Source organism: Carassius carassius, chromosome 44 (genome assembly GCF_963082965.1).
Source record: "Carassius carassius chromosome 44, fCarCar2.1, whole genome shotgun sequence".
NCBI classification, from domain to species: domain Eukaryota; kingdom Metazoa; phylum Chordata; class Actinopteri; order Cypriniformes; family Cyprinidae; genus Carassius; species Carassius carassius.
In genome coordinates this window covers 16,995,213-17,119,814 of record NC_081798.1, presented here as the reverse complement: position 1 = coordinate 17,119,814, position 124,602 = coordinate 16,995,213, and the positions used below count along the sequence as shown (strand labels likewise).

At 36.4% G+C, this 124,602-nt stretch overlaps 2 protein-coding genes across 2 annotated transcripts; both read right to left on the bottom strand.

Moving 5' to 3' along the window:
- Nucleotides 1-3,890: 3,890 nt before the first annotated feature.
- LOC132126233 (major facilitator superfamily domain-containing protein 4A-like) lies at nucleotides 3,891-18,398 on the bottom strand. Its single transcript, XM_059537364.1, has 10 exons — nucleotides 18,045-18,398; nucleotides 14,427-14,625; nucleotides 10,242-10,478; nucleotides 8,371-8,536; nucleotides 8,080-8,195; nucleotides 7,806-7,979; nucleotides 6,187-6,334; nucleotides 4,550-4,620; nucleotides 4,301-4,421; nucleotides 3,891-4,006 (listed from the first exon to the last, which is right to left on the bottom strand). Exons 1-10 carry the CDS (start codon nucleotides 18,278-18,280, stop codon nucleotides 3,891-3,893), a joined length of 1,584 nt encoding a protein of 527 aa, XP_059393347.1. The 5' UTR covers nucleotides 18,281-18,398.
- Nucleotides 18,399-20,450: 2,052 nt separating this feature from the next.
- On the bottom strand, nucleotides 20,451-103,418 carry LOC132126573 (cyclin-dependent kinase 18-like). Its single transcript, XM_059537909.1, has 16 exons — nucleotides 103,089-103,418; nucleotides 64,253-64,388; nucleotides 40,591-40,718; nucleotides 37,518-37,643; nucleotides 35,343-35,399; nucleotides 32,546-32,660; nucleotides 31,037-31,131; nucleotides 30,823-30,885; nucleotides 29,935-30,058; nucleotides 29,653-29,773; nucleotides 28,007-28,104; nucleotides 26,728-26,833; nucleotides 26,495-26,537; nucleotides 21,080-21,170; nucleotides 20,846-20,923; nucleotides 20,451-20,670 (listed from the first exon to the last, which is right to left on the bottom strand). The coding sequence occupies exons 2-16, from the start codon at nucleotides 64,368-64,370 to the stop codon at nucleotides 20,636-20,638; spliced, it is 1,398 nt and encodes a 465-aa protein (XP_059393892.1). The 5' UTR covers nucleotides 64,371-64,388; nucleotides 103,089-103,418; the 3' UTR covers nucleotides 20,451-20,635.
- Nucleotides 103,419-124,602: the final 21,184 nt, after the last annotated feature.

Sequence of the window (124,602 nt, the reverse complement as noted above, 5' to 3'; positions counted from 1 at the left end):
GTAGGACCACTTAAAGTGCAATGATAAAAATACAAAGGGGGGTGTGTGTGTGTGTGTGTGTGTGTGTGTGTATGTGTTTTCATATATATATATATATATATATATATATATATGAAAACAGGAACTGTTCAGCATCTCAAATTAATCTCTCAGGTATTGTACGATTACCCACAGTTCACAACGCTCCATGTTTATACCTAACATAAATTGATCGGAGTAGAAGAAACTGCTCTTTCACATTCATGCTAATGTGGTGCCTTCTAGTCTTGTTTTCTGTTGCCAGTTAAATGAAAATAGGCAACAGTTTTGCTAATTGTTTCTAAATACTAATGTTTTAAATACAAGCTTAAGTTGTATTTAACCAAGAATATTCATTTAACGTATCATAAACATAGATAATAAGAGCTAGACTATATTCAGATCTAGTGGAAAATGGATCATATGAAATATTGATGGTTTACGCATACTTTCTAGTACTGTTGGGTTAATATTTTCAGCCTGTAGGCTTAAATCAAGCATAGGGATATTTTATTCCTTTTTATAGCTGCCCTTGTATTACAAGAGTGCAAACAGCTAACATTTTATGTCGTTTTTTTGTTCTTTCTAATTTGTACTGTTGTTCCAAACCTGCATGACAAAAAGGAGATGTTTTGCAGAATGTCCTGACTATACAAAAAGCAAAACAACTGTTAATTTATATGTTTGATTTGCGCTTAATATTTTTTTTCTAAAGCCATACAGTTGTTATGTGCAAAGAACATACTGAAATTTCACTTTCATATAACCCGATAAATTACATGTATGGTGCTTTTGGTATCTTTTTGGACCTTATAAATCTTCTGCTTTCATTGTATGGAAAAAGAGCAGCTCGGACATTCTGCAGAATACCTTATTTTGTGTTCCACGGAAGAAAGAAATTCATATAAGGTGGATTTTAAAATATTCCTTTAGGAAAATCATGTTTCATTGTACATACAGTAAGATGTGATGGGATGTCTGTAGCGGTTTGATATTGTTCTGTAGTATTTTACTTTGACCTGTTTTCCTCAAGTCCTGTATTGCAAAGCATCTTCATTTGCATTCCTGCAGAATTCAGGCCGTGTTTGATTGCTCTTGCCTGTATCATGAGCACTGCACATGCAATTGCCTTCTCATAGAGGGATATTGAGTTGCTTAATGCCTTTTACATTTTGAATAATGGATTTTGTGCAGTGTGCGATTCGATTTGTTCTTTAACCTGTTTCCATTATTTTTGTTAAATGCTCTCTTATGCACTTAGGTTTTTTTCTTGTTAAATTGGGGTGGAGTTGGGGGGGGTTGCAGCTTAATTTGGCTGCGTTTATTTTTACTTCATTAAATAGATATTTGTTTTGTTTCTATGAAAATTCTAATTCTCCCAATGGATAAAATGGGTTTGTTATACATGTTTAGCTGTTAAGCAATGATGTCTTTTGATTTCTTCTGTTTGTTTGAGTTTTGTTTTCTTCCAAGAACATTTTGTAGCATTTGTAGCCATACTGAACATCTGTTGTATTTTAATGCGAGTCTAAAGCACTTAAAAAGGTTGCTTTTTCCCTCTCTCCTTATTTTTTTCTCTTTACTGGCACTTTGTATTTTTTAGAATCTGTTGTAATGCTAATCTCATTTTATTAGTGGCTCCACCACCCCAAACACTCAAATTTGGGTTTTGAATCAACATTTGTAAACTATGCATTTAAACTTTTGCTGCACAGAGATTTTGGAATTAATTTTAAGACTTTCCGGCATAAATAAAGTGTATTTTATGATTGCTTTATCGATTACTATAAGAATATTTTCTCTTTAAAGAGATTCTTACTACAAAAAGTCAAAAAGCTCTATTTTAGTAAAAATGGCACTTTTTATGAATAGGGCATAAGCTAGCGTAATTTCAGCAAGCAAATCACAGTCTCAAATGGATAGTTCACACAAAAATTAATTACCTTCATGATGTTCCAAACCTGTAAGACGTTCGTTCATCTTCGGAACAATTTGAAGAAATTGTTATAGTCATGATTTTTGCTTTCTTTGCGCACAAAAAAAAATTCTCATAACACTACGCTTGAACCGCTGATGTCACATGGACTATTTTAACAATGTCCTTACTACCTTTCTGGGCCTTGAACGTCTCAGTTGCATTGCTGTCTATACAGGGTCAGAGAGCTCTTGGATTTTATCAAAAATATCTGAATTTGTGTTCTGAAAATGAACAAAGGTCTTATGGGTTTGGAGCGACATGAGGGTTAGTAATTAATGACAGAATTTAAATTTTTGGGGTGAACTATTCCTTTAAAGAGAACTATTAAGGTTGTTCAAATATTATATAATATGAAAAGTAATTGATATTCAATTAGTCTATATGAGATATTTGACCAACATTATTTAGCTATTCCACATTTGCCCGCAACCTGATTATCACATCCCCAACACATCATTCCATTTTGTAAATGTGTACACATTGAGTTAACTATATTCCTAACCATTCCTGTATACATACATATTTGTATATATCAATTTCTTTTTATAATTTATATGATATATGTTTGCCATTGAATACAAACCGACCCTTGGCAAACTATCCCCTGCTGAGTGAAAAATAATTATTTGCAACTGTTACCCATTATGGTACATTTTATTTTAGTTTTGTCACTAGAGAACCACAATAAAAATTACATATCAAGTTTTTAGCCCATATTCAGACATTTCTCAAATTCTGATGAGAAGTTTTTGGAAACTTACAATAGACAATTTACGATCTTTCTTATGCATCATAATATCTTTGATATTTTAAATCTGCTTTTAAAGTTAATAGGTTAATGTTTTTGTACCCTATTCTTAGAAAGTGCCAATGTTTCAGACACATCAGATTTTCTCATCCTCTAAATGTCGACGTCATAACTGCATTGCATTTAGAACAATATTTTGTATTTTGTGGAAAAAAAAGGGATGACGTAATAAAAAGTGTGAATAGTTCTACTGTCATGGTACAATATTGGCACCAAATGTTTTCAATATTTTTGTGCAAATGTATTTTCAGATTGTCTCGCTCTCAAATGTTTACAAATTATGTTCATTGGCATACATGTTGTACTAATCTGTGGATGTTGGAAGGGAAGGAAGATTTCTATAAAAAACAAATGTGTAACTCATTTGGCTTGTGTGTCTTCATCAAATACAGCTGCGGAAAGCTGACCTCATTTATGTAGCGATTGTGTTAACGTTAGCAGGTCTGACACCTGCTTAAACCAGAAAAAAAAAAAACTATACAATTTTACCCAGGCCAGGAGAAATACGCTGACACAGCAAGCTCCTACAATCAGGATCGTCCACCTGAGTCCTGAGGTCACTGGTTTAGAGGAACAGTCAGACCTGAGGACGTACAACACAATACAAGGAAACTTTTCCAGGAAGACGGTAGGATGTCCTTTTTTGACCTTTTAATCTCCGAACCACAATTGTGTTATAAGCACTTCAGCTTTGGCTGAGAATTAATTGGCTACTGATCTGTGAATAAGTCCGGTCATCACCAGTAGGGTTTGAGTGAGCCCAGTCCAATTCAGTTACTCTCAAATAAAACATTGTAGGGCTTTTACATATTCAAAAAATACTGTATTTGTATGGCATTATTTTGATCCAATGAAAGCACTGATATTCAAGTGCTGATTAGACCGTGTGCTTCGAACAATAAACACTAAACCAACTTTTTGTTTTTTTAGAAAAGTTATTGTATTGCACATATCCAGTGACATTACTGCCATTGAGAATGATTCAATCGTGACATTTGATCAGTTCATTCATCCAAAATATTTTTATACAAAAATAAACATTATAATATATTTTTTAGCTCTGTCGATTGTCAATGATTTGCATGATCATCCAAGGATATGTCCCTGAGTCAACACCACCATTGTCCCTTTGCTCCCGGCAGCAGAGCAGGTCTTGTTCCCATTTTCCTCAAGTCTTTCGGTAGGGGAGTTACTAGGGAAAGCTGTATGAAAAAAACAAAACAATGAAGATGTGTTTTAAAGTGACCTCTGTGTTTTGCAAATGCATGATGATAAGCATTATTTCATAAGCCAAACAGTTTAAGCTAACCAGATAAGACTACATTTATTCAAGTATGTAGAAGAGTATGGCTTTAGCAATGGTAAGGGTCATAGGTATGATTCCCAGTAAACACACAAATATATACTGTGAACTCAATGTAAGTTGCTTTGAATAAAAGCAAAAGCAGTTTGATCCTGATTATGGGCAACAACGTGAATTCAGAGAGTCAACGCACATTCTGTGAGGTTTTTGTGATTTTGCTGGACGAAGAACAGCAGAATGAAGAAAGCGAATCCCAGGCAGCCGAAGATCATTCCGCACAACAGGAAACTGAAGCTACCTTGATTGTGCATCACCTGAGGGAAGAAAGAGACTCAATAGTTACAAGAATAGCTTAACTGGTAGACCATGACGGCACTAGCAATGCAAAGGTCATGGGTTCAATACCCAGGAGCCAAGATGTAAATATTTAAGCCAGACTTACCGAACCCACAATCACCTGGAGTAACATCTCACCCATCCCTGCGCTGGTCACCATAACTGTTGTGGCACAACCTGAAGATGAAACAAAACACAATCAACTACATTTTTTCTTTTTTTTTTATATCTAGGCAATAAGCTTAAAATTAAAAATAAAAACTGGTATTGTTTTCTCAAAATTTTGTTGCAGCAACATTCAAACTGCCATTGAAAACCGATGACAACTGAACTTAAGTTAAAAAACAGTAAGCTTAATGCTAACTTAGAGCTTCAAGATTGTGGGGGTGGGGGGTAAAAAAAAATCAAATTGCGATTTTTATGATTAAATGGCAATTGTCATTTCAAAATGCAAACATTTTTCCCCCAAAGCAGTGATTGTTTGTAGGTCTGCACAGTTTGGCCAAAAGGCTTTGTAATTATACCTCAAAATGACTACCAAATAATAAGTAAAGTTATTAATATTACAATATTTCACTGTAAAACAAAGTCAAAAACAAAGAAATCAAACGGAAAAAAATAATTTTTACAGTACAACTAAATTTTATAATACCATGATGATTATTTTTGTTTTACTTAAAATAAAAAATAGTTTTACTTAATTTAGGATTACTTAAAATAAATGTTAACTGACATGAAATATTTTTTTTTTCCTCTTTTTCCATTAAGTTTAACTTGATATACTACAATATCTAAAACTAAAAACTATAGTCATGTTTGAAAAAAAATATATATATATATATATATAATAAAAATGACAAATGCACATAAGATTACTAAACCTAACAAATATTAAAATGGAAAAATACAAAATTAAAAACCAATTCAATATATTAATACAATAGAACACTGTAGTATCTAAATGATACTAAAAGAACACTGGAAGTGCTTGCGTGTAAAAGAACACAGTGCCATGCTTCACTTTGAAACACGCCACGCATACATGCATTTCATTAAATCACAACCTCTGCTATCTGACAACTGCAATAAACCATACTGAAATTTTAAGTTCATTTTGCTTAAATCGCCACATTAACTCACACTGCAATTTTTTTTAATTGCAGGTCCATTTAACAAACTGTTGATGTCTCGCTCAAAAAACTGAGTGGCACTTTTAGTCAGGGATTCCCTCGCAACAGCGATGAGATTTCTCCCATTTATTTTTATTCAAATTGTCCAGGATTCATATGGATTTAAATATCTGTTCTGTTACAGCTGAAATCAATCTGTTAAATTCCTGCCCAGACCTGCTCAAATGATAGAGATATTTTTAATGATAATGACATTTTTTTATGAAATCGCTCTACCCTAACAGCCGCCATATCTGCAGCATACAGAGGGCACTCAGTAATTAGCCATTTATTTTGAAATAATTCCTCTCAAAGGGTTTGACCGCTGGGTTTAAAAAGGATCGTCTCTGCCATTAAGACACAAGACCTGTGAGGCCAAACCTTCCCAGAAAGTCGAAGGCCAATGGCGGAAATAATTAAACGGGCGGCTCCTGTTGCCTTCGGTTCAGCAGTAAACCTTGAATAAATACTGAACTTTGAAGCCACCAATGGCTACTGTCAAATAAATGAAAGCTGTGGACAAAAAGGTGATTAAACAATGCTGGAGACAGCAGCGGTCCATCTGTCACAATACCTTTGTACTCCAGGACGTCTTCGGTGAATGCGAGCATGCAGGGGAAGATACTGCTTATAAATAGGCCGAGACAGCAGGTGCCGATGAAGAGGAACACACTGCTGTTAGAGAAGATCAGCAGCAGAAATAGTGTGACTATCACACCCACCTACGAGAGAACAGAATGGAGAGGATTTGCATTTGGACACGCAGAGTCAACAAAGGCTTTGTTATTTGAGGTGAACAACCCCTGCTTTATCTGCGCGAGGAACGGAAATTAAGAGGGCCGCTGTCATAAAATTTTGGCGCAAATAAAAGCGTGAAAATAGAAATGAGCCTTAGTCACACCAGATAAACAAATGTCCCGTCTGGCGAATGGACAGGGCAGAGCAGGATGCAGAACAAGGATGTTTGTTCCTGTCCAAAGTTTCCCTTGGTGCATTGTGGGTGACACACCTTTTCTGATGGTGTAAACCTCTTTATAGTCCATCTGACTCAACAGCAGTCTGTTAGGAGAGAGTTTGTAATGGACTGACAAATTATGCTTTTCTAAGCTCCGCCCCACTTGGTTGTTGTTTAGAGGGTGTTTTGGAACAATTTCAACTATATAGGCAAAACTTATTTTGAGTTTTGGCCACACGTTTACACAAGTTACACAATATTTTACTATGAACTTTATTTCTGTCAATTTTCACAATTACATGTGGCCAAAAACCATCTAAAAAACAGTCTGAACAGGTTGGGAGAACAGCTAAGACCAGCAAACCCAACTAACTAAATAATAAAAAGTAGACAAAAAGGGTAGACACATCTTATACTAAATCCAAAACCTATTACACAGATTTGAGATTAAAAAAAGAAAAGAAAATAAAGACATTTGTAAATTTGAAAATAAATATGTGAACCTGGACCTGGTCTTAAGTGTCAATTTTCCGATTTGAATTGGAATTTTGAATTGATTGTACATCATCTGAAATTTGAATAAATAAGCTTTCCATTGATGTATGGTTTATTAGCATTAAATAATATTTGCCCAAGTTACAACTATTTGAAAATCTAGAATCTGAGGGTGCAAAAAATCTAAATACTCAGAAAATCGCCTTTGAAGTTGTCCAGATTAAGTTCTTAGCAATGCATATTACTGAAATTAAGTTTTAATACACTTACAGTAGGGCATTTACAAAATATATTCATGGAACATGATCTTTAATTAATATCTTAATGATTTTTGGCATAAAAAGAAAAATAGATAATTTTGACCCATACAAAGTTTTTTTGGCTATTTCTAAAAATATATACCCAGGGTCACATACTTACTAACTGTAATATATAACTAGCAGGTTTTATTCCTCCATAACTGAATACTTTAGTTACTGATACCTAGTTATATTATATTATAATATATTATATTATAATATATTATATTATATTATATTATATTATACAGAAATAAATGACATTTTAAGATAAATTCAAATAGAAAATCGTTCTTTGAAACTGCAATAATATATCACAATATTATTGTTTTACTGTATTTTTGCAAAAACAAAATGTTACCTTGTACACGTACGAGTCAGCAACTACTTTTTTTTTTATAACTTCCACAAAACTGACTTTAAAAGCAGACCACAGACACTGACCTGACTAACGATGAGCAATTGTACAGGTTTAAATCGATAAGATAGAGGAATGGCGGACAGTCGGCCGACAGTGATCGCCGCCCAGAAGATACATGTCAAGTATCCAGCGGTCTTGTGAGGTAGATTCATAGGGGGCTCCACTGCGTAGGTGTACACAAAGCCTGTGTACGAGCCCTGAGGTACATGAGATTAAATAATACATGAGTTCAAGTTATTAAGCAAATACTCTTCAATTACAGAGCTGAAGCGGCTGTGAAGTGCTAATCCTGCTTACCACTATACCATCAGAAAAGAAGAGCACCAGACCCCCGAGGATATGGATCCCAAAAAAAGACAACGGAAAGCTGTGCACGTTACCAAGGAGACAGCAGCCGAACAAGTCTACGTGGCCTGAGGAGAAAAGGTGGAAGATAACAGAAACCTTATTTCTGGCTTTTGTGTGCATCTGACGTTATGTTATTTCTGACATGTGCTACAACACTAACTGTGAACGTGGTCTGATCCCACATGGTAATTATTTAATCAATGTCAGTGGTACATAAGTGCTGGCGGGTTGGGATCTTACTTCTTGAAGTCTCTTTCTCATGTCCAGTGTCTTCTGAAAGATGTGTGGTTCCCCAGGTTTTCATCGCCAGCACATCTCCATCTATTAAACGCTGACTGGTGTCTGATCCGCAAGTGAACAGCCGCTCCCGATACATCAGGATTAGTATGCCGATAGGTACAGGAAGCTTCATGCAGAGAAGACAAGAGTTATGCATAAAAAGACTCATGATGATTCGTAAAGGAAACGTTCTTTTGAACAGATTCAGTTTGAAAAGCATTTTTAAAGAGACTGTTCACCCAAAAATTTAAATTCTGTCATTAATTACTCGTCCTCAATGTCGTTCCAGAACTGTAAAACCTTTGTTCTTCTTCAGAATACAAATTAAGATGAACGTTTTGAGGAAATCCGAGAGCTTTCTGACCCTGTGTAGACAGCTGTATTATTCAAGTCCCAGAAACGATAAAAAATCGATAAAATAGTTCATGCATTCTCGTAGCTTTATAACATTACGGTTGAACCACTGATGTCACATGGACTATTTTAACAATGTCCTTACTACCTTTCTGGGCCTTGAGCTTTTCAGTTGCGTTGCTGCGATTCAGGGTCAGAAAGCTCCCGGATTTCATCAAAAAATAACTTCATTTGTGTTCAGAAGATGAACGAAGGTCTTATGGGTTTGGAACGACATGAGGGTGAGAAATTAATGACAGAATTTTCATATTTGGGGGAACTATCCCTTTAAAACTTTAAAGAAGACTTGATGGAAACTATATAACCTCAGACAGTGCAGGTTCGATTACAAACACACAAATTATAAATGAAAAGGTATCCTTTTATTATTTCTCAGACAAAATGCTTCAGATTTCGGTAAAATTGAAAACAAACCCGAAATGAAATGAATTATTAAGTATGAATGAAATCTCTTCTGTACTCTTTCCATTTAAAATTAGAGACAACCAATGCATTTAAATCACGAGCCAAACAAAGATACAGCATGAGCAGTTTTTGATTTAAATTAGATTTTATAATTTCGTAATTAGAAGCGAAAACAGAATGGTCTGACTTTAGCTTTGTAAAACTATTCGCTTGTTAAGTCTGACGTCACGTAGCAGCGCTTCCGTGTCCAAACGCTCTATCAGTTACCACGAGAAAACAACAAAAGGTGCTAATATAAACTCACAATGTAATAGAATACTAGCAAAAAAATTATAATCTTAACCTTTAACTCCATACCGAAATCCCAGATAGCCAGACAATGAAAATATAAATATAAAAAAATATATAAAAATTATTTGTGTTTGGGACGCTGTCAGCACGGAGACTGTAGTGTATAATGTAAGTTTGAAAGCGTTTAGCTTAAATTATTAATATGAATAAACAGTGCTCATAAACAGCTGCTGAGGTCGTATTCTCAAGTGAAGTGAGTTGAGGCTTGGACCCGGAAACAGCGCTTCTTACGTCATCACTTAACAACCGAATACTACATAAAACATCCGAACTAAACAAAATAGCAGATGGCCTGAATGAAAAGGGCAGATAGCCCTTATGGAACAGCGGCAATATAACATTCCCACTGTAACTGTGTACTTATACGCATTATATAGTTTTTTCCTTTGCTACATTGATCAGGTGTTAGGTGTGTATCAGTTACACTAACACTATTTCTCTACTTTATTATAGCCAGTGTGTAAACAGAACTATTAGATGGAGTACAGTTGCCAAGGACACAATCACTGATTCATTTCTTTTATTCAAATACCCTCCCAGCTGCCCTTCCTTCGACATTAGAGCTGACAGACTCCAAACAACAAGTAGTCCAGCTTGTGTTCTGATGGTACGCCACTCTTAAAACTAAATTGTAAAACTAGATACAAAAGAAAAGCTCTTACATTGGTGATAGCCATGATCCAGAAGGCGTAGGAAACGTTGGTCACCACGTCTCCATCGGTGTGGAGGTGGACACTGGACACGTTGTGCACATGTCTGCCTGCGAGCTTGTTCCTCAGATGTGTTAATGATGTTGAATTGGTGCTGCTGTTCCCAATCACACAGCTGGTCTCAGACAGGAAGGGGTCAGCGATGAGGGGACTCACTAAAGCGCCGAGACCCACAAAGAAGTGAAGGGCCTAGAAGAGATCAGAGACAACCCATAAGAGAAGGAGAATCAGCAATGATGTTAAGATTCTTACAAAGCAAAAGTTTTTAGAGCAACTTTATAAAACACAGTTCTGATTGCATGTTTGTTCAAAACTGAAACTATCTTTAGGAAGAAATAACAGGTGCATTATATTACTAACTAAATTACTAAATGAATTATATTACTAACCATTGTCAAAGATTTTTTTTCAGTTTTCATTTTAATTTTAGTACTTTTTTTAAATGCAGTTAATTTTATTAGTTTTTTATTATTGTATCTTTTCTATTGTACACTTTAGGTTGACTTTTTTCTTTGACTATTTTCGTTTTCACTTATTTCTAGTTAAAACTTAAACTTATTAAGTTATTATTAAAGATACTAAAATACTCTTAAAGCAACAACTAAAACTTGTTTTAGTTAACAGTAATAGCCCTGGAGTTATATTGATTTTTTTTAACAGAATGAACCACTCAGGACATGTACTGTAGTGATTTTAACCTCATGCCGCCATATTGTTTTAATATGATTTTAGACATAATCCATGTGTGAAAGGAGATCGATTATGTTTGATTAGACCGTAAATCTGTAACTCACGCAAGTATCTTGCAGGTTTTTCTAATAATTGCCTTCTATGATATGATTGTAATGTAACAGGAGAAATTTGATCTTTCACAACACTGAAATCAAACTATTTAACTGACGGAGCAAATATAAGCTGTCTGTCTATGACATATAAATAACAAATATGAACTTCCTCCTTAAGAAACTGGTAGAGCAACATCGCACTCTCAATTATGTTGTTGCTCTGAATAGGACTGCAAAACTGGTGTGATTTGCCTAAATATTTCTTACTGTTAAACATTTTTAACCCTTTTGTATACTAAGGGTTTATCTGCTTTTTACTTGGAACAGTTTTTAAAATGGTAGAGAAATCTATAGGATGACACTAAAACTGGTCCTGGCCAAAAATATAGCTTTTTTTGTTTTTGAAGATTTGCAATTTAAGTACTAAGACATTTTGCATTCTGTACGCGTGAGGGATGAATGCTGATGAGAAAAACACATCAGCTCAAAGGAACTTACATTTAACCCACCATATCAATCATCTCCTTAAATATAATGTAAATTGCTCAATTTAACACCCACAATCCTTCACCTCAAAGTTTAATTCCTGAGAAGACCCCTTGGGTGAGTTTCTCTCCTCCCCAAAATATGACTACAAACTGGCAATGATGAGTTCAAGACTAAAATCTGTTTAAAGTCATCATGAATTGCAATATAATGAGATTTACTCAATGAGCATTTCGGAGCGAAAAAATATCCAATAAGAACAAGCAGTGTAGCATTGTCACGGTTCATGAATGCACCGTCTCCTGCTGTATTCATGTTACGTCATGTTGATTGTTTCATGTGGGGGTGGCAGGTGCAGCTCATTCCAAAAGCCTACTTAATGCCCTGTCTTTCGTCTCTTGTTTGTCAGATCATTGTTTGAGGTCCTCCGTGTTGATGTCTGTTCAGTCTCTCGTGTTCGGCCGTCTCTGGATTGTATCTTTAACTCACGGATTATCTTCACCTCTCACGGATCTACCACCACCATCATCTCTACCAGCGCACTCAAACCACCTACTGACCAGTCTTTGCTGCCATCGAGGTCCCTGCATCACTCTCCAACCTTCATCCATCACACCTCTCTTTAATAAACTCTGTTAACTTGCATTTGCCTCCTGTCCTCCATACGAGTCATTACAAGCATAGCATTGTACATGTTAATATATATATATATATATATATATATACAACCCGAATTCCGGAAAAGTTGGGACGTTTTTTTAAATTTTAATAAAATGAAAACTAAAGGAATTTCAAATCACATGAGCCAATATTTTATTCACAATAGAACATAGATAACGTAGCAAATGTTTAAACTGAGAAATTTTACACTTTTATCCACTTAATTAGCTCATTTAAAATTTAATGCCTGCTACAGGTCTCAAAAAAGTTGGCACGGGGGCAACAAATGGCTAAAAAAGCAAGCAGTTTTGAAAGGATTCAGCTGGGAGAACATCTAGTGATTAATTAAGTTAATTGATATCAGGTCTGTAACATGATTAGCTATAAAAGCTTTGTCTTAGAGAAGCAGAGTCTCTCAGAAGTAAAGATGGGCAGAGGCTCTCCAATCTGTGAAAGACTGCGTAAAAAAATTGTGGAAAACTTTAAAAACAATGTTCCTCAACGTCAAATTGCAAAGGCTTTGCAAATCTCATCATCTACAGTGCATAACATCATCAAAAGATTCAGAGAAACTGAGAAAATCTCTGTGCGTAAGGGACAAGGCCGGAGACCTTTATTGGATGCCCGTGGTCTTCAGGCTCTCAGACGTCACTGCATCACTCATCGGCATGATTGTGTCAATGACATTACTAAATGGGCCCAGGAATACTTTCAGAAACCACTGTCGGTAAACACAATCCGCCGTGCCATCAGCAGATGCCAACTAAAGCTCTATCATGCAAAAAGGAAGCCATATGTGAACATGGTCCAGAAGCGCCGTCGTGTCCTGTGGGCCAAGGCTCATTTAAAATGGACTATTTCAAAGTGGAATAGTGTTTTATGGTCAGACGAGTCCAAATTTGACATTCTTGTTGGAAATCACGGACGCCGTGTCCTCCGGGCTAAAGAGAAGGGAGACCTTCCAGCATGTTATCAGCGTTCAGTTCAAAAGCCAGCATCTCTGATGGTATGGGGGTGCATAAGTGCATACGGTATGGGCAGCTTGCATGTTTTGGAAGGCTCTGTGAATGCTGAAAGGTATATAAAGGTTTTAGAGCAACATATGCTTCCCTCCAAACAACGTCTATTTCAGGGAAGGCCTTGTTTATTTCAGCAGGACAATGCAAAACCACATACTGCAGCTATAACAACAGCATGGCTTCGTCGTAGAAGAGTCCGGGTGCTAACCTGGCCTGCCTGCAGTCCAGATCTTTCACCTATAGAGAACATTTGGCGCATCATTAAACGAAAAATACGTCAAAGACGACCACGAACTCTTCAGCAGCTGGAAATCTATATAAGGCAAGAATGGGACCAAATTCCAACAGCAAAACTCCAGCAACTCATAGCCTCAATGCCCAGATGTCTTCAAACTGTTTTGAAAAGAAAAGGAGATGCTACACCATGTTAAACATGCCCCGTCCCAACTATTTTGAGACCTGTAGCAGAAATCAAAATTGAAATGAGCTCATTTTGTGCATAAAATTGTAAACTTTCTCAGTTTAAACATTTGCTAGGTTATCTATGTTCTATTGTGAATAAAATATTGGCTCATGTGATTTGAAAGTCTTTTAGTTTTCATTTTATTAAAATTTAAAAAACGTCCCACCTTTTCCGGAATTCGGGTTGTATATATATATATATATATATATATATATATATATATATATATATATATATATATATATATATATATACACACACATATACACACACACAAACTATATAATATTAACTTTAAGTTATGACGCTTAAAATATTACAGAGGATTTCCATTTCAAATAAATGCTGCTTTTTAATTCTACTTATCAAAGAATACTAAAAGATGACTGGAGTAATGATGCTCAAATTTTATTGTCTTTTTCATAAAATAAATGCAGCCTGGGTGAGCATTTAAGACATCCATCCCTAAGCTTTTGAACAGTAGCATATAGATTTCATAAGAATTCCTTTTGTGTTCTAGAGAAAAGTCAAACGGGTTTTGAAGGTGGCTAGATGACAACAGAACCTTTTGTTTAAAGAAAATGATTTGTATACATTGCATGTAAAGGCTTCATACATGTGAATGGCATATTTCTCCCACAGCCTTTCAGACAAACACTGTAATAATGCAAGGTAAAGATACCTTTTTTTTTTTTTTTTTGGAAGTTACTGAGTAGATACTGACCTGCAGGAAAACTGTGGAGTCTTTCTGGTAGATCTTGACCAGTTGCAGGTTAGAGATGGTGTCAATGATGCCCATGGCAAGACCAGATACCGCCAACGCAAAGGCCAGCAGGAGCAATTTATGGCATAGTGGGATGATGGCAAAAACCACAGAGATGGTGAGGCTGGACACAGTCAGCGCTGACAAAGAATTCACAAGCCTAAGAGAAACAAATGAGATATTGTGAGTCAAAAATGAACATAGCAATAAAATAGACTCGGGAGTCTTTTGAAATAAAGTTGATCTGTTGCGGGATTTTATTTCCAGACATCTCTGACTTTTATTTTCACCTTGGCCCATTTAATTTCTGTTTACATGCCTTATCAAATGCTGTTATTACTGATAACAGGTGATTCCAGTGAATATGTGACACTTGCTTTCTACCAGTCACGTGCATGCTGTCCCGCTTAAGTTTGTCATGTTTAAGTGCTTTACTGTCAGGGAGAGTAGCAAGCAAGGAGGATACCAGGTTCTGTTTCTTGAGGAAGTCTTATTATAAAGCTGAAATGTAATGAAGACATTCAACTAATAACATCCAATGGATTTTGAATAAAATCAAGCATCTCATTTGCTGACAAGCATATAAACATTACTCGCCCTATTGCATTTTATACCATGCTATTATCATCTTGTGAACAATTCTTACATTTAAGTCACTTAAATGCTGTTTTCACTGAGTAAAACACATAGAAAATGCATCAAATGATTATTCATATACATAAATATACAAGACTGTAATGGCAAGAGAAAGCAGAGTGGGTGTTATGGAAAAAAACGAAAAGTTTCTCTGTCATAAATATGACTTAAGAAGCCATTCAGGTCCAATTTCCATCCAGGAAACTTGTATTTACGATAATTCCGATAGCACATGAATGCAGCATCAAGTTGCATGCCACAAACTAAAAAATCAATAGAGCAGAACAGACAGAGGTAAACACAGAGAATGTTATGTGGTTAAATATAGTCAGGACTGTAAAACAGAGATAAAGATATTTTACAAGAGAACCATACACAGATTCACAGGGATAAACAAAGTAATGTGATTATCTGTAATGTGGAAAACAAAAAGAAAGGGACTAGTGTAACACTGGGAGAACAAGTTTCCAAATAAGAGCAATTAAAAGAGACCTGAGGGTAAAACACGACTGAAGCACAAGAAAAAAGCCACGCTGGCTATAATATCTTTATCATATCTTTATCTGTCAGGGAAAACAACAGTAGGGCAGTGTATGTTTTCATGGCTTGCATCCCAGGTAACTGAGGCAGCACGACTTTAATGAGCACAAGACCACTACTGGGATTTCCAAAGAAAGGCCATGGATGGGTTAGAAACCGGTCAGTCCTAAAGAAATCACATAATCGGTGCAGGATGCATTTAAAACGCTTTATCTCATGAGGAAGTGTAAGATACATGGCTGAAACAAAGGTTACAAAATCTTTTCTGTTATAGAATATAATGTTTGAAGCATATTACTTTTGATTCGTGTAGGAATCCATATTACCCGAAAAAGCAATATGGTTTTTAATATCAGCCACCATACAGTTCATTATTATATCAGTAATGATCAGTATAGTAGTATCATAACTCCTTTAAGAAAAGCCAGAAACCTTGGAGTTATGATTGATGATCAGCTGACTTTCTCAGACCACGTTGCTAAAACTTTCCGGTCCTGCAGATTTTGCTGCACAACTCCTTGTTCAAGCTCTTGTTCTGTCCAGGCTGGACTATTGCAATGCTCTCTTGGCAGGTCTTCCAGCCAGTTCTATCAAACTTTTACAAGTAATCCAGAATGTGGCAGCAAGATTAATATTTAATGAGCCGAAAAGAATGCAAGTCACACCTCTGTTTATCAATTTGCACTGGATACCAATAGCTGCTCGCATAAAATTCAAGGCATTAATGTTTGCCTACAAATCCACCTCTAGCTCTGTTCCCCTTTACCTAAATTCACTACTTCAGACTTATGTGCCCTCTAGAAGCTTTCATTCTCCAGTTGAACGTCGCATTATTGTGCCAACTCAAAGAGGCACAAAATCACTTTCACAGTCTTTTAAATTAATTGTTCCCTCCTGGGGTAATGACCTGCCAATTTGAGCCCAATTAACAAAAGCAAAAAAGGCCTCTAACAGCTTGCCCTGTTTCCTTTTTATTTATTATATAATAAAAAAAATAACTTGCTATGTGTAGGCCTACTGCATTAAAGGATTAGTTCAGCCAAAAATTAAGGCATAAATTATGAAGTCATTCTAGGTGTATATGACTACGTGTCTAGGTGTCTTCTTTAAGACGAATTCAGTTGGAGTTATTTCAAAAAAATTTTATGCAACTTAGTGGGTGTTGCACTTCATCGGTTCATGAGAAGTTAAATAAAAAGCTCATCTATTAAAAAAAATAAATATATATATATACCCGGAACTGCTTGCGTTTTTACAACTGTGAGCGCAAGTTAGATTAAAGTGATCATTACATTTTTAACATGGATATTTTTCTGTAAAAATTGCATCAATTAGCTACAGAAAGCCTTTGTTCACCCCCGAAGCTGTGTGAGACACTTTTTTTAATGGATGCGCTTTTTATTCAACTTTTTATGAACCGATGCAGTGCAGCACCTGCTGAGTGGCATCAAACAGCTTGAAAGATCACAGACAATTTTTTTAATAACTCTGACTGGATTCGTATGAAATAAGAAAGTCATACACTTAGGATGACATCAGGGTGAGTCATTTATGGGCAAATTTTCACTTTTGGGTGAACTCACCCTTAAATACAACTAATACAATTTGAAAACAATTAATTATACAATTAACAAAAGCAAAAAAGGCCTCTATAACATTAGCTTTGTTATTTTTTTATTTGAACTGTTTTCTTTTTATTTATTATCTAATAAAAAAACTTGCTATGTGCACTGCATTAAGATAACTGAGACTTGTTATAGTACTTGTGTATCATTGCTCTTTTGCTGATTTGTTTTTGATTGCTTCCATTGTCCTCATTTGTAAGTCGCTTTGGATAAAAGCGTCTGCTAAATGACTAAATGTAAATGTAAATGTAAATGTATAGGCCTGCCTATAGACAGACAGACAGACAGATAGATAGATAGATAGATAGATAGATAGATAGATAGATAGATAGATAGATAGATAGATAGATAGATAGATAGATAGACAGAGGCTAAGTAAATGTTTTTCTCTTAAAAACTGTAAAACCACAATTGTAAATAAAATATGATATGAGGAAGCTGCCATACAACCGGCCCATTTACCCTTTTTATTCAGCATATATATTTATGATTATAGTGTATATATTTGGGGGTTAGAATGCCCTTTTTCTGATTTGAAATAATTTGGAATTTTTAAAGAGTACCAATATTCTATATTACATTAATGTAAGTGCTGCGTGTGTAGTATTCATTAAGGTCGGCGATATAAACTGGGATGTTTTAAATTGAAATATTTTTTAATTAATTTCAACATGTCATACTCCTGAAACAATATGAAATTACATGTCAACCATTCAAAAATAAATAAATTAAAATAAATTGATACATAATTTACAACAGATATCTTCAAAACACTCACGTTTTACTGAAGAATCCTCCAATGGTGCTTCCAATGAAGAGGAAAAACTGTTGGGAGAAGAAGACCAGAGTGATCTCCTGTAGCGTGGACTGAGTTTGACATCTCAGGTCCAGGATGGTCGGACCCAGGAAAGCGACGCATAGTCCAAAACTAAAGAACACGCTCCAATATGTGAGAGTATGCTGCCAGTTACTGCGGAATAATGCGCAGATCCGTTCATTAAACAGTTGCTTCATGCTGGAGAAAGTTTCTCAGGTGTTTCTTGAAGCATTTACGGCAGCGGAATTCATCCTGAGCATGAGAGGAGACCTGCCTAAAGCGATAGTGGCGTGTTCAGAGTCACCAGATCGATTCTTATCCGATTCCCGAGTGAGTCATTTTGAATGATTCACTGAACTGACCAGTTTGTGGAGAAACGCTGGTAAACGCTTGTGTCCATTAGACATATATTTAAACATACTGAAGTCGTTATCAACGCAAAATATGACATATATAGGTATACAGTTAAATAACAATTATACCAACCATACGACGCCGAACATTTAATTTAGGCTAATATTTAACTGCAATTAATGCAACACAATTGGATGAACGAACTAGTTCATTAAAGTGGAGCGATTCGCTAATATTTTTTAACCTTCCGACATTTTGAGAAGGAGATAAGTGCCACAGGTTTTATCAAACCTGGTCCTGACCAAAAATAACACTATCGACTCATGACTCAAACAAACCGGTTCAAGAAATGAATCATTGAAAAGATTCAAACAGATCCGGGCGACAGGTGTGTTTCACATTTCCCAACTGTTTGGTCGTCATCAAAGTCAACATTGATGTGAATGTAAAAAATCACGCACTGCAGCCTGAGGCGTCATGCACATTTGGACTGTTTTGTTTTACAGATATTTTCATGTGAACCCTACGGAGTGCATCTGACAGGTCTAACGAGTTCTTATACAAGTCTTTTGTTGCAGCTGTGCTAACAACGTACACATTAATTTGCACACAGGCTTATCTTGCTGTCCAGGAGACAGTATATTGCCTAGACCAAATCCTATTTCAAGTTTACTTTGTGAAGTGTACTAATGCCAAACAGCACCATTCAAGACAGTAAGACTATTGTTTGAGACGAGGGTAGTCAACATTCCCATGCTTCAACTCAACGTCAAGTTTATTGTTTAATTATTTTTGGCATTTTCGCAGTCACAATACATTCAGCTTATCAGAATATCATATCATAATAGAATAGACAAATCACACAAAATCTTTTATGTCACATTTCATACAAAAATCTAAATCTTTTATAAAACATTTAGACATCATCTAAGTTAAGTTAATAAAATGGTTTATTTTTTTTTCTGGCAAAAGTTCACTGAGAATAAAGAAAACACTTGTCAAAATACATATATTAATATATTAATTATTTTCAATAGAGTATTTAAAATATTTTAATTTACCACAAAACACATAAATTAGTGCCGCTGCTGCAGTAACATTAAACTAAAACCTAGCTTTTCATTTCTGTCCACTGTAAAACTAGTTTGTGCTCAGTGCCGTCTACAACAAAGAGTCAAAGTGCTTTCATTTTCAAACTACAAGATACAGTAGGAGAAGGTGAACAACATCAGGTTTCAGGTCCAGGACACTTGCATGCCATGTGCAAATACGGTGAAGCAATTAGCTTAAATGGCAAAACGACTATCTGCATGTGCAATTACTTGAAAGGACCGAGATCCTTGAGGAGATTGAAGTAGATGGTTTTTCGAAAGGCGTAAAATTGGACCCCATCATCTCTTACGGTCTGCAAAAGGCACCTTTTGAAGATTTCATAAATTAGTAACTAGTTAAAGATGCTGTAAGCAACTATAGGTTTTTTTTTTTTTTATCTTTGCCTGTCAGTCATTTTGTGGACAGGGTGAGGTTCAGAAGAATTCTGTTCTAGAATCGCTTACAGCACTTTTAGTAGTTTAACTTAAATGGTGTCTTGACAGAATTCAAGTAATTCTCTATTCAATGGCTCAAATATTTATACGACAATTTACATTTTTAATATGTCAACTCTTCTCTGTATTATAGTATTGAATGAATGCTTTTGAAATAAACCGCAATATCAGCTTGTGCAATGACTCATCAAACACGTATGGCAAAACAAGTCAAACCTCAAACAGAAATGAAGGAAATTTCAACTCGATGGAAAAAAACAGTAGGACATGAAGCTACCATGTTTCTTGGCACATACATATAAACGCACAATTAAAAATACTACGAATGTCTGAAAATACTACTAGATCCTGGCAGAGAAGAGGCAGTTCTCAAGTCTAAATGTCTTCAGCTTTAGGATCAGTGTGGTTTTAAGGTTTGCAATAGACTGCAGGAAAGTTTTGATTGAGCCTTGGTTACACTTGTAACCAGCTCATGACTGAGGATGATTCACTTCTGTTCAGTCTGTTTTCTGAAGTACAGACTAATAAATTGGTGTGAATGTGAATGGATGCATGCATGCATGCACGTTTGGAATGGAGAAACAAAGCTGTTTGCTTCATAATGGTTTTGTTCTGGCGATCACTTCATGCACACCACTTTGATTCTTGTCTTCAGAATATGCTTTGTCTGCGGTTCTTGCCTCGACCTGGATTTGGAGAAAATAACCCACTGTTATACGGAGTATGCAGTGCAGGTGAGTATGTTTTAAAGCATTTAATCTTATAGGTTTATGGATTGGATTAATGTGCATGACTAAACATAATCAAGTTGCGCTCTGCAAATAGAGATGAGTGATATCAAAGCGATGGAATTGAATATACCCAGCGGCTGGAATACTGAGCTCTTGTGTCCCAGATCCTTCTGTAGCTGGATCTCCCTCAGTGAAAACACAGACGAGGCTGGAGAGGATAGAAGACAAGTGGGTGATGATCAAAGCAAATGTATTGTCTTGTGTGTTGTTTCATCAAGGTGAAAGACAGATTATAAGGCTCGTGTTGAGGTGATGTTAATAAAAGCAGACTCTAGAAATTATGAAAATATTGAGATAAACTCACTGTCAGGTATGGAGAGAATGTTCTCGCCCAGAGTCAGGAAGTAAGAGTGTCTCAGAGACGCCTCGGCTGAAATCCTGCGCCTGGTGTTGTACTGAACAGAAACAAAAGAATATTGAGGGGAAAACAGAGAACTGGTGCATTTTTTATTGGATATTTTCCCCCCAGTGTATTTGTGTTGTGTATGTATTCGCCTGACTAAATATGATAAAATGGTGCAAAATAAATATAAATAAATACATTATTATAATATATGCAATCAGTGGCGGCTGGTGGAAAATTGTCTAGGTGTGGCGCCACATCCAACAATTTTAGCATACATCCCGGTTATCCCAGTATAACAAAGGGAAAAGTATTTATACTTGAAACATTTTAAATAAATATAATTGTTTTACCATGCTTTTTTCAATTGTAAAAATAATAATTCACAATTGATGTATAGGCCTACGATGCAACAACAAAAACTGTGACTGAAAATCAACGTTAGATTTATTTAGACCATTTTCTGTACATATATAAATAACTACAAAACAAGCTGCAATACCAAGCAGGACCACACAGAGATGCCAACAGAAAACTAAAATGCCAGGCGCCTTAACCTGACTGCAACGCTGCTATATAAATATATATGGATCTCCATTCAGAATTATTAATCAGAGCATTTGAATTTAGGCTACATTCTGAATTTGTTGAAAGTGGCGATCTGAAGGCAGCTCGACATGAACAGAGAACAGTTCCTCTGTCAGTGTGAGTGCTGATGCCCAGTTGTATATATAAACACCACTGACTATTGCAAACTCTGGACACTTGCTTAAGTAGCTTGTTTTTATAACACATTTGGCAGACACGCTGCCATACTGAAATGTGCTCATAAAGCTATCTGAGAGCGCACTTACAGTCTGTTTATTGAAAACTAATAATAACAGGCTTGTGTTGGTAAGATACTGGTTTGCTTTATTCAGCACTCACCCCACACACACACACGTTTGTTTTTGTGAAAAGTGGGGACATCTCATAGGCGTAATGGTTTTTATACTGTACAAACTGTATATTCTGTGACCCTACACCAACCCTACACCTAACCCTAACAGGAAACTTTGTGCATTTTTACTTTCTCAAAAAAACTGCGGACATGGGTTATGTCCTCATAAGTCACCCTCTCCTTGTAATACCTGTGTCATACCCATGTCATTATACAAAGTTGTGTCCTGATATGTCACAAAAACAAGAGCATGCACACACACACACACACACACACACACATACATATACCGTCCTTTCATAATGTTTTAAATTGTAGAAGAGAAAGATTACACTTTTGTTTTAGTCAACTTAAGTTTGAACTAAATTATTTTATTGATTTTAATTTTTAGAAGTACGTAGATACTTTCAAAGCTAACAAAAATGCACTAAAGTGAACTTTATTTCTTCACTTGAACGCTCATCCTTTGTGTGGCGTGTGCGCATGCGCAACGCTTCTTTTAGTGTTTTGCGCACTAGAGCGCGTTACAGTATCCGCCTGTGATCATCCCCGTCGTGTGTGCTCCTCGCTGATGAGTCGATTTGAGCACAGCTCCCCTGACTTGTTGATGCCTGAGCTATAAAATAGTTTTAAATAATGAAGCACCCATCACCCTGCTGTCATCTCATACAAAGTTATAAAATTATCAAAGTTTGGCGGTGTTTCAAGCGAACAGAGCGTTTAGAGCGCATTGTGTGAGGCTGACGGCGTGATCAGTCAGCGGGGTTTGATGAGAAACAGGTGCACGGTTCGGACTCATTAAGGCCGCTGTCACCATTAACGAATCGCGCGCTCTGCGGTCTTTCATCATAATGACAGGTCAGCGCGCGCTCAAGCTGCGTGCGCCAACAGAACGCGCAGAGAGTGAGTGAAAGAGATAGAGAGACGCAATCACGTTTCTTCACAAATACCTCATTTTACCAAAATACTATCGCACACAATCTTAGACCTCCCACTGATTACTTCTTCTGTTGTTAAATTAAACCAATCCTAACTATTACACACTGACCCTACCTATTTTTCATACTTTATACCTTCATGCTTTTTAACATTTTTTTTAAAACACATTTACCCAACTGTCATATTGGACAGCAAGTGTATTGACTTTAAAATGTTGTAAATTAAGCCAATAGTTTGATGGTTTTAGCTGGTTTAGTCTGTTTTCCAGTCTGACCAGACACAGGTGGCCCAAAACCCCTCTAAAAACAGCAAAAAATAAAAAATAAAAAGACACTTGGGAGACTAAGAACTTTTTTAGAACTAAGACATAGATATATATTTATCTGTCTGTCTGTCTGTTGATCTGATCTGATCTAAGCTGATCTTGACCAACTAAAAAGGGGTCAAAATCCATTGAAAACCAGCAAAAAGGTCAGTTCAAGTGAATAAAGACATATTTAGTTGCTCTGAATTATAAATTCCATAAAGATCTTCTCAGATGTTAAAGACATTTTTTTGTCCCAAAATGTACACTGGAAAAAAAATCACTTAGAAATTGCTAGTAAATTTCAGAATTAATTACAAATAAATGCCAAGTAACACATTAATTACATTTCGAAGTAGAAAAAAACTGTAAAAGTATTTTTTTGTAAAATCTTCTTCAATGAATTGTTCATTCATTTTTTATACAACTTTCTTTATTTACAATACAATATATAGGCTAGCTCTACCACTTACATGCATTACTGTACTGTATATGCAACGTACTGTATACTGTAGACTACAGTCAGAGCGCTGTGCTCAGCATTGAGTCTTTAGCCTGTGGCACCCCTTTTTGTTCAGTCATTCTCCTAACATAATCTTGAATGGTATTCCTCTGAATGGTCTATACTCTTGCCTGTACATGAGTGAAGCGTGGAGGTGTCAGCCTGCGTTTGTTTACCTGTGTTTTGATAACGCTATAATGCTCCGTGTCTGACACCCCTGCCTGTATCAAGCTAATTGGACCTGGAGGAGAGCAGGCAGAGAGGGGAAGTTGACACCACAATTAGCTTCTGAGCTCACTCCGTCTCGGCAGCGAAACTCTTAACAAGGGCCTTTTTTCACCCAGGGATTTGTGGGAGCTGAAGACAGTTGCAGTTCCATGGCATTAAACAGCACCCCAGTGGCCTCTGAGTCTGCACATGTGCTGCTGTGAGCTTGTTAGAAATCACACATACATGTCTGCTCTAATGCTAGAGCTTGACCGATGTTGTTGTTATCGTTGTTTTCTTTTTTTTGTTTAATGTGGATTTTAGTTATGACTGGTTGATTTTAATTGAATAGTACAGATCATTTTTAATTGATTAGTAGTTGATCTTATTTTTTAGTTATTTTATTGATTAGTTTTGCCACAATAATTTTTATTTTAGATTATTCTGATTTATTGTTATTATTTTTAGTAGCAGTATTATTCGATTTTTGACCCAATGCATAATGATTTATTAAATTTGCTACAAAATATTTAAAAATATTTTATTTATATAATATTTTAACATTTTATTTTAAGATATTCTGATACATTATTATTATTATTATTATTATTATTCTGTTTAATTTATTAATAGTTGATATTTTGATTTATCTTATTTGTTCGACTAATTTCTAAATTTTGACGATAATTCATATTATTGATAATACATATACATGATTAGACTATTAGAAGACTTGTGATAGTAAAACATAATTTGTAATATTAATTTGAACATTCTCATTGCAAAACACCTTTTGCATAAACATAATTGCTTATTATTTATAGACAATTTAACTAGAATTTTTTTTCATCTTATTTTTAGTAATTATTTTATTTTTGACACTATGCACAATGGTTAGAGTAACAGGGTTTAAAACACAGTGTTAAAAAACATGAATATCTGTGACCAGTCTGAGAGTCTAATATTGTTATCGATAATAATACTTATAATAGTACAAAAAATGCTGCTGATACATGTTCTCAGCTGAGCATGTGCAGCTTTTACATAAATGATAACATGATGTAGTGAAGTGTTGGAGACCAATAGAAAAGTGTGAATATCAGTATTATGAGATTATTAATCTCTTATTATGCATTTGTCAACAGAGTTGCATGCATGGTTGCATGGCTGTATTTACAGGTGCAAACCTGGGGATATTGTTATCATCTGTTAAGACAGCGGTGTTTTTAACAATAAATGGACACTTTATCAGATGTATAGCCATGACTTTTTTTCTTTTGTATCAAAATAGGCAGTGATGTTCCTGTTTTATCCATGCTATGATACCAGAAATATTGTCTTTATGCTATTCTGCCATATGTTGTGCTCCGATGACCTTCTTCATCAGCAGGGCATTTCTAAACAGTAACACTGCTGGCTAGGCATTTGTGTGTTTCTCACATCTGATATACACTGGCAAATCCTCATATTGTGTAAATCTATTATCTCAAATCTTATTGGCTCCTCCTCAAGATTCCAAGAAAAGGAAAGATAACTATTAACAGAACAGTGTACCTCAGATAATGTTTTGAGTAATGTTCAGGTACATAAATAAAGGGCTTTGACGCTTACTTATTTTATTTTTTACCAAGGAGCATATGTGCTGCTTATTTGAAATATTTAGGAGGGCATAAATCATTAAAAGTGCAATGAAAGTGTAGATGTAGATGCAATGAAAGTATTGAAACGTATTGAGAGAAATGTAGCATTACATTACTTGCTCACCAATGGATCCTCTGCAGTGAATGGGTGCCGTCAGAATGAGAGTCTGAGCTGATAAAAACATCACAATAATCCACAAGACTCCAGTCCATCAACCAATGCCTTGTGAAGCAAAAAGCTGTGGTTTAAAAATAAATAAATAAATAAATTGTAAAATAAAAAATCGATCATTAACATATTTTTAACTTCAAATCATTGCTTTTGGCCAAAGTATGAGTCCTCTATACATACTATTGCTTTCTCAGGAGGAACATTTTTCTTGGAAAATATGTGCAGTTTTAAACAAGTATGCTGTGAGAGGACAACATTATGGACTGTGTTTTGTCTGAAAGCGACGGTTTAAAGTTAAAAAATCTTGATGTATTAGTTTCCAACAAAGATGCAGCTTTTTGTTTCACATGACATCAGTTGATGGATTGGAGCAGTGTGGATTGTGGATTATTGTGATGTTTTATCAGCTGTTTGGACTCCCATTCTGACGGCACCCATTCACTGCAGAGGATCCACTGGTGAGCAGTATAATAATACGTTTCTCCAAATCTGTTCTGATGAAGGATCAAACATCTTGGATGACCAGAGAGTTGAGTAAAATTTCAGCTCACTCTTGTGGTGCATTGGCTGAGGCTTAAAATCTGTTTGCGTACTTGCATGAAGTATGTTTCTAGCTCAAAGCACAAAGCTGAGTAATCCAAAAGAAAAAAATCCCCAGATTATTGCACTTACCAACAATAGAGCGGTAAGAAGATCTATTCCCTCTGTGTCAAGCCTTTAAAAAAAAAAAAACATGCTTTATATTACAATATTCACCATCTATAATTCATAGCAGGCAGTCTCCAAAATATAGCCCTCTGTTGTTATTTATACATACAGGTGTGTTTTTGTTTGTACGGTTTATTTAAAGAAGCCTAAAGCTAGTCCTGTTGCTTGCAAGGAAGTCTGTGGTGCTTCTGTGGTACCTGGGCACATGATTAATGAGCGCTTGTGCTCTGTACTGAGGAAACAGGTAGGATCTGAATTCCTCATTAGCTGTGCTTCCGGGCCAGGTCTCCTCAGAAGGGGTGCCTGGTTATGGAAAGAAGTGAAAGTGTTTTATTATGTGTCCTACAGTGAAATAATTAGACCTCCATTCAGCCTCAGACAGGGCACCCATGACCACCCACAGCCCGTTCACTGACCGCCTGATGCATATTGCATAAAAAATAGCAGATGTTTTGTTGATCTGGCAAGCTCTGATCCGGTTGGCTGGCGTTGCACAGCTTCTAAATCAAAATTGCACAGGTTGTCATGTTTACAGCTGGTTGCTGGAACGAGCGCTTTTGAGGAGCATGAAATCACTGGCTGAGAGCGTGCCAGTAAGTCACTTAATACTAAGTAACGTTGAAACAAGTAGTTTTGGATACAAAGAAAGTCTACATGTTTTGTGTGTGTGTGTGTGTGTGTGTGTGTGTGTGATTTATATAAAGGCAAATGTTAAACATAACATTCACTGTAAGTATTTTTCACTTCATATGTCAGTCTGGTCTTGTCCTATATATTTTATTTTTTCAAAGCAATTATTACTTTTAATAACAAAGGACACATTAAATTGATCAAAAATGAGATTTATGCGGTTACTGAAAGTTTTCGTTTTAAATCAGCATATTAGAATTATTTCTGAAGGATCATGTGACACTGACAGGAGTAATGATGCTGAAAATTAGGATATATTATATTATATTATATTCAAATAGAAACAACTGATATAAATTTTATAATATTTTGCAATATTACTGCACTCTAAAAAAATGCTGGGTTTTTACCCAAGTACTGGGTTCATCCTTTTGGGTCATTTGGGTTCTTTACGGCATCTTTCTGCTACGAGTGAAACCTATTCTGTTCAATATTTATCAATATTTTGCATAGTTATATGGTTGTGTAAAGTTGTTTTAACTAGACAAATTGATCTAATTAAAATGAGAAAGGTCACTCATTTAAATATGCAAATGTAACCAGATTTTCACATTTGCCATAAGAGAACCATTTTTTGGTTCCCAAAAGAACCTTTCTTAAAATAAATGTTTTTTTTTCTGTGTAAGAACATTTTGATAATTAAAAGAACCCTTTTCCACTTTAAAGAAGCTTTTGTGGATTGGAAACATTTGATGAACGTTAAAAGTTCTTCATAGAACCACAGATGCCAACAAAAAAGCTTTATAATTTATACATAATTAAACTGACACAAAATGTCTCTCGTACCCATGAGGCGAAATATAAGGTGTAGTTCCTCTTTGACAGTCGATCCAGGAAACATGGGACGGCCTGTCGCCATTTCGTACAGGATACAGCCCACGCCCCTAGTGATACAGAGACACCCATCATTATACTGCTGAGTTATGATCATACAATCTCTTTAATTTCACTGCTGTTATTCTATACGTCAAAGCTTTTAAATGAAGTCAGCAGACATCATTTGAATATATCAGATCAGGACTGTCACAGATGTTTTAGATACGGCGTCTCTGAGAATATTCTCCTATCACAGTTTGACGTCTGCTTGACTGGAGGGTAGTTTTGGGAAAGCTGCGAGGTGGAGATATGGGAAAGACACATGTGGCTCCTGTCACGCTCGGATTGATTAGCCCACTGGACTAATCCTGAGGATTAAACACAACGGCATTTTTATCAAACAGGACGGCTTAGCTTTAGAAAAGCATTTATGTCCGAGTCCGTGTCAGCTATCCAAGGTTGCCTGAGGAGTGCGTGTCAGGGTGCGCGTGTGACGTTAAAAGGTTGTGTCAGGAAAGACAGAATTCAATTTTCTAACTTAATGTTTCTTCTGGAGGACTGATCAAAAGGCAGTTTGTAAATGGGATTTTTTTTTTCTAAAACAAAAGGTTATGTGAACCCATTCATTTAGTTCTTTTGACATGAGATGTTGAATAAATAAAGGAAAGACTGAATTGAATGTGTTTGAGTGCTGAGAAAGCAAAAAAAAAAAAATATTTCCAGTGATGACAATCATCTCAGAAACACTTTATAATAAATAAAACTTGACTCGTGTTAACAGTATATAATAAATGCTTTGCCTATATTTATAATTTTTTGTCCGTTACATTTTTTAACATTAGATTAATGTGATGCATATTCATCAGTCGTACATAAATAAAACAATTACAATTTATATAACAGCACTAATTTACTGAATTTATTTAAATGCAAAATAACCAAGTATACGTAATTATCATAAATCTCATTTACAATTTGTAAATCGATCTCATACATTTTAACTAAGCGAATGTCAATGCTTGTTCAACAGCTAGCATTTTATTTAATTATTTTATTTAATTTACCAATTAAATTTATTCAGTGCTTTCAAATTAAAATAATTTGAATAAGTACCTTATGGAATTTTATTATTATTATTTTTTTAATCTAATATCGATTCAAATACTAAGCTATGCCATGATTTATTTTGAGTGTAAATTTATTAAATTATTGGTTAATTAAAAAAAACAAATTACGTGGTTAAGTCTGTCTAAAAGGAAAAGTTTTACTAATTTTAAGATACAGGTTTTCACATTTGCTGAAGAAAATATGAGTAGTGCTTTATTTGCAAATGTAATTAATTACTGATTTATGGTGACAATTTAAATTTGTATTTAAGAAAATATGAGGGATGCTTTGTTTTATGAGTTGCTCGGTGGTTGCTGGGTTGTTGTTTACTGACCCAAGTCAAAGGAGCCTGGTCTCCAGTGTATATCATGATTTTAGATTATGGACTATTTTTGCTTGTTTTTATAGTCTCCTAGCATTGCGTATCAGCAGTATTATTAGTTTAGCTTGAAGCTTTCCTGATGTTAGCAACACATTGTGGCCGATGCCTTACTGTAGATACATCTTACCACATGTCTATCGGTGTCGAGTACTCTGTGGAACCCAGCAGGACATCAGGAGGTCGATACCACAGGGTCACAACCTCATTTGAATAGGTTTTTGTTGGGACTGATTTTGCTCTGGCCAAACCTTAACAAGCAAGATTAGACAGATAGTTAAGGTGATGAACAAACGTTGCTGGAGAGTCACATGGGAGATCACTGCTGCGTATTGTGCTAAAAACAAGTCTTTGTGCAGTGCACCAAAGTCAACGCATCAGTGAAAAATCAGGCCTTGTAAGAAAGTCTCACCAAAGTCTGCCAGTTTGAGTTCTCCCTTGTCATTAATGAGCAGATTCTGAGGCTTCAGGTCCCGGTGGAGAATCTTCCTCTTATGACAATATGATAAACCACGAAGAAGCTGGAACATAAATATCTACAAGGACAGAGGCGGATGTTAGCATTTCTAAACTTAATGTACCAACAAAGACAGCATTTTAAATGTAGCCAGCTGCCTTCTAAGATGCCTAATTTTGAGCAAATTTTAAGGCAACGTCACATGTATAAACTGCAAATTTGAAAATAGTAATCATTTACTGCTATTTTAGTATAATTGGGATGCTATTATTACTGTTAATATTACTATTTTATAGTTGAAATAATATAGTTTTTAATAAAAAAAAAAAAAATTATTTTATTTTATTTTATTTTATGCCAGACACCATGTTTTATCCAGGTATAACGTGATATAGTGACATGCGAGAAGCTATTAGCTGTCAAATTAGAAAAGGTGATTACTGCTGTAAGTGTTGTTTTTTATTAATTGATTAATTTTCAGCCTAAATTCCCCATTATCACAAAACATATGGGCTATTTCCAAATCATTAGAAGCTGTTAATCAGTGTTTGAAATGTCAGCTAGAGATCTATACATAATTTCTATTTAATTTATTTTTAACAAATTGAATTATTAGTCAATTATGGGTTCCCAATGCTCTAATTTCCACCAGAGTTTTCCCTATAGGTAAGAAAAATCACCAATGAAACCTTGTTCCTCTGGGTCTGCTAGGTAGCCCCGCCCAGTGAAATCTCATTGGTCCAAAATCCTGCTCTTCGGAACTCTATATTGTACTGTATGTACCTATGTAGACAGCTCTGTTGACTTTTAATTGGTAAGCTTGTTGATGTTTTTCTCTGTTACCTTCACATTGTGCATGCTCATTAGGTTTCCACAGCTGTCGAGATACTGCTTCAAGTCACTGTCCTGCAAAGACAATAGGTTCTGAATGGTCCTGTCACTTTGAAGAGTATTATCTGAATGTCAGATACCACCCCGCCCAAAATCACAAAGCACTGTGGGATGAACTGTTCAGGCTGCTACTGCATGCTTTCAAAGCATTTCAAAGAAAGCTTACCAGATACTCAAAGACAAGGGTGAGACATCGGTCCGTGTGGATGATGTCATGCAGCGTTACGATGTTGGCATGTTTCAGGTTCTTCAGAAGTGACACTGCAACAAAACAACACGACGATGAGCAACTATAATAATAACCTCCAGCAGGGTTGTGCATCATCCGGAACTTGAAATGAAATTGGCTTTTGAAATTTTAATCCAGTTCCTGAATTTTAATCGAGCCAAACAGGATGCAGAATTATCATTCAAATGAGAAAACTACTCTAAGAGTTGTTTTGTAATAATTCATACTGAAAAATGAAATCGAATTACCCATAAACAGCTAATATATTAGCTATTTCTGGAAACATATAATTAATAGTTCATTCCTTAATAAAAGGTGAAAAAAAACTATCTTTCTATTCTACTAAAAACACTTCCTATTCTAATTCTTTTTTATGTATTTGTTTTCTTTATTAAGAAAAGAATCCCTTTCTAACACTTAAACTCTCCATTTCTTTTGCTTATTTTCTTAAAAAAAGTTCCCTATTCTTTTTCTTTTCTATCTGTTTTCTTTTTATTATATATATATATATATATATATATATATATAATTTCTAAGCCATCTGTTTAATGACTAAATGTAAATATATTTTATATATATTTTACCAATATTTGTATACACATTTAAATATTTTGACTAAAGAATGACTAATAATAAAAATAACTAATGATATTCTAATATGATGATTTGAAAACATTTTCGCTGCTTATAGTTTTTATAAAAAATTTAATCTTTTTTTAATTCTTTCATGAATAGAAACTTTCAAAAACACAATAAAAAAAATATTTAGTAACATTATAATTGTCTTGATTGTCATTTATTATTAATTTATTGTATCCTTGCTGGATTACTAAAAATATTTTATATATTTTTTATATAATTATAATTTATTTATTTATTTATTTTTTTCATAATTTTTTAAATATTTTTATAATTATATCTTTAATAACTTTATGATTTATTTGTCATTTTAATAATTACTAATATGGATTCATAAGAATGCTCTAATATATATCTCTCATTTTAAGTCTTTTTTTATGCAATAGGAAAGAATTAAATATTAAAGGGAGAATGAATGCACAGTTTTGCTGAGGTCTTCTGTGTCTCAACCTTTTCTTTAGAGAAAGGGATAAATCTGAAACAAGTTGATACTTAAATGAAGTCTCAGAGCTGTAAAAGAGCTCAATTTTGCCTAACCCTGACCTCTCCAGACATGTTTTGTGATGCATTCCATCACGATGTGTTCTCTTTAGCGAGAGCTCAGCAGCCACTGGGTGTCAGCCTTGCTTCACATCGGTGTTTTCCATTAGCAACCCCGCTCACGTACTCCATCTCATTTAGATGGAGTGATTCAGACTGGGTGAAGAAGATGCCTGTGGCTTGCCAGTTTAGAATGTATACTCTTCGTGACATTGTGGGTTTTGAGCTTGAAATCATACTAGTGTCTTTGAGGGAGGAGGACGTTACCTTCCCGTATGGCCGTGCATGGGGCGCCCTCTTCATGCTCCAGACGAATCTCTTTCAGGGCCACCAGGTTTTCTGTGAGTTTGCTGCGGCCTTTGAATACCGTTGCGTATGTGCCCTGTTTGGCAGACAGGAAGACAAAAATATGTCAATCTTCCGGGGAAGAGAAGTGGTGCTGAATAGATCAGTGGTTTTCTACTTGGGTCTTGCTTGAGGACCCAGATTTCACTTTGGTAGCCCAAAATTATGTATTGCACAAAAGCAAACAGAATTGTCTTCTTGCGGAATCGCAACGATATGACAAATTAATTAAAAGTGTGTTTGGTTCTCAGATGTATCTTGAATTTGGATGGACAATAGTTGGTTTGACGGCATGTCACGCAACCCGTCTGCGTCTGTCTGACTTCATAAGCTTCTACCAAGAGACAGATTTATTTGTGCAAAAATATTATAGAGGTTGACTTGTGGTCATTAATGTAACCACTTTGTTTTTTACAATTTACTAGATGAGAACCACTGACCAGTATGAAACTTCACACAGTCTTCAGACAGATCTGTGGGAGGGTTAATCTAGTTTCTAGTTTGGTTAGAGATCTTTGTCTACCACAATGTCTCGAAAATCCAAACTGCTCCTTAAAACCAGTGATCTGTTGTCTCTGAAAGTAATTTCAGACTGACCGTATTTCACCGTTTGTTGGCTAGAGATGATTATAGCTAGAAAAAAATTAAGCTTTTTATGTTTTATGGCACTTTTTGGTATACTTTATTTTAGGTGTATAATGCATTTATTTGAAAGAAATACATTAAAAAAAATTTATACATTGAAATATTTGTATAATTGAAGTGTTTTCTTTTTGATGATATTGTCAAATGTAATTGATTTCTGTGATGCAAAGCTACATTTTCAGCATCATTACATCATTACTAAATTCATGCTGATTTTCCAATAAACATTTCTAATAATCATTTAATATTTCTGTTGAAATGGTGATAGAAGGTTTTAAAGAGCAGCCTTTATTTGAAAATTTTATGAATGTTTTTACTGTCACTTTTGATCAATTTATTGTGTCCTTGCTGAATATATATATATATATATATATAGTACAGACCAAAAGTTTGGAAACATTACTATTTTTAATGTTTTTGAAAGAAGTTTCTTCTGCTCATCAAGCCTGCATTTATTTGATCAAAAATACAGAAAAAACAGTAATATTGTGAAATATTATTACAACTTAAAATAATAGTTTTCTATTTGAATATACTTTAAAAAAATATATTATTCCTGTGATGCAAAGCTGAATTTTCAGCATCATTACTCCAGCCTTCAGAGTCACATGTAACATCCAGTCTATCACATGATCATTTAGAAATCATTCTAATATTCTGATTTATTATGAGTGTTGGAAACAGTTCTGCTGTCTAATATATTTGATGAATAAAAGGTTAAAAAGAACTGCATTTATTAAAAAAAAAAATTATAATAATATATATTCTAAAATATATTTTCTTTACCATCACTTTTTATCAATTTAACACATCCTTGCTGAATAAAAGTATTGATTTTATTTTAAAAAAAAAAAGAAAGAAAAATTACTGACCCCAAATTACTGACCAGTAGTGTATATTGTTATTACAAAATATTTATATTTTTGAAACATAGCTTCTTTTTAAAAAAATTTTTTTTAATACTTTTTATTCATCAAAGTATCCTAAAAAAGTATCACATGATGAAAAAATATTAAGCAGCAGAACTGTTTCCAACTTTGATAATGAATCATCATATTAGAATGATTTCTAAAGGATCATGTGATAATGATCCTAAAAATTCAGCTTTGCGTCACAGAAATAAATGATAATTTAAAATATAATAAATTAATATATCAATATATCACAATATTAAATTTTTTCTGTATTTTTGATCAAATAAATGCAGGCTTGATGAGCAGAAGAAACTTCTTTCAAAAACATTAAAAATAGTAATGTTTCCAAACTTTTTGTCTGTACTGTATATATATATATAAATCTTTAGTGGGTTCAATTTGGTTTAAGGCCTTACTAGGTACTTAGAAAGACCTAAGATTGCTCAAAGGCGATTCTCCTTGTAAATTGATAATCCTTATAAATTAATTTAATAAAAGTGTCTACTAAATGACATGCCTATTAAGGTTTTTAAATGTGATATTACTGATATTTTATTCACAAAAGAGCAACTTCTAGCTGATGTAATAATATTTTAGAGCTGAGCTTTACTAGAATAAAACCATATCACACTTTATAAAATTGTATTAATTTCTCTGACTTTTCCAGGCAGAGCTAAAAGCACCTTTAAACATTAATGAAAACATTTCTAACAGCTAATACAAATATATGAAAACCTGCCTTACCGCGATTTGTTTCTTTATTGAAGTAAATTCACTGCAGCCCGAGTCCAGTATTTTTTCCAATACTTCAGTTTTTTCTCACGCAGTCATTAGATACGGTATTCCTCAGGGTTGTACTGTATGTAGTACATTATTTCTCACAATTTGCAATGTGCATGCTTTGTTGCACTTAATGGAAAATTGACGGGCTAGTCGCATTACAGCTTTGAGCATATAAAGACTGATGTCTCTTCATGCCAGAAAAAAAGCCAATTAAATCAGAATCCACATTCAACACGACTCATATTCACTGTAATCGCCTACGGGGAATCTTGTAATGAACACATTTGATTCTTCATTTCGATGGCTGCTGTTTTATGTTTTTAATTTTCGCCTATAGCATCTTTGTTTTTGTTTTTTGGTCAAGGAAAACATCTTACCTCTCCTAGTTTGCCCAACTTCACATAGGTCTCCAGTTTCCCAAAGCCAATGTCCGACTGGAAAAGAATGAAATACAGTGTGATCAACATTTCTTCAGTTTGTTGAAATAGTTTGTTGACAACATTTATGAATAGTTTTAGAAGTTGTAAACAGTGCATGGATATCAACATATGTAATAAGCACATTGAAGAGCTAGATATTTAGGCGATGTTGCTTTTAGGGTTGCTAATTTTATTTAACGTGAAGTAGAGCGAGTGAAGAGCATTGTGTAGGAACCACTGAGGTTTTTCTGTGTAGCAGAAGGACATGATCTTAGACAATAGAGAAAACATATTCTGTGAATGTAACCAATGCCTTGAAAGCTTGTAAACCTGTTGTACATCAAGTTTTATTTGTGTGGCAGCAGTATAATTATTTTATAGAAATTGACCATAAAGAGAAAAATGTCTGCAGAAGACATTTTTTTAAAGCAGTTCTTGTAGTAATGGTGAATAAGCCTTGTGTTGTGTTATTTATGATGTGTAAGTATTTTATCAATATTTTTCAGGGCTGAGGCTGTTTTTGTACAAATGCAGAAACAAATTCTAAACCAATGCATTAAGTGTGCAAACCTGTTGTGTATAGCACTATTCACATTTCACAATATACATTTTGAAAGCAGTAGTAGGCCTATAGTTTGACAGTAGTTGAACTTGATGGGCGCTATAGTGTGGAGAGAAATCTCCACCAATCTAAGAAATGTGAATGATGTACAGTAGTGTCAGTTTTCTTATACTCTAAAACTACTATTATTTGTATGCATAATATGCATTTTTGCAATACATTTAAATTTCTTTAATTCAAAACTTTAAATCAATACTTTGATTTTTCCAGAGTTTTCATTATGCTTCATGTGATTGTAATTATTTTACTTAGTAAAGACTTTAAGCAGGTTTTCAAATACTTTTTTGCTTCAAATTGTTGTGATTCTCCTTGTAACTAGTTGCTTTGTTTCATGCCTTATAACACTAAACAAAGCCTTTTTTTTTAAATCCCTGTGGGAAAAATGAACGCAAAAATACTTCCAGGACCCACGCCACTGAACAAGCTTGTTGCAGTGCATTCTGGGAAATCATTATCTGCAAAAACTAATTTGTTGTTTAATATGGAAGCCGTTTTTTATTCTTCTTATTATTATTATTTTCAGAATTGCATAATACAAACTGACAATTTAGAATTTTATCTCATAAGTGTAAGATATAAACTTGCTAAAATATTTATTTATTTTTTGCCAAAAAAAAAAATCTGAATTTCTAGATAAAAACTAGCCGTTCTAAGAAAAAAGTAGGGATGGGCGATATATCGCATACAATTGTCACGCGCATTTCGTCAGTAATGCCGGTTCCATGATTACCGCTAAATCGGCATCACCTGCTTTCAAATGGAGTGCCATTTAATATGCAGAACCGTAGTTCACTGACAAGTGACGCAATATCACGTTCATTATTGCAGATGGATCGCCTTCGATAATGAACGTGATATTGCGTCACTTGTCAGTAATCTACAGTTCTGTCTATTAAATGCCTCTCCATTTAAAAGCAGGTGATGGCGATTTACCGCTAATCAGGGAACTGGCTTTACTGACAAAATGCGCGTGACAATCGCATGTGATATATTGCCCATCCCTAGAAAAAAAGTCATAATTCTGAGTTTATATCTCGTAATTCTAAATTGTTGTTGTTTTTTTCGCAATTGCGATATTATTTCATGCAGTACTATATAACTTGCAAGTGTGAGTTTGTATCACACAATTCTGAGAAAAAAAGTCTGAATTGCAAGAGACAAATTCAAAATTACCTCTTTTATTCAGGGTTTAAGATTAAAAAAAGAAAATAAATTAAATGCCTAAAAATGTTTACTGGGTAGGAAGCTCTTGTGTTTTTAGAACAGAGTTTGTATGTATGCAGACAAGTTTGTTTTTTCTAGCACTTTTTTTGAAATATTTTAACTACAGTACATCTTTATAAATGGTCTTTTTTCTTTTTTTTATTATAGCTATTCAATTTTAAATGCAAAAAGTTTATGGGGGTTAGAGTTTTGGTTCGTTTGTAGTTATAAGTGTGAATTTAGACTATGTAATGTCCTCATTTTGATTGCTAACTAACTGTCTAAGTGAGTTTAGTTTGGTTACTAACCAGTGAGGCTCTTCTGGACATGCGGCTGAGCGGTTTGCACGGTGGAGGGCTTTCCATCTGTAACTTCTTCAGAAACTCCGGCGGGAGACGAATATCCATGGGCAGAGACATCCTCTTAGTTACATCCTGCACACACATCAAAGAGCTGTCAGCTATTAGCGTTCAGCTAGCACACATGAAAACACAGCATGTCAAGGTGAATGTGACAGCTTTCTTCACCGCACAACACAACTCTACGCCTATAGGCAGAGCTGACTATTCTTACCATGATGAACTCAGCATGACAATGAGAAAACCTGTCACTTTTCTCCAGCATGAAGACTCTCACTCAGGGAAGGATTCTGGCATAATCTTAACACGTCAAGGCAGGGAAGGACAAAATATTGTATCTTACGACAAACTGAAGTATAACCAACAATCTTCTTGCATTTAAGAAGCTCTGATGGAGTTTGAGTTCGTAACTCGATTCATCGCCATGGTTAGGAGAGGCCCAAAAATAGCACGGCAATGAGGGGGAATCTTATGTACTCTGAAAAATGAGAGTATTCCCTGTGGCTGAGTTTGTACGGTCGTGCAATAAAACTAGCCAGCGATTCTCAATAAAACCAGGGAATAAAATGTCCTCCTTTTTCCTCAGTGCACTCCCGTCATGCCTGTGGGAATGAAATAAGGGTGCATGGTGCAGATAAAAGAGTTGCGAGAGCAGAAAGAAGTCATCGGATTTGAAAATGGGAGAGGGCATTGATTCCAATTTCCCTCTCTAGATTCATGAGCACTGAATAAGAAAGCTGACAGCCGAGGCAAAGAACACACCAAATGTGGAGTCTGTCTTTTGTGGTGCCGGACTTACTTACAGGAAATACTTCCACTCCATTTAATGATGGACTCCATCTTTCTCTTTCCTTTCATACAGATACTGAATTGCTTGGATGAATATAGTGGAAGAGAGGAGAAAAACTGGGAAGTTGTTTAAGGCAGGCTTCTGATTAGTCTGTTGTCCTTCAGCAATCCGTTTGGCATGGTGTATTTTGAACGTGCTTATTTATGGCACCATATATGTACACACCACAATTTCTGCTAAAATCCCAATACATTTTGAGAAAATTAGACCATTTCCCAAAATCTATAAAAGGCGCGTAAATATTTATAATACACACACGCACAAACACACCAAATTACAGATCAAAATTAGAGAACAAGCTACAATTTCATAAATTTCAAGGTCACTGCTTAGTTGCATTTGAAGTTATCCTTACAGGAGTTGAAAGGCAGATATTTTTAAGCATATTTCATAAATTAATTGTATTCTGAAGCACTGTATGAAAAAACTTGATTTGAAAATGTGTAAATTATCATTTGATATTTAAAAATGATCTCTGATCAAAATTAGAGAACACTTACATACACCTACAAGTTATTGATGTTAATCTGGTGCCACGTGCTATTTTTCTTAATTATGAGGCAAACCCTGTTTAATTGGCAGCATGCCTTTTGAGATTGTAAGATTGTGGGCTGCAACAGGAGGCTGTCCAGAGGAAAGCCACAAGGATGGCCCTTTCAGCCATTGCAATTGAAGTTAGTCATTCCAAATCTGTGATTTCTCAAATATTGCAGCTTTACAATGACACTAATTCATTTGAGTTCCTCCAAAAGACTGGTCCAAAGTCCACATAAATTCATGAGAAGACAGAATCATGCAGAGACTCTCAATGGCGAATCGGTTCAGCACTGCAGCTGGAATTGCTCGCCAGTTCAGTGCTGAACAGGGTAAGGATCTGTCTCAGCACAAGACTGTCTCAAGTCTGACTGAAAACGCGCTCATCAGCCGAAATAATCAAAGAGCAAGCCTAACCTTTGAACTATTGCATTCCCCTGGAAAAATTTTGCACTCAAGAAACGAACGAAAGAGAAACACAAAAGTACCGGAGATTGCAAATTAATTAAAATATAATTCTTCCTCCAATCTTATATTTCATTACTGTGTCCCTTTAGGGCTTCCGTAAAACTGATTTACATTATAAAGCAGTTTATAGTAGGGATGTAATGATTCACTCTGAGCCGATTGAAAATCAATACAAATATATAACGATTAAAAATGTTTGAGATGTTGTTAAATAAATCGCGATAAAATTGAGGGTAGGAGAGTGTGTTAATATTAATGTATCTTTTGAGGGGAACAGTCTATCTTTAGAAAAGTTTACATGGTATTTTCTCTTCATCTTGCCTCTGTATAATACATATTAAATTAGTGTTCATAACCGCAGCACTGCTTTGTTTACAGTGGCAGCCAAGTAAACACTGTATCACTGCTGTTCCATAATTACCACCTACTGAGTGTATTCACGTCTTATTCAGGCCGTCTGCTGGATTTGTTTCAATCAGATAAGTTTTATGTAGTATAGTTTCACAGAACTAAATTCAGACCATTCTGTTTTTAGCTTCAAATTTCGAAATGATACAATCCAATTTAGATTCAAATCTGCTCATGCTGCATGTATGCACCATCTTTGTCTGGATCATAATTAAAATAGGCTTACAGAGGTTGCCTCTAATCTTAAATAAAAAGAGCACAGTCAAAGCTTTGTTTGTCTATATATTAAGAGATTTCTTTCATTTGTGTTATTCATTTGATCTGGAGTTTGTTTAAAAACTACAATCTTGTTTTGTTATATTTCAGTTTCCCAAAGAAATATTTAGCAGTTTTGTCTTAGAAATAATAAAAGGATACCTTTTTATTTCTAATTTGTCTTAAATCATTTTTTTTTTAAATCATGAGAAAATCATATTGTGCATTAAGTATAGTGAATCGTATTGCATCGTGAGTTGAGTGAATTTTTATATCCCTAGTTTAATGACAAACACTTGTCATTGCTTTAGTACTATTATGTGACTAGTCTCCTAGTCTCACCTTAAAGTCAAACAAAGCATTTGATAACGAGGCTTTGGTGCCTCTGGCAAGTACTTTATTAAGTACTCAGACAAGATTACAAGCAGAGCTCCATCAAAGCCTCTGGAAAGAGCACTTGGCTGGGCTTTAGCATGGAGAAGGATGAGATGATTAAACAAGACTCACCTCCATGGAGAATCGGCGGTGCTGGACTTTGTTGCGGTACAGCAGTTGGGTGGGAGATTGAGCCTGGCTGTCTGGAGCCACTGGACTGGGCTGCAGGCTGTGTAAACCCAGACTATTGGGCACCACACCTGTAAAAGACAAACACATGTCTAACAGTTACTTTAGAGATATATAAATGATTCAGGTACACAAAGTTCTCACTACATATCTTTTTTTTTCTTTTTTTTTACTTTATCTGAAAATAGTAAGAAGGGAGGATCGCTAAAAAATGTGCTTAACACAAATGGCAATTAATTTAATAGCTATAGATATTTAAAAATATATATATATTAACAATTCCACGCAAACTATATTATTATAATTAATTGTGCATACATATTTTGTAGTAGTAACAATGTAAATAATAATATTTATTATTTTTAATTATTGTGCTAGTATTTTCTGCCTAATAACGACAATGAATCTAAAATATTGAAATATAATGAATGTTTCTGAAAACAAACGTGTTAACATAATAATTATAATAATACTAAATAATAATAATAGTAATAAAATGATCTTTATTAAATTAAGTAATTGTCCTAGTATTGTCTTGTAAAAGTGTTTGGGATGTGAATATAATTTCCCTTATTTTAATTTGGCCATATTAATAGTTAGCATTGCAATAAAAACGTATTGTCTGCAGCGTTTTATAGATGTGATGTGCAGAATATGATTATTTTGTCAACACTGTAAGGATTTTCTGTCTGACTGTGGTTCAGTAGATGGAGCCGATAGTCAGAAACACTCCTGTAGCCTCAACTCATTTAATATTTATAATAAATATTTAACAGTATTCTTGTATCTAAGGTTATTGAGTGATAGGCAAGGAAAAGCACATTTTGTGAGTGTATGGAAGAAGCAGGAGAGAAAAAGCAAACACTTCCGAGCATGCTGCACCATAAAAGAAAAAACAATTGCTTGATATATACAGTAACCTTAATATTTTGTTCAGTTCTGTACCCACACTCATAGTCTATAGGCCATGTTTTAGTGATCCCGTTGTGCTTTATTTGGTTGTTGCTTCTATTACTCCGGAAACCTAAATGGCAACTGTAGCATTCATTAGGTCATAAGAGTCGTTTGAAGAGCCTCAACAATCTCTTGTGCCTCTCTTGAGCCGTAGTCGCCCCACCTCTTCTCTGATTAGCCTGCTAACTCAATAACCGTGAGGTCAGCTTTGGCATATGCTGATGACGGCATCATTAATCAAGCCCACCGCAGTTATCAGAGCGATAGCAATTATCGTGCCAAGTTTCATGCATTTATGAGGTGGCTGTCTAAGTGCATGTCAATCCAGCCACCCCAATTAATAATGTCTGTGTCAACAGACTGTCAGCACAAATCCAATTACGCCCCTATACGGCACGTCCGATAGGGACCCACAGACACCACGGCTGACCCCCTTCACAAGCACATGGCAGGTGCCCACTGCAGCCTGGCATTATCACTGCCAAACCGTGTTTTCGGAGGTGAGAACGAAAATCAAAATGGCTTTTCTGCTCCATCAGTTCAATTTAGACGAGGGGGTTTGAAAGGCCTCCGGAGGTATCAGGGTGGGAGCCCCTGGTTCATTTCACAGCACCGTGGCGGCATAATTGAGATCCACCTAATTATTGGGCCGAGCTCGGTGCTGAATAAGAATTGCCTGCCAGGCTCATCCATTCTCATTTATGCCAGTCTCATCCTCTTCGGACCGCACAAGTGAACTTATCGGAGCCATTTAGATGGGAACGCCATGAAATGTCACATCTGGCAGAGACGGCCGGTCGACGCGGTCGCATTACCCACGGCTGTCTTTATTTTATCCGAGATGATCACGACAGCTGTTTTGCGTGTTCCTGTTATGACTGAATATTAGGGCTTAGTTGCCAGTATTAATCAATCTTTTTTTTAACAGTCCTCATTTAATCTCGATATCCATTCTTAAATAACAAGGTCAATCTCTTTAGGCCCATTAACGCTTAAAACAGTAACCATTAAGAGAACTATATTAGCATCCACACCATAGTACTGTAATGTTCTGTTTATTAATACATTTATGTCAGCTGTTGCTTTAAATGTGCTGTATGTTATGTTGCCAGTTAGTGGTTGTAATGGGTACTGCAGTCCAAATTCAAAATATTGATTCTCCCCCCCTACTCCTTCTTAGACTCGGCACTCATATGGGTTGGCAGATTGAGGTCATGCAACAGGAACGAGCGCAATTCACGATGGAAGGGGACGAACATTACAATGTAAGTTGATGAGTTGATTTCCACTTTTTAATATACCTCTGGTCATAGAGGTGTTTAGATGCATGCCAAGGCTTTTTAGGTTGGGTAGAATCTGCGATTACTGATGAAATTCATTTGCAGGCTTCCATGGCTGCAATACGCTGTGTATTCCACCTACTGGCAACCCACGGTGTAGCAATACTATTGGGTAAATTGGCAGTGGGCGGAATCACACAGGCCAAAACAAAAAAAGACACTTCGACACTGAACGCACATTTCAAAGCAGATAAATGTAGCTTTCTTTTTTTTGAGAAACAAATATGTGTTCTTAGCATGTTTCCTAAATATCTGCAAACATTGTATGCTTTAGTGCATACAGCTCCTTTAAATGATTTCATTCTAATTCCCAATTTTTTGTTGAGCATCAGCTGGAACAAATAGTTCAGAGAATGATTCTAATGATTTGGTTTCTTTGTGCCATTAGAGTTCCCTGTTCTCATTAAATTAGAATGATTATTACATATTTTAGTTTGTTGTAAACTTTTTTATTGCTACAGTTATCATCACTGGTGTGAACAGTCTTTTAAGTATTTTCTGTTGATGCATGAACAAAACTTGACTAAATACTTTTTGTAGCATGCCTGCCAACCAATAGTGCAGTTTATGGTGAGAAACAATGTTTTAGCTTTCAAATTCTGTCAGTTTTATCACTAAATTAAAACCATTAATGACATTTTGTCACTATTTAACGTGCCATTACAGATAACACGTGAACAATTTTCTCTTCCTATTTATTACTATAGCATGAAATAAACATAAATGAAGATCAGAAGGTATCTCATCGGAAGGCAATGGTAATGCATTAACCAAAGATAATAAATAATAGGAACTAACTGAACTGTTACCATTTTTTACTTAGCCTGTTATTTATTTTTTATTTTATTTTTGAAAAAATCTGTCTGAATAACAAGTACTGTACCTGAGCTATATCCACATTAATTGATATCGAATCAAGAGCTTGTGATTTGGAATCAAATTGTGAAATCTGTGTCAATACCCAACCCTACTAAATCTACAAGTGATTTGGAGTCAGACCCTGCAGTCTCCCAGCTAATACTGCATTTGAATTCCTTGTGGTGCACACTTGGCATTTGCTGTTGTCCTGAGTTTGTGCAGGGATCAGAATTCTTCCCTGTCGACAGGCCAGAGGGGTATTAGAGTCCTGAACCCAGAGTGTGTGTCTCTTGACAGGGTCAGAAATTGGATCTGAACTGCTTAAGCGACTCGGGCCACCACCAAACATCAAAGCCCATTTCATCTGATCTGGGCAGGCACACAAACTGACCTCCAACATCACGCTCTTACTGTACCTCTCCACCTGGGCTAACAGCGACGTGATGGAATGCAAGGATGACCACCTGCATCGACTCGCTTGCCCAGACTGTCACAACGCACAGTCACTGGTTTCTGTACTGTCAAACAAGGAGGAGTGATGTGAAGCTTTGAGAATCATCAAAGCTGCACGAGGGTGTGAAAGATCCAACTGTGCAGACAGAGGGAAAGACATGACTATCAGGTCATAGATGGGAAATGACAAAGGCTGGGACAGATGCTCTCGTTTCGTTATTAATTTAGGTACCTTGTGAGAAGAGGAATATCCACTGCATTGTTTTCAGATAAAGTATTACTAAAATATTGATGTCAAAATATGGTGTATTCTATATTATGCCAAGTGTAGAAGTCTTCCCTTTATATTGTTCATTCAGACTGATTCACGAACATGCCCGAACACAAAAGCAGGATTCATTGCATGAACCAATCACAGCCAAACATAGCCAGTAATATCCAGTCATACTGCTATGGGTGCATTGCCTCTTCTCACATGACTTTCCCCCATTCATTCTCAATTACCCCCCACCAAACTCACCGCCAGCTTTAGGTTTGGGGAGGGGGAGGGAGGTGTTTACCGAAAATGCAAACAAAAAATCCTCATGGAATGTGTAGTCAATATACAATATATTCTATTAGTACAATTTTAAGGGTTTGTAACAATTCAGTTGTTAAATAAATGAATAATTAAATACCAGTAAAGCATAACAGGTAGCCATTGGCTTCTATAGAAGGGGGGAAAGTGGTATGGAAGCCAGTGACTACCAGCAACTGTTTGGTTTTCAACATTCTTCCAAATATCTTCTTTTGTGCTCAACAGAAGAAACAAACTCATACAGATTTCTTACAAGGGGATGTAAATGATGACAGAATTGTCAGTTTTTGGGTGAACTAGCCCATAGTCAATTCAGTTTAGAAAACATGTAGCTACTTACAGGTAGGAAGGAGATCATATTTTGGTATCTGACCGTGTCACTGGTTCAGGAAAAGCCATGGCATAACTAATAATAATCAGGGATAAGATGTCGGGTCACAAAACAGCTAAACAGATCACCCTATTCTCCTTTTTTACTCACAGTTTCATTTGTTGTAGTCTTTCATGCCACCTCTCATTTTCTTTTTAAAACCCTTTTTAGGTTCACAAAAAATCTCTAATTCTCCTTTATGCCAATGACAGCCTTGAAAGCAAGAGTAGGCCTTGCTGGGCGATCAAAAGCCCGTCTTGCTCCCTCCTTCTCTGTACATGTTCAGACTAAGGCTTCAGCCTGTTCCCTTCTTTATTTGGCAAACCTGAGTATCCCCATTAACATGGCAAATTGCAAGGATGAATCACAGATTCTGTTCAGTGATATTTGATGTTTCAGGTAATAAGGGTGGCTTAGCACTTGCATATTCAAAGGCTGTCATACTCGGATAATTTGTTTTTTCAATGGAAGATCATTAGTAATAGGATTATAACTGCAAAGTGCACCCTGAAGGCTCTTCACTATCTCAGCAGTAGCATCATTCAACTCGTCGTATCAATGCATTTATGCATTTATGATGTTTCCTAATGTTCAATCAGTAATGTGATTTGATTGGAGGATACCAAAGATCTCAACCAATCATATGTCCACTTTACATTTTTGGATTCTGAGCACAGTAGATATCTCAAAGTAAAAGTCTAATTCGTTTTCTTCATCCAGAAACAGATTTTTAGTGATAAGGATAGACCTCCCATAAGATCTGTTGGTGTTACGTGATGATTGATTCTCCTGTAGTGATTTCAACTTTATAAAGCATGTTTACGAAACCTAATTCACTTTGAAGTACTAAACAATCTATAATACTAATCTGAAATCGACCATTTAGAAAAGAAGCTGTTAGCATGGAAACAAAGACATGAGCAGTGATTACCTTAAACATAGTGATAATGCACAGAAAATATATATAATCACTGTTAAAATCTATATTTATGTATCCGTAAGTCTCTGGCTTTTTTGTATACATCTGATTCAGTTTCATTAGTTATAGTCAAAGTACAGGACTATTATCTTTAACTAAAACTACTAAACATTACTTAAAATAACAAAAAACTCTTGGGGCCCTATTTTAACAATCTAAGCACATGGTCTAAATTGCACGGCGCAGGTGCACTCAGGGCATGTCCGAATCCGTGTCTGTTAGTACACTAGGCTTCAAGCTCATGTATTGTAAGATATAGAGTGTACTTCAGCATTTACAAGGCCTTTGTATACCATCAATTTAGCGGTACCTCACAACTTTTCTCTCTCACTCTTGAAACGTTTTTCAATTCCCCTAGCAATCACACACAGTCTGCGTTTTTTTTCTCTCTATTGTTCGGCAGCATGGATCTCAACTTGTCTCTAATGTTTAAATGCATGCTGCCATTTAATTGCTTGTTGCCATGACAACACAGACTGTTAACAAAGGCAATGTAGGGATCCGGTTAACAAGAGATAGCTATTCTGTCTCTCAGGTAGCCATCTGATTCATCAATATTTATATCACATCCTGCTTTTCAGCAGATCTGAAATTTAATACCAGGTCCCCCACACAGCCTTAGATGTTTGTTCTCTCTCTCTCTCTCTCTCTCTCTCTCTCTCTCTCGTTCGCTCGCTCTTTCTCTATTGTTCTCATATTGATTTAATTGCATTTTATGTTCACACCTGGCCTTGGAATGCAGCGGGGGGATGGTTTTGCCCAAACAGAAGGGTAAATGTTTCGCTATCCTTGATTTGTTAAGAGAGAGGTAAATGTCCCCTAGCCCACATACCTGTATGCTCATTTAAAAAACAGACAAAGAGTGGAAAACTGAGAGAATGACTGGTAAGAGGAGCGTCGGAGGGCTGGTTGGTGTTGCATTTCAGTAAACATCAAGAGAATGAAGGCTAAAGGAGTAGCTCAGCCAAAAAACAAAACAAAAAACAAAAACAAAAAAAAGAACAGTGCCAATCAAAATCCTTTCCTCATTTACTCATGTCATTCCACACCTGTAGGACTGACTTTCTTCAGTAAAAGCAAGAACAAAACTTCCTGTTGACTTACGGGTAATTAGGAGAATAAGGACTGAGGATGTTAAACTCCAAAAAAAGCAGGTATCATTGAAGTAGACTCTTGCACTATATGACAAGCAGGGCCTAAAATTAACATTTTGCGGTGACTTGAGAAAATATACAGACAATAAATAGAATTTTTACAGACCATGAAACTGTATGTGTATTATTCCATTAAAAAAGGGCAGAATATATCAGGGAAAGACATCTACTTGCTGCTATTATCATTATTATGGCTACTACTACTACTGCTAAATTAATCTATAAAACATAAATCACTATAATACTATTGAGCTTTAAAGTATTTATTAATAGTAATTGTAATGTATAATATGTAATTAATATCACTATTATCTATACTATAACATATTAAATATATATTTTATATTGTATAATATATTATATGTTACTATGTATTATATTACAATATATTATAATTAAATATAATTATTAAATATTATTATTAATATTACTTCTGTTAATATTACATAAATTAATAAAACCTAATCAAATCATTGAAGAAATCAGTGGTGATTTGGTTCTAAAGTTCAACTTGAATATTTATTGAAATATTGGCGTTTCTTACTTAAAGCTATCACACAGCTTCAGAAGATGTGAAGTTTAGAGTCATATGGCCTACCTTCTTGATGCTTTATGGTGTTTTGTGTCCTTTCATGGTTTATTCATTTTCACTGATTGTGTCCATATATACATATATGTTTTTCATGCATCCGTCCACACATTTGTATTGAATAATGATTCTATTAAAATATTAGTTAGTCTTGTCTTGACTCTGTGTTCTTGATTCAAACTAGAGCAATTGATTCAATTCGCAGTTAATCACATACATAAATGTTTTCCCCCAAAGAGTTACGTAAAAAAAAAAAAATGACTACATCAAATAAGTAAATCATTGAATGGACATTACAAAAAAAAAATATTTTAGAAGCCAGTATATTTTATTATTTATGCGGTAAATGTCTGTACCTTCTGTGCCATGTTCTTGCTGCTTTCACTTATTCAGGCTGATAGTCTTAAAGAGACAGTACCACTTTTCATGCAAATCAATGTAATTTCAATGCAAATACTGCAAATGATGAATGTAAACAATATAATGTAAGATCTAAATGACCATTATACATTATATATTATGGCACTATAAACATATATGAATTTATTAAACAGGCTCCTACAGTTGGCTTTCGGTTTCATTATAATTCAGCAGTAGGCGAAAGAAACTGTTATATACCGCTTTCAAACCCCGAATGAGCGAGAGAGTGAGAGGGCGGCTGTGGTGGGCAGATATGAAAAGCGAGGCCCTATCCAGGCTCATCATTTAAATATCACAGTGGCAGCGAGCCCTTTGATCTCCTCGGTGGTAATTGGGGTCGTAGCAGGCGAGTCATTTTCTGCTCTTTCTCTTTCTGGTCCTCTCGTGCTCTATCTGAGAGATTTTCCTCTCCAGGAAATCCAGCTGCATTCTGGACTCCCCACCAATCCTTCATATTCTTCATCTACCTACTGTACGTGTCAAATCACATCCTGGCCTTCTCTAGTGACAAAATCCAGATGCACCAATGAAGGTTCAAGCAGGGCGAGCAAATACAAGGGGATGTGCTCAGGAGATTTGTCTTTCCTTCTTTTCTTAGGTGTCCAGTCTTCAGGAGAGATTGCGTAGGCTGTGAATCTTTGAGATGAAAGCGGAAAAGGGTTGAACAGTTTAATTTTTCCTTCTAATTTTCAATAATAGATTTAATATTTTTAGCTGTGCTGCTTTAAAGGGATGTATTAATAAATGCGGAGAGGGTTTTCGCATGCAGACACCATGTTGTTATGCTGTCAGTATGGTAAATGCTCTCCATAAAGTTGCTCTGAAAATCTCTAAATTCATCCATTCTAAAGCACCTCTGTTACTGCTTTTGTAACTAATCCACTGTCTTCATCAATATATTTAAAGACATTATACTGTGTTTTGTGTAGTTTCGTACAATAAAGATTATGGCTTTAAGTTCTTTAAAGCCATATATTTGTTGAAAGTCTGTCACTTACTCCTTTTTGCATTTGGTTGGTGCTACTTATGAATGAATGACATTGACAAAACACGTCAAAACTGTTTTTTTTTTCTGTTTTGTTCCATCAAACTGTTTTGATTTGAATGATTTAGATTTTCCTTATTTCAAGATTGATATTTTAATGTACAGTATATGAATCATTCTGATGGTTTCTTCACTGCATTAGAAAACAAATATATATATATAAATGTAAACGTGTTTGCATGTACATTAATACATACTGATATTGTAATTTATATTTATCTCTAATAAAAATACTAAATATAAAAATGTAATATCTAAAATATTTAAATAGGCTATTTAGAAATACTACGTATTATATTTAATACTAATCTGTAATTTATATACTAAATATTTATTTATACAGTGCTGTCATAATGAAGAGAGAAAGAGAGAAAATACATATTTTAGGAATCTGCCAAAAACGTGTTTAAAACAAACAATTTATCATCATTTAACTATATAGTCTTTTTTTCATACATAACAACAACAACGAAAAAACTTGGCCTTGACAGCAGCTTGCATTTTTTGATGGCATTGTTTTTGTGTACTTTTCCATAGTCTCTGTTGTTATTGCCGTCCAGATAATTTCTAGTTGTTCCCTAATACTTGCTTTTGAGTAAACTTTAGTTTTATCTATCTTTGAATCCATTAAATCCCAACAATAATTCTATTTTGTATTAGAAACACTAATGTGACAAAAGAGGATTACACATACTGGTGTGGATTAACCATTACAGAAACATACGGAAGTTCTAAGCGGCCATGCATTATAATTTTTTCCCCTTCTTGTTTTCTCATTATAACGACTTAATTTTCTCGTTATCTTGACATAACGAAAGTCGTTTTCTCGTTATAACGACTTAATTTTCTCTCTATTTCAACATAACGAAAGTAGTTTTTTTTTCGTTATAATGACTTAATTTTCTCGTTATCTCGACATAACGAAAGTCGTTTTCTCGTTATAACGACTTAATTTTTTCGTTATCTTGACATAACGAAAGTTTGTTTTCTCGTTATAACGACATGACAGTTTTACTGTTGTAAAGTAACGAACTCAACTTTGACAGGCATCTGATGGACAACCATGCAGGCGCTCTTACTGTAGCCTATATTTCAGCAAATTTTGCTTCGCCTAGGTAATAACGTCTACAATACTGTACATAAATAAAGGCTGATCAATCACTGTTGATTTTTCCAGAGATAGTACACCAAACGTTTTGTTTTTGTAATTAACATGTTTAAATGGCAACACCTTGAACACTTCAGAAGGATGCAGAACCATTCTAAGATATTTTAGAGCTGCTTGGATTAAACTCACTTTTAATTTCCCCTTTACTTGAAATAAAATTATATATAATTTGTATTTTTTAGTAGTCATTATATGCTGTGACAGATATATCATGTGCGTTACAAGCTTCTGTTTGAAAAGAGCGTTCATGTGCAGTGTATGTGTGTGTGCAGATTGCAACATTATAGAACAAAACTGAATTAAATTAGCCTATGCACTTTACATATACATCACATTTCTCATCAATATGGTTAACAATAAAGATTAATAATAAGGAAAAGAAGCACATGACAAATAGCCTACATCGTTAAAACCCGTCCTACTGTAGATAAACAGAACATTTCCGCTTATTAACTACCTAATCATGTGCCTAAACGAAGCACAATTAAAGATATAGGTGCAAACAGAATACAGTGACATCAACTTTGGTTTTGATAAGCAGTTGTTTTATGACACAGAACGCGTTGGTGAGACTCATGCATCTAGCAAGAACTTAATATACAAAATAATAATATTGATTCAAGCATTTAACATTTATGAATTAATTAAATGTCAGTAATAAACAAGACTGCACAAATTATAGCGATCACGAGGAAGGTCAGCGTACAGTAAAGTGGACAGTGTACAACACCCCATCAGTTATATTCAGGTCTATAGTGCCACCTGCTGGCGCAGTTTTGTAACTTCTTAGAGAAAATTAAGTCGTTATAACGAGAAAACGACTTTCGTTATGTCGAGATAACAAGAAAATTAAGTTGTTATATCGAGAAATCGACTTTGGTTATGTCGAGATAACGAGCAAATTAAGTCGTTATAATGAGAAAATGACTCTCGTTATGTAGAGATAACGAGAAAATTAAGTCGTTATAATGAGAAAACGACTCTTGTTATGTCGAGATAACGTGAAAATTAAGTTGTTATAACGAGAAAACAAGAAGGAAAAAAATTATAATGCATGCCCGCTTAGAACTTCCGTAGAAACATGAACATTTATTTTGATAAATATTATTTATTTTGATTTATTATTAATATTGGGTATTTTGGTAATCACCAATTCTATAATGTTTACTCCTGTCTTCAGTGTCACACCTCAGAAATCATTCTAATATGCTGATTTATTATCAGTGTTTGAAATGGTTGTGCTGTCATAATTTTTTTATATTCAGGTTATTATATTTATATAACCTGAATATAAATAAATATGTATAAAAACAAATATGTTGTTTTGCAGGGGAGTTACTAGCTAAAGTATGTTTCCATCACCCTGTTTTTATGCGCATTTCAAAATATCGCATCAGAAACGGGTGATGTAAATGCCTTCTATCTTCAGATAAAAAATCCCTTAATTTCCAAAAAAAATGTTTTTTTATGCTTGCTTGAGGTGGTTTTTGAAAAAGGGTTCATGCGAATGATGGGAATTGCATTTGCTGAATAATTCTGCATGTGCATGGATGGAAACCTGGCTAATGTTGGATGAAATATTGAAGTAGAAAATAGAAGCTAAGCCCTGTAGTTTGACCCTTTGTAGTGTCTCCTCAGAGTCTGTGAAGAGGTCAAAAGGAATAATAGATATGTCTGACAACAGCTTCATACAGCTAACCGTTTGAAACCATCAGTTTCCAGTGCTCTGGCCTGAAATGACTTTCTGTGCACTGGGAGATGCACAAGCAACTATGCTTGCCCTGCCGATAGGCTGCTGTCGACCCTGGATGTCGGAGTATGTGTGTATCCTATTACTTAGAGGCCTTAGGGCTCAGACAGCCCTCTACCCAGACCGCTTTTAGGAGAGTCTGTCTGCACATCTAAACATACATATCAGGTCTATTAAGAACCTTCCTACATCTCTGCAAACTTCCAAGAGCTCAAACCTCCCTTGAGAAATTGTCGGAGGTTTATATCTGTATCAAAGCTATCTCAAGTTAAGTCCCATGGGGGCGTAAAATCAGCTGGTGGGCTAGTAGCTGCTGTGAGAACATGAATTGTTTTTTTGATATTCCAATATTGATGGGATAAGACTAGGCAACCAGATGATTAAAGAAAAAATTCACCTAACATAAACATCCTAAACATCCATCGTCATTTATTCCTGTTTATGTCATTTCAAATTTGTGCACTTTTAAACATAAATGTTCTTTATTGGCATCAATCGTTAAAGAAACTCCAACATCCATGGAGACAATAGAGGTTATTTTGAGCTGAAAAGGTTTCTTTACATTATTATATACTGTAAGGGTCTTCACACTAAGAAAAAAAAATGGTTCTTTTGAGAATTGTTCACTTAAAAGATTATTTTGGGAAGCCAGATTTACAGTGGCCTAGTAGTGCACAACACAACAAAATCGCCACAACTCAATGCATTGCACTAATTTTGCAATGTTGTGACTTGTTTCCGTTGTGATTTGATAATTTTGTTTTGGTGCGACTTGTTTTCGTTGTTTTTTCCATTGTGTTGTGCCGATTTCATTGTGTTGCGGCTTGTTTACGTTGTGTTGTGCTAATTTAATTGTGTTTTGGCTTCTTTTCATTGTGTTGTGCTGATTTTGTTGTGTTGCGGCTTTTTTCATTGTATTGTGCTAATTTTGTGGTGTTGTGCAATATTGGGAGACTACAGATTGGTTCAAACATGGCTTGGCAACAAGGTCATGTGTGTTGCAATGACATGAGGGTGAGTAAAAGATGATATAATTAGAATTCCTTCCATTAAAGGAAACGAAACATTTGTCTTTGCTTTTTTTCCAGGCCTAACTTCCTATTTCAAGTAGACATTCCCTGTTCGGAGACTAAAGCTCTCAACACATTAATAATGCAGAGAAATCGAACTGTCATTGAAACAAAGGTGGCTCAGTGGTTGAGGTGAATCACTGATAAGCCGTGTTGCTGTGCCCTTGTGGGCTTGAACCTTTCTCTGGGGTGATGATTAAAGATCTGGGCTAGTAACTGAAAAGTTTGTAGGTTTGAACCACGAGAGACCACTTGTAAAACTAATGTTACTGTTAACATAGCCAGTGAGATTTTACTTCATTATGGGGTCATGGGTGAAAAATTCAGCAAATTATACAGAATTGATTGTAGTCTAGTTGAAAGTAGGTCATCAGATATTATTTACATTTTGTGTCATAAGGCTTTGACCAGATGGACTATAATTGATTATGTAGAAGATAATTAGCATTCCTCATTTACAAATTAATAAAAAAAAACATACAGTCTAAATATTTAGACTAAAGACACTTTCATATGACTGCTGTCAGGGCTTCCGTGCATATCTCAGCAATCATAGTACACTGCTTTGGCCACCACCATATGTAAAGTCATGGAAGAAGGGGTTTATGTTTAGGAAGGTAGCGGGAAGATATTAAGAAAGTGTTTTCAGTAAACTGTGAGATTAGTGAAAGCAAATGAACGAGGTAACATGCATTTGAGCCAAGTTTTTTTTATTATTTTTATTTATTTTTTTTTTTATTAACAAAAACTGTTCTGAAAAATGTTTTTGTTAACCCACCTGCAGTGTTAGGGTTAAGAGACAACAGGTTTGTCAATAATTATAAAAAATAAAATGGTCAATGGTGTAATTAAATATTTACTGTTGAAAAGTTTGGGGTAATATAATAGTAATATAGACTTTTTTTTAATACAGAGAAGTCTTTTATGCTAAGGTTGCATTTATTTTATATAAAAAAAAAATCAGTAAAAACAGTAATATTGTTAAATATTATTAAAATTTTAATAAAGTTTAATCTTTTAATAATCTTTTAAAATGATATCAGTTATTTCGGTTATGCAAAGCTGAATTTGCAGTAGACATTACGCCAGTCTTCAGTGTCACATGATCCTTCAGAAATGATTGATTTGCTGCTCAAGAAATATTATTATTGTCAATGTTAAAAACAGTTGTGCTGCTAATTATTTTTGTGGAAACAGTGGTAGAATTTATTTTTTCATAATTATTTGATGAATAGAAACGGAACAGCTTTTTTATGTACAAGATATTTATAATTTTACAAAGGCTTTCTGTCATTTGATCAGTTTGATGCATCGTCACTGAATAAAATTAATTTATTTAAAAAAAGATCTTTCTGACACCAAATTTTAATGATTGATTGATTGATTAGCTTTTTATTAACTTAATGTCATAGGGTTTGTTTATAATAAAAAGTGGTGAAGTGGTGTAATGAGATTTTTAACAGTTCAGAGAGTAAACTGTAGAGTTGCACATACAGAGTTAAATTTGACTTAAAATTTTGCAGTGCACCATTAAACCTCTCAAGAATGCTCTGTTTTTTTTTATCCGTTTAGTTTTTTTGCTCTACAGAATTCATAGGAAACATGAGTTTTGTGAAAGGCCCTCAAAGTCCTTTTTGGTCTAGTTATTTTTCTCCTGACGTGTGTGCTTGAATATAAGCTATTTGATGTGCACCTGAACACCTGGTTCCTTGTTGTGGTGTTCATGTGATTGTTTTGATTCGTATCTCTGAGCGAAACCATCCAGACATTGCAGTCCTTGCCATTGTTCATCGGAAATGAGCACACTCTTTATTCATGCCTAGCCAGAGGGCCACACAGACAGCTGGTGGTTATTTTGATGGCTGTCTCTAAATGAGATGCCTCTCCTTTCAGCTCTGCCCAACACACATTACATTCATCCTTTGCAGTATAAATTACTCAATGAGATTTAGTGTGTGTGTGTGTGTGTGTGTGTGTGTATGTGTATGAGTGTTACTGGGTGTGTAATTATGTTCGAACCCTCCAAGGAAGCTGTTGAAAAGCCATTTTGTAAGCATTATCATTAAATATAGCTCACATCTTTGTGGTAATCAAGAAACACTTGTTAAGAAAAAGACTGCGCTAACATTTGCATGATGGCTCCATCATGGGCGCCTCTCCATGGAGAATGACTGGGTAGCATCTCGATCAGCGATACATCACAAATGTAATGAGATAATGAGGTAGACGTGCTGGCAGGGAGGAAATATGAGGTCTGACTTCCTAACGTGACTCGGATCGGTTTCTTCCACATTAACCTTGCGGTAATTGAGTTCTTATAATCTTAGGTATATGGGCGAGTAAATTGGAACTAAACTTTCCATTTCTCAAGTCATTTCAGAAACTTTCTCCATCCCGACCTGTAGACGGCTCTCCCGCCATGCTTGGCACTCATTTGCAGCTGGAGGGAAGGGGACGGGGTAAATAGAAGAAAAGCGCTCTTGCGTCTCCTCCCCGCTCCCTCCTTCCAAACTCCATCCTACTCCAGCTGTCTCCATCGCTGCCGTGTCTCCCGGGGGTGGAGGAAGTAACAGCATGCCATCCCATCAGCCAATGGGAGCATCTGGTTCATGGTGGGGGAAAAATTGGGCGTTGTGGAAACAGCTGCCTCAGACAGCTGAGGTGCCTGATTGCTCCCCAAACAAATGTTTTGTACCCAGCAGGCAACCAGGTCCAAATCCCCATCCCGCAATGGACCAAGGGTTTATCCCATGGTTTCGCTTCTTTGTATGAGTTTATTCAATCTTGTTTAGCCAGAGTTTTGTCTTATAACAAAGTCCTATGCACCTTCCTATGCACATTTACTCACCCTCAAGCCATTCTAGGTGTACAGGACTTTCTTCTTTCAGATGAATTCAATCTGCAGTATGTTAAAAAAGGTCCTGGCTCTTCCAGACTTTATAATGGCGGTGAACTGTTCAAGATTTTGAAGCAAAATAAAGGGCATTCATCCTTTATAAAAAGTGCCCTACACGGCTTCGTGGGGTTAATAAAGGCCTCTTGAAATGAATTGATGCACTGGAATAAAACAAAATGTAGATATTTCGAACTTTATATATATACTTAATATACTCCAGCTTCTGCTAACTGTCATATATGCTTTCACTAAAAACTCCCATTTCATTTTCTCCTCCAACTTCAAAATCATCCTAAATCGCTGCGGAAGTACCAACCCAGTGATTACAAAGTTAACATGAAAAGAAGATCAAACGGCCTTTGCAAAAAATGGTAAAACAGCGATGTAGGATGATTTTGTAGTTGGAGGAGAAAATGAGATGGGAGTTTTTTGGACAAACCCTAACTGTCATGAACCAGAAAAAAAAAATGAATAGTTCATGCAGAGCTAGACAAGTAAAAAAAAATAAAATTAAAATAAAAGTATATAAATTGCAATTGTCATATATAATATATATATATATATATATATATTTTTTTTTTTATATATAACCAGTCTTTTTGCTAGACAAGACCCTTCTTTCACTGGTGGGATTGATTAGAGCCCTTTGATGCTGCATTTAAACTGTATTTTGGACATTTAAATTCAGGGGCACCATATAAGTCAATTATATGGAGAGAAATCCTGAAACGTTTTGCTCAGAAAACATAAATGACTGAAGAAAGAAAGACATGAACTTCTTGGATGACAAGGGAGTGACTCCATTATCTGTACATTTTTGTTCTGGAAGTGAACTACTCCTTTAAATAAAAAGTTGCTTCACAATGCCATAGAAGAACCTTTTTTGTCTTAATGGTTCCATAAAGAACCTTTAACATCTGAAGAACCTTTGTTTCACAAAAGGTTCTTTGTGGTGAAAGAAGGTTCTTCATATTATAATAAGGTAAGAAAGAGATATTTCTTTAAAGAACCTTTGACTGAATGGTTCTTTGTGGAAGCAAAAATGGTTTCTTGTATGGCATCGCGGTGAAGAACCTTTTGAAGCACCTTCAGTATGTGTTGAATTGCTGTTGTAGAAAAATGTATTATTATTATCAATGTTGTGCTGCTAAAATGTTTTAGGTGTTGAAACCATGGTTTGTTTTTTATTTGTGACTGATGCATCCTTGCTGAGTAAAAGTAATAATTTCTTCATTTCTAAAATATTGAATGGTAGTGTATATTTTGTAGCCTAAGATCTTTTCTGAATTTAAAAATAGCTGGAGAACATCTCTGTGGATTAATTGTGGCTTTCTTTCTGTACAATTATTCCATTATTTCTATATTTACAGTTTGTGCAGGAACCAGGGCTACGTTTGAAAAACAATATTGCCATGCATCTTTTGACAGAAAAGGCATTTTAGATAAGCACCACTGTGAACGAAGAGCGAAGACGCTGGAGGGTCAGAATCCCGTTTCCTCCTCATCTTCTCTGGAGCGGCTCTGACCCCTGAGGTCCTCGCAGGCCACTAGATGCATCTCTCTTCCATCTCTTGAGCCCCTTTCACACTGCATGTCGGACCCGGCATATTGCCGGAACATTGCCGGGTCACCTTCTGTGTGAAAGCAACCACGTCCTGGGATTGATTCCGGCATTGAACCCGGGTCGGGGACCTAATAACATTGCCGGGTTCAACCCGGGACGAGCGCTGTGTGAACAAAAGCCAGATCTAATGCCGTGTCGAAGGCGCAACTCTTTTAAAGGCTGTTTTGAAGGAAGATCAACGTTCGCGACGAAAAAATATGTGCAAACTGTAATGAAGCAGAGATCAGTTAGTTCCTCGCTTTCCGCACTGACGCTGAGATCGCTCGCTTGCTTCAGTGAAAGTATAACTTGCCTAACATTTTTGACTCGTACATTACACATCACGCCCTGATGTCACGTGTTGTTACGGGATCTTTACAGGTTGTGTGTGAAAGCACGCACATATCCCGGGTAATCACTGGTAGTGTGGAAGTGCAAAATCTAGCGACCCGGGAACAACTCGGGGGGGCCACTCATTTTCCCGACCTCTTGGTGAGATATCATTCCATTTGAGAACTATCCAGAAGGCTTCGAATTGTGAAAGGTAGCCTCAGTTGACTTTCAGTGATGCTTCAAAATTTACACTACAGTATTTACTTTCTTGTTTTTTTATTGTGTGCAGTTCATCAGTTTAACAAATTCCCATTAGATAAAATGTCCTACCGTACATTTTATCTGGTTGGATGTCCTGTTTCCTTAAAATATATGTCATGTTATGGATGTTTGGAATGTCTTTGTTTGAGTGAAAAGTTTGGTTGAAATTAATTTTGTTGTTTTGTTATTGTATTAGTTTTTATTAAAGTACTATTTAGATTTAATTACATTTTTATCTTGGTTTATGTTTATATATATATATATATATATATATTAGGGATGCACCGGTTGACCGGCCATAAATCGGAACCGGCCGGTTTTTTATCTTTTTTCGACCGATTTTTCCGGAAGTGCGCCTGCGTGCACAGACTATATTGTAAGCATTTGCTATGCCATTTGTGTGGAAGTATTTCGAAATCTGTGCGCAGGACATGAGCAGCCGATCAGCACTGGAAGTGCAGAGCTTCATGTCTGAGGCACAGATAGCAGGAAGCGAACTGCCGACTGCAATAAGAGCCCTTTTCCAGCGCTCACTGAAGCATACTGTATCTGTCCCTGCACAAGCGGAGACAGTAAAGGGACGTTCAGCTCAATTTCTCGCGTGTTGGATGAGAAACAAAACGGACTAAACTGTGACAAAACTGATTTTTTTTTTAAGTAGAACTTGCATACATGTTTGAAAAGCCAGAAGTAAACGTCAGTTCTGTATAGGATGGTTATTTTTATTTTACCTTAAAATTATATCGACTGAATTTGATTTTAAAATCACCTGCTGTAGCACACTGAAAAAGTGTTTCAAATTTGAGGGTAACGATTCACATCTATACCTTTTTTACTTGATACAATAGTTATTTATTTTTCATTGGCTCAAGTATAAACATATAGATGTGAATCATTACCTTTATTTTTTACCTTAATACCTTTTTTTATTATTATTGGATGAATGAAACACGTTGCATCTTTGTTTTATTAGCACCAACATTATTTGATTTTAACATTTTGGAATAATATTTATATAGCATACTTTTATTTAGTCTCACTGGTAAAGACCTTGTTTTAAATTTAAAACCAAATTTAAAAACTAAAATACTGAATGCTGGTCAAGAAACCTCTTATTGAATGTGTGTTGATTGTGGTGTTTGGACTGTAGAACTATGCAGTTGTTGCCTTTAATTTCACATGGTTACAGTTAATCTTTAATTTAAGGCCAGTTCTCTGTAGTTTCAACCCAATTCAAAAACAAAAGCTAAATGCTGATGTCTGTAGCATCTATGTTTGTATTGAATGTAGGCTAATTACTGTGCAGTTACTGTCGTTAATTTCAGATGGTTACGGTTATTGTTTTCAATAGACAAAAGCCAGTTTGGCCTATTAAATACCAAATAAACATCTTGCTTATGCACACTTTCCTTCTTTCTTGTTGCTTTAAGATTTAAAAAAAAAAAACGGAAATCGGTATCAGAATTGGTCAGTTTGCTTGTAAAAACTATCGGTATCGGAATCGGCCATGAAAAATCATAATCGTGCATCCCTTATATATATATATATATATATATATATATATATATATACAGTGTTGGGAAGGTTACTTTGTAAATGTAATAGGTTACAGATTACCAGTGTTGGGGAGTAACTAGTTGTAACTTAATTACGTAATTTAATTACAAAATAAAAATAACTGTAATCAGTTACAGTTACTAAGAAAAAATGAGTAATTAAATTACAGTTACTTCTGAAAATTTTAAAGATTACAGTGGGGACTACATTTGAATATTTACACACATCCACATACAGATGTAATTGATTTCTTTCCCAAATTGAACTGACTATTCTGAGACGTACGGCCCTATAATTTCCGCGATGCAGAAACATAGTCTGGTTAGTAGAATCCAGTCATAAAAACGGGATTGCTATTGCCTAACACGGACGGAATATGCCACATTTTGGACAAATATATCAAAAGTACACTTGCATCAAAGCTTATGCAAAGTTTTAATATTTGCTATAAATTCAGAGACAAAGGTTACTGTTGTTAAACCATGCCACAAATTTACATATTTATTTATTTAAAAATAAATACAAATGGTAATCCATTTGCAATAATAATAATTAAAAAAAAACATGGTTACTGTACTTTTACGTAATAAAAGCAGTTAATTTTTGTGAGGGAAAAACATGACTCATGTTCAGTATTAGGATTTTATATTGTAGTGATGCACTCAATTTGAAATGTAGTCAATTTAGAAAGTATAGTTTTGTTAAATCTTGAGTGTTAAAGTCATGAGGTAGATGGATAACAGGGCAAAATAAAGAGACTGAAAAGAAAAAAGAAATGAAGTGAAGGTGAAGTTCAGGAGAGAACTTTTAATTATTTTGCATGTCCCCAAACTAAAGATTTAAATCTTTTTTTATATCAGGTCCATACAAAAAATAGTGTTGTCCATGAATTTGTTTGTATGAGTTTGAGATTTCCCGGTCTGAAATTTTATCCCAGTCCGCCCCATGTGGAAATTAATGAAGCAGACATGTGTTCAAATTTGATCATCTTAATTCAAGTGATGAAGGATTGTAAAAGTCTGACAGTATTGAGCACTGCTGTAAGGTTAAACCTGAATGGTGTAAATGTTTGAAGATGATTAACAGTTGCAAATAAACATTTATTGGAGATTTTGAAAAGTAATCAAAAAGTAATCAAAAGTAATTAGTTACATTACTTTAATAAAGTAATTGAAAAAGTTACACTACTATTACATTTTAAATAGGGTAACTTGTAATCTGTAACCTATTACATTTCCAAAGTAACCTTCCCAACACTGCAGATTACAAGTTAACCTGTTTAAAATGTAATAGTAGTGTAACTTTTTCAATTACTTTATTAAAGTAATGCAACTAATTACTTTTGAGTACTTTTTGATTACTTTTCTAAATTTGTGAAAATTAAAGAATAACAAATAAAAGCATATACATCAACTTAAATACAGTTATCTAATAAGCATGTGACGTATTCTATGTAATAAACTCCTGAAACATTGGTGTTTTTTGAAACTGCTGTCTCTGTATATGATGATAGTTTTCTCAAAATAAGTAAACTGCACATGAAGTGACACAGAGCAGTTCTAGAAATTATGTTTATGTGCTCGTGTACTCCTATATTGAGGCAGCAGAGGTTGAAAACACTGCGAGCTTCAGTAGGCCTATGTGTAGTAAATGAAACCATGTCTTTGCCATTAATTTACAGGAGGGGCGGACTGGGAAAAAAATTCAGACTGGAAAATTCAAACTCATACAAACAAATTCATGGACAAAACTATTTTTTTTTGTATGGACCTGACATAAAAAAGGTTTAAATCTTTAATTTGGGGACATGCAAAATAATTAAAAGTTCTCTCCTGAACTGCACCTTCACTTCCATTTTTCTCTTCAGTCTCTTTATTTTGCCCTGTTATCCATCTCTCTCATGACTTTAATACTCAAGATTGAACAAAACTATACTTTACAATACAAAACTGTACAATACTACAATATCTTTATAGAAAAATCCTAATACTGTACATGTCATGTCATGTTTTTCCCTTACAAAAAATTACCATGCTTTTATTAGCCTATATAAAAGTAAAATAACCTTGTTTTTTCTTTTTGTTTTTTTTGCAAATTGATTTTTTTTTATTTTTAAATAAATACATTTGTAAAATAATTTTACATTTTTGGTTATCACAGTTAAACAATAGTAACCATTTTCTCTGGATTTATAGTTAAATATTAAAATGTTAATTTTCGTAAGGGTTGTGTTGTTGTCTGTCGTAGCTCCCCCTAAACCTATAAAAATGTTTTGAATTTTTTTCAGCTAAATTACTACTGTAACATTACAACAGATAATAATGATGTCCTTTATATAGTATTTTGAGTGATGACTGATGAGCAACATGCTGCTGCTTGATTAAAAATAAATAAAAAAAACAAAGACAAAAAAGCATCTTTACAGATGAAACTGACCTGAAACCCTGAACAGTAGTTCTGCCTCTCTGCTCCAGCAGTCCACTCTATTCTATTCTATTCTATTCTATTCTATTCTATTCTATTCTATTCTCTCTCTCTCTCTCTCTCTCTCTCTCTCTCTCTCTCTCTCTCGCATTGATTACTCTGATCCAAACCGTTTGTCGGAGGCGCGGAGAGCGCGCGAGTCATGACTAACAATTCATGACTTATTAGAGATTTAATTATCAAATGGCGGATTCGCAAATGATCGCTTTAGTACATTCGGCAGGCAATTATACAATAATGATATTAAATAGTGGGGCAAAATCGGCTGCCAGGCCACCGGGAATTGTCCCGGTTCTCCCGGTGTCCAGTCCGCGCCTGATCTCCACAGACACGCAGAATGAGCAAGTCATATATTGCATTTTTGGGACTTTATATTCACAGACACTAGTCGATGTCATGTTTTGATTCAAGTGTACTGACCTACTTTTGATATAGTCATCCAAAATGTGGCATATTCCGTCCGCGTTAGGCATTTCGTTTTTATGACTGGATTCTACAAACCAGACTGTGTTTCCGCATCCCGGAAATTATTAGGGTGGTATGTCTCAGAATAGTCAGTGCAATTTGGGAAATAAATCAGTTAAATCTGTATGTGGATGTGTGTAAATATTCAAATGTAATCCCCTTTGTAATCGTTAAAAATTTCAAAAGTAACTGTAATTTAATTACTCATTTTTTCTTAGTAACTGTAACTAATTACAGTTACAATAATGTTGTAATTAAATTACGTAACGCCATTATATGTAACTAGTTACTCCCCAACACTGTATATATATATATATATATATATATATATATATATATATATATATATATATATATATATATATATATATATATATATATATATATATGAAATTAACATTTTCCTTTATTTAATCTTTTTCAAGCAACTTTTTATTTATTTATTACAGTTTTGTTTTTACAGAAGCTTACAATAATAACCATCAACTTCTCCAACCAACATCTTTCCTGCTGACCTGATGAATAAAATGAAGTCCCAACGATCATCATTTCTTTCTGAATATTCAGTTTCACACGTCGATCCATCACGTTATGCAAGAAAATGTGTAAAGTTTCATGGTTTGTTTTTTTATATATATAAATATACAATTTGTACACTTTTTTTCTGTAGATTTATTACATTTAAAAGACCACAACAAAGCAAACAAACCTTAGATGCCAAAATTAGGATAAATTTTCTTTTGTTATTATAAATTCTGATTATGCATGACATTAATGAAAAACCAACAGTTCCTGTTGTGGGATTATAGACTAAAGCCCTGTTTGGATGAGACTAGTTTTCCCTCAGGAGGTCAGGTACATGTGTGTTTTACAGAAAATGTAATGTTTTTATATATATTTTTATGCCATCCGAATCAGCTTTTTTCACTCAGTCGTCCTCTGAGAAATCGAATCCTGCTGGATAGGACTATCTTTGATCATAGTATATATTTACCCTTCTCCTCATTTGTTTTGACCTTTGTTGGAAACCACTGAATCTACTTTTGTCATTGTGCTACATTGTGCACTATATCTTTATAGATTTGAACTTCCTGGATAAAATAATGGATGGTGATTCAAGCGAGTCAATAAGAAGCATCTGATCAGTCTAGTAATGGCATCAGGTATGATCTATAGAATAAGTTACATAAATCTTGTGTGTTTCAGTGGGTTTCATGATGCTCGAGTCAGACTCATGTGCTTTGAATGGGAGATGCAAACGTCAAAAGCAAAGCCATACCGTCATTGCAGCAGATTTTGAGCTGGTTTATCTGTTCAGTAAACTCGTTCTCCTCTATCGTCTCTGTTCGTGGCACAGAAAGTGAGAAACGCCTCTTGAAGTTCTTCATCTTATTCATGTCGCTGGACCAGAAGTCCTGTGGAGGATGCAAGAACAGTGTGATTTAATGTGATGATTATTTTATTTGAGAAGATGACATTTGTTGTGCTCACTACATGAAAGCTGTCGTGATTTTATTGTGCTCTCTTGTGCTTTTGTCTTTTAAAATCTAGCTGAAGTATCTGAGATTAAATCTTTACAACTTTTCGGATAGATTTGCCTCTGTTCTGGCATCGCTTCCTGTTTTGCGCTCTGTCAGAGCGCCAAGTTTGGTGTTGTGTACACAAAAACTCTGAAATAACAAGTCTGCAATCAAAAGTCAGAGATCTCAGTAGTGAATTCAAATGCTTCTCATTAAATACCTCCAAGTAGAAATGATCCGAGCTGCTATCTGCATTCATTTTGTATCTCTGTGCTTTTGCTTATGGTCAGCTATTGACTCATTTGGGTGTGTTTTTTTTTCCCCTCAAGGGAATTTTTGGAGAACAATCTGAGACTTAATGATTCATGAGCTATAAAAGAGCAACCTCTGAGCAATATGCTTTTCATGTGGTAGATCTATCAAAACAGATGTGTTCATATCTGTCCAACTAGGGGTGTGCGATATTGACACAACAATTATTTCTCTGTATTTGGGGGGACTTTGACAATAACAATATTTAAACAATAGTTTTCTGAGTGTGTTTTTGTCCTGGTACTTTGGATGTCTTGCCTTAGACCCATCATGGATAAAAAAAAAAAAAAATAGGCTATAACATTTAAATCAGCCAGTAGGTGGCAGCAAGTCTAAATGAGTGATTCATTGAATCATTCATTCAAACGATTCGAATGAATTACGTGACTGTGTTTATGAATGGATTATTGAATCACTGACTCATGATTCATTCAAAAACAGACTAATCCAGGAACAAAACACTGCGGTGTTGGCCTGAGACTCACAAACGTTCTGATAAGACTTTGGAACAATTAAAAAAAAAAAAACAAAAAAAAAAAAAAAAAACAATATTGTGTCTATAATGCAACTCATTCAATATTCTTGTTAGTTAGAGAAAGGGTTAAAGTGTAAGACTTGGTGTAAGACTTCTTTACTAATGGGAAAAATGTAACTTTAAAAGTGTACATTATGTCCCTTATAAGCAGTTGCTGTATGTATATGGACTAACACTCTGTTTAAAGAGACAGAATTAATAGATATCTAATGATATAAAATTTCTCCACAGCTGAAGTTTAGCTCCGTCTCACTGGAGCTTATCAAAATCTCCTGTATTCTCTTCCTTTCTGCTCCTTCGTTACCAGGCAGAGCGGTTGCTAAGGGTTCCAGCGCTGATCATTTAATTCCGGGTGTGAGACTGTGCTGTGTGCTTTACTAATTATTTTGAAAGTTGGAGACTAGCAAATGCTCCCATTGCTAATTAGCGTCAGCTACCCCTAAAATAACTGCGTCTCAGAGCACCATTGTTTCTCAAATGACTCTGAAACAGAAATGCAAAATAATAAAATAAATACTAATAGTGCTGAAAAAGTTCCCTCGTCTGCTGTGGTGGTGTTTCCCCCTCCTCTCAAACTTGTTCTCTTCCTCTCTTTGATTGTTGTTTTTGCTAAGGATAATGATTTAGTCTCCCTGTCTTTGAAACATGACTCTCATAAGACAATAATTGCTCCATGCAGTCCCATCATAGGGCTGATGAAACGCAGACCAGTGTCTGTCTGAATAATCTCATCATCTACATTGTATTTATGGGATGTTACTGAACTAGAACTAGTATGAACCAATGTTTGACGCAGTCTTTTGTTTGGGTTGTGATCTCAACTCTTTTTGGGTTTTTCAACAATCTTTTGTTGAATTTTTCAGTTCATTTCAATTTTATTTTGTTACATTTGTATTTCTATAAATCTATGTTTCTATATGCGTGTTAACACAATTCAGCAGCAAATGAAGATTGACGCCTGGATGTGGTTTTTCCAAAAAAAAAAAAAAAAAAACTTTTTACTTCGATTTCAGTTTTGCATTATTACAACCCGAATTCCGGAAAAGTTGGGACGTTTTTTAAATTTTAATAAAATGAAAACTAAAGGAATTTCAAATCACATGAGCCAATATTTTATTCACAATAGAACATAGATAACGTAGCAAATGTTTAAACTGTAAAGAAATTTTACACTTTTATCCACTTAATTAGCTCATTTAAAATTTAATGCCTGCTACAGGTCTCAAAAAAGTTGGCACGGGGGCAACAAATGGCTAAAAAAGCAAGCAGTTTTGAAAAGATTCAGCTGGTAGAACATCTAGTGATTAATTAAGTTAATTGATATCAGGTCTGTAACATGATTAGCTATAAAAGCTTTGTCTTAGAGAAGCAGAGTCTCTCAGAAGTAAAGATGGGCAGAGGCTCTCCAATCTGTGAAAGACTGCGTAAAAAAATTGTGGAAAACTTTAAAAACAATGTTCCTCAACGTCAAATTGCAAAGGCTTTGCAAATCTCATTATCTACAGTGCATAACATCATCAAAAGATTCAGAGAAACTGGAGAAATCTCTGTGCGTAAGGGACAAGGCCGGAGACCTTTATTGGATGCCCGTGGTCTTCGGGCTCTCAGACGACACTGCATCACTCATCGGCATGATTGTGTCAATGACATTACTAAATGGGCCCAGGAATACTTTCAGAAACCACTGTCGGTAAACACAATCCGCCGTGCCATCAGCAGATGCCAACTAAAGCTCTATCATGCAAAAAGGAAGCCATATGTGAACATGGTCCAGAAGCGCCGTCGTGTCCTGTGGGCCAAGGCTCATTTAAAATGGACTATTTCAAAGTGGAATAGTGTTTTATGGTCAGACGAGTCCAAATTTGACATTCTTGTTGGAAATCATGGACGCCCTTTCCTCCGGGCTAAAGAGGAGGGAGACCTTCCAGCATGTTATCAGCGTTCAGTTCAAAAGCCAGCATCTCTGATGGTATGGGGGTGCATAAGTGCATACGGTATGGGCAGCTTGCATGTTTTGGAAGGCTCTGTGAATGCTGAAAGGTATATAAAGGTTTTAGAGCAACATATGCTTCCCTCCAAACAACGTCTATTTCAGGGAAGGCCTTGTTTATTTCAGCAGGACAATGCAAAACCACATACTGCAGCTATAACAACAGCATGGCTTCGTCGTAGAAGAGTCCGGGTGCTAACCTGGCCTGCCTGCAGTCCAGATCTTTCACCTATAGAGAACATTTGGCGCATCATTAAACGAAAAATACGTCAAAGACGACCACGAACTCTTCAGCAGCTGGAAATCTATATAAGGCAAGAATGGGACCAAATTCCAACAGCAAAACTCCAGCAACTCATAGCCTCAATGCCCAGACGTCTTCAAACTGTTTTGAAAAGAAAAGGAGATGCTACACCATGGTAAACATGCCCCGTCCCAACTATTTTGAGACCTGTAGCAGAAATCAAAATTGAAATGAGCTCATTTTGTGCATAAAATTGTAAACTTTCTCAGTTTAAACATTTGCTATGTTATCTATGTTCTATTGTGAATAAAATATTGGCTCATGTGATTTGAAAGTCTTTTAGTTTTCATTTTATTAAAATTTAAAAAACGTCCCAACTTTTCCGGAATTCGGGTTGTATTTGTTTTAAGTTGAGTGCTGTTTATTATATATAAAAATAAGTAGTAATTCCATTTAAGTTTGGGTTAAGTTGCTAATTGTAACCTTATAATGTAAAAGGGCTCCCTATAGTTTAAAGGATAAGCTGAGTTAGAATTTTAATTATTACTGAATGTATTTAAAGAAAGAGCAGCTTGTTCAGTAAACCACTATAAAAAAAAGTCCACCTGCTGTACCGAAATCATACTGAATGTAACTTTTAAACTGAGGTACATACCGAACCGTCATATTTGTGTATGGTTACACCATATATTATATATGTACACCATTCCTACCCCTATATCTTACAGTTTCCTAGGATTAATAGCACACAGTGGAAATATTTTATTGATATTCTCTCCCACTTTTATATTCACTCTGATTGAATCCAAAATCTCATCCAAGTGTAATTGTGTCCTGAACTCCAGGGACCCACCAAAGATGTGAGGGTGTCATAAGCAGATGTTAACCAAATCATCCGGAGAGGTGACCTTATATTCTCTGTCAAACTTCCTGTGGTGGCTGGTTTTTCAATCTATAATTTATTCTAATTCTTATTCTGATGGAGAGTTTCATCTCTTTAATGCTATTGCTGATAAAACTGAGTTTGCTTTTGTCTGACTTTACTAATGTGCTGCCAACTTACTAACTCCCAAAGATGCTTCATGTACTTCAACTAATTCACAGCCTTCTCGTCTCATTCGACCGACCCCGTCCATCAGCCACCGCCTCGCTGCCTTTTGCATTCGCTCGTTTCCACAGGGAATCACTGTGACTCAAAATAGAGACACATATCCTCCGCCGTGATACGATCTCCTCCAGATGTGTCTGAAGAAGCTGAAGGAATTCTCAGAGTGACTCATTCGGCGTTCTGTACTCACTACCCCCCGCAGGGACGTGACTTCTTTCTGGCGGGGATGCTATTAATAAGGTGTTTTTTTGGGGGGGGGTTTGGTGGGCAGTGGCATATGGAGGCTGAGGGACTCTTTGTTCCTGGAGTGGGCAGCTTTCTGTTGATCTGAGAATCATTGAAGAAGAGGTGGTTATGGAAAAGCTGCTCATCTCATGTTATCTGATGATCATGCATTAGCCAAACTGGCGTGGTTTAATAGCTAGGTGTAGATCCAGTGATAGTCTGTTACTGGCAGTAGCTGGTTAGGTTAGTTGTTGCCTCATATAGGCTAAGCCATATTATTTTACCCTTTGATATGAAAGGATACAGGCTACAACACATGCCGTCAACTTTGAGCATGCATTTGAAGAGCATGCGCTGCAGTCACAGTACCATTCCCGCACTTGTTTGACTTGCGCCTGGCGCTGAAGTGAAATGGAGCGAGCGTCTGAAACATCTTCCATTCTCAGTCTTTCTGCGACTGAATAAATGCACTTCTTGTCAAGAGAAAAAGTGACAGAAGCAGCAGTTGAGAGTGGGTTGGCCAACCCTAGCCCTGCCCCTGCATTAATTGTGTTAAATATTTTTAATGCGTTAAACTTAAAAAAAAAAAAAAAAAAATTGCTTGGATTAACGTGCTAATTTTGACACCACTAAATATATATATACATTTATAACTGATGTTGTCCCATTAGGGTAAATTATTTTTGGCAAATTGTCTGAAACTTCACACACAATCAAATGCTTTTTCACTATCTGAAAAGAAGTGGAATGGTCTTACGGTTTCAAAAACATTACAAATCATTAAAACATTTAAAAAATGTTCTCGTGGTGCTATATTTGATTTGGAACTCGCACGTGAAAATTTCTAAAACTTGACACAAACTAGGATGCAATTTCACTGCCTGAAAACCATGTCTTAGTGTTTCAAAAGTATTAAAAAAACTTTAACATTGTGCATCATCTTGGATTTCAAAACAATTATTGTAGCACAAGTGAAAGTAAACAAGACTCTTCTTCAGTGTACCTCAGACAACCCACACATTAGTAGATGTTGACTTGTGCAGTCATCATTGGAGCATCGCTGTCTGTCAGTATAGTAATGCCAATAAACACTGGCATCTTTCCTGACTTCTGGTTGTTTTATGGATCGCATCTTTCAAACTGGCATACAGTAATGTTCCCAAATGCTTGACTTCCACAACAAACTATTCTTTATCACTGCCCTCACCCTCATTGCTTCGGTCCTCCTTGGTCCTCAAAAACTTGTTTTATTATAATTTTCTGATGCACTCATCACTATCATTAATGATTTCTGAAATTAGTACAGAATTTGTCTCTTCATCTTTTAAAAATCTTACAAAAATGAACCTAAAACAATAGTCAATAGTGCCAGCTACACAAAATATGCATCCCATACATGTAAATAGGACTTTGTCAGTTGTCCATGATCCTCAGATTTTTTGGACTCTGAGTTGTTGTTTTTATAAAAGTGCATTAAAATAAATAAATCAATCTTTAGAAAACACATTTGGATGTACAATTATTTTTTTTATAACTTGAATTTATATGTATTTTCGAGTCTAAAATGAGCTCACTATGGAGCCTTGAGAGCATAGAGGGTCATACTGTGTATAATTTAGATTTTCTTCTCTTTACATTTGTCTTTATATTCAATTTTAGATGCTTTATTAAAATCCTTGGAGCAGGAGTAGTTTTGTCATAAAGTTTCTTGTTTTCTGTCATTAACAATTCTGCATGTGTATGTGACCTGAAGGCCTCTGGTGAATGAAATTAGTAAACTCCATGTGCACCCTACAGTATTATTAATGAGTGTAGCATAAAATTCATAAACTATTATAATATAAGCTTCAAAAGGACATGCTGTGCATACAGCAATGCATTCCTCATGGTGACTTTTTTTCTGATCTGATCCTCGAGCTAAAATTATAATGACCCTTGTATCATATTAGAAGTAAATACAATGACGTACTTCCTTATAATGTGTTTAACTTTTGTTTCGATAGCTGGTAGGTAAGGAGCCTATGGAGCGATGTGGTGGGAGCACACACAGAACACTATTAAACACAGTGATGGTAAATATTTACAACATAAATATATTGTTTATATCACAGTGGGAGGATGAAATGAAGACATGGCCTGTCATAACTTATGAGGACAGTTTTCATTATTTAGTTTTGTCGCATGGAGTAGATGGGTCATATCATTAATTCGAATTGCGTATTTCTGTTTTTAAAAGCAGACTTGAATCCAAATACGGTTATGTGATTGCATTGAGGATTTAGGTAACTGGTAAATAACTAATGTCTCCTTTGTCTCTTTCATCTGTGAAACCACGTGTTGATAGTTTTAAAGTAGTAATGAAATCAATTTTTTTGGCCTTATTTATAAACTGATTACTATACAGTGCAGAATTAGGGTTAGAATTAGTAATGCATCCAAAATAAAAGTTATAAATAAATATACGCGTGTACTTTTTAATATATATATATATATATATATAAGTGCATGAATATACTTCATAATTCATGGAACAAATAGGAAACATTCAGAGTAGGGGTGTCATATTATATAAAAAGTTACATTTTTCATCAATTCCTTAAAGCATCCCTTTTTTTCATGAATTAATAATTCCTTCAATTTATTAATTTGTTACCTCAATTCAGTTTAATCATGGGTTACTTAAGGAACATGAACAGTTGCCACAAATTAATAAGTCGTAGGAACAAATTAACAAGTTGTAATTAATAGACTGTGTCCCGCAGCCCTGCAAAGCACGATATGAAATAATTATCTGGTGAAATGACTGTTACTACATTTCTATTGCTTTCCATGTTGAATAACTTTGTGTTGTTTCTATTTTAATGTACCTTTAAGGTTAAATCAAATTATAAGCTCAATTTGTCCATTATGAATGAATGAATGATGCATTTGTATACGTCACCGTCACTCACAGCCGCTTTCACATGTTTTGCGCACAAGCAGCATGCAGCCCAACACTAAACGGTTTAATTGACCATTGATAGCTTTAATCGATTGCATCTATTATCGACAATTAATCGATCACTGATTAATCGTTGACATCCAGTGCATATACTGTATAAGGAGAAACAAGTAATATAAGGCATTTAAAGTAAAAACAGTATATTTAATGGTCACACTAATTCCAAACAAGTACACAATGTATCCAAAATTACTAAACCATTCTAAATTTCATATAAAATGACTCCTCCATTGTATCAATCCAGTTGGAGATAATTCGGCTTACTACACTCTGGGACACATCAAAGTGTTCAGCAAGATCTCCTTGAAGTAAATTTAACTTCAGCTCCATCATGATAATCAGATTTTGATCCATTATGTGCATCTTAAAATTGGAAGTGTAGAATTGCTGGAGATATTTTAAATGTTCTTTGAAGATACGAGAAAAGTGTACCTTCTAAGCCAGTGTACAATTAAGAGCTAGTGTAATTTTTGAGAATGGCCAGGGCTAAGGGATCTTCACTGTGGAACTGTGTTGCCTTGTGTAACATTATTTTATCCCTTGAGGCATACTTATGGTTTGTCAATGCCTGGACCTCCTACTGAGTTCAGGCATCACTGTACTGAAGGAGCAGCTGCAATGGCTTCGTTTGTGCGGCCTCATGGTCACCTTACTCATCATCTGCAAAACACATCACTGAATTCAGTCAGATGCACAGGAGAAATTGATCAATTCTCCACTCCCTGTTTACAAGAAGTATTACAAAAAAAGTAGCGAAAGTATTTTGTACATGGCAACATGGTTTTCCAGTTGCAGTACAGTTGTATTTTTATTTAATACAATCACAGTACCTGGCTTTAAAGGGATAGTTCACCCAAAAATCTAAATTATGTCATTAATAACTCACCCTCATGTTGTTCCAAACCCGTGAGACCTCCGTTTATCTTCGGAACACAGTTTAAGATATTTTAAATTTAGTCCGAGAGCTTTCTGTCCCTCCATTGAAACTGTGTGTACAGTATACTGTCCATGTCCAGAAAGGTAATAAAAACTTAATCAAAGTAGTCCATGTGACATCAGAGGGTCAGTTAGAATTTGTTGAAGCATCGAAAATAAATTTTGGTCCAAAAATAACAAAAACTACGACTTTATTCAGCATTGTCTTCTCTTCCGGGTCTGTTGTGAGCGCGTTCACTGCAGTGTATGATATCCGGTTCGCGAACGAATCATTCAATTTAACCGGTTCTTCTTGAACCAGTTCACCAAATCAAACTGAATTGTTTTAAACGGTTCGCGTCTCCAGTAATCATCAATTCGCAAATGACTTAAGCTGTGAACTTTTTTAACGTGGCTGACACTCCCTCCAAGTTCAAATAAACCAATATCCCGGAGTAATTACTTTACTCAAACAATAGACTGACTGAACTGCTGTGAAGAGAGAAATGAAGATGAACACCGAGCCAAGCCAGATAACGAACGAACAATTGACTCGTTCTCGAGTCAAGAACCGTTTCTGTTGGACTCGTCCGATTCGAGAACCGAGGAGCTGATGATACTGCGCATGTGTGATTCAGCATGAAGCAGACTGACACACAGAGCATCTGAACCGAACTGATTCTTTAGTTGATTGATTCTGAACTGATTCTGTGCTAATGTTATGAGTGCGGGTAAAGCGAAGGCTTGAATCAAGGACAATCATCGCCAATGACACCATTACGTCAAGCGCAAAAGAACCGGTGAACCGTTTTCTTCAACCAGTTTATTGAATCGAACTGTCCGAAAGAACCGGTTCACAGAAAAGAACCGAACTTCCCATCAGTACTGGTTGTTATATATTCTTATATTTTATAGATAAATACACGAGAGGCAGGAGTAAACGTAACCAGTGCTTGCCGTTTTATTTCTACACTCAAAATCTACGGTGTTGACGTAGGAGAATCACGTAACGTAGGAGGGTATAAGGAAACACAGAAAGGTCACTTTGCATTTCGTAAATACACAACATATTCCTCCCTCCTAAATTTGTAGTAGAGAAAAAAAAAACATTACTTCAACAGGAACATTTTCTCTTAACATCAAATGCATACAATATCCAGAAGAATCTTTTTTTTTTTTTTTTTTTTTTAAATGTACTAGGGAAAGAGGGTGGACTACCTCTATTCCCGGACATAACCCTGGGGATTATTCTGCCCCATTGTTGTGGGCTTGTCACTAGCTAGAGTGTCAGTCTATTTGGAGGTCGACGTTCTCTTTTAGGATATGGCCGAACGGTAGGTATATTCACATTTACAGTCTCTTTCGCAGGGGTTTGGTTTGACAAGGGCACTGACTGACTTGAACCAGGAACAGTCTCTTTCGCCTGACTTGGTAGAGTCTCAGTCTGTGCATTCCCGAGGGTTGGTGTGGAAGAATTCTCAGACAGATCATGGTATTCTGAAGCAATTTCCAGGTAAGGATCTGTCGTCAACTGTTCTCCCAAGTTGTCACATGAATTTGCAGCTAATAACTGGTCTACATGCCTTTTCCAGATGAGATGACCATCAGCCAGTTCAACCGTGTAAGACACTGGTCCTGTTTGTGTAATCACTACTGCTGGTAGCCATTTAACACCTTTCCCATAGTTACGAGCTAGCACTTTGTCTCCAGGTCTGAAACAACGATGTTTTGCTTTTAGACGCCGTTCCATCTGAAGGTGTTGTTACGCTTGAACCGTCTGTTTTGTTTTCAGGGGTTTCAACAAATCCAGACGTGTGCGAAGTTGTCTTTTGAACATAGCGGCAGCAGGAGACACTTTGGTGCTGGCATGTGGGGTGTTTCTGTAAGAAAGTATAAAAGTGTTTAGGCGTTGATTCAGCGATCCTTTACCCTGTGTCGACTTAAGAGCTTGCTTCATTGTCTGGACAAATCGCTCAGCAAGACCGTTAGTGGACGGGTGATACGGTGCTGATCGAATGTGTTGAATCCCGTTGGCCTTCATAAAAGCCTCGAACTCCTCCGAGACCAGCTGAGGCCCATTGTCACTGACAAGTTGTTGTGGTAAGCCAAACCGACCAAAAATTGAACGAAGGGCTTCCACAGTTTTCATTGATGACGTGCATTTCATTATCTCAACCTCTGGTCATTTGCTGTGGGCATCAAGAAGAACTAAAAACATATGGTCTTCCAATGGTCCTGCAAAATCAATATGAACTCTCACCCACGGTTCCTCTGGCCATTGCCAGGGGTGTAACGGGGCTGGTTGAGGGTTATTTCTCAGCTTTTGACATGCACTGCACATTTTTGCTTTTTCTTCAATCTCAGAGTCCACACCAGGCCACCAAAGGTAGCTACGGGCAATCTCCTTCATCCGAACAACTCCACAGTGTCCAGAATGAAGTTCCTCCAGTACTCGTTGTCTCAATGGTGGTGGAATAATGACCCTTGAGCCCCACAGTAGACATCCAGATTCAACTGTAAGTTCATTTTTCCTGATCACATAAGGCCTTAGGAGCGGAGACATTTCTCCCACATCCCCTCTGAGCACAAGGTCCAAAACCTTGGACATCACTGGGTCAGTACGTGTGTGCTTTTTTACCTGAGCTGCCGATACAGGGGAATTGTCTACCTCTTTGAAGTAGAAAATTTCTGCCGTTGCTGGTTCTGGATGTGTAGTAGGCAATGGCAGTCGGGAGAGCCTGTCAGCATTAGCATGATGTTCCGATCTTCTGTACTTGATATCATACTGATGCGCAGACAGAAGAAGGGCCCAACGCTGCATTCTTGCAGCAGCAAGTGAAGGAATACCTGAATGTGGGCCTAAGATGGAGGTGAGAGGTCTGTGATCAGTTAGGAGTGTAAGTCTTCTACCAAACAAGAATTGATGAAATTTCTTCACCCCAAAGACAATAGCAAGTGCCTCACGTTCAATTTGGGCATAGTTACATTCTGCCTTGCTCAAAGTTCGTGATGCAAAAGCGATGGGTTTTTCCTCACCCGATGGCATGATGTGTGACACCACCGCCCCGATGCCATAGGGCGATGCGTCACATGCCAGCTGTACTGGCAGAGCGGGGTTGAAATGAGTGAGAGCTTCAGACTGGGCTAAGGCTGTTTTCACCTCATTAAAAGATTCTTCACATGGTTTAGTCCATTCCCACTTTTTTGATTTGTTCAGTAGCTCGTGCAACGGTTTCAGCCTGTTAGCTAAATTTGGCACAAATTTCGCATAATAAGTCAACAACCCCAAAAAAGATCTAAGCTGACTGACGTTTTGTTCTTACTGAACCGTTGACCCCCAGCGAGACCAGAAAAAAGATCCTCAATACGAGGCAGGGGATACTGCTCTGGGGTCAGAACCGGATTCACGGTCACCTTAAAATCTCCACATAGTCGAAGGAACCCGTCTTTTTTTATGACGGGCACAATTGGCGTGGCCCACTCACTTGTGTGTACTGGTCGCAGAACTCCAGCCTTTACTAGTTTCTCTAATTCAGCTTCAACCTTGGGTTTAATTGCGTAAGCCAACGGTCTGGCTTTTAAACACTTTGGTTGACTGTTTGGTTTTACCGTCAGTTTCACCGCAATGTCCTTCATACTTCCTAGTTCGTCACTGAACACATCCGTATATTTATTTAGAATCCTTTGGAGTTTTGAGTTTTTACTGACCAGATTGACCTCTTGCCAATCCAACTTAATCCTCTCCAGCCAAGTCCTGCCTTGCAAAGCTGGGTGATTGCCTTCAATAATGTACAGTGGAAGTTTCTTTTTTTGCATATTTAGTTCAACTGTCACCTCAATTAACCCTTTAACAGGAACGATCTCACCTGTATAGGTCTTCAGGGTAATGTTTGATGGCTGAGGTGTGAGGTGTGGCAACTTTTCATTGAATGTTGTCACTACCGCAGCTCCTGTGTCCACCTGCATCCGTACTGGTTTCCCATCTAGAAGAGGAGTCACCCAATAGCCCTGCTCATCTCCTGAAACAGATAAAACACACAAGGCATCCTCTTCCTCAGATCCAGAATCACTCTGTGTGTGCCGGGCATTTTCCATTTGGTTCAAATGCTTTTGTTTAAATTTCTGGTAACTTTTCTTTTTAGGTCCAGCATTTTTGCTTGGTTGTGTCTTTTTGTTTTTGCAGGCACGTTCAATGTGGCCTTTCTTGCCACAATTTCTACAGTTCATGTCCTTACACCAACAGTCTTCAGGCTGGTGGCCCACTTTTCCACAGCGGTAACATGGTTTATCTGAGTTTGACTTGTTCTTTGAATCAGCATACACTTTGTGCACATGGGTGGACGCACTTAATTGCTGTGCCTCTTTTGCGGCCATTTCCATTGATGTGCTTATCTCTATGGCCTTCTGTAAAGTTAAGTTACTCTCAGTTAGCAGTCGTTTTTGTATACCCTCACTTCGGAGACCACAGACAAGCCTATCACGTATGGTGTCACTCAATGATTGGCCAAACTCACAATGTTCGGACAATCGTTTCAACACAGCCACAAATTGTGAGATGGATTCACCATCCTGCTGATTTCTTTTATGGAAGCGAAATCTCTCTGCGATAATCAGTTGATTGGGTGAATAGTGATCCTTGAGTAAGCCCACTATTTCCTCATATGATTTGTCGCCTGGTTTCTGTGGCTGAGTTAAACTGCGCAGCAGATTAAACGTTTTCACACCCATGACACTTAGAAATGTTGGCACAATTGTTTCATCTTTTATTTCGTTTGCCAGCACAAAGTAGTCAAAACGTTCGGTATAAGCACTCCACTGCTCTACTGATTCATCAAACGGTCCAATACAACCAATTAATCCAGCCATTTTTTTTTTTTTTTAACTCACTCCCCTCTTGTTTCAGTTCGTCAGCTGTTGTGATTCCTTCCCTTTTTTATTTTCTGATCCGCGTTGTGTCGTCAATTTCTTTTCCCTGTCTTTCACTCTATTTCCTTCCAGCGAAGACAACTCATTCCGTTCCGACTGTCGCGGCTGTTGTTTTTTTTTTTTGGGATTCGCGTGCATCCACTCACTTTCCCTCGTGGAGAATGGCGCGATCGGGGTGTGGAAACTGCGTTACGAACATCTTTAGCCTTGAAACTTCGACTAACGTTCAAAATAACAAAACTTAACGTGGTACGAAGGGTCCTCGTCGCCAATTTATGTTATATATTCTTATATTTTATAGATAAATACACGAGAGGCAGGAGTAAACGTAACCAGTGCTTGGCGTTTTATTTCTACACTCAAAATCTACGGTGTTGACGTAGGAGAATCACGTAACGTAGGAGGGTATAAGGAAACACAGAAAGGTCACTTTGCATTTCGTAAATACACAACACTGGTGATCTGAAAACCGATGCAACCGGTTCTTGACTCGAGAACGAGTCAATCTTTCATTTGTATATCCTGATGAGACGTTGCCTCGGAGTCTTCACTGGAGCATTGTTTCTTGGGGAATGGGTGATTTTCCTTGGGTCTGCCATGAATGAAGTGGAAAGAGCAAACGTACAGAAATTTTGTGGTTTCTTTAAGTTTAAGGCTTTTAACCAAAGCCGACGAGCTTCTTCTACCTTTGGAGGGGCGTGCAAATCATAGGGTGCCTCCATCCACATTCAGCTCTGGTGCGTGGATTATGGTCAAAACAAATGTCTTGCAGGTATTATTTACACTTGAACCAGCTTTTATGACATGCCCTAACAACAGAAAGTTGTAACTACACCAGTTTTTCTGTGGTCCATATTAAAAGTATTAAAAACTAGCCTGTAAAATCTACACAGTGAATGCAAAACTACAGAATCACAATATAACTACTGTTACAGGTAGTGCTTGTCGGAAATTTGACACACTATAGTTCAGAAATGGTGGCGGCCATGCTTACAAGAAAAAATAAGGTGGATAATCACATTGTTTGCCCATTGTTTCTCTCCTTCCAATTCTTCAGTTCCTCAATACATAATTTGCCCAAAGTCATGTCAATCTCTGCTTACTTTCCTAGAACGAGTCAATAGGTAGTGGTGACTCTTAATTTAGCTCTGCACTGTTAGCAAAGCAGAACACTGCAGTCTGATATGTATTGAGCTCTGAATGAGTCTGTGGATGAGCCAGTGAGGCACAGCTGTGCTGCCAAACCTCCACCAAAAAGCCCCTGCTGTCCTTGACTACCCTTCTCCATCTCCCTCGCCAGACGCCAAGATCAAAGATCACATTAACATTGGTGAGACGTGCAAAGGAACTGAATGTTTAACCTTTCTGTCTGTGTGTGCTTTATGTGTGCCACAAAAGGCAGATAAAAGTAGATTCTTCACTTTCTGAAGAAAATTTGAGTGCAGAAGTCACCACCAGGGGTGTGCAATATTTATAGTCTACGATAATATTGTAATTGTTGTCCTGGATGTGTGGAAAGGTTGTGCTAAAATTATAGAATATCACTGACTTTGCAATTTTATTTTATTTTTATAAGATATGATAGTTATATCATGCAAGCAAGAGTGCCATTTTTTCAAATATTGTGCATTTTATATATATATATATATATATGTATATATATATATATATACACACTAACACACACACACACACACATATGTAAGACTACATCAGATTTCGTACTTCCGCTCAATTTCAGTTCACTTCTGTACTCAGTCTGAGATAGCAAACCATTTCCCAGTTTTCCTCCGGCTTTAGATTTTAGACACAATATTATCTGTTTTTGAACAAAATAAATAGTTCCAAAAAAAGTTGGATCATCATCAAGCATTTGTGTGTCTCAGACCAACACTACTGTGTTTCATTCTTGAAGGAATCAATTTGAGTCAATAATTCAATGATCCATTCATAAGGACAGTCACTTGCTTAGTTTTTAACTGAATTAGCCATTTTGAATGAATCGTTTGAACGATGATTCAATTACTCATTTATTTAGGTCGGGACTAATCAGCCAAGTACAAAAAAAAAAAAACTTTTCAGTGTTTAGTTCCAAATTAATCTGTTTTTGGGCAAATCATTTGAGTCAATGTTTCAATACTCCATTCATAAAGACACTTACTTTGTTTCTAAAATAATCAGTAGTTTTGAACAAATCGTTTGAATGAATGATTCAATGAATCGCCCATTAAGGCACTACCTACTGGTAGATGTAGTGTATTAAAAAAACATTAAGCAAAATATTGTTTAATTATCTTTATCATAAAAAAAATCATAAAACTATTGAGAGATCATTTATTCTCAGTATCACACACACCTACCACCATGATGTGATCGCGTGGCTCTGTGTTTGCAGAGTCTTTTTTTAAGGAATATTTCCGAAATGTAAATTCTGTCATAATTTACTCACGCTGAAGTTGTTCCAAACATGTATGAATTTATTTCAGCTATTGAACACAAAAGAACATATTTGGATGTTGGTAACCAAACAGTTGATGGTAGCCATTTACTCTCAATGTATGGGAAAAGTTCTATGAAAGCCATTGGTGACCATATTTATTTATTTATTTTTTTGGATAAACTATCCCTGGAAGTCTCCGTGATATTATGCCCTCGGTTTTTTATTCTTTCTTCTTTTTATCATTCATAAGTCAAAGTTAAATATTGAGGCCTGAGAAGTAGTTATAATTTTCCCTTTTTAAATTAGAGCAAAAACAAGACACTTTGATTAGATCCACCTTTTCTCTCCTCTTTTACTCTTTCTTACCAGTGCAGCTTAATTGCTCATTGCCAGGAATGCTTTCCAAATCAGGATGCACCCCATTTGTCTTCTTTACAGACTACAGATCTGGCTTTGCACGGACCAGAGAGCACACACTGTTACATTGTGCACACGGCCAAAAGGCAAAAATCCATGCAGGTCTCATTCATGACCCTGCATACAAAGTGAAAAGTGCAACCAGAACTCCTGCATAGCAAAACATACTGATAAACAAACCCTAATTTACTTTTCCACAGACTCCATAGACTGGACACTCCGCGGGGTATGGAGGTTTTGATTGGGAACAAGACTTCCCACATGAAAAGATGTGAGAAAATAATGAGAAGATTCTGATCTCTCTGACAGAGTTTGGCTGCTCCATTCAGGCTCGCCATCATCAAATGGCATCTGCTCTATTTCTCGTGCCAGATCAACTTGGCCCTCAGCTCTGAGCGGGAAAACCCATCATTTGGCAGCGGGATGCCCTTGATGGTGCAACAGTGTTGTCTCAAGCTGCTTTCTCTACGGTTGCGTGTCAGAATAATTCGCCTTTTCTGCATTCGTCCAAACTAGAGAGAAAACATAAAGGCTTTTTTTTTTTTGACTCATCTGCCTATTAGATTCCCACTCATGGCCGCAAGTGACAAACATATGGCGTTTGATTTCAAGTTTGACCCCTTTTTGTTTCCCCAAAGAATCGCCCAGCCGCAAGGTCATTGTCATGTGGTTTATTGTTCAAAGAATGGATCTCAAATCTAGTTTTGAGTCTGGTTATTGAATGCATTACGAAACTTTTCAAGCATTCGCATGCCCTGCAGAAATTGTTTGTGACATTAAAAACAATGTTTTTTCTCCCATTTGGCTATGCTGCTGCTATTACAGTACTGGCATTACTGCAGAGATGTCAGTCCACCAAGTCCATTTATTGAAAATGAGAAAAACAACATGACGTATGCCTCTGGCGAACACGGCTAAGCCCTCCAGCGGAGCGGCGTCAGTGCATTGTGGAGGCTGAGTACTGACGTACAGAGAGGGAAATCATTTCACCTACACATTAATTGAGGCTTAGGCACCCGTGGGTTCAGTTCATTCAATACTGCTGCTGATCAAATGCTAGTTTTTGTCCAGGGAGAGAGCATGCTGAGACGGCTATGAGGAGATCTTGGTATTGCTGAATAGTGTTTGTGATTTGATTGCAAGGTGAAAAAGGATATCCTAGTCTCATGCACAAAGAAATTACTGCTTGTTGGTTGTAACCAGTGTTGGGGAGTAACTAGTTACATGTAACGGCGTTACGTAATTTAATTACAAAATAAATGTAACAGTAATCAGTTACAATTACTAAGAAAAAACGCGGAAAACACATTCGTAGAATCGAGTCATAAAAATGGAATTCAGCCTATAACGCGGACGCAATATGCCACATTTTGGATGAATAAATCAAAAGTAGGTCAGTACACTTGAATCAAAACCCGATATGGACTGATGTCTGTGAATATTAAGCCGCAAAAAGACTGAAAATGAATCCTGCACGTTCTGCGTGTCTGTGGAAATCAGGTGCTGACTGGACATCGGGAGAACCGGGACTATTCCCGGTGGCCTGGCAGACGATTTGGCCTTCTACTTTAATATTGTTATTGTATAATTGCAGGCCGAATATACTAAAGCGATTATTTCCGAATCCGCCATTCGATAATTAAATTTCTAATAAATCATGAATCGGTTAGTTGTGACTGGCAATGGTTGGGCTCGCGCGCTCTCTGCGCCTCCGCCGAACGGTTTGGATCAGACTCCGAGTAATCAATGCGAGAGAGAGAGACCGGAGTGAACTGTGTAAGCGCACAGCTGGAGCAGAGAAGCGACACTTCTGTTCAGGGTTTCAGGTGCAGGTCAGTTTCATCTGTAAATATGCTAATGTAGTTTTGTCTTTGTTTACTTAGTCAAGCAGCAGCAGCACATTGCTCGCAATCACTCAAAATACTGTATAAACGACGTCATTATTATCTTTTGTAATGTTACAGTAGTAAGTTAGCAGACAAATCATCATATTTTATCATAGGTTTAGGGGGAGCTAGTGGATACAAAAACACAACCCTTAGGAAAATTAATATAGCCTATGGTATGGCACTAACCGTGGTTTAATTATGGAATTTGTAGTAAAAATAAATACAAGTGGTAATTTATTTGCCAAAAAAAACAAAATTGCACTTACAAAACATGGTAAAAGTCAAATAAAAATCTTCAGTATTAAAGTCATGAGGGAGATGGATGGATAATGGAAGTGAAGGTGCAGTTCAGGAGAGAACTCTTAATTACGTTGCAAGTCCCCAACCTAAGGATTTAAATCTTTTTGATGTCAGGTCCAAAAAAAAAATAGGGTTGTCCATGTTTCAGAATGGGTTGTGGGTGTATGAGTGTGAGATTTCCCAGCCTATTTTTTTTCCCAGTCCGCCCCTCATGGAAATTAATCTCTAGAACAGTCACTTCATGAGCATTTTTTACTTATTTTGAGAAACTATCATCATATCATATACAAAGAGACAGCAGTGTTTCAAAAAGACACCAATGTTTCAGGAGTTTAGTACACAAAATAGGACACATACTTATTAGATAACCGTATTTGAGTTGATGTATATGCTTTTATTTTTTTATTAACTATTTTTCCCCAAACCATTGTTAAATGCAGTTAGATGCCTGTAGTTATGCAAAGATTTGGTTTCAAAAACAGTATCTATAAACTATTTCTTTTGATTTTAAATCTGCTTTGAACTTCAGATCAATCTCTAAGTAAAGTCTGATTGTGTGGTGGATGTGTTCAAATGTGATCATCTTAATTTAAGTGATGAAGGATGGTGAAAGTCTGACAGTATTGAGCACTACTGTAAGGTTAAACCTGCATGGTGTAAAATGGTTGAAGATGATTTACAGTTGCAAATTAACATTCATTAGAAATTTATAAAAGTAATCAAAATGTACTCAAAAGTAATTAGTTACATTACTTTATTAAAGTAATTAAAAAAGTTACACTACTATTACATTTTAAATAGGGTAACTTGTAATCTGTAACCTATTACATTTCCAAAGTAACCTTCCCAACACTGGTTGTAACTGTACGGAGGAAATGTCACTGGTAATCAGGAAATACCATGGTTTTGATTTGGAAAATTCTATATTATATTAGGATATGCATATTAGGATATTTCCCCTGTGTCACTGTTATTATTGAGTTTGGCTTGTTCACTGGGTGGTTTGTCAGGCACTTTCTCACAAATGTGGAGAAACATTGTTTATATGACAAATGTTTATTATGTGTTTATTTAGGTGCTTGTGTCTTACATTTTTTGCATGAATAAATCAACAAGCAAATAAATATATAAATGATGATGATAATAATAATAATAATAATAATAATAATAATAATAATAATAAAGGAACTTTTTACATTTTGATGCACAATATGCACCATATTGGTTATTGGGTAATATACATTTTTTTTGTTTATTGATTTAATTCTTAGTTTAATGTAAATGTATATTGGTTGATGCAAAATATTTTAAAGTTGCATGTTCATTTCTGACTTTTTTTTTCTTTTTTTGCATTTTAGATTTACCATTAGTTCTCACAAAAATTTTATCTGAAATTAAACAAGCAGTATAGTATCAACAATTTTTAGTTTAATAATAAAACGTTTAATTTAATAATCAATAATAATAAACACTTTTATAAAATATAATGTTATGATTCCCAAATTCAATTGTAATTTAATTTAATTTACACATAGTAGTATTTAATTTTTTCAGTAATCAGTGAATTTTTTTTATGAAATAATGTTCACTGATAAATTGTGCACTATAAGAGCAGGGAAAAAAATAAATAGGACTTTTGATGTCATGTGTGATCAACTTAAATCGAAAGAAAAACAATGTGATTCATGCATTTGAAATATCTGAAGATTTGCTCTGCACTTATTGCAGCTTTTCTAGAATCATCATATTTTATAAGAACCCTTGACTCTCTCAACATGTGTCTGTAAAGAGATGACCTAGATCCTGATCTAGATCCTGATCCTTGACTGAGTCATTCATCTGGAAGTGCACTCCTGTAATGTCTTCTCAGGAGGAATAAAGGTGCTACTCCAGTAAGAGGACACATCCAGGAATCCAGTGTTCAATCTGTCCAGAGTCACTTGCATTGGATTTAATTTTCCCAAACGGTTAGGACGATTTGCTGAGACATTGGTGTTAAAAATCGTAAAAACCTCCAGGCCTGGAACTGTGGGATTGTTTTTAAAGTTAATAATGAAAGGCAACAGATAATGACATATTTTACCTCCAGATTTGCCAATATTCTGAGTAAAATGAGTTAAAAATATGGCAGTTTGGAGCAGACATGTAATTTAGCTTTGCTATTGTTTGAGTTAAATCAGTAAAGGGAGGAATGAATAACCAGGCTAAACACAGATCGCTCTCTTTCTCCTTATTGCTCTGTTTGAGTGCTAGTTTTGGGGAATTCGTGAGGACACAGTGGAAGTGGAATAAACAGGACCGGGTCTAGACAGATTAATGAGGAGAAGAGTACCCTTCCACACACTGGTCAGAGCAATAAAGGGTGTTTTACTTTTGTTCTGGTGTTGTAATGAATCATGATCTCTCACAGAGCCGTGGATAGTGTCTCTGTATTAAAAACAACAATGTCTCAGTCTCAGTGGCTTCATGGGTAGAAATATTAGTGTGGAAATGGCCAGAGGAGAATTTGATTGTCCACAGGTGATTCCTTCATAGCTCAGGGTAGATCATTTTCTCAGTAAAGTATCCTTGTTAGGCCTATCACAATAACAACTTTTTGTTGCATATAAATATGGTGGGTATATATTGCGTCACTAAAAATTATTGAGGTCATGTACATATATTGTGCGATAAGTCGATATATTGATTATCGCGAAAGGCCTAATTCATGTCACAGTTCTTTCAAGAAGAACTTGAATTAATATATTGAGTTTAGATCAAATCTTAGATATTAAAGATATTATTAAGAAGTTTCACACAAATGATACCATTGTTGACAGAGTACAAAAGCAATAAACAAAAGTAATTTATTTATATCTGAGAAATCTTAGTTTCCATATTGTGTCTCATTTTATTTTATTATATTTAGAAGAATTTAAGAAGGTTTTGCTTTAATATTAAACCCCCTATTTTATTATTATTATTATAGAGGGACTCATGCTTTGATATTGAACCTCCTATTTATTTCAATTCATTTTTATTTTTTATTTATTTTCTAATTTTGGAAGGAATCAATCTTTGATATCGAACCTCCTATTTTATTTTACCTTACTTTACTTTTTATTTTATTTTGAAGAATTTAAGAAGTCTTTGCTTTCATGCTGAACCTCCTATTTATTATTATTGTTATTATTATTGAAGGAATCAAGCTTTGATATTGAACCTCCTATTTATTTTATTTTCATTCATTTAGATTTATTATTTTTGGAAGGAATCAGTCTTTCATAATTTATTTTATTTAAGTATTTTCTTTCTTATTGAACATCCTCATTTTTTATGAGAAGTATTTGCTTTCATGTTGAACCTCCCTTTATTTATTTATTTATTTATTTATTTATTTTTTCATTAGTTTATTTTTTAATGAAGATTTAGGTGGTAAATATTTGCTTTCATACCGAACCTGTTGTTGCTGTCTAGGAGAAGCAAGTGAGATATTGAAAATATGTCATTTATGATTAGTCTTTCCCATGGTTGATTCCAAAGACAATTTTCCCATCTGTGCATCATATTCGGTACATTAAAAACTGATGCATTTGTCGCCAGGTTTTCTGTAAATTAGCATACCTGTCCATCAGAAGATTCATGTCCATCATCTTAAGATGCTTTGCCTCTGCAATAATGCTTTAATGGGTACATTAGGAGCTAACCAAGATTCACAATTCTGACTCAAACCCAAACCAGATAAAGCCAGGCCGAGCTCAGTCCTGCGGTCAGATGAGTTTACGCCTCAGTGACAGGAGCACTCGCTCAGATGCATGCTTCAGTAGCGTTTTACAACTCCCAGTATGCCAGCACAGCTTTGCCCTTGTTTTTCAGAATGACATCGCTACAAGCAGTTACACTGGATTCCTCCTATCCTGTTAAAGCCTGTTCTTTTAGAAAGGCAAAAGGAAGAGAAACACTGTGACTTGTCTGTTGAACTATTGAGTTGTCAGTTCTCAGGGCTACAGGATGTGAATGAAACATTTACAAATTAGTGGCGTAAAATTGAAAACTAAACTTGGTATGGACAGGAAAGTTTGATATTCATCAATTTGTGATTTTTATCTTTAGAGAGACAGTACCTTTATAATACACCGACAAACAGCTTAAAAGCATAAAATATCGCAACATTAACATAACATTAAATGTAAACACCAATAAACATAACTGGCCAGCTAAGAAACTAAAAAAAAAAAAAAAAGTCATAGTGATTGTCAGTTAGTATTTTTCCACTGTAAATAATAAGCTGACTTGTTCTTTTATACTTCCAAAAGCTATATTTAACCGTATTTTGCTGTATAATTATGTCTTACTAGATATATTACAGTTTTTCAACATAAAAAATAAGGGAACCTAATCTAATCAGCAGGTTTTACTGTAGCATTTTAAGTATCTCACTGTTAAAATTACAATTATTTCTGACAGTGTATAATTAGGCTTAATTGTAGGGTTGAATTTAAGGGAGAACTTTGCTTTTGAACAACCACTTATATTGAGAGATTCTGTTGTTTGACGATTTAAATTAATTTAAATGTTTCATTTTGGGCGCAAGTGGCTCTCTTGTCATTTTATCATCTGGAGCCAGTGGTTGATTGAATGCACTGTAACTGACCTCGTACGGCCGCCTGTCCAGCCCTGGTGCTTGTAAAAATTGAGACGTCCCCCTTAAGACGGATGGCGATACCTCACAAGCATATCACCCCGATACAATATTCCTGCCTGTCAAGCTGAAAATCGTACGACTAAACTAAGACAAATGGGTTCCATGGACACGTAGACAGCTTAATATTCGGCAAAGCTGAAAATGACATGACAGAAAGGGCCATTTGTCATTGCCTTTGGCTTCCTGGCATGTGTGGACATAGATAAAGATGCATATTACTTTGACGGCCACATTAGACTGGAAAGGAGCAAGCTGTGAATGATGCATTAGTAATGTTGTTAGTGTCGGCATCATATCATTTTCCTTCATTTGATACTCTTTTCATTACATGAGTAAACAGTTGATGTGGCTCTAAAATGCACATAAATCTGGGGGAGGGAGTGATTATATATTTTTGGAGAGACGACTAGCAGTAAATGCCTGCCGTTCCCGTCCCATTTAGACTAAGCAATAAAGACGACCTTTGTCTTCACTGTACGCACCGCTATAACCAGTGCCAGAGATGTCTTGTTTGACTACAAGATTATTGTTATGTAGATGCACAAAGCAAAAAAAAGGGGGCATCAGGCTATAACAATGCCTCTAGTGTTTGTCTTGTTTTAAAAAGCCATAACAAAACACAACCGCCAACTATCAGCTTAAATGCGTTTAATAGTTGTGCTAGTGTTCGTTCAGCTGGCTCACAATTATGTGAAAAGAAACTAAGCCTGGTGAGAAGGAACAAACTGTGATTTTTATCGACTACATGGTCATTTTGTTGCTCTTTAGATGTGTTGGGTTTGTTCCCTCCTGCTGTGACGATTGCTAGCTGGCTCTAGCTGTTATCAAAATCTTTAGCGATTTGTAAAAACAGCATTTTGCTTTGTCTGATATGAAGTCAAAATGTTGCCCTTTTAATGAGTAAAAATGGATTAGCTTGAAATGCTAGGCAACATTCTTATGAAGATCTTCCTTTATTTACTGCAAACAGCAGGCTAACTACTGTAAACATGGAAACAAGCCCGGATGAGACACGCATGAACGTTTGCTAAGCTCTCTATCTTTTACTACTGATTTAACCTGTGCATTTTTGATTGCTTTATGTTCAGTGGTTGCTCCTTCATAGCTCAGGAGACTTAATAGTGTTTTGGGTGAGGTTTTATGCATCTGTGTTTCTCCTTAAATGTCTTTTTATACTAATAGTTTGACTTTGTTTTTAAAGGCTAAATCTATAAACTAATAAAATATATGAAAAATATATGTGGTACTGTAGATAATTTAATTTGAATGTTTGAGTTTATATTGAGATAACTGACTTAGTTTATGAGAAATTACGTGTTTTATTTTATATTTTATATATATTAAATCATATATATATTTGTAAATAAAGATGATTGTATCTTGGAAAAATTTTATAGGAGATGTTTGTTAAATTAAAACTTTTGATCACTTCTGAAACTATAGGAGACGTATGATTATTGAATGATATGTTTTATTATAATATATTAATTCAAATGTATATAATATTATATGATATTATAATGTAGTAATTAAAATATATATTAAAATACATAATCATTTTATATTATTATGTTTTATTATACTATATATATATTTGCTAAGCTCTATAAGCTCTATAAGCTCAAATTATATTGTGACGCGTGTCCCGAGCTGTCATCAGCGTCACCCTGGAAACAGAGCAGGCACACCTGCACCTGCTCATTACGGGCTGAGCGCTCACACCTGCAGCCCATCAAAGATGGGCTTTATAAGCTGCGCCGACGAACACAGAGGTGAGAGATGTCTCCAAAAGACTCGGCTAATATTTCTCTGTGTTTCCCTCCAGACAGCAACGTGTGACCGCCAGCCCTCACCAGACACGGACTTCACGGACCTACACAGCACTGCGCACCGAGAGAGAAGGAGAGAAGAAGGCCGAGCACTGAGTACCGGAAACCCCTCATGTTGGCTATTTCCCCTTCACGGCTGTCAATAAAATCCATCCTTCGGGGAACTCACCTTGATCCTCGTGACGTGTACTTCTTCACCCCGTCACACTGGTGGAGACCTCGGGCATTGCAGTGAAGAAGTTACCGACCAGGATCCCACTACATCCATTATCACCTCACTCGGCTTGTTGACAGACATTTTTTTTTCCCGGTTTGTTTTGCTCACGTCCCCTTCCTGTTTCCCCATGTGGCGCTCCTCCCCCAACAATGGAAGATCTGCTGAAGCACCTTGCCGAGGTGAGCATCTGCCAGCAACATATCATGGAGCACATGGCCTCCCGACAAGGTGAAACAGAACGAGAGCTCGCCGCCCTCCGCATGGCCGCCGCCCTGCGAACTATGCTACCTGACCCCCGAGCCCAGACTACCCAGCTCATCCCCAAAATGACGGTGCATGATGACGTCGAGACATTCCTTCAGATGTGCGAGGCGATCGCCGCCCGGGAGTCGTGGCCCAGGGACGTGTGGGAGCGGATCGTGGCGCCGTTGCTGACGGGAGAAGCGCAACGGGCATACTTTATGCTTACCCCCGAGCGGAGCGGTTCAAATGAAGAGCTGAAGAAGGAGATCTTGGGGCGGGTTGGACTGTCGCCCATTAGCGCAGCCCAACTGTTCCATGACTGGTCCTACAACCCACGGCGGCCCGCTCGTGCGCAAGTGACTGACCTCTCATGCCTCGCCCAACATTGGCCTTCTGGCCAGGGGTCCCACCGCACACCAGGTAGTGGAGCACTTAGTAGTGGACCATCTCCTACGGGCTACTGTTGTCACGGTACCAAAATTTCAGTATTCGGTACCGATACCAGTGAAAATCCATGGTTCTCGGTACCAATTTCGGTACCAAAGCAAAACACAAAAATATGCTAATTAAAAAAAAAATAGCTTTTTAGCACTAAAAATAAAACCAATTCCATTCTTTATACTTATTTACAATTGTGTTTAAAGTTTTTCTACAAGTTATATAATTATGAAAAACAGTAAACAAGTTTCACCCAAATTTAATTTGTCTTTTAATTTATGAAATTTAAACACATTTTATTTTTGGTAAATAAAAGAGATTTGCTATTCAAATTAAAACAAGGAAGAAATATTGTGATTTATTTCTTTAAAAAATAAAGTTTTATAAATTTTTTCAACAGTGGCAGTATCACATACATTTTAATAAATAATAGTAATATTTCTAGCACAATGCCTTTATGTAAAAATTTACTTTTAGGCCTAATGAATGCATATTTGTCATTTTAACTGAACTTAAGACTGGTGGTGGTGCTTAAGATATTTTTGGTCATTGAGGGTTTCTGTAAAAAAAATAGTAATAGATCATATTAATTATTATTAAAAGATAATTCTACTACTAATTCTACTATCATACTAATGTATGTACAATGCACTATGAATTGATGAGCTGCTGGGCTCATGAATATTAATCACGTTGTCTGCGTTCGGTCAAAATTATTTGCTGAAATCAAAACAGGGACGGTAAGAGATCAGCGCCAGCCAATGAAATTGCCATTTGCGCATTAGCTCCGCCCAATACCGGAGAAACCGGTATGTCTTCTGCTTGTTCGAAAATGAATATGAATAATTCTAAATGAACATTATTTTGACAGGAGAAGACAACAAAGAATAGTTTACATATAGCGTGTCGATTCAGCGTGGTAAGACTCTCGCTCTCTCTCTCTTTGCATGTGTGAGAAACAGCGCTATCAGTAAAGCGACGGTGAGTCGTGCGCCTTTACAAAGAGTTTACAGAGCATCAAATACAGGTGCGCTGTGCGTCCATTGAGGAGGAATGAATAGTTCAGATCGCTTGATGGAGAGAGAACTCTGAAGCTCAGATGCTGAAATTAATGCAAGCAAGTTTTGACAACACTACTACGGGCCCTTCCCAGCCCTCTCCGGCAGGCAGCCGGTATGCAGAACCCCACCAATGTCGACGAGCTGGTGGAGGCATATTGAGCTGGCGGAGGACACCCAACACCCGGAGGCTGGGGAGCGAGCGCCACCCTTTCCCTGAAGGGTGGTCCAGGAGCGACGCGCGCCGGAGGGCACCCAGCGACCAGTCAGCAGGCCGTAATCCTGGACTACGCCACCCGCTATCCTGAGGCCATCCCCCTCCGCAAAGCCACCGCGAAAGCAATTGCCCAGGAGCTCTTCCTGCTGAGTAGTTGGGTCGGCCTACCATCCCAGATACTGACTGACCAAGACACCCACTTCATGTCCCGGGTGATGGCTGACCTCTGCAAGCTTCTCCAAATAAAACAGCTCCGCACCACCGTATACCACCCGCAAACGGACGACCTGGTCGAGCGCTTCAATCAAATGCTTAAGCAGATGCTGCGGCGAGTGGCTGCTGAGGACAAGTGCTACTGGGACAAGATGCTACCCTATGTCCTGTTCGGCATCCGGGAGGTACCCCAGGCTTCCACTGGATTTACTCGGCGACACGCCATCGAGGAGGAGGTACTGGAGATGTTGAGGTTAGGGACCATCGAGCCATCATGCAGCCCCTGGTCCGGCCCATCGTCATGGTTCCAAAGCCTGACGGCACCTTCCGCTTCTGCAATGACTTCTGCCGCCTAAACGAGGTCTCGGAGTTTGACGGCTACCCGATGCCACATTTCGACCCTCGACCTCACCAAGGGCTACTGGCAGGTCGCCCTAACTGAGCAGGCCAAGCTGAAGACGGCATTTTCGACCCCTAGTGGCCACTGGCAATACCGGGTCCTACCCTTCGGCCTGCATGGAGCTCCCGCCACCTTCCAACGTCTAATGGACATCCTCCTGCGGCCCCACCAGGCCTACGTGGCCGCCTACCTGGACGATGTGGTCATACATTCCGAGACTTGGGAGGATCACCTGGAGCGGCTGCGGAAGGTGCTGTCGGAACTCCGCCGGGCTGGGCTGACCGCCAAGCCCCGTAAGTGTCAACTGGCCCTCACCTAGGCCAAGTACTATCGGCTATCCTCGCCGCGGCCCACCACCAAAACAGGTACGGTCCATAACTTCTCCTCCTTAGCCTCTCCCCTGACAGACCTGACCAGGAAGGGGCAACCAGAGAAGGTCCCCTGGAACCCGGCGACTGAGACAGACCACGCCCCTCTGCAGTGGATGGCCCGGGCGAAGGACACCAATGCCAAGGTGACTAGGTGGTTCCTCACGTTCCAGGACTTCCACTTCACCGTACAACACCGGGCGGGGACGGCCAACGCGAACGCCGATGGTCTCTCGAGGATATAGTCAGCTTTCGCAGGTCTGTCAGGCTCCACTCCCCGCCCTCCCCCAATCTCCCCACTTCTCCACATGACAGGATGATGCTTGGGCGGGGGGGGATTGGGGGGTGTGACGCGTGTCCCGAGCTCTCATCAGCATCGCCCTGGAAACAGAGCAGGCACACCTGCACCTGCTCATTACAGGCTGAGCGGTCACATCTGCAGCCCATCAAAGATAAGCTTTATAAGCTGCGCCGACGAACACAGAGGTGAGCGATGTCTCCAAAAGACTCGGCTAATATTTCTCTGTGTTTCCCTCCAGACAGTAGCGTGTGACCATCAGCCCTCACCAGACACGGACCCACACAGCACTGCGCATAGAGAGAGAGAAGGAGAGAAGAAGGCCGAGCACTGAGAACCGGAAACCCCTCACATTGGCTATTTCCCCTTCATGGTTTTCAATAAAATCCACCTTTCGAGGAACTCACCTTGATCCTCGTGTCGTGTACTTCTTCATCCCGTCACTATATATATATATATATATATATATATATATATATATATATATATATATAACCCGACCCGCAGGTCCCGCTTTTCTGAAATTATTTGGCCCGCCCCACAAATAAAGTAAAATTTCTTGACCCGCCCTGACCCGCCCCGCGCATCGGGGACATCACGGAAGTTACGTTGTTGCTTAGACCTTCTTATTGTGACCTTATCAAAGAACCTAATACAGTATGAAAATATATATTCCAAATATTTAATATAGGTTATAGGTAATTACACTAGTGATTTATAGTATTTTAGGTGAACGAATTGTTCTTGTTTACTGAATCCACTGACTCATATTTCTCGTACACTGAAGTTCCACCCTCCACAGCAGCGCGCGAGCTCGGCGCTATTAGCAGCGCATGCGCAGCTCGTGAACAGCTCTGTGAACTGTTTCCTGTCAAAGAGTTACTCAAGATGTGACGGAGCATGTGATTTGTTGAATGTAGTGAACGAATACGATCTTCTCGTCGGTGAACGAGTTGAATAAACTGATACATCTTGTTTGTGAATGAAATGAATGAGAGTGTACAGGGTCAGTGAGCCAAGCATGTAAATCTCAATCAGCAATCAGCAAATACAAAGCGCAGTTATAGGTGCACATACGCTTGTTTTCATATTTAGCATACAGAACATAACTCCACGTTTAATCCCTGTTCTATTAATTTGAATATATAATATATGAACTGTCTGACCAAACAATTAAAATGTTTAATTATGCAAGAAAACCTTGTGCTTTGTTCATCGGAACAACTTATTTAGACTATTTATTTAATGCGATCATACACTCAATGTAATAAAGCCAAATCAGTTTTTGTCACAAGTAAATACGTTCGTTGACTTAAGACATAACACAAGACACTCTTTTTCGCCACCTGCTGTGGCGTATTTGTGTAATATGAAGAAATGGTCACTGAACAAATAAGTGAAAGAATCTGAACGAATCATTTTGGTGAACGAACTGAAAATAACTGAATCTCTTAAAAGAATCTAAATTTCCACCACTAAATTCCATGCAACACAAATGGATTTTTAAAAAATGTGTTTTAAGTGACCCGCCCGTGAAAATGTCCAGAAACAGAGCGACACATGTCAAAATCTGAAAACCACGCCTACCGAGGGGGGGAAACAATCAAACACTCTCCATTGACTTTGTATAGCGGGAAGCTACCTCCTTGTAATTTCTGACTTATAACAAAAAAATGAACAATGCCTAAAGCTGGTATGTGACAGGCCGTACAGTAAACAAGCTAAAAAAAAACAGAACCACATTTTTATAAGCTGTCAACTCCAAAAAACACAAAAGTAGTCGCAAGGTGTCATATTACTCTGAGAACTGTGCCCACTGGAGGGAAACATAATCGGCGACAGGAAACATTCATTATTTTTAACCGTCAAAGGATTATTTCACCACCCTATGTGAATCTGAGAGGAGGAGCTATATTAAGAAACTGAATTTTATTCCTATGTCGGTCTATGTCAGTGTCCCTTTTTCTTACCTTCCTTTTGTTTGAAAAATGATCCAATTGAATAACCCAACGTGAAATACTCCAACATCTACAACAATTTGTGTCCTTAAATGCTTGTTTTTTTTTTGGGGGGGGGGGGGGTCGACAGCTTATAAAAATTTTGTTCTGTGTTTTTTAGCTTGTTTACTTGTTTACCTTGTCACATAGCAGCATTTAGCATTGTTCTGTTTTTTGTTTTTCTTTTGTTATAAGTTAGAAATGACAAGGAGGCAGCTTCCTGCAATACAAAGTCAACGGAGAGTGTTGGATTGTTTTCTATTAGGCGTGGCCTAAATGTCTCTATAACAGACTGGTGTGTAAAACTCCTGGAAGTATTTTGAAGAGTCTATGCTTTGAACTTTACATATTTCACATACTTTTTTGAAAATCCAGCTTGTAATATATATTAATAAGTGATCATTGTCACAGCTGTAAACATGACAGCTTTTTTCCTTCATGAGAGGGTTTGACACAAAGGCATCTTTGTTTCCATGCATAACGTTAAGGAATGTGACGCACATCTCCCGGAAATTCTGCAGAATTCAACCAATCAGATGACAACAAGTTTTGTGTGTGATATGCATCAGACGTTCAGCCAGTGGTTTCTTGAGCATGTCATCTGAGGCTGAGACTGATATTTGCATAATTGTTAACAAACTAAAAACGAAAGGTAATTCAATCTGAGTGGATATTTTCTCAGCCTAAAATAAGTTTGACACCCCTTGCTCAAATTTGTGATTTTTCTTTTCTATATGATCGCAACTAAAAATGAATAAGTCATTGCTGGACAGAGTTTGTATAAGCAACAGGACAGAAAATAAAGCTATACCGCTAAATGACTAGCCACGTGTGAAATAGGGTTTTCTGTGCAGGATTTAACACGTCAGTGTGAGCTGTGTTGAAGGATCCGGTCCCATGCTGGTTTGCTAGAGGATGCACAGAAGTTATGACCCATAAATGGCCCCAACAAACGATGATTTATAGAAATAAAAGTGTGTTGACAGATTAACCTCCTCAGAGCTGCTGGGTGACTAGCTCTGTTTGGACTGTGGGTGGCACATCCTCACTTTGATATTCACCAAGATAAGACTGATCTGAGAACAGTTTGTTTTTCTTTAAAATGCCAAAATGAATGGATTAAAGGGAATTGGCCATAAATGACCAAAAAGAGACACATGAAAAACATGGGGGACTTTACAGAGATTAACTTGTAGTGTTTGTCTATTATTATAGGTCTAATGTGTCACCCCTTTGTGATAAGAGTCATTCCACAATCCAGGGGTCACTTTAAATAACTTTACTTGCCTTCAGATGCAAAAAAATGGGTCATTATTAAAATCATATATGAAATTCAAATATAAAGCCTTGTCAAAACTACAGGTTTTAAGATGTGGGATATGATTAAGTTCCATGAAAGCTGAAGCCAAATCTTGATTAACAATTTGTCTAAGCTAAGGCTAAACCTTTTTGACTAGCTGTTCACTGTGTGTTAAACACTGAGCGAAGTAGATGAATGCATTTTTGTGAGTGCCGCTTAATGCTCTTAATGCTGAGCTGTTTGGAGTAGCTATAATGGCTAGGCTGATCTGAGTGTTTTGTGTGTGTGTGTGTGCATTGCTATGCAGTTGCTAGGCTGTTCAGAGTGTATTTGTGTTGCTATGTAGCTGATCTTAGTTTTTTGTGTGTTGCTATGCAGTTACTTGGCTGTTCAGTCATGTTTGTGTTGCTATGCAGTTGCTAGGCTTTTCTGAGTGTTTTTGTGTTGCTATGCAGTTGCTAGGCTGTTCTAAGTGGTTTTTAGTCTGTTGCTAAGCAGTTAGGATATTTTAAGTGTTTCTACACCACTTCTTCAGTTTTGAATGATGTTTATTGCATGCAGTTTCTATGGTATTATTCCTGGTTTGACAGCATTAAGTAATTTTTTTGTCTTTTTTATTGTTGTGGAGGTATATATAATTTTCATGTTGCGGTTAATTGCTAATGCTTTTATCACGGTATACAGTATTATCAAGGTATTGAATTTATGGTGCTTTTCCACGGCACGGCTCGACTCGGCTCTGTTTGTGTTTCCACTAGACTTTAGTACCGCTTTAGAGTGGGTAGTATTAATCACATGAAGTTTTTGTTGCGCCGGCTCTAATGCCGCGACTCGTGAAAAACTTTTTCATTCTGTGTCTCCATCAAGCTCTCACTGGATCTGCTCCTCTTCTATCAACGAGAGGAATATCTGTACAGCAATTTTTGGGTTGTTACAAAAGGTGTGTTCATTCAAAACAGTTGCGTTTTATCCTTTGCTGGCTGTGCTGATTTAAATCTAGCTGTTCTTCTGTACTTATGTCGCAAGTTCAGTGACGCAGGTAGTATAGATTCACTCCGGCCAATCAGTGATCAGCAGAGTTTACACGTCATGTTTTGGTAACTAAGTGGTACTAAAAAAAGTACCAAGTACTGTACCCAGTGGAAAACCCCCAAAAGTGAACTGTACCAAACTGTAACGTGCCATACCATGCAGTGGAAAAGTGCCATTACTTGCAAAAAAGTATTTTCAAAATATAACAGATTTAATAACTTTTTTATAACAAAAAGAACTGAACACTTACATAGCTACAGTAAAGTAATACACAACATATGTATAAAGTAAAAAAAAAAAACAGATAAAAGTGCAAAAGATTTATAAAAACAAATAAATAACACTTTACAATAAGACCTCATTAGTTAACCTTAGCTAATGCATTAACATTAGTAATGAGCAATAGTTACATTTGCTACAGAAGTTTTTTACCTTTAAAAAATACAACTGTACATTAAATGACACAGTTGCAACTTTTGCAAATTTTAGCAAATTTTAACAACGCATTATCAAATATTTACATTTCCAAAGATTAATGAATGCTTAGAATAATTTTTCATTGGCAGTTTATATTAACTAATGATTTAATGTTAATTAATATAGCCTTTATGTAGAGTGTGACCAAATCATAAAGAATTAAAACATTTTAAAACAATATCTATGGCATGTAGTCCAGAGTAAAATGTAAAAACGTTTGAAAATAAATAGCCTATTAAGTCTATGTATTTAAGTATTTGGCGCTGTGATGAACACCATAGTGAATACACAAATCTGAATGACCTTTTAGAAAGAGAAAGTAGTGCAGCTGCTTTGTTTACGGTGTTTCCGGGGTAACGGCTGCATTTCTGCAGATTAGCGCAATCTGCTGTCAGAGAATGAATGTGCGCTTTATCACCCGTGCTTGTTTACATCAAAGTGCACAATGTTTTTTTTTTTTTTTCTTTCAATGTTTGACTTGGCAGAATCCATTAATACTGTAAGTCTATTTATTCGATCATTTATTTTATTTGGAGAATGGTTGCATTTGTTCTGAAACAGTAGCAGCTTTGACGATCTACAGACAGACATGTTAAGCTTATGTACTGTATGCATATATAGCCAGAGATAAAATACACCGCACACAATAAATTACGTTGCCCATAGTAATTAAAATACACTGAACGCAGAACCTTTGTCTCTCTGTGCCATATGGCGTGTAATGAAGAACTGTTAATTTATGAGGGTGTAATTATTTGTCTAGTTAGCAGACCATTAGTCTCCTGTAATCACTCAAAGATTTATAGTGATGTCATCAGCGCTGTGAAACCACGCTCGATCAATAAGCACTCAGTCCTATAAGTTATTTCTAGTAAATCAATAAGTGCCCTATAGAGACTTTAAACAGCAAAATTAGTCTGTGCAGATCAATAGTGTATCTCTCTTTTTCTCACACTCTTTCTCTCAGTGACTTTTCAGGGTGCAAGTTATAAAGAGGGAGACGGTTGAATCTCCCAAAGTTAAGCAAAGTAGGTTTTGTATGTGTAAAATACATCTATTACAGTAAATACTTAATTTTGACTGTTATCGATCTGCAGCTGTTAAAGGGGTCATATGATGCTGCTAAAAATAACATTATATTGTGTATTTGGTGTAATGCAATGTGTTTGTGTGGTTTAAGGTTAAAAAAAAAACATTATTTTCCATATAATGCACATTATTGTTTCTCATCTATGCCCCGCCTTTCTGAAACTCATCGATTTTTACAAAGCTCATCGTTCTGAAAAAGCGAGATGTGTTCTGATTGGCCAGCTATCCAGTGCGTTGTGATTGGTTGAATACCTCAAGCGTGTGACGGAAATGTTACGCCCCTTACCATACTGTGATGCCATCTCTCAGCAGGACAAGACTCAGTCCAGCTGCTCTGCTCCTGCACATCCCATCATTGATTCTCTTTTAGCAGTTTAGTCAGTGTACTGTTAGGAGTAACTGAATAACTTGGGGTATTGGTTTATTTATTGGGGAGTGTAAGACAGAATCTCACTGTGTAAACATAAAACCATGTCTGCATTTGTGATCTGAGAAACAACAAACAAGCCAACAAACAGTTTAACTACGTTTACCTGCCCCACTTTATAGAAACAGCAGTTGTGCAACAGACGCATTGTAGGCTACTAGTTCAGGAAACAGTCCTCATCCTCCATAAAATGTACAGCAAACATCTGAATATTTGGGTTGCACTGTTCTGGAACAGTGTGTTGAAATAAAACTTAACCACTGATTTCTAGTCGTGTCCTCTTTTGGAAGACCAAACAAGTAGTTAAGCTTTCACAACAAAACACACAGCGACTCCACGACATGACGCCAGTGGCAACAGAGAAAATAAAAGTTACGCCTTCTTTCTTTGCATGAACATTTGGGCGCTGTTATGCAAATCTTCCCACATTGAGACCTAGAGATGTAGGTGTGTGTTAGAACAAGTGGTTTTAGTGGTGTGTGGTTGACTCTTGAACTTTTATACATTTTCGGATTTGGACTGGATTTGAGACTTTAGTCTTTGCAACTTTACACATCTTATTTATGCACCAAGAGCTTATAACACTCCAAAGAGAAAGGAAAAATTGAAATCGAATCATATGACCCCTTAAAGATCAGTCAATTTTTAGCATTTTATATATATTTTTTAAAATAAATATATATTTACAAGTATAATTTCAAAATTATCACTGATTATCTAGTTGTGCTTGATGCACCAAAATATGACAAACTTCAAATTAAAATCTCCACCCTAAAAGATTTATAAAAAAAATATATATAATTTGCATACTGACTGTATTACTACAATAGAGCACATGTCTCTCTGTGAATGTAATTAGCTGAATGTTAATTACTCATTATTTCAGTTGCACATGTCTTTAAGTACTTAAGCTTATATATCAGCATGCAATTTGTTGATTAGGGCAAACAAGGGCTAGGTGGTGAGAGGATATGTACCACATTGTATTCAGAGTTTAGATGCTTTTGTTTGGTCTTTGAGCAAAATTGCACCTATATTAATATAGAAATGTATATGTGCTCACAAGCACTATTCGTGCAATAGTATTTAACAATAGCTCATTTAATCAGAAACAGAGCAATACATTTTATAATATTTGTTTAATGTTGATACTTTTACTTAATTGTTATGTAATGTTAATGTTAAGCTAACAGACTTGTAACACTTGCGTATCATTGCTCTTTTGCTGATTTTGATTGTTTCTCATTTGTAAGTCGCTTTAGTTAAAAGTGTCTGCTAAATGACTAAATGTTTTTTTTATTAATTATGAATAATTTTTTGTAATGAATAATCTTAAGTTTTGATTTATTATTATTATTATTATTATTATTATTTATTATCTATTATTATAATACACATTTAAAAATGTGTGTGTACTATCATTTATTAACTATGAATGATTATTTATTATTAACTATTAACTATTATTAACTTTTTTCATGCAAAAATATCTACAATGTGATTTTATATCATAGTATAAATTGACTCATACTGTGATTAAGATTTTAGTCATTCCTCACATCCCTGTTGCAAACTCATGAAAGTTTCAAACATAAGTTGCGTAAGTTCATTGACAACGTCCAGCATCTTGTTTTGTGTGATGAATCCGTCGGTGGTGTGAAAGTTACTGAGAAGCGCTTGCTAGCAGTGTGAACAGAGGTTATTCGTTCACAGGACCGTGAGCAGTGAGGCGAGAGATAGCGAGAGGGCAGCTGGTGAAGAGGCTGAACAGACAGCTGTGTGCTGCCCCGGGCCTGTACCCTGGTGTCCATGTTGGGTTGACCTCATTCTCATCTTCCTGTCACCATTAAAGCACAGCAGCTCTTTTGACTAACATGAATCATGCACAATAAAGGACGGCGTATTCATTCTCCCCATGTGCTATTTCTATCTAGACAGGGAATTTTGTGTTATTTCCATTTCAAAGCCAGAGAAGAAAGGCAAAGAGCACTTCTTTATAATCACAGGGCTCTGAAATTGTATCCCAGCTTGAATACAAACAACAGGGAAATTCTTGAAGGAGCTTTTGTTGTCTCCTGATACTTTGCTCCCTTACACCGGGCCATTAACATCACCGGAGCCAAGCACATGATATATGATATGTTTTGCTTAGGACATTTTTGTGCGTCACTGCAGCCGTCACTCTATGCCAGGCACCATTTATCTCAAACGAGCAATAAAACCTCTCATTGGATGCTGCTCTCCTTGGCAAAATTGCGCAATTATCTTCAATCGCCTTCTTGAAGTACGGCCTCACAGCCGAGGAAGGGTACTTTAGAAGAGTTAGAAGACCAACAAACCTCAATTGCTCCTCCTGAATACACAATTTAGCTTTGAGAGGAACTGCTGGCTGTCTAGACTGAGGTGATAATATCTGTCATATTCTCATCCTAAGGAACTCATAAACTTACATAATACTGTTGTCTTCACCACATCTCAGATTTATCCTCGTACTCTCTCTGTTTATTAAATGAAGGTTATCTTCCACATGTGGAATAAAGTTTGTGGAGCAAATTATGAGGAGACTGACTGGTCAGCATGAGTAACTAATAAAAATAACCATTTCTATTATTGTTTCCACTGGGTTTCCAATTATAGCAAGGAACACACACATATAAAGACCTATTTTGTCTCAGTAGTTTTGTTTTAGATGAAATAGAGACTTTTGCTATTGTTTTTTTGTTTTTATTACTCCAGTACATTAATGTGACTGTTGAGTTGTTCAAACTATGCTCGAATTTGCTAAGTTGCTGTCAATATCTCGGTAACACTTTAATATAGAGACCAATTCTCACTATTAACTAGTTAGCTTATTATTAGCATGCCTATTATTAACATATTGGCTGTTTATAAGTACTTATAAAGCATGACCATATTCTACATCGCTAATCATACCCAATACCTAAACTTACCTTACTAACTATTAATAAGCAACTAATAAGGAGTTTATTGAGGCAAAAGTTGTAATTAATGGTTTGTTGATTGACCAAATGATCTGAGCTATATAACATTGCTCTCTTATGCATTTTAGTGCTAAAAGCATTTTAGTGCTAAAAGCATTTTAGCGATTGAGTTGCAACTTAATGCAATGACTGTGGATTTCTCATGAACAACATGTAGCCAGTACCAAAGTTGTTTTAACATTTAAATAAAAGTAACCTTCCCTCAAGCAAACCTAAACATGATGTGTGTCTTTCCACATGCCCTCTCTGGATCATCTCCATGATCACATGAGCTTTTCAAGACCTTCTACTCTGAAAAGTTGCTTGTGAATTCATGCTTTCTCTGTTGACTCTTTCAAACAGCTCAACTTTTACTCGCACGTTCTGTGGGAAACCATCACATACTGTTGCTTTCAAGATCCAGAAACTAAAACACTTTTCTGCTCGAAAAACTTTTTACTCTTACAAAGAGCCCAAAGCGGCCTTGATAGGCTTTGCTTTTAAGAGTGCGGCCACAGCCAGTGGGCTGTTTGACTTCAAGATGCATGACTCGTTTATTAATAGCTCCTTTCTGCATTAATGAGCCACTGCCAGCCGCCTAGTGTGCCTTCACACTGGCCCTGCTTCACACTAATGTTATTGACTGACTATTTGTGCGTTCGAGTGGTGTGCCTACTGTCAGATAGGCTGCGATAAGCAGGCGTGTTATGTAAACATTGCAATGTGTCACTTTAAAGGACGCTCTCCGCAAATGTATAGTCCCAGCCGTGAATCATGTGTGCATCAAAGCCCACGCCGCTGAACACACGTGACCCCGAAGCTGCATATATTGCGTCAGTATGTGGGTTTAAAAAGATGAGCGAAACCTGAATGGAAACAGCCTTTATGGCATTATTCCAGTGCTAGATGTAGATGTACACAGTTTCAGCTTTTAAATAACAACATGGTCAACATCATCTCAAGCATGTCATAAAGTCAGTTCACAACAGTTCATGTCACAACACAGACAACGGTTGCATACTCACAGGAGTGGCTGGAGTCTGCAGGAGGCAAACAGTAGACCGTCTCTACTCTACTCTTCCTTCAGTGTGAAAGGGAGGAGAAAGAGAAGGAGGAGGGCGGCCTCCAGGTCTTGAGGCAGTCAGCGCACTGCCAGACAGATATTCCAAAACTGGAGGTGTCTTATTTAGTCTGCAGCACGCATTGCACGCGTGCATGCAGTAGAGAGAGGCACAGGCGTTTGTCTCACGTCCCTCTCTGAGCTCCCTCCTGCTTCTGCTCATGAGAGAGCCTTCTGACAGGAGGAGATGCGGGAAAACATAACAGAAAATAAATACAAAAATAAACACATACAGGAAGCAAATGTGTCTCTCTGAAGGATTTTATAATCATGCTGGGTCTCCACCCCCACTTGGCTGTCTCTCCTCCCCTATTGTTATAGCAACGGCCAATCAAAGCGCTTCATCACACAAGCCCTCTCTGCTTGCCGGGAGACTGTGATTCTTTCACACCGGAGCTTGTTCAATATGGCTCTGGACCAATAGTCTGTGTTGTGGATGCTGTTAATTAGCTGATCTGTCTAGTGGAAGTTTAAACTGGGTTTCGCTGTACTAAGCTGTCAAACCTTTTGTTTTTCTGCTTTGTGGTTTACCATCTTCACACGACCCACGGTTATTAGAGTGCACTTCTAAGAGAGATCTGTGTAGACTAATTAAGGAACAGCTTTGAGAAAGAGCAGGTTTTCAGTGGCTAGTCAGTTGCTGGTTTGGTTTTAAAAAAGAAATGCACTGTTAAAAGGCTTCATTAGAGGTTAATATGTGCTGATAAGTGTTCTTAATGAGTGTAGTTGTCTTGTTTTACAGTATCATTTGCTAAAAATCTCTAAACCAAGATCATTAACTTGAAGCAACACTGTGTAATGGCATACTATTATATTATGATATATTTAATCTTGAATATATTTAGTGCACTGACAGATTTTTTGACTTCTTGTTTATACTTTAAAAAAAGTTTACAAACCCGACAGTACAGTACAACAACAAAAGTGTTAAAGATCCATTCTCTGAAAACAAGTTTTTTTATTTTTCTTTAAGGAATTTTTTAATATTTTACTATAATAAAAAAAAACACTTAAGTCTCAGTATATGAATTAATTTAATGCAGAATGAGACAATTTGCTGAATGTCTAAGCTGCTCTTTTACATACCATAATAATAATAAAAAAAATTCTTCTGAAGACATGCGTTAGGTTTGTGTAAGGAACAGAATGAAATTGAACTCATTGATTATTCATAATTGAATATATTTCCCTCCCCTCTAGTTCGCGAATCTTGCTTGCGTTCTTAAAAATTTAAATTTTTAATGTTTCATGCCAGTGTTGGATTAATATTATAGGCCTGTTTATTAATTATTAAAATTGACCTTTCAGTTTATATATGCAATTTTATTCAGATTTTGTTTATATGCACAAAATAATCACATATAAAATTATTGTACACTGTAAAACCGAAAAATTAAATTAATCAAATGAAATTAGTTAACTACATTAGTTCATTGGACTTAATTTAAATAAGTTCTGTAAACTAAAAATTTTGTTGTAGTAAGGTGAACTTAAAATGATTGCGTTTTTTCTAGTTCCCAGCATGCTTTGCATCAGAAAACAAGGAAAATAAATGTAGAAATTAAGTTATTTTGTGTGTTTTTACACAAGATTAACATAGAGGGACATAAGATAGTACTTAAATGTTGTGTTATTTTAGAATTTACCAAGGTTTCTGTTATGTTGGTTTTGTAGTGTTACCGTTGTGGTGAAGAGTAGTGCCTGTGGTTAGTTTGAGGATTGACAACAAAACACTAAATTTAAGTGTATTTCCCACATTATATGAGTTGAAATAAAGAGAAAATTTTCAGTGAATTACTCTATAATTATACTCTCTACTCTATACTCTAATTATAAGTTGAGAAATATCAATATTTATAAGATAACTTAAGGCACCTGGAAATGTAATTTTTAATTTTATGTAAACTTAAAACATTTAAAAACATCACTTAAATGTTTTTGTGTAATCTGTTACAAAATATTTTTTGAGTTCTGTGAACTTGTTAGGGTTTACAGTGTAAGTATACAAATGCAAATGTAAACAAACTAATTATATATACAGTATATATATATATATATATATATATATATATATATATATATATATATAGAACTTCTGTTTTTGTGTTTCACCAAAGCAAGTGAGTGCTGGAGGAACATATGAGGGTGAGTAAATGATGACAGAAGTTCTGAACTATTTGTATGGTTTAGTTCTGTTTCTTTAAAATGCAGAGGGGTGTTAAAATGCAGCCGCAAATTGACAAAATCCCTGTTAGATGTTGTGTGTCTCACAGCAATAAGAGAGTCAGAGCTCCTTTTCATTAAGCAAGCAGATCAGATGTTCTAACAACTTCCAGCTCGATTTCAAACATGAGGTTTGTTGATGTTTGTGTGTGTCTTTACCTGCTGTATATATAGTGCAATATGTATAGCAGAAGATCTCAGAGCCAATGACCCAGACAGCAGCAAAACGAGTACTGCTCAGCAAAAATTAGGCATCCAAATGAGGTTTTCACACCTGGATTGGAAAAAGTAATTTCACTGAAATGAGGTTCAGAGAACCGTGCCTGCGGCAGAAATAGAGGATTGTGCACCTTTCACACATTTTCTGCTGAAGCATGTCAGCAGATTTTATTTTTTATGTTAGAATCAGTCAGTAATTGATAGTGATGTTTACAGAAGACCCCAACTAAAGTCACTGGTACAAAAAAGAGAGACTTTTCTGTACTTTCTTAGTACTGTATGTTCTGAACACAATTATTTTTAATGAAACGGTGGGGATCATGAGCAGTTAGACCATCATTATCCCAAAATAAACCCTCAACCCTGATCAGAAGTGGAACATAGGCCTAAATAATGAAGACCCTAATTAACTTAACCCACTAACTAACTCGTAACCTTTTGTTTAATTGCACTCAAAAATCTTCTCTACTATCTGCTGTTATGCACTTCCTCTTTGTTGAAGTTTGGTCTAGTAGCATGTCTGATATTGTTTTCTATCTTGGATAAATCTGTGCTGCTTGTGTATCCTCATTTGTAAGACACTAGATAAAAGCTTCTGCTGTGAATAAATATAAATGTAAATTATGTTTTATAGGCCCTATGTTACTTAACAGTTCAAGTAAAATTTAATTGGTAACATTTACATTAAAATAGAAGTAATTCATCGAAGTTATTATGCGTTATATATACATTTTTTAAGTAAATACAGACTCTGTACTTTTGAGTGAGCTGCCTTGCTGTTTACTATCTACAAACGCAGCTGCCTTCTAAGATCACAGCTCTGATGGTCCCTCATAAGTATTATTATATTGTATTTAAGTCCTATTAAAATATAAGCAACTCACAAAAGTACTTATTCTAAATATAGTTTCTGTAAATATGATATTTGCACAGTAGAAATAATTTTTACTACATTTCAAATGCAGATATGTGCTAGATTTTAATGATTAATATTCTAAATAATAAATATTATAAATATAAGTTCTAAAAATGCATATATTATATTATATTATATTATATTATATTATATTATATTATATTATATTATATTATATTATATTATATTATGCCAAATAACCTCAAAAAGAGAATTAATGAGCAATAACTGCTTTATTTTGAGCAATAATTGCTTTATTTTTTTATTTTATTTTATTATTATATTATTATAAAGAATTGAACTGTTTTGTGTGAGGTTTTTTTAAATGATTTTTAATAGAATTTCTTAGTAAGTATAACACAGCACTGTAAAAAAAAATTCTCCGGTAACCTAAAATGAGCATCTTTGCATCAAAAATCAACTCAAATATAACACATATAGCACATTAAAATTAAAAGTTACACACTTTTTTGTGTGCATGCTATACTGGTCTGATGTAAAGAATATTTTTGCTCAGGTGGCTGAAATGTCTGCCCAATAGAGAAAAGTTTTGCTCAGAAAGAAAATAAAAAATAATAAATTAGAGGGAATATTTCTTACAATTCATCACATTTGTAATGGCATCATTTCCACCCTGAAGAGCTGCGGTACTTGGTTCTCAAGGAGACAACAGTGTCAGTGAAGAGACATGACATAAAGAAATCAAAGAAACTTCAAACCTCTTACATTCTACCTTATAAATTATTATTATTATTATTATTTTGAATGGATAATATTGATATTATAAACTATGATTGTCCACACAACAGGTTTCATAAATGTGATGGTTTATCAGCTTTGATGATGATAATAATAGCGTGAAGTAGGGTGTTGGTGAACCGTTAAGATTCGCGGCTCTGTTGAAGCAGTCAAACGCCTCTGTGCTGTCAGGACTGACAGGATGATAGGATCAGATGCACCTCTGTGATGGAAACTACTGGAACACATCAAACAACATGATCAAAGCCTGTGTTTGCCTCAGAACCTTGTTGTTCGGTGAGAGGTACAAAAAAGTTTTATATGCTGATGTTCAGTGTAAGGGAGATAAGTCAGTTTAGCTCAAAGGGAATCATTTAAGATTTTAAAGGGAATTTGAACAGAATCACCTAACACTAGTCATCATCTAACACATAAGCACACGCACTCACACATTCACACAAATTGCATGAAGAGAGAAAATTAGGAAAGAATGAGTTTAAGAGAATGGAAATGTGGAATCCCAAGTTTACAGCAAAACGTGAAATTGCATAGACATGAACAGCCATCAATCACTTAATTAACCCTCGCATTGAGTTCCTCAATGAGGTTAAAACTATATTAGAAAGGCCTACACCAGTTCAGCTCAGTCTGGAGGTAAGTTACTTGCATGTTTAAAGGGGGTTTCCTTTGTTGGCGTAGAAAAGGGGGTTTCCCAAGGTTGAAGAATGCAAAAAATAATGGCAAAAAGCATGGCTAAAAGTGATGACTAAAAGCTAAAGAGCTAAAAGGCTAAAAGCAGGCATGACTAAAATAATTTTTTGTGATTTTTGCGAACAAAATGACTGATTTTGCTGCGACCTTTCTCAAAATTTGCAATGATATTTGTGGCATATCTTATTGTTAATCAGTGAAAATATAGCACAGACAACATTCTTCTAACACTGTTATGACTTTTCTGACTTAGAGAACCACTGTAGGTCTCCAGACTAATGTTTGAGGACACCAGCACTAGTGCCAAAAAGTTCTACAGAAGGTGGCACCAGCACCTGACAGTAAAGCACTCACCCTAATCACACATGTACATCTTGGAGACATATAATGTCTGCATTTACATATGCAAGATGTATTTTTAAGAGTGCTTGTTCATCTGCAATACGTCTCTAAGATGTTTCCTGTCAGATGTCAAATAGACATCTATTAGAATGCATGTAAAACTGCTTCTGAGATGTTTATCAGATTACACAGCAGATAATTCCCAGATCTTTAGCAGACGTCTTACAGATGTAATAAATATATTACATCTGATAAAATGTACTTTAATTACTGTCATTCATAATGTCTAAATATAATTTAATGAATACAAAAATATATAGGCTACATTTAAGGAGTGAAAATGGCCTAGTATAGGGGTCTCCAACCCTGCTCCTGGAGAGCTACTGTCCTGCAGATTTCAGCTCCAACACCAATCAAACATACCTGAAGCAGCTGATCAAGGTGTCCAGGGCTACTTGATAATTACAGACAGGTGTGTTGGAGCAGGGTTGGAACTGAAGCCTGCAGGACGGTAGCTCTCCAGGAGCAGGGTTGGAGATCCCAGGCCTAGTACTTATTACTTCTCTGCAGCCATCTACTAGTGGTCATTTAATATCTTTTAAAAAAAAATATATTTTTAAATAAGTGTTTGCTTTCCTACATTATAAAACTTTTAGTTTTATACATGGGGGAAACCTATTAAGGATGAATAAATATAGTCACATTAAAAATAACTTTCAAATTCGGTAATATTTAAAGTGAAGTGCTGGGAAAAGTTGTGTGAAGCATTTAAAAACACTCGAAAACATTAGACCATTTCTGCAACAAGTTGTCCCTGTAGTTTACTGTTAAATTGATGGTCAATGGTGGAGATTTTGTGTTTATTGAACAATGTTTTTCCTGGTTTCTACATCCGTGGTGTTTGTTCTGATATCAGCTTTAACAGAATTCTTCGCAGAATTTGAAATTTTCGGTTTGTTTATCCAATGTAGCTCTTGTAAATTGGTCTTAATGAGAACGTAAGGCCTTTCTTTGACTGTGCGCATTGCGATGACATCATGGGACGCTTCTAAACTCAAATTATGCGGAAAATTTGTGGCAATTACGAAAATTTGCAATCTTTTGCAAAAATTTCAGAATTTGCTTGATTTTGCAATAAATTCAGCGAAATCCTGGAGGGACTGATTTAAACTGGGCTGTGGGACACCTCTCTCTTAACCAATCAGATATTGTCTTTGTTTGGGGCATTGTATATTTTTCCGCCTATAAATCATATGTTATCTTATCAATTACGTGGTCCGATTTTTCCCGCTCTTGCAGGGTATAATTTTAGACATGATTCCTATAACAAGAATATGATACATTTGACAAATAACTGATTGTCAGAAACGTTTCAAGTAAGAAGATTCAAACACACACATACTAAACATGAATATGCATCCTTAAGCGATTCATAGTTATTAAAAAGACATACACAATAAGTGATTAGAAGCATGATAGTCAAATGTGTGGGTTACATAAATGATATGGAGTTAAGCAATGGACTGATATTGGTTTATAAGTAGAGGTGCATGATATATATTGGCCGTTGATTAATGTGCATCTCATCAGTAAAGCCAGTTATCTAATCAGCAGTAAATACCATCAGGAGCGGGATTTCACATAGAGCAGCTGTTACTACACGAAGCCGTTGTTAACTGACAAGCTACACAAATCCAAGCTGATAATGAACGTGGATTGTGCAGCTTGTCAGTTAACAATGATCTGATCATACGAATCTAAATCTGACAGAACATATATGGGGTATTTGTAAGTGAGCTGTGTTAAAAACGTTGAGCCTTTTCTCCTGAGTCACTCAGCCGACCAACCTGGAAAACTCTGCCAACAAAGAGACCGAAACAGCAGAGTGACCTTGTCGGGAACGAGAGAGAAAGAGATTGAGCAGCAGAGGGACAGGGTTCTCTGCCGCAGGCAACACGCTGAGATCTGATTAGATCAGTGATGCCCTTCACAATGAACTCGGATCTGAGTGGGGCCAAACGAATGCTCCAGAAAATGAAAATCTATTTCAGGGGAAGTGGGGTTAATATTTAATGAACAAACAGGAGTGTGATGCGGTGGCAAGCTGCAGGACCCGCCGTGTTTGCACAAGAACAAACTGCAGCTTTTTAAAAGAGCAGCTTTGATTTATTTGGTGAGGAGAGACACCCTGGGAGAGAGGACACGTCTGATGGAGTCTGTGTGGGGAAAGCGTGGACTCAGCACTTTGACTGGATAACAAGACTCTTCATCAAGGTTTCCCCTGTCAGAGAACTCGATTCAGTGGCTCTCGATCGATTTAGCTGTATCCTCTTCTCATTTGGAAGTGTGGCTCCTTTGTGGGATGTCTGCTTCTGCTCTTCAGAACTTTAGGGGTTCTGTTAAAGATCTTTGCTTTTTTAACCCTATATAGCCTAGTGTTTCAAATTTGATGCACACTTTTCTAAGGCCTCTAAATGATCTGCATGATTTTCTGAACCTGTTGTACACAGTCTACATGCCGAATGTCATCTGAATCATTCTTTTTTTTTTTTTTTTAAGGAAAAGTCCTTTTAGGGTAATCTATAAAACATTCACCTTCAGGTTATGGTACACATCTTTTGCCTGAGAAATATTTACTGATTCTTCTTCTTCTTCTTCTTGGTATCAAACAATTCATTATCCTCTTTGTTGTCGTTGTTGTTCTTCTATCATAGCAATTCTTCATCATCGATTTCTTCTTCCTCTTGTTATCTTAAAAGTTCTTCTTCTGGTTCTTCTCTCATGTAATTTCTTCCATCATAAAAAATCATGCAACTTCTTTGTTTGTTTCTTTCTTTCTTTTTTTCTCTTTCTCTTTATCATACAAATTATTTGTCTTTTTCTGACTTCATGCAATTTTTGTTCTATTTCTTTACCTTTTCTCTAATACTTTCTTTTCTTTCTTCTATCATGCAAATTATTCATCTATTTATGATATCAATAGCAATTTTAGTTATTTTCTTTTTCTTATCATACAAATGCTTCAACTTTTTCTGATACATTGTATTTCTTCATCTTTACTTTTTTTCATCATTTGAATGTTCTTTTTTTGTTTGTTTTAAAAATGGTGAACATGGCCCATAAAAATTGACCTTATTTTACAGTCTTAAAATGTTGAAAACCGGTTTTTCTTTACAGCCTTTCAACAAAGTTTAATAACTTTCTCAGCCCAAAAGCCATTTAGACGTTCACTCAGAAATACGTTAAAGTACAGAACTTTAAGTCTTTTTATGTTGACTAAGTTTAAAATCTGTTTAATCAACTTTAATAATACTCTAATAATCCTAAGACTTATAGTTTAATCATTTACCAGAGAAATGCTGTAAACAATCACTTAAAACAATAAGCTTGTTTATTTACTTGTTGATTAGAATGAATGAATTAATTGTCTGCGCTCCGTGGTACAAGAAAAATAATCACTCCGCAAGGTCAGAAAATAAGAGTGATTATTCTCCTGGTGGAAATTCCATCTGAACCCAACCGTGAGATGAGCAGAAGACAAAGGAACAAACTGTGTTCTTTAGATTCCTCTCAGTTAATCTCATTGAAATCTCAATGAGGCTTAATTTTGATTAGTGATGCTCTTTGTCAGTGGGCCGCATGCACACTGCGTTCAGTCAGAGCCAATTGCTAGTTTTCTGATGACCTTGGTGGCAATAAAAGCTCCATTATCAGACCGTGATGCCATCATTCCATTACACTGCATGAAGATGATATATTGTCACAGTCCGGAACAAAAGATATTTCCCAATAAGTGTGACTGGTGACCTCAACATTCTGGGAATACTTTAAAGTTTTTCTTATTTTCTTTCTTCTAACATAAATATATATATTTTTAAAACATTAAGAGTTTGTCCATGTCCCTTAAATGGTTGTCCACCCTGTCGTATTGGAGAATCTGCCACTTTTAAAAAAAGGCTTTCCGCTTTAGTGACAACAGATTTTTTTGTCTCTTCAGTGGCAAGAATTTCAACGGCTGAGGTGAATAAGTTGGTGACTTTTTAGTTGACAAATTTTCTTCATCTGAGTTTGCTTACTTGCTTTGCCAAAGCTTAATATGTCAAACCTGTCAGCATAAAATATGCCAGAAGTGATCCGGATACAGTATTTTCAAAATATATACATTTAAATATACCGAATTCTCTTCAACATCCAGACTATTTAGCTAGATGCTAGCTAGAAGCTAATATGCTAATTGAAGCTCAAAATGTCCCCCCTGTTGTTGTTGCTGAATGTCCACTCTGTCAGCCACTTATTCACATAAACATGACAGGGTGGACATATCATTAATTTGTAGTTAATATTGCTAGTGTTGGTGGTGGAGGAGGGGATATCAATGTGATTGATGTTGTAATTATATTGTTTATTGTATATCATTGTGTCCACCCTATCATCTTGATATTTTACAAGAATATTTTAACTAATAATTCAGTCATATTTATATAATCCAGTGTGTTCAATAGCTTGGTGTGGGGGCAATAACATGCAAACAAAAAACTGCATTCAAATATCACAGTTTTTCTCCCAATAAGAAAAAAAATATTTGCGAATTGTATGAGTTTCTTTAAAAACAAATAGTCTACATAAAATATTTCATGTATTAATAATTTGAAAGCAGACAAATAACCCTGTTTAGGAAAGGGTCATCATACCTTTTAGAACATATAATTTGCTTAATTTTGCAATGAAAACGTATTTAACCGTAATATATATGCCCAAGACAGGGTTGACTTACCTTATGGTTTATGATTCGAATAATGGCCCAAATTTGTCTAAAATTCTCAGCTAATATGTTTCTATAATATTTGAGTGTCTACTATTTATAAGACATAAAGCGAATGGGAAATTAAAACTATTTCTAATTTATTTAATCATAAATTAAAAGGCAGTTTGGTTCCACTATATATTAAGTGTGCCTAATACCTGTGTAGCCTACTTGCATAGTAACTAGATGTGTACGTAGTATGCAACCACAGTGTATGTACACATTGGTACATAGTATCTACAGGTCTAATGTTTGTGTAACTACACACATGTAACAACCCTCTGAATGGTATGTGTAAGTACAAATGTGTAACAGGACATTGGTAACAACACTTTTTGTTAATGAAAGTACAAATGTGTAACAGGACTAACAGCGCGTTTTGGCAAAGAAAGTGTTAGACTTTAAATTAGACTTATAAAGTAATTACTCTGATGTTAAACAGCAGCGGCCAGTAAGTTAGGCTTTCCATATTAATTGTGGTTGGTGTTTAGAATATTACACTTTATATTAAGTGGACAGTTCCTGAGGAGTTACCATGTAAGTACACGGGTATTACAGTTGTGCACCCCCTGGATCCCATTTCAACCCCTAAACATACACATCTCCACCCCTGGATCCCATTTCCACCCATAAACCTACCCATCTCCACCTCCTGGATCCAATTTCTACCCCTAAACCTACCCATCTCCACCCCCTGGATCCCATTTCCACCAGTAAACCTACACATCTCCACCCCCTGGATCCCATTTCCACCCCCTAAACTACACATCTCAACCCCCTGGATCCCATTTTGACCCCTAAACCTAGCCAGCTTCACCCCCTGGATCCCATTTCCACCCCTAACCTACACATCTCCACCCCCTGGATCCCATTTCCACCCCTAAACCTAGCCAACTTCACCCCCTGGATCACATTTCCACCCCTAATCCTAGCCATCTTCACCCCCTGGATCCTATTTCCACCCCTAAACCTAGACATCTCCACCCCCTAGATACAATTTTCACCTCTAAACTTAGCCAACTTCACCCCCTGGATCCCATTTTCACGCCTAAACCTAGCCAACTTCACCCCCTGGATCCCATTTCCACCCCTAAACCTACCCATCTTCACCCTCTGGATCCCATTTCCACCCTTAAACCTACACATCTCCACCCCTAAACCTAGCCAAATTCTCCCCCTGGATCCCATTTTCACCCCTAAACCTAGCCAACTTCACCCCCTGGATCCCATTTCCACACCTAAACCTACCCATCTTCACCCCCTGGATCCCATTTCCACCCTGAAACCTACCCATCTCCACCCCCTGGATACCATTTTCACCCCTAAACCTAGCCAACTTCACCCCCTGGATCCCATTTCCACCCCTAATCCTAGCCATCTTCACCCCCTGGATCCCATTTCCACCCCTAAACCTACACATCTCCACCCCCTGGATCCCATTTCCACCCCTAAACCTAGCCAACTTCACCCCCTGGATCCCATTTTCACCCCTAAACCTAGCCAACTTCACCCTCTGGATCCCATTTCTACCCCTAAACCTACACATCTCCACCCCTGCATCATATAGTTCCAATTACTCTTATAGAAGTTGTTGTTACAAAATGTAGTTATATAATTCCTGTTACACAAGTACTTAGTGAAATGAAAAAAGTGTTGTTACCAATGTCCTGTTTCACATTTGTACTTACAAAAGCCATCCAGAGGGTTGTTACATGTGTTTAGTTATATAAATATTACAGCTGTAGATACTATGTAACAATGTGTACTTACATACACATCCAGTTACTATATAAGTACACAGGTATTTATATAAAAGGCTCAACACTTGCCAACTCCACTCCAATGCAACACAACTATTCCTCTCGCTTTCACTTGCTTTCTTCTCTCAGAAGAGCCTCTCTCATTTCATGTGAAAGCAAGAGCAGAACAGCAGAACTCCCCTCAGCTGTGCGGCTGCGGCTCAGCAGCGCCGGCTCCAGGTTTCACAACAGCAGCTCAGAGACGCTGAGGGATGAAAGGCACTGGCCTCTCTCGACAAAAGCATTAGCTGGCCTTTGAATTATGCAAGTTCCACACTTAAAGGAGCTTCAAATTGATATTTCAAGTCATAGAACAAAGGAGATGAAAGGCAAAGGCATCCCTGTGAAGACAGACGGCCACTATTTCATTAAGACTGGATCTTCATTCAAAGAGTCTCATCTTGAGACAAAAACACCTGGCTCAATATTTTGCTGTTCTCTGCCAAGGATTTCTTCCATCTTTTCTCATATGTCAAACGTATGATGACTAACAGCCGACAAAGTTAGCAGTCAACAAGCATTTCTAATAGCTCTGATTCATATGTCACATTGATTATACAACCTTAGAAAGAAGGCTGAAGAAGACTAAAGACCTTAGTGAGAAGACACCACATTTAATTTGGGGAGAATGAAAGCAAGGTCATGAGACAGAATGATAAGTCTGAAAATCTGATGTATTTTGCTACTTCTTCTGGCCAAGAACCACCCACTTAAAAAGTAACAAAAATCTGATTGACATTTAAAGATAAAGTTTTGTTCTTACATATCATTTAGAGTCAAATAATGTGTAATTAGTTGAATACTATCACAAACCCATAAATGCTTATTGCTTGAAGCCTTTATCCAGTAAACCTGGTTTTGCTTCCATATGGACCATAGCATTTGACTCCCGGCAGATGTGTAATGCTTACCAATCCAATAGGAACTGCCAGTTACCTTCCTTTCAGTATGCAGTATTGTAGTCAGTTAGTAAACGCCTTTACACACTGAACACAAAAATTTGGCATGAATGTTCAGTGCGATGATACTTTTGAATCAAAACAACAGATCCCTATGGGTCTATTTACACAAGGCGCGATTATTCGCAGCGCGAAAAAGCAAGGATTTTTTTTCCCATCCGCGCCGTGATGAAATGGGCCATTGAATCAGATTTGAGCTAAGATCACGTGCCTGGAGCAGCTGCTGTTGCACAAAAAAGCAGGAGTGGTGGCGCTGTTTCGAAGACCAGTGTAAACAAACACAGAAGAAGAGTATTCCGAGAGAGAAGAGATGATGAGTTTATCTTAGAACAGATTTACATGTATTCTCACATTCTTAATTGAATTTCAGTTAATTCTCCACTGAATTATGTGATCTGGAGTGTCCGTTTACTTCCACGTGCACAAATGTTATGTGAGTCAGAGCACGTTCACTCTCTAGATCTTCCGTATTAAAAAATATTGAAACATATTTCTACATATGAAATATGAAAGCAAATAGATATGATTGACAATACATTTTCTGTATGTGTTTTGTAGGCAGCTCATGGTATTTTTTATAATGATAAAGGATGTTTATGACAATAAACACACAGAGAGTCCTTGTATGCCTGTTATACTATATATCACAATCAGAAGTTATTACATGCACTCGATGATTAAAAATGGGTTTTAAGTGAAAATACAATAATTACATACATTTTCAAATGTGGCTTGATGCTAATAGAACTTCTGTTTGTAATTTAAGATGTTTTCTTGTAAGCATTATAGATAGTTTGTGTTTCTGGCCTAGAACCAAATGTTATTTATCTTAATTTAATGCTGCATATTGAGCAGTGGACGATGTAAAGTATGGGGAAAAAAGTACCATCAAAGTCAATGGGGACCAACAACAGTTTTGTTACATACATTCTTACAAATATCTTCTTTTTGTGTTTAGCAGAAGAGAGAAACTCATAGGTTTGGAACAACTTGAAAATGACAAAATAATGGCAAAATTGTCAATTTTTAGATACTCTACCTGCAAAATAAGTCAAAAATCATTGTATTGAATAGGTTTTGTTTTTCTTTTCTTTTTCCTTTCTTTTTATTGCAGTGCACAGCCTAATTTTCATTTATGCCAATCTAAATAATGCTGTTTACTCCATTTAGTGTTTAAAAAGTCCATTTCGGAATTCTAGAAGTGAAACCAGTTGGTAAACTCTTAAATTTGGTGTCTCACCACTGATTTGTAGGGTGACATATTTCACATAAATGGCCGAGGAACTACTGTACATGACCAGCATGCATATGTGGTAACCTGCAGAAGTGACACATTGGTTAAACTACTGTTTTGCGATTGGGGCTCACCTGACACTTATTTTTAACACTCATGTCCTTCCAGAGTTATCTTTAGGGTTTAAATTGAGTGTGTTTAGCATTAGTTTGTCTGCGTTGGCAGCAGTCCTCTCATTAAGCTGATAGAAGCTCAAAATAGTCTACGCAGACACCTAGCCAGCAGTGTGTGAATTGCCTTTACACCGAGATAATTATGGCTGTTTTCAGTGGAACATTTGTTTGCGTTTTTTCCCCGGCTTTTATCTTTGAGAAAACGAAGCAAGGCCTCAGGAGATGCTGAGACATTTATTTCCCTCTGTAGAAAGTTTTTTTTTTTCCGGCTTGTGTTCTGAATCTCATCACAGAACAGGACAGATGTGGAGTGGGGAGGGCCGGTGGTGCTCCGTTTGCAACCTAAAATCGAATCTGTTGCATAAGCATGTGGGGTTACGCTGAGTGAATGATGTACACCGAACTAAAAACAATTCTGAGTAGATATTTCTCGTTGGGAATAAACTGCATTACATCTAGTTTATCTTCATCCTCCCATTCCATCATTTTGGCTGTAATTTTTCACTTTCTTCTTGTTTCAAGTAACGTATTTACACCTCCGGTTGTAATACATGTGTTCTTTAATGCCTTGGAGCACTAAACGCACTTGTGCAATAAATTTGTGATGTTTTATGCATGCGTTTCTTTAAAGCTTCCAATACGAGCAGTTCCTCGGCGAAGACGTTTAATGTCTTAGATCACGTCTCGTTTCCTCAAGCCTTGTTTTCCATCTTTATTTTTCTGCAGGATCTTTTTCAGTCTTTTTTTGCATATCATAATTGTTTCTCCTAGCAGTAAGATTAAATGGAGAGCAAATGGTGATGTTTATTCAGCTTTATCCATTTCATTATAGAATAGATCTCAGCAGTGTCTCAAATTGTGCTCAGATTTGCCAAGATACCAAAGTCTAGCATTGGATTTCTCAATGTGAACTAATTTCTCATCAGGTTTTCCAGAGAACAAATGCTCTCAGCTGCCATGCAGCAGTTTTTCTGTCAAAATAAAAGCTTGATTGTTTTATGTTTGAAAATGAAGAAATTAAGACAATCATAAATATTAGTATTGCAATATTTGCAATATCAACTTATTACAAATGTTTAATTGCTATTTTTATAAAGCATGTAAAATTTACAATAGTAATATATTTTTTGTATTTAGCATTTTTTTAAAATATTATTTTATAGTCACATTAATAAAATCACGTTTTTATCAGAAAAAAATTTAATTTGATTTTTTTTTCCTCATATTGTGCAGCCATACTCTGTTTTTATTATACTATTGCATTATTTTCTCCAGAATTTTAGGAGAAATATATGAAGCAGACTTAACTTAAAGGTAAAGCGTGTCATTTCTGCACTGCTATTTTAACATCAAAACAAAAGCAGAAGCCTTCAGGTCTCCTGAGCTCTGAAAAAGCTATGTCTGCGCAGTAACATGTTTCTCGGGCAGTGTTACGCTATTTCTCTTTATCTGTCCTCTAAATACATGTCTGCACCCCCTTCATGCATCGGCAGGCTTTGAGTTCTCCAGCTTTCTCTCTCTGTCGCATCTCTCTCCTGAACCCTCTCTCCTCCACATCTTAAACCCAATCAACAGCTCTCGCTTCCAGCCCGCTAGCAAGATGTCTGACCTCAGAGAGCGAAAAAGAGAGAGGATGAGAGGACAGATGAACAAGTGATAGAAATAAGGTTGAGAGTGGTAGATTGATATCAGAATCAGAGAGAGAGAAAGAGAGAGATAGAGAGAGTGATGGGGGGTTAGGAAAATCAGAGGATGATATGAAGGAGAAACAGGTATAAGAGAGTGACAGTGAAAAACAAGCTGTTAGACGGGAACCAACAAAAGACGACCTTCAAAGTTTTCAAAGACAGAGGACATGTAAACTGTCCTCTAGACGAACACGTCCTCTGGTGATTTAGATGATTCCTGTTTAATTATCAACATCATTCATTAAATATGATTTAATAAGAGGCCACAGAGATACATGCTTTATCATCCAATATTATTTTAAACTTTACAGTGTAATAAATAAATAGATGGGTGTGTGGGTGGATGGAAAGATAGTTGAACAGATAGATAGATAGATAGATAGATAGATAGATAGATAGATAGATAGATAGATAGATAGATAGATAGATAGATAGATAGATTGATTGATTGACATGACATGTCAGTCTTGCCGCTCTGTAGTATATAGTAAATATAATATAGCAGCTGTAGAATATGTGGGATCTGAAGTGCCAGAGATGCTGTGTTGCTCAGTGTGAGCTGATGTCACACTCCTCCACTAGATGGCACACCAGTGTCATGAGCCTTTGCTTATGGAGCAATTCAAATATCATCTACTGAAAAGGGCCATATACCATCACACTCCTATAAAAGCCAGTCATATTGTCTGTATTACAGTGTACAGAAATATTGGATTTTTTTTTTTTTTTTTTTTTAAAAGGTGCTGTGGTGCCTTTCTGATGATACTGAATATAATGGACTATCTTTCTCATGAAACCGTGGTAAAGCGGAAAGTGTAGCCCGCAGACATATCTTGAGCGTCGAGGTTATGTATAAAAGATTTGAAAAGCCTCTTTTATGTGTCCTGTGCGTCTAAAGCTAGAACAAGAACTGAAATAAGAGACAGCACACATTGTAAATCAAAACTCAATGAAAATCGTCAACACATTTTTGATCATGCAGAACGCCCTGCGCTTTTTGAGGGCACAGGCAGGAAATTGCGGTTTGAAATCAGACAAAAGTCCTTTGATTCCTGGAGACGCAGAGGTCAGTGCATCGCAAACAATCCTCCGACAATAGTCTTTTAATGAAGAGTGTTTCCAGCTTTCCGCACAGTTGGTTATAAGATTGGATATCTAATAGTGCCACCCCCACTTTTCCATACCCATAACAATTCTCAACTGCCTGTTTGAATAATTTCAGGGGTGTAGCATCTCGCTAAAGGCTATTTAATTTCACAGCGTATTCTCTGTTTGAAATTGATTCATGAGATCTGTGCATGGGAATACAAATGCAGGCTTTTGGCTGTTGTCAATAGAGTGCCCGACTAATTTGAGAAAAGCTGTTTCATTAAAACAAGTAATCTGAAAAAATCCCTGCCACTTAATTCTTGGAATCGGCCAATGCTTGTTGTGCGATTATTATAACGGGTGAGAATTAAGAGCACAGGGATGCATTTATGGTGCAGTTTGTTGATGTTATTTCCACAATATAAAGAGAATTTGCATTTTGGCCGGATGTGAAAAAGTGTCCAAACAGAGGACCATTGTATTGGCGTTTTGTTGCGATTCAATGGTATTTTCAGGTATATTTTATGTAGGTATCAACTTTGTACCAGATGCTTTTTGTAAAATTCCTTTGGAGGATTACAAATAGAAAGTATTTCAGATGTACAGAGCTATGAAATGAATGGTTGGCTCAGAAAATCAGAAATGTTTTGAGTTTTCCCTCAGTAAACTCCTAATTTGCTGGTAACTGATATTAAGTAGTTGTTGTAGTAGTTCTGTTGCTAACACTTTAGAACACTCTGTTAACTAACTGCTTATTAGCATACATATTACTAAAAAATTGTCTGTTTATTAGTACTTATAAAGCTCATATCAGTGTATGACTATATTCTAGGTACATCACTTAACCATACACTTAACCATAACCCACTTTTGAGGAGTACTTGGGACATGGAGGCTGAAAGTCAAAGGTAAAACCGCTTTTTCAAATTGTAATATCAGAGCCTTTATTACTTTAATGTTATGTAGCATTGGATTAATATCTTTGCAAGATGTCCAACAGGCTGCTTTAACAGCACTTTAAGAAATGTCTTAATGGAGAATACTTACACTGGAGAATAGTTTGGTAAACCCTGACTTACAGTTGCAGCATGAAAGAATGAGTAAATAGCTGTTTGGTTTCTGGTTAGCATTAACCAGTAATACATACTCTTAAATCTAGGATTCCATGAAGAACCTTTAACCTTAATTGAATCTTTCCATTCCGCAAAAAGATTTTTAATAGTGGACAAGTGGTTCTAAGGAGATTATTTAATGTTCTTACTCTTAAAACAACAACATTTAAGAACTGTTCACTGGAAGGTTCTTTGGGGAACCGAAAATGGTTCTTCTGTGGCATCACAGTGGAAACCTCCTTTTGGAACCTTTACTTTTAAGAGTTTAATGTGACGCCGTTAAAAAGAAAAATTTGTCTCGGATGCTGGGAATATATTTTGATTAAGGAGTAAACAGTTGCATGTTGAATGTAAAGACTGTAAATTACATTTCTTGAAAGTAATTGTATTCAATCAAGTCAACACACTTAGTTATGGAGAAACACAGACTTTGTTCCAGCAAATCCACAAACACACGCGTACTATTAACCCTTTCTTTTCGCATATTCACATATTGGCTCACAAAGCCCTGCAATTCAAAAGCCACAAAACTCCCCTCGTCGTCTTATCGGCTAAAATCCAGTGACATTTGGGGCCGGTGGCCACGTCATTAGCAGATCGACCTCTGTGGGAGCAGGTGGAGGGGGTAGACTGTGGCTCTGAGTCAGTGTCAGGGGCAACACCGTGGGCAGAATTTTAATAAAGCAGCTCGCCCATGTGTCACCGGCGTTCTCTCCATCTCACCCGGTGAAAAAAACGATGACACATAGACCAAGCGTCCACATGTCCCTGTCTGAGCCCGTCCCTGCCTCCCCTGCCACCCCCGCATGCATACGCTCGTCTGGCAGGGAGCGTTTTGTCAATCCTCTGAGAAATCTCGAGGTCTAAGAGCTGGAGCTGTAAGCTAGTCACATCCTGTCTGAGGGCCAGATCCTCAGAGGTTCTTACTCAATTTTTTTCTTTTTTTGAAAGCTCGGTTGCAGTCCAAGCGTAAGTCGCCGTGTTGAATTACAAGTGAGAGGAGACCCGTCAAGTGAGCTCTGTCACGTCAAAGCCTCTCGATGTGAGTTAAAGCTGATTAATGGAGCCCTTTGCATGGTGGTTTTGATCCATGAAATGACATGAATGGTTGTTTGCTTCACACAGACGCATTGCTTTCATCCGACTGTCATCTGTACTGATTAAAACACTCTGACTGAATGGAATCATGGCTCATTTTAGCATTGACTGATGGTTTTCTCAGAAGTTGCTTTCTTCTTTAACACATATTGACCACAGTTTTGACAAAATACTATAATTGCTCCAACTATTAATGGTTTTTATGGTGTTTCCATCGCTGTTTATAAACTTTTTTGCCTGGCAGGTGATCAGATCCTCTAGTATTACCCTGAAGGAGGAACCTAAGCTAGATCTAAAGACTTGGATGATGGAAATGATCTAACCAAAAGCCAACCAAAACAACCTAGCAGTGGGTTTTGCACAAACATTTTCTACAGAATATCTAAAAATCTTACAGAATGTTTTGCCATTTAAGTGATATTTTGAATGACACTACACTAGAGACTTTTATTGTAATAGTACCTATAAGTATGATATTTTATGTGTAACTATGATTAGGTTAACTATTTTGCTATTTTACCAAGTTGTCTTGGAGCTTGGATTAACATTGATTTTGGTTGGAAATGAATAGACTGGTTGTGTTGGATTCATAATCTTTCTTGCACAAATGCAACAAAATGAAAAGCTTCTTGATTTGTAATTGATAATTTATCTGGATTTTATAATTTTTCACAACTATGGAGAATTAGTTTGTTCTCACAAGAACTTACTGAAAAAAAATAAAAATAAAAAAAATAATAATTTGATTGCTGACTTTTTTGGCTTGTTACAATATCTAAACATTAAGAAGCAAAATTATGTATTAAGTTGTTTTCTGAAAAAAAGTATTAAAATTACAAAAATTAATTGTTTTCCCTTTGAATTAAGTTTATTTTCCTTACCCAGTTGCCAGATTGTGTGTGTGCGTGTGTGTGTGTGTAAGACATTTACTTGAAAAGCAAAATGACATATTTAGTCTTATTTTCTAAAAGAAGCATCAAATTTTAAGTGAGTTTTTTCTTAAAAAAAGAAAAAATACTATGCCAGTGGGATAAGAAAAGTAATCTTGTTTTCCCTTTGAATTAAGTTTATTTTTCTTACCCTGCTGGCAGATATTTTTCCTGTGCTAAGCAAATCTCAAACAAGCCTTTATATAATTGAACTTCTCAAGTAAATGTTTCTTGATTTCTTGAGGAATGTTTAGATATTTAACAAAATCTACAGTCTAGATTCATAATTAAACCATTATTATGACCTTTACCAGTTATCATCAAAAAATCATGCCACCGGTGCATCATGGATCTTTTGTAAATATGATCATTCTTTATAGTTTAGCTGATGCATGCCATTTTTCAATGTTAAAATACTTCATCCAATCTCAGTTTCTGTAAAGATACACGCGGCAGGGTTGTTCGGTTTGCAACGGAAGATGGGGTAAGTGTTTGTGAATCACTCATTATTTCAGGCTCAGAAATTTAGTTTCACCTTTAATAACTCTAATATATGGATATGGTATCATGCCGATAGCATTGTATTTTCTTGTAGAACCACAACCCAAGTCAGATAAGGTTTTCTTCCCTATTGGGGATATTGTAATTCTCAACACATCCCAAACCCCGGGAGATCATTTCCACTAAATTTCCACTTTGAATTGTACAGTAAGTTCCTCTGTTGAAAACTTAATACCTCTCTGACAGACACTGCAGCCCAAAGCTTTATATAGAGCGGTGAGAGAAGAAACATTCTGCTCCGCTCCGATTTTCTGGATAACAAAGAGAAATGGCAGATGGTGTCAAACTTCCTCACAGCTGCCACATGATAACTAGTGAGTGAGAGAGTGTGTGTGTAATGTGTGTAGCCCCGGGTCGCATGTCTCAATGTCTATCACACCAGTAAAGTAGATGTTCTATTCTGCACCTGATTCCCTCATATAGAGCAAATGAAATCCTGTAAAACCCATTTCGTAGAGGACACACTCTGATAACACAGTAATTGTGCTCGCCGAGATGTGGCCTGGCTGCAGACACATAATTCCAATGTATTTTTGTTGTTTCATTTGATAATTTTTAACCTGCGAGCACATTCTATATGTTGCACGATTCGTCTTAGCTGTCAAAGATCTCTGAAGAAAGCGATGAGAGATCTGTCTGGGTTTTGATGTAAAGGAGAAAAGGGGGCGGAAAAGTAGATATAGAATCAGAGATATTGGGGGGAAAAGTAGTTCCTTTCCACGCTCGGTCCATCAGAGAGGCAGAAAGAGACAAGGAGAGATAGACGCAATGAATGGATGAGCTGAAAGGGGAGTGAGAGTGATAGATACACAGATTAAAAGACA

Bases quoted from the DNA above. Each gene is read 5' to 3' on its own strand.
- LOC132126233 (XM_059537364.1), bottom strand. From the start codon at position 18,280: ATGAAGCAACTGTTTAATGAACGGATCTGCGCATTATTCCGCAGTAAC. The intron at 7,980-8,079 runs GTAAGCAGGATT...CATGTACCTCAG, and splicing joins TCTTTTCTGATGGTATAGTG to GGCTCGTACACAGGCTTTGT. The intron at 6,335-7,805 runs GTCAGTGTCTGT...GTTCTCTCGTAG, and splicing joins AATTGCTCATCGTTAGTCAG to GTGGGTGTGATAGTCACACT.
- LOC132126573 (XM_059537909.1), bottom strand. From the start codon at position 64,370: ATGAATAAGATGAAGAACTTCAAGAGGCGTTTCTCACTTTCTGTGCCA. The intron at 37,644-40,590 runs GTGAGTCTTGTT...ATGTGTGTGCAG, and splicing joins ACCGCCGATTCTCCATGGAG to GATGTAACTAAGAGGATGTC. The intron at 26,834-28,006 runs GTACGAGAGACA...TTCCATAACCAG, and splicing joins CCTTATATTTCGCCTCATGG to GCACCCCTTCTGAGGAGACC.